General features: G+C 39.7%; 3 protein-coding genes across 5 annotated transcripts; 1 reads left to right on the top strand and 2 right to left on the bottom strand.

Annotated features, from left to right (window-relative positions):
- Positions 1-30,480: 30,480 nt before the first annotated feature.
- fa2h (fatty acid 2-hydroxylase) lies at positions 30,481-65,998 on the bottom strand. The gene is made up of 7 exons (NM_001030506.1): positions 65,713-65,998; positions 40,358-40,450; positions 35,188-35,330; positions 34,871-34,977; positions 32,887-33,059; positions 32,134-32,386; positions 30,481-31,003 (listed from the first exon to the last, which is right to left on the bottom strand). Exons 1-7 carry the CDS (start codon positions 65,980-65,982, stop codon positions 30,927-30,929), a joined length of 1,116 nt encoding a protein of 371 aa, NP_001025677.1. The 5' UTR covers positions 65,983-65,998; the 3' UTR covers positions 30,481-30,926.
- A 7,578-nt stretch (positions 65,999-73,576) lies between these two features.
- On the top strand, positions 73,577-86,060 carry LOC100493256. Of its 2 annotated transcripts, none has more exons than XM_002931666.5 (3): positions 73,577-73,845; positions 74,255-74,472; positions 85,253-86,060. In XM_002931666.5, the coding sequence occupies exons 1-3, from the start codon at positions 73,771-73,773 to the stop codon at positions 85,350-85,352; spliced, it is 393 nt and encodes a 130-aa protein (XP_002931712.1). In that variant the 5' UTR covers positions 73,577-73,770; the 3' UTR covers positions 85,353-86,060. The 2 variants fall into 2 exon arrangements, with proteins under 2 accessions (XP_002931712.1, XP_004914114.1); XM_004914057.3 differs by having other exon boundaries at positions 73,581-73,802.
- A 6,375-nt stretch (positions 86,061-92,435) lies between these two features.
- wdr59 (WD repeat domain 59) lies at positions 92,436-143,560 on the bottom strand. 2 transcript variants are annotated; one of them, XM_031900825.1, is made up of 27 exons: positions 143,325-143,560; positions 141,883-141,932; positions 131,619-131,754; positions 131,167-131,252; positions 129,868-129,948; positions 129,216-129,253; positions 127,582-127,670; positions 126,460-126,576; positions 124,286-124,363; positions 122,270-122,426; positions 120,225-120,304; positions 119,241-119,361; positions 118,524-118,651; positions 116,652-116,816; positions 115,497-115,592; positions 114,259-114,415; positions 111,353-111,422; positions 106,811-106,964; positions 105,546-105,602; positions 101,039-101,172; positions 99,252-99,333; positions 98,868-98,980; positions 98,537-98,675; positions 97,479-97,551; positions 95,605-95,728; positions 94,186-94,328; positions 92,436-93,898 (listed from the first exon to the last, which is right to left on the bottom strand). In XM_031900825.1, exons 1-27 carry the CDS (start codon positions 143,376-143,378, stop codon positions 93,663-93,665), a joined length of 2,958 nt encoding a protein of 985 aa, XP_031756685.1. In that variant the 5' UTR covers positions 143,379-143,560; the 3' UTR covers positions 92,436-93,662. The 2 variants fall into 2 exon arrangements, with proteins under 2 accessions (XP_031756685.1, XP_031756686.1); XM_031900826.1 differs by lacking the exon at positions 105,546-105,602 and having other exon boundaries at positions 143,325-143,550.
- Positions 143,561-144,179: the final 619 nt, after the last annotated feature.

The raw sequence follows: 144,179 nt of genomic DNA, 5'->3' as shown, positions 1-144,179 counted from the left end.
GGGGTCCCTTAAGGCAGAGACTTTTTAGACCTTTTTATTTGAAGACCTCTTTATGATCCCTTTTTTTCCAGGGCTGCCCCTTGCTTATAAAAAGGGTACAGAACACCAAAAATATTGGCATTGCTGTCACCATATCTAAGAGTATCCCGAACAGCAAAACAGTTTGTTGCAAATCTTATTGTGGCGAGTGTCATTTTTTACGCGGTGGTCTGTTGGGGTGGTAATATTAAGGTATCGGACAAGAACAAACTGGATAAGCTTATTAAAAAGGCCGGATCTGTGCTAGGCATGGAGCTTGACTCGGTGGATGCAATAGCTAAGAGAAGGATTTTATGTAAAGTACAATCCATTGTGAATAATCCCTCTCACCCGCTATATAGTGTTTTTGCTGAGCAGAAGAGTAGTTTTAGCCAGAGACTAATTACTTTTAGGTGCTCTACAGAGCGACACAGATCTTTTCTCCCTACGGCTATAAAAATTTATAATTCCTCTCTCTCTGTATTTCATACACATATATAATACCCATAAGTGGTTGTTTGTAGGTTGGTATTTATTGTTTTATGAAGGTTTTTAGGTATTTATTATCTGTGTAATATGTTTTTGGAAGGGTTTGTTTAAATTTATTTATTATCTTTGGTAATTGGGAGCACCTGTAACCAAGCATAAACAATTTCCCTTTGGGATTAATAAAGTTTTTTGAATCTTGAATCTTAAATCTATTGTTGCCTCTAAGGCTGAAACCTGCAATCCACAACCATAATGTGTGGAGACAGTCCATCTGTTTGAGCACCTCTACTTTCAGGCAGTCAGTGTAGCACCCTTTAATGATCATTAACACAGCAGTAGTGGCAGGAGATTTCAGTGCAGCCTGTGGCTTGTACCTTGCACTGGTCACTTTTTAAGTGTAGTGCTGCGGGTGCAACTCAGTCCTGGGTGTCCAAGGAAATAAGCATTACCACTTTAGTCTACCCTTATGAATGCAGTGCTGCTAAATGTAGGCAGTGCTGAATTCATTGGAGAGGGACAGGTCTTTGTAATCCAAAATTGATTAAGGGAGCTAAGCATGGTGCTGGGTACAAAGTGCAAAAAACATGGGGGTTTGTGGCTGTTTTCTTGCACTTTGCATACTACCCTTACAGTACATAAACAAGTCGTTTGGAGATTAAAGTAAGCATTTCAAGGTTTGAATAAAACCCCTTAACAATTTTCTCTAGATAATAGGCTTACTGTACTTACTGTATCCTTCCAAGAACATAAACTAAACGTGTAAAATAACAATAAAAGTTCATTCATATCTTCACTGATTGTACCATGCAACCATATAACACAAAAATGTCTTGGTGACTTTCTATGGTAAATATTGATTCTGAGATTATCATTAACATAACACAGATTATTAACTCCCTTCCAAGCAGGGACCACAATGCTATTTGTTATCAGTTTAGGCAACTTTGTCCTTAGCCTGTCTTGCAGAGCAGTGCGCAAAATGTTAGGAATTTAGTGTTAAGAATTAACACTTAATTCTTTGTCCTGTTTAAGGTTAGACATAAACATACTTTATAAAAATGCATTGTGAAGCTACATCGGGATACTGAATTTACATTATTACTGGTGGGAAAGAATTTGCAGCAGTTTATTGGTCTGTGGTAGACCTTTATTGAGGGCAACTAATCTCCTAGTCTGCCATCAGCCTAAAGAACTAGGAATTTAGAAAACAATACCAGGGAAGTACTGGGTCGGCGGGGCACTAGGAAAAAACCCAGTGGGCCCTGCAGCCTTAATCAATCCAGACCTGCTCCCTCTGCTAACTGGTGCATATTGGCACCGCCGCATCTACCTCATCGCAGCCACAAGGAGGAAGTGCGGTACGCGATTGACGTTGCAACTGGGGTGGTGGGCTCCAGACACCTCAGCCAAACCCTGACAATGCCTACTTTATGTAACAATTTTTAAAGAGGCAATATAAACCCTTGTTCAACATAAGGGCATACTGTATATACTCGAGTATAAGCCTAGTTTTTCAGCACCCAAAATGTGCTGAAAAAGTCACCCTCGGCTTATACTCGAGTCGGGTGCCATGGGTCCCTCCAGACTAGCACCCTCTGTCCTTTGTGTGCAAATTAGGCCACCTGCAACCAGACCCTCCAGTGCCCTGGCACGCTCTCAAATTCATCTTCATCTACCATCCTCACCTGTCCCATTCTGCACTGTACATTGCACTTTATATTCTATATAAACCATAGTTTTGAAGGATTTTAACTCTTTCTGTTTTAGCTTGGTTGCTGATTGAGCTAAGAGGGGGTAGTACTCTTAAGGCATCATTGTTGATACCATATTGTTTTTGTTGACCTTCTTCTCCACTTACAGAGCTAGTTAAGTGTTTTTCTTTGTAAAAAATATTTAGAAACATATGCCCCACTGATGCCTCATTTAATGTAATTTTATTGGTATTTATTTTGATTATTGAAACTTACCAGTTGCTGCTGCATTTCCCACCCTAGGCTTATACTCGAGTCGATAAGTTTTTCCAGTTTTCTTAGGTAAAATTAGGTACCTGGGCTTATATTCGGATCGGCTTATACTCGAGTATATACGGTAAGTGCTTGTAGATAACTAGATTACCAGTGCACTGATAATTCCCCTGCATAATAGACTTTTGTTTATCTGTAAAACAAAGCAGTCACAACAAAGGAGTGAAGTGAGGGGGTTGTACACTGGTAATCTAATTCAATGGCGTAAATAATTATACAGCAGACCCCACGGAGGGGCCTGGGTGACAGGGGGCCTGGACCACGGGGTCTGCTGTATCGTAATCCCATCCTGGCCCCTCTTCTAAATTAAGATAGTGGTGCAGTGCAGGCTAGAAGGTGTGGTGCATGTGGGCCAGGAGGAAGGCGGGTGAGGAGGGACTATTTGCGCTGGGCAGAACACAACTATTAGGTAGGAGAAGCTACATGGAGTAGCTCCAGTTTTCTTGTTTGCCCTTTTTAGTTGAAAAAATAATGAACATGAATAAAAGAACCTCCTTTTTGTCTCCTGATGAAGGTCCCTTTGGGGGACTGAAACATTGAGGATCTAATGTTCTTTTCTTTGGTTTTTCAATAAAAAATTTTTTTTTTTATATATTGTTAAATACCTGCATGCGCTGACACTTCCTTTTGATATATATATTTAAAATACATGGTAATACAGGCACTCACGTATAATTCTGGAGCCAATGTGCCTGGGTGCAGTATAGCAGATATCACATAGACCATAAAGATAGATTCCGCACTCACAGGGCCTAAATAAAAGTAGTAATTTATTGTGACGTAGAATTAACGCTTTGGCTATGTCCACAGCCTTTGACTGCCCTGCGAGTGTGGAATCTATCTTTATGGCCTGAGAAAGGTCCCAATGGGGACCGAAACGTTACGTCGGCTGTTTATGCTGCTTTGAATATATGTTTTGATTTTTCATTTTTCACAAGAAATCCCGGAGTTGCTGGTCTTTTTTATACTATATATATATATATATATATATATATATATATATATACAGTCATGGCCAAAATTGTTGGCACCCCAGAAATTTTTCCAGAAAATCAAGTATTTCTCACAGAAAAGTATTGCAGTAAATCATGTTTTGCTATACACATGTTTATTCCCTTTTGTGTGTATTGGAACAGAACAAAAAAGGGAGGAAAAAAAGCAAATTGGACATAATGTCACACAAAACTCCAAAAATGGGCTGGACAAAATTATTGGCACCCTTAACTTAAAGGAGAAGGAAAGGTAAAAACTAAGTAAGCTTTATCAGAAAGGTCTATGTAAATACAGCCATAAGCACTCACAGAAACGCTGCACTGACTTCTCTGAAAAAAGATTTCTTGTGTCTGTAATTCCTGTGCCAGAGACACACAGCTTTCTGTTCTCTGCTCTTTCCTGCTCCCCCCTCCCTCAAGAATGCTAAGAACTCACTCCCCCCCCCTTAGGAATGTGGATATGAGCCAATCAGCAGGAAGCTGACTCATAGTCTAACTAACTGAGCATGTTCACTTGGTCTGCATGTCTGTGCAGGAGTGAGGCATTATGGGAACTTTCTTTACACAGCTCAGGGTTTTTTCTTCCTGTTTGGCTTCTAATCATCTGAATGATTGAAATATAGTGAGACTTAAGGGCACTATTGAGAGAACTGAAGGTATGCCTGCATCTTGAGATTAACTCTTTATTAGCCTTTCCTTCTCCTTTAATATTTGGTTGCACACCCTTTTGAAAAAATAATTGAAATCAGTCGCTTCCTATAACCATCAATAAGCTTCTTACACCTCTCACCGGGAATTTTGGACCACTCTTCCTTTACAAACTGCCCCAGGTCTCTTATTGGAAAGGCGCCTTTTCCCAACAGCAATTTTAAGATCTCTCCACAGATGTTCAATGGGATTTAGATCTGGACTCATTGCTGGCCACTTCAGAACTCTCCAGCGCTTTGTTGCCATCCATTTCTGGATGCTTTTTGACATATGTTTGGGGTCATTGTCCTGCTGGACACAACCCCAGCTTTCTGACACTGGGCTCTATAGTGTGACCCAATATCCTTTGGTAATCCTCAGATTTCATGATGCCTTGCACACATTCAAGGCACCCAGTGCCAGAGGCAGCAAAACAACCCCAAAACATCATTGAACCTCCACCATATTTCACTGTAGGTACTGTGTTCTTTCCTTTGTAGGCCTCATTCTATTTTCAGTAAACAGTAGAATGATGTGCTTTACCAAAAAGCTCTATCTTGGTGTCATCTGTCCACAAGACGTTTTCCCATAAGGATTGTGGCTTACTCAAATACATTTTGGCAAACTGTAGCCTTGTTTTTTTTATGCCTCTGTGTCAGTAGTGGGGTCCTCCTGGGTCTCCTTGCCATAGCGTTTCATTTCATTTAAATGTCGACGGATAGTTGGCGCTGACACTGATGCTCCCTGAGCCTGCAGGACAGCTTGAATTTCTTTGGAACTTGCTGCTTATCCACCATCCGGATTATCCTGCATTACAACCTTTCATCAATTTTTCTCTTCCGTCCACACCCAGGAAGATTAGCTACAGTGCCATGGGTTGCAAACTTCTTGATAATGTTGCGCACTGTGGACAAAGGCAAATCTAGATTTCTGGAGATGGACTTGTAACCTTGAGATTGTTGATATTTTTCCACAATTTTGGTTCTCAAGTCCTCACACAGGTCTCTTCTCCTCTTTCTGTTGTCCATGCTTAGTGTGGCACACACAGACACACAATGCAAAGACTAAGTGAACTTCTCTCCTTTTTATCTGCTTTCAGGTGGGATCTTTATATTGCCCACACCTGTTACTTGCCCCAGGTGATTTTAAAGGAGCATCACATGTTTGAAACAATCTTATTTATCCACAATTTTGTAAGGGTGCCAATAATTTTGTCCAGCCCATTTTTGGAGTTTTGTGTGACATTATGTCCAGTTTGCTTTTTTTTCCTCCCTTTTTTGTTCGGTTCCAATACACACAAAGGGAATAAACGTGTATAGCAAAACATGTTACTGCAATACTTTTCTGTGAGAAATACTTGATTTTCTGGAAAAATTTCTGGGGTGCCAACAATTTTGGCCATGACTGTATATATGCACTGCTCAAAAAAATAAAGGGAAAACAAAAATAAGACATCCTAGATCTAAATGAATGAAATATTCTTATTAAATACTTTATTCTTTACATAGTTGAATGTGCTGACAACAAAATCACACAAAAATTATCAATGGAAATCAAATTTATCAACCCATGGAGGTCTGGAGTCACATTTGGTGTAATGTCCTTAAAGGAGAATGCAAGTCAAGATTTAAAAAGCATACTGCGCCCAATAGTCCTCCTATTGTTTAGTAAAAATGCCACACTTTTGGCTCACCTAATCTCAAGCTGCAGGCATACCTTCAGTTGTCTCAATAGTGCCCTTAAGTCTCACCATATTTCACCTGTTCAGAAGATCTGAAGCCAAACACAGAGAAAAAACGCTGAGCTGGGTAAAGAGGATTCCCATAATGCATTGCTCCTGCACTAAGACTACGACCACATCCATAGCTTGCACATATGCAAAGAGCAGGAGCGTATGGTTGCCATGGCAACAAAGCCGTCAGGAGAGAGAGCAGCGAGTAGCGGTGGAGGTGACATGCAGACCCGGCAGGCGGCAGATGTGTGGAGGGAGTAGCGATGAGCGGGGGGTCGTGACCGGAGGTGACATGCAGACCAGGGAGCAGGGGAGCGAGTAGCGATGAGCGCGGGGGGGTCGTGGCCGGAGGTGACATACAGACCGGGGTAGCGAGTAGCGATGAGCGGGGGGGTCGTGGCCGGAGGTGACATGCAGACCGGGGAGTGGGGGAGCGAGTAGCGGTGAGCATGGGGGGGGGTGGTGGCGTAGGTGACATACAGAACTTTATGACATGCAGACCGGTGCAGGGAGCGGGGGTTTGTGGCAGAAGGGGGAGCATGGCAAACGCAAGTGTCAGGCAAACATATGAAGGGAGGGGTTTGTGAGCAGCTGCGGGGATGGGGGGCTGGCTTGTGCTTTTCAGCAATAGCCCATACAGACATACTGGACAAGATGGCAGCGCCGTTCACTGAAACAAGTATGTAGGTTCTAGTATGTGTATCTCTGTAAATCTTTCATTAGGCAAGCCAGAAATATAGCGTTTTTACACTGCAATAGTAGTACTATTTAATAGTGTGCTTAATAGATTTTGACTTTCCTTCAGTTCAGTATTGTGTGTGGCCTCCACGTGCCTATGGAAAAGACAGAAGGGGACAGAAGTGGTGGGGGAAGTGAAAGCCACAGACTGGCTTTAGAATTAACAGAGAGGTCCACAGGAAATATCTTGTGGTGTAAAGAGTTTTAATTAGCTTCTTGAACTGTGATCAGGGTAAAGTAAGTTGTCCAAAAGCCCCATATTTTGGCAAATTTGTCCTGATAAGGAGAAGGGCTTTGTTTATCAGGTTGTCTAGCATGCAAAGTAGGTGATGTATGCAGCTTTCAGGAGAGTACTAGTGATTACCTGGTGTGGAAGAACAGCAGGTTCAACTGGATGAGCTGAATACCAGGGACTGTATTCTCAACCAGACCTAGGAGGCAAGCCTCAGGGGATTTAACCTTTGCTACAAACAAACTTTGTTTGCCAAAATGTATATAGTGCCAAATCCAAATAAATGACAGAAAAGAATGTCCCCTAGGCCTCTCTACATTTAAAGTAGAGGTTATCAATGTGAAGGCCCATGGAATGGAGATGCGTAAATGTTCTGTGGATCTTTGCAGAGGGCAAGAAGCACACCAGTGTGTCGGCAATGCCTTTAAATCATTTATTTGCAGAAATGAACAAACAGCAGAAGCTTTCGGGGGTGACCCCTTCTTCAGGTGCAATACACACAAGTGAACAATTTACTCATTAAATACCTTAGCAGACCATGTGACACTATCATGTGACCCATTAACCCCATCTCGGCTGCAATGCCAAACAGTCCCAAGCAGCCATTCAATTATGTGAATCAACAATCCCCTTCATAGGAGTCCTTTATACTTCATAGTCTGTAAAACATGTAACCATAAATACAAAGTATCCTACAATAAACAGTTACAAAGTCTATAAAAAACATTTCAAGCTAACGATTTTGTTTAATCCTTTCACTGCCAGCTGTTTTGGACCAAAGTGAAACTTCTACTGCCAGACAGTTTTTGAACATTTTGCACTGTTTCATTTTAGGGGCCTTTCCTCGGGGGGACTTTTAGTTTACCCAGGAAAACAATATATTGTTTTTTTCAGGACAACCTAAGCTTTCAAAATATGGTAGAATTTTGGTGTAATTCCAATTCTGTAACAAGATATAGGCTTCTAAATGTTTAAATTTTTTTTTAAAAAAATCACATTTTCCATAATATAAACACACATACCAAAAACAAAAATTATTTTATGCACAAAAATACAACTGATTTGGAAAGTCCCATGTCTCCTGAACGTGCCAATACCAAATATATATTGTTTTATGGAGATTTCTCACTTGTATGGGTCAAAAACTCCCAGCAGTACACTACCAAATTTCCAAAGCACTGCTCCAGAAAGCTGCATACTTTAGATTTCAAGGCCAAAAAATCCACTAACAGAAGGTTTATCCCAGAAAATTACACATTTCTGGAAAGAACAGATTCTGAGGAATACAGAATAGGCACAACTGTCTGTCTACTCCAAACTATCAAGTCGCAATGCTTTCCTAAAGTTATTGGTTTTTATCAAAATTTGTGAAATTTTTTAAAAAATCACTTCAAAGCTTCCAGTCTATAGTATCTTATCTCCTACAGGTCATAAAGTAACCAAATAAAACACCCTAAATATGAATGCCAGGGGTCCACTGAACAGTTTGATGCCCAATATGTATAGGTTTACCTAAGTATGTGGCATGTAGGGGCCCCAATGTGAACATACCCCCATATGATCTGTCATTTCTGTCATTTCAGCTCCTGCAAAATCAACACATTTACATCATTATATGTGGGATAAAGCTAGTAAAAAGTATGCTCACCCCAGAAAGTCATATATTTTTGGAAAGTACACATTCTCCAGAATCCAAAATGGGTACCCATGTCTTTCTACTCCAAAGTACCAAGCCACAAAGCTTTTCTAAATGTAGCAATTTTGATGACATTTCCAAAAATCCCCTCAAAGCTTCCACTTAGCAGCATCTTATCTACCACATAGTGTTAGGTACCAAGATAAAACACTTGAACGCTAGGGGTCCACTGAACAGTTTGATGCCCAATATGTATAGATATACCAAAGTCTGTGGTATGTACTGACCCCAAAATGAAAATAGCGCATAAGGATTTCTTGCCGGCTAACTCAGCTTTTGCATACAGAGCCCCCTGACAGCATATTATGTGCTGTAACACCCCCTAACTATACAGAAAAACCCAGGAAACCATATATTTTGGAAAGTACACAGTCTGACAAATCCAACATTGGTAAAGAATCCTTTCTACACCAAAGTACCAATCTGCAAAGCTTTCCTAAAGTTAGTGGTTTTTATGACATTTCAGAAAATCACCTAAAAATTTTGCAAAGTCACACAACACAGTGTAATTAGTGGTCAGAATATCTGATCCAATAGTCACGCTGTCAAAATATACAGTTTTTAGGGAAAAGAAACTAAAAACAAAGTGGTAAAAAATTTTTTTTTAAAAAGTGTTTGTGTATACAAGTGTGTACATGTGTAAAAGTTGTGTGACAGTGTGTAAGTGTGTATATTAGTTTATATAAGTGTATATAAATGTGCAAAATGAAAAAGAAACAAACAAAAAAAACTGCTAAATTTTCTGCTGTAAGTGTGTGTAAATGTATGTAAGTGTGTGTAAGTAAGTGTGTGTAAGTGCAAAAAAAACCCCACCTTACCTGTCCTGAAGCAGGGATCGCAGTCCTGGTCCTCCTGCTGCAGTCTTCATCCGGGCCGGTGCTGGGGGGGGCGAACAGGAAGCAGGAAGTGAAGACTAAGCAGCAGACGCGATGCGATTGCCCAGGGAGGTGTCATCACTAAAAACTCTCTGCAGAAGCGGCACATGCCACTTCTACAGAGAGTACCTTTATCTGCCAAACAACATACGGCGCACGTTGTTGCAGATAAAGCCTTTCACTGCAACAACGTACGCCGTACATTGTTGGCAATGAAAGGGTTAAACCTTGAGGGGAAAGAGAATCCAGTTTTTTAATCCACACTGCCTCTCTTTTTAATAATTGTTTAGTCAAATTTCCACCTCTAAGTAAATGGACTTGTTCTAATACTGCCCATCTAACCTGTGACACCGTATGTTTAGCTACATAAAAATGTTTGGCTACAGATAATTCAGATACATACGGTATTTCTTTCCACTTTCTTGTTCAGATTTTTATTTTTCTCTATGTGGTGTATAGTTCCTTATATTGCTTTTATGTTCATTTAAACGGGTTCTTATTGTTCTAGCTGTCTGCCCCACATAAGGGACCCCACATGGGCATTTTATCATATAAATTACCTCAGAGCTGTTGCACGTATTCTTGTATTCGAATTGGTGTATCTTTAGTGGGATGATCGATTGTATCCCCTCTGATAATACCTGTACAGTGCGCACAGTTGCCACACGCAAATGTACCCGATTTGAGCGGTGCTAATAACCCACTTTTCTTTTCTTTTTGCAAAACCTGCATTAAATTGATTAAGTTGTTTCATTATAGCCTCTCTGCGTAAGTTTTTTAACCATACCCTGCGCTTCCGCCTCATATAACTCCTCACTAGATGTAATCCGTCTCACTCTGCTCAACTGGCTATATGGAAGGCCTTTAAATACACCCGGGGGGTGGCAACTGTTAGGCAATAAAATAGTATTACAGTCAGTAGGTTTATAATGCATAGTAGCCATTATTTCATTATTTACAACTTTAACCTTAACGTCTAAAAACGCTAATTCCTGCTCGGATAGTTCCAATGTAAATTTAATGCTACCATGCACCTGATTTAGCTCTTGAACCATTAATGCAAACTGTTCTGCTGTTCCATTCCAAAACAAGAAAATGTCATCCACATAGCGCCAATAATAGAGAATATGCTCATTCCAATTTTTATTACTTAAAATGAACTTATTCTCAAACATATGCATGAACGCATTCGCATATATAGGCGCCATGTTTGCCCCCATTGTACAGCCCATCAGCTGTACATAGTACTGTTCATAATATACAAAATAATTTTTAGTTAATATTAATTCCAACACGTCACATGCAAAATTAATTTCATGCGTTTTGAGAATGCATTCAATGCCTTCAGCATGTGGAATGGTGGAATACAGGTCACAAACATCAAGGGAACATATCAAAACTTTCGGTTTTGGTAATTTTACCTCAATGAGTATATTCAAAAAATCTGTGGTGTCAGACAGACACATATGAAGTAATTTAAAGATTAGCTGACATATAACATCCAAATAAATTGCTAATGGTTGAAATATAGATCCACACCCTGAGATTATCGGTCTCCTTGGTGGATTCTGCAAAGTTTTGTGAATCTTAGGCAAAAAATATATGTATGGTATTTGTGGCCAATCATCCGTCAGAACTGTAAATAATTCTTGACTAATAAACCCATCACGTAATGCTCCTTATAAAAAGTAGTCTACTTCCTTTTTAAACAATTCTGTGGGGTTAAAAGTAAGTTTTTTGTACCAAGTTTTATTGTTCAGCTGCCAGTGGGCTTCGTATATATAAGCTTCACAATCCAAAATTACTACAGCACCACCTTTATCTGCTGTTTGCACTATAACATCCTTGTATGATTTTAAATCCATCAATGCTCTCCGTTCCTCTTTAGACATGTTACCATTATGAACCTTTTTAGTTGAATTATTCATTAGTTTTGTTAAATCCTGTTTAACCATAAATGCAAACATCTCAATGCATTTGGGGGGTATAGTTAGGGACAAAAGAAGATTTTAAACCTAATTTTCTTTTTATCACCTCCACATCCTTATTGGATTGTATTTCAATTCGTCCTGAACCTCCTTTAGCCCCAAATGCATTGAAACGTACACGTAACTTGAGAGCCCTAATGAACTTAAATCAACTTCGACATTAAATAAATTATCCACATTAGAAGGTATATATCCCAATCCTTTCCGCAAAACGTCTTTCTCAGTCTCTGTTAAAGTTCTATGTGACAGGTTAACTATAGATTTTGCCTCCGATTGGATGTCCCCTGTGAGCTCCGCATTTTTGGCCGCACAAGAGATAAGTTCTGTGGACCATGCAATATTGTATAAAGATATAATTAAGGCTGATCATAGAACTGTTCTCTCAATTAAAAGAAATATACAGGTATTTAATAGCATGTAGATAAAATTGTATGAGCTAACTATGCCATTGCAGCGTTGAAACAAATCACACTATTATGTTGTTTATACAAAATTACCATGTTGAAGAAGAATTTCTAGTATTAAGGAATCACAAACAAATCATTAGGGTTGAGGAGACTGCCTCATACAGATGCAAATAAACAAAAGGAATTCTGGGAATGAAACCCACTGGGTTTTTAAAGCAGAAGTCAGGATAATAGCTGATCAGATGGAGCTTATTTTGAATTCATTCTCAGAATTCCTTTTGTTTATTTTTTTTAATTTTAATGCTTAGTGATGTCATATGATTCAATAAAACTTGTATTGTATAAATAAGGCAACCCCTGTTGGAAAATATAAGGATATTATAAGTCACCTCAGAGTTCCATGACCTGTTTGAAAGCACTAGGCCTTGTCATATGTTGGCCTTGTTATACAGTCATGTAACTTCTGGGTGACATATATCTTTATGTTTTACAATTTGGGTACTTTATTCAAAATAAAAATATATATTTTAAATACAATTACTTAATGCACTGAAGACTATAAGTAAAAAAAATCGTATTCATGCACTCGCCTTGGGTAACAATAATCTATTAGTCACATATTGTATATCAAGAAGAAAGTGCTAGATTCCAGCACCTGAGGGGTTATTAGCGCTAAGCACAGAGAAGAGTATTCAAATCTCAGGTATGCAGCAAATAACATAATAGCTATGTGTCCATAAAGTGGAACTGTATTTCTACTCAGGGGTCTAAGGTTCTTACCCACAGGGCTTGGTAAAGGGCCAGTCTGGGAACAATGTAAGGTAATTATTTACTATCTCTCTCTGAGAGAGCAAATTTATTGTGCTCTTGCATAATTAAGCATGCCTGGCTATGGCACTGACCTTGGTGAGTCTTATAGTAACAATCTGCTTTTCTATATTTGAGTTAATGTTGCTCCCAATTAGCATATGGCCAAGATTACATGGGTTCACATTTTAGGGGTTAGATAAATTCATACTAGCTGGGGAACAAGAATGAGGTGGAGAAAACTCTTCCTTTTAATATGCTTTTAACATATCATAGCTCTAAACAAGTAATACAGTATATAGCCTGTGACTTTCCAGCTCCTGGGTGCTGTAGTTTAGCAACATAGTAAATACATTATTGTTCTGGACCTAAGATGTAAAACTGAACCAGGAAGTGTCTCTTTACTGAAAATGCTACAGTCCCCCCCAAGCCTGTATTCAGGTACCAAGGACATTTTGTATGGCATTGTATTTGACCCATATGTGCCACAGAACTGCATCATGTGGAGAAAAGTTGAGGATAGGTGTGGGCTTCAATACCAGAAGGCAAGGCCATAATTACATGTGGCCACAAAAAGGGTACTAATGTCTGATGGAAATTTCACTGTGGAGATTAAAAAGCTATTGGGGCTGAACACTTATCATTTAAGTAGTCTTTACTTTTTTACTGAAGAAAATCACCTCCCCAAACACCAAACTGCAAAGTTATTTTGGCAAAACCATATCTTTCATTATGTTATCCTCACATGACCACTCCTTCAGCCCCTCCTCACCCTATACCCCTCTACTCCCACATTCTCCTTTGTATATATAACTACCAGTTTGCATGCCTTCCAGACTTGGCACTGGGTTGCACCAAATATAGCATTTGGTGTGGAATTTAGCCTAGTTACAGTTTTCCTTGCCTGAATTCTCAATATTTTAACTGAATTCATGAAAGACATGTGAGTTGGCGGTGTGGCCTGCATGTTGTCTGCGTTACTGTTCATGGAGGAAACCCACACACAGCTTTGTTGGGGCCAGTTTAGGCAGGTAGGGGAAATAAGTTGGTGTTTGGGACTTTTACTTATTCTTACCAATCGGTACTATTCCCTCCTCTGCCACCAAGAACTATACGCTATATAAACACAGAAAGCAATACTTCTTTGCCCAGATGCCCTTTATTCACTTTCTTCTCCTCTCTTTTCTCTTTCCCCTTGGTCTTGCTCCCCATTGCTATCGCTGCAAGCAAACATCAGTCGTGTACTCACGCCCCATGCCAGTTACTCATTCTCTTTGTCGGAACTGTGTCTCTTACCTCTTGTACCCTAGACAGCTGCCTCTGCTGCTTAAAGTGGACCTGTCACCCAGACATGAAAATCTCTATAATAAAAGTCCTGTTCAAATTAAACATGAAACCCAAATTCATTTTTATTTTAACACATCCAAACCCATTATAAAGGCATTTAAAAATCACAGCTGTCAATCATACATTGCCTGCCCCGCCTCTATGCCTTAGGCATAGAGGCGGGGCAGACAGTAACTTTAGCTTTCCATTCAGCCCTTCCTAGATGTCACTGCACATCTCACTTCTCCCCTCCCTCCTCCTTATCTAACTGTGTAGCCAGTGCATAGGCCTGGGCATCAGGCCCCCCATTCTATCACATAAACAAGATTTTGGCATGATACAAAGCTTGCCTTAATAACAGTGTCCACAAAATGGCACCTGCCTGCTTGCTTTGATTGAGTAATTCCAAGATGAAAGGAAACAAGATGTATATTATTTATATAGAGTAAGTAAAGTTTATTTTGCTCAACTAACAATATAGAAAATAATTTGGACTTATTTCTTAGGGTGACAGGTCCGCTTTAACCCTAGTTCTGACCCTGATTCACAAGCATCTGTAACAAATAACTTTATACCCCTGCCTGCATACCAAACCTATAATTACTTAATGTGCACCCACAGGCACCTGTTCTTAGAATTTTGCTACCCTAAAGGCTATGACACATGGGGTGTTTTCTGCCCTTAGTATGTTTCAGCCAATAGAAAACTGCACAAACTGGCCACGTCACATACTGTTGGCTTTAATGAGAACAGCCTGAGACTTCTAGTAAAGGTGGTTTGGGCCTGAAAATTTTCTAATGTGTGTTTTGGGAATAGACCCACCTGTACAAGTGGTATCAGGCAGTTCCCAATAATGGACAGTGCACCAGTGCAAAGAAAATGCCCCATCTGTAAATTAATAAGAAAAAACAACGGTAAAGCACCCTTTGCTAACAAATGGGAAACTGAACTAAATTTATCACTCACACCAGAAACTTGGGAGAAAATTTGCCAGAATAACTCTAAAATATTTACATCCACAAAATTACAAGAATTTAATTAAAAATTGTTATCTAGGTGGTACTACACTCCGGTAAAACTCAAAAACATGTATAATGTGTAATATTTGCTGGAGGTGCAACTTGGAGAGAGGATCATTTGAACACATATGGTTTAAATGTAAAAAACTCGAAAAGTATTGGAGTCACATTCAAAAGGTAATCGATCAAATATTTCCAAATGAAATAATACTTAACTCCTCAATAGTAATGCTATTATATGATACAGGTAGTAATAAAACAATAAAAATCCCTTTGATTAAATATATTATAACTACGGCCAAAGCAATTATTCCTAGAAAATGGAAAACAACAGAAATGCCTACAATACAAGAATGGTTACAATTATTAAATGAAACTAAAAACATGGAAGAATCAATTGCTTATAAGTTAGGCAACCCATCTAAACACTTTAAAAAGTGGAGACATTGGTCGGAATTCCAAGACCGGAACAAGTGAAAATCAGAAACTGATCTCTCCAGATTGCACCTCCAAAACAAAAGCTTTAAATATGTGAAGAAACATGATAAACTAAAACTGATGAACATCTGATGTTATTAATCTCAGAGAAAAATTACTAAACTACTGAAATATGTCTCTGAATTTTTATTTTGTGAATGTATCAGGTATCAGACATTTTGTAACAATGTTACTTATGTTTAAAGTGACAATTTGTTAAAGCTTGATTTATTTTATATATACATTAATACTTACCTTGCATCCCCCCCCCTTCTCTTCTGTACCCTTCTTACCTATGAAAAACAAATAAAAAGTAAATTGAAAAAAAAGAAAATGCCCCATTTGTTATCATCTGTACAGATTCCCTCTCTGATTAGTTGCTATGGCTACTAAGTTATCCCCTGCATTTTATTTGCCCTTTTTCCCTGTTTTCCTGAACCCTCAAAATAACTCTCTCTACTTTCCCTCTTTTTCCTTTGTTTTACTTTCATCTCCCTTCTGTCTGCCTCTCCCTCATTCACCCCATGTCACTACCATCTACATCCCTTTAAAGACTTTACTCCTTATCTTTTTTCTATACCACCATCCAGTGGACTATTTTAAATTCTATTTTCTTAAAATGTCTGCTATCTTCTATTTGTACACCTGATCATTCCAGACATTTACCCTCTGACCACTGCCCTTACTCTTTCCCATACTTTGTTCCTCTCTATTTCTCTTCTGTGTCTTATGACTCATGGTGGGTTGGTTTATTAGAATAGCTGAATCAGAATGAGTAAAATCATTACATACATCTGGTGTGAGGAAGTACCAGTATGACCTGTACAGTGTACCTGCACCAGTATAATGGTACATATTTTGCCCATGAGACGTGTGTGAATTGGCTTTAGTCACAGGAATAATATTACCTCTTCATTTATGATATTGGCAGCTGTTATTTACTTAGGGTTGCACAAATATTGCTTAACACTTCTCCATATGGTTGCCTCAGATCCAATATCCACAGATTACTTATTGACTGCCATCAGAAATGTGAAGGGGGACTTTCATCCCTTAGTGACGTGCCAGGCTCTGAATGGTGCACTGCATGTACTGAGTGAAACACCTGACCTACACAGTTCTAGACTTCTCCAAGGAAAGCAAACATAAAATCCAACCACAGCAGTACATTTTTTTTTGCATGTCATTTTCAAGCCTCTTTAGATGCAATCTCTTTTCTCTCTCTGTGCAATGCATGTCAGTAAGATGCCTGCAAATGTAAATCAAAAGGCCATACTGAACCTAAAGAGAAGCAGCACTGCCTCATTCCATTACATGCAGGATAGCTTCTAAGCAAACTATGTGCCATTGAATGGTTCATCTGTTCATCTGTACCTGATGATAAACTATTGAAACTATGCATTATACTATAGGGGTCATTTACAAACACAGCCACGCGTGAAGTTGTGCTGATATCAAATGGTAACATAGTATCTGGATTTGGGGTAATCTGCAAACATCAGTACATCACTTACAGTGCCAACCCCCAAGTCTCTAATGAACAAATTCAATAAAAGTGGATCCAATACAGAATTTTTTGGGACCCCACTAAGAACCCTACTTAAAGTAAAGAGTATGAAGACTTGTTCCAAACTAGCAACCTTTTGTGTTTCCCACAGGAGCTCGGTCCATGCCTCTAGACTTAAATGAGTTAAAGACTATAGGGTTGATTCACTAAAGTGCGATAAAACGAGCGCTATTTATAGCATGCGGTAAAAATGTTATTGCGTCTTATTTTTTCGTCTTAATGCACGATTCACTAAAAGGATACTTGCGTTAATTTAGACGCGATGCTGTTCGCGTTATTTAAGTCGCAAAGACTATTTTCGTGCAGTATTTAACGCAACACGCGCTAATTAACGCAGTGCGCACAAACTGTTGCCGCATGCAAAAAGACGCACGCCATATTAGCCATACACACCATTACTTACCATTAATTACACATACTTGAATAAATCACACTGCAAAGTCCATATTGTGTTGCCAAAAGCTCATGAACTGTACTTCTATAATTACCGCCTGCCCCAAGTAGGTGTTAATTTTCGCACAGACTAATGCGATATTTAGCGCGTCTAAGAGGCACATTTACTAACCCACGAATGGGCCGAATGCGTCCGATTGCATTTTTTTCGTAATGATCGGTAATTTTGCGATTTTTTTCGGCGTCTTTACGATTCTTGCGTAAAAACGCGAGTTTTTCGGCGTCTTTACGATTTTTGCGTAAAAACGCGAGTTTTTCGTAGCCATTACGATAGTTGCGCAAAGTCGCGATTTTTTCGTAGCGTTAAAACTTGCGCGAAACGTCGCGCCTTTTAAGTTTTAACGCTACGAAAAAGGCGCGACTTTGCGCGCAAGTGTTAACGCTGCGAAAAAATCGCGACTTTGCGCAACTTTCGTAATGGCTACGAAAAACTCGCGTTTTTACGCAAAATCGTAAAAACGCTGAAAAACTCGCGTTTTTACACAAAAATCGTAAAGACGCCAAAAAAAAATCGCAAAAAATACGAAAAAGTCGCAAAATGTTTGTTTCCAATCGGAATTTTTCCAATTCGGATTCGAAATCGTGTCTTAGTAAATCAGCCCCTAAGTGTTTGTGAATCATACGTTAGTATTATTTCTGCGTGAGAATTAACGCAATGCGTTAAAATTAACGCGTTTGGTTACTCGCTATTTAACGCACGCGATATGCGACTTAACGCATGCGATAATACTTTAGCGAATCACGCGGGTTTTTTTTGCGTCAATTTTTACGCAAAAAAGCATGCAATAAGGCTTATCGCACTTTAGTGAATCAACCCTTATGTCTTTTATAACTTCTTCCTTTATATTTTGGTTCAGAAGGCAGAGTTCCTCTGTTATATAAAGATCTCATTTCCTTTTTATTTCTATTGTCCCTCCAAAACAAAGTATAGCCTCCTATAGTTACAGCCTAGCCAGGTGACGAACTTACAGCCATGTTTCACCAATGCCAGTTGCATTATATTTCTGCTCTAATGCCATTAACTCCAGCTTATTTAATACTGGAACTAGCTTGTAACTTGTGTATATACACTTCTGGTCCACCCTGTTGTTAATAATACCTCTATCAAAACTTTATAGTTATCCTGTCACTCAAAGCAGTTGTACCATCCACTCATCCCATGCAAATGGATATATCAAGCCTTTTTATTGCACTTTGTGCACTGCCTTTCAGTGACTGCCTCTTTCTTGCCTCTTTTCTTTAGAGACCCAAGTTCTTCTTTCTTTTAAAATTTTTAAATTTTTAAACATTTTATTGGAGTTTTGCAATAAACATGTAGGATGAATAATGACACATTATTTAAATATAGGTTGTAAAACAATAGTCACATTCAACAGTTTGTCCTTCAAAAAGATAAGAAATGAAGAAAATAGAATGCTTACAGAGAAACAAAATAAGTAATTTAAATAGAGAAAAACAAAACAAATTAACTAACTATGCCCAGTGGATAAACTATAAAAAGAAAAGTTTCCTAGAGAGCAAAATCAAGGATAATTTTGCTTATATGTTCATGAATTATTGAAATAAATCTATATATGCAGCATTTTATAAATCTGATCCTTATTTCTTGTATCTATAGTATTAAAGGAAAATGACCATGTATTTTTAAAAGGGATCCTGGATTTAGGTTCACTTGTTTTTTCTTTTATGGCCTCTTGCCAGCTAAACTGATTAAGATAAGAAATAATTTCTGTTATAGGAGGGGTTTCCTCTTTTAACCAATAATAAAATAATGCTTTTTAGAGGCAGCCATAAACAAAAATAATAATTCATCAATTTTTTGTGCTAAGGAGACTGGTAAAATGCTTGATAACACCTCCTCTTTTTTAATGTGTAATAGAGCGAAACTAGGAGATAACTTTATATTTAAATTCAACCTGTGGTTCAAGAGTTTGTTTTAAAGCACAAAAAGTTTTCTATAGCCTAGATGGACAAGTTTGAATTGCTGAATCCTCCAGCTTTCAGCAAAAATCAGATTGTTGAATTCATGTATAGACTTAACCAATTGCGAAGGGGATATAAAGTGTTGTAGATAAACAGACCACTTAGCAGACACATTCTCTAAGGGATGATTATCTTGGGTAAAAACATCCCAGAATGTTCCAGAAAGTATGTTGATTTTTATATTATGTTTTCTAATATTGCCTCTGCCAGTCTATGAGATGCTTTGACTTGTTGTATAAAATACCTGGATGCCTCTACGTGCAAAATAACAATAGTATAACAGTTCAAAGGTACTAGCCCAATTGTTTTTTACTGTACAGTATTTTGTTTGAATTCGGGTCATGTAGTCATGATCCTTAACCATTGGCTGTTTACATATTAGGGATGTTTTTTAATACCCTGACTACAAGTTAATGTGAGCAACCCTGTATCTTACTAGAAATTGCCATTTTCCATCTTTTTGCACTTGTTACTTATATTCTATATGAGTAATTTGTTAGTTTGTCCAAGGATCCATGTGGTCAATACTGTTTTTTTGTGATATTATCAACAGAAAGGCAAACATGTTATCAGGGCCACCATCAAAAGGGGCCAGGCAGGGACCAGGGATGTGATGGTAGGTATGTGGCTTGATGAGAAAAACATAGAGTTTGAACAGTGCTTGAAGTTGGGCTAAAAAAGTGGAGAGATGCTATGTGTGCAGCATGTAACAAGGCCCCACCCACAAGCAAAAGCCTGGCCCACCCACAATTTCTGGGTTTGCCCAGTTTGCTTTTTCCATCTACTAAACAGTTATATGCCCAGAATGCATATATTTGCCAAAGTATGTGGCCTATTGGGAACCTAAAATGAAAATCGTTATGAAGACCCCAGAAAACCACATACCCATTTTGACAAATCCAAAATGGGTAAGGACATCTTTCTACTCTAAACTACCTGCAAAGCTTTGCTAGTTAGCAGTTTTTATGACACTTCTGAAAATTGCCTATAATTATTGCAATTTGCTACATTTATTTCACACAGTTTATTACATACAAAAATAAAACTTCCTAAATGTGAATGCCAGAGGTCTACTAAACAATTTGATGCCCAATATGCATAGATTTACCAAAGTATGTGGCATGTAGGGGCCCCAAAATGAAAAAAATGCTTAAGAATATTGTGTGCTATACAAAAGCACAACCCTAGTATATTCTGTATTACCCCACATTATTTAATATGTATCATCCCCTCACCATTACTCAGTCTGCTACCCAATCAACCTTTCTCTTGTGTTCTCTACATTCATTTTCTCTTTTTGTTTCTCCTATTTTCTTTTGCTCTCCTATGCTCTATAACCCACTTTGATGCCTCCACCTTCCTCATCTGTAAAACACTTGAGCATCTTTTCTCTCCCAGCAATCATTTCTCCTCCTTTATCTTCTCTATGCTATTTTACCGTTTCCCCTCTCCATTTTACTTTGTCCCTTCTTACTTTGACCCTGTTATCTAATTCAGGCATAACATGCAGCACTGCCATTTTTCAAAGTGTACAAGTGCTCTCTACCTGGTAACAGGAACTGGGGACTGTGGATATTAGGCTGGGGGAAATATATGGCTGGGAAGGCAAGGAGTTTAGTTGGGGCACCCTGAAAAAAGTGCTGTCTGGAAAAGAAATTATTTGGCTGGAACAGGTTTTCTAGGTTCCAAGTCAGAACTTCAAAGTTAGTGCAGGTGCAGCAATCTGGGGAGTACAGAGTACACGCCCATCCCACACCCATCCCTTCAAATGGTTTTAAAAGGTTTCCCTTAAAAGGGTGTTGGTCTGGGCAGTCTCTTTCCTTTAAAAGCCACAAGCAGAGGGAGGATTAAGCCTGCGGAACTAATGCTGTGGTCTTGGCAATCTCTCTCCTATAAAAGTTAATTGGGGGAGGACTAGGTCCTGTAACTGAAACCAGTACTGAGGCCAGGAGACACTTATACTACCATGCTACGAGCTGCCAGCTGCCTTTGAAAAATATGACCGGAGGTAAATAGTTAGGACCACCATAAGGGGTTTAGCTTGAAATGGTATGGTGGCTTGTCAAGTTTATGCACTTTCATATATAATAAACTACTAGTAAAACAGGGCACTAGGGAATGTGCATTGATAATCCCCTTTCTTTTGTATGCTCATTTGCCAGAATCTACAGAATCACAGGCCTGGTGGGGGTTCACACTGGCACGCAGACGGTTTTTCGGCACATGCACTTGCTTATGTACGGGTAGGGAGCAGGGTCTTTATTAAAGTGTGGTGAATAAAAGGAATGCATCCCTACTATGCCCTAGACTTCTACTTTGTTTGCCTACCCTTAGTTCCAGTCTTGTCAGTGTCACATGGTGCTCAATGGAAGGATGGTGAGAGCTAATTATGTTTGTCTTGGGCTGGAGAAAATAGTTTCACCCATAGACCAAAGGTGCCTGCCTGATTCTATAGAAGACTTCAATAGCACCATATATTATATTAATATATACTTAATGGACCTTACATATGGCTCCTTGGCTCCAAGGTGTGGTGTCATATTCTAAAATGCAAGGCATGCTAATGGAAACTGTTCAAGGGTCATTTACTAAAGGAGCATAAAGTGCAAAATTATTTTGTTAATTTACCTTGTTTTTTTACCCACAATGCATCATTTCTCCTAGAATTGCAGCATATTTATGCCCACTGGGAGTTTTAGTTCATTAAGAGATGGATAATAAATAAACTAAAAAGTTGGGTTTTAAATAATGGGGCCCCTTGACTACTATAGGTGGCCCTCTACAAATAGCAGACATGTCAATTTATTTACATGGATGCTTTAGGAGTCACTCTGTTCGCCTTCACCCAGTCACCCACTGTAACAGCCTAGTCACCCATTCCCAATAATTTGAATCAAAGCTTTCCCAGCCATTGAAAGACACTGAAATGCACCAATAATACTCAAAAACAGGAGGTCAATTTAAAGCAATGCAGCACAATGGGGGGCCCATGTGTATAAAAGCCAGGACAAGACACACTTAGAGAACTAAAGCCCGGCTTGAATGAAACATGCCATAATACCAATAAAAGGGGCAACCAAAATTTGTACTGTATATTGCTGCTATACATGGGAGCACATTATTTTTTTTTCTATTACATCAATAACCACTGCTTTGGGCGACTTAGTGATGTGTATACCTTCCCACCGGTGCTTCACATTAGGAAAAGCTGGAGTCCTTGATGCTGCAGATGACATAGCAATGTTGCTTGTAGCACTGTTTCTTCAGTTGGGGGAGAGGTAGTAGGTAAAGCTGTTTGAAGGGCTGGAGACCGAGGTAATGATCACACTGCAGATGGAATCAGTGGCCGAGCATCTGAGGGCCTGATATAGATCCTGTGGAAGGGCTGGAACTGAACTGAAGGTAGGGCCTGGTATTTGAAGCACATGGTGGTAAAGCTTCATAAGGGTGATTGGTCCTGCCAGCTGTCACTCACATAGGAACATTCTTGAAGGCCTTTGATGATGCCTGAATCGATGTGGGGATTCAGTTTCTTAAAAAATTACAGTGACTCCTCAGCAGACTTTGGTGGTGATGACTGAAAATAAACAGCATTGTTTTTGTAACTATTTAATCAAATTTCCAAGCACAAGGCCCATCTGGCTGTTTTATGTGGCCCTTGGTGACTGTGCCTGAATGTGCAGCACCTATCGCTTGACAGCGCTGCTTCAATCCCATTAGTACTGCACGGCCAGGCACAGTTGGCCCGCGACTTGGCCTGTGTTTTTGATTTCAGCCCCCTTAAGTAATTGAGTTTGACACCCCTGGGTTGGACTATGGCTAGTTAGGTTAGTGAAAATCAACGACTGCTGTATCTTGATGCAGGTTGCTAGTAAACATATGTGTACGTATGATATTAGACTGAGCACAACTTGATCAGGTACTCCTCCATCAGCCATTAGTACTCTCTTGATCATGAGCATCACTTTAAGAGTTAAGAGCAGGGATCCTCAAACTATGGCCTGCGGGCCGGATCCAGTCCTCCAAGGTAATTTACCAGGCCCCCACTGAGTCCTCACCCCTGGCAGCGGAGAGAGAGGACTCAGCGGGGAGTGGGATGGGGGAGCTGGGAGAGGGAGGACAGATGGAGCTGGCAGAGAGAGGACTCAGTGGGGAGTGGGAGGGGGGAGCTGGGAGAGGGAGGATGGATGAAGTTGGGGGAGCTGGAAGAGGGAGGACTCAGCAGGCAGCGAGAGGGAGGACAGCCGGGATGGAACGGGGGGAGTTGGGAGAGGGAGGACTCAGCTGACAGTGAAAGGGAGGATGGACGGAGTGGGGGGAGCTGGAAGAGGGAGGATGGATGGAGCAGGGGGAGTTGGAAGAGGGAGGACTCTGTGGGCAGTGGGAGGAACTGGGAGAGGGAGGACGGATGGAGTGGGGGGGGAGGTTGAGGGATAGTCCGGCCCCCCAACAGTCTGAAGGACCATGAATCACTAATTATTCTATGTTTGAGATACGCAGCTTGAAACTGTCTGTTTGGGTTTGGCCAAGCTCTTAAGGTGGCCACACACGTGGTGATTTTCGATCTTTCCCACCCTCCACAGATGTTCAGGGCTGAATCGTCAGATATGGAGGTAGAAACAATAGGATTTCCACCTTCTTCTGCCGATTCAGCCCTGAAGGAAGATTTTGCTCAGGCGCCTTCAAAATCTTTTAACCCGCCCGATCAGCGAGTTGATATCGGTCGCCTCACCAAGTCGCCATACGCGCACTGAATATCATATGAAACGAGGTTTCAAACTATATAATCTGTGCGTGTATGGCCAGCTTTAGTGCCCTTATAACGCACATATTAGGGCAACATTTTCTTTTTTAAATGACAAATTTAGTTTTGTATTTTGCTTGTATATTAGCTGCCTCTCAGAACAAGTTGCCAGCTTACTGGCTTGTGAATGGTATACCTGGTATCTGGCTTGGGATCAATAAAACTAAAATTATGCTGGATCACTTTATATCAAGTCCTTTATGACATATTGTGGATGTATAGTATGTCATAAATTCTCTCTCTTTGTTTAACTTGCAGTTGTTCCAGAAATATTTTCCCCAGAATTCTTTATGTACTTTGCAAGTACTGAATCTAAAGTTTATTGCTTCATGAGAGCACAAACCAAATAGTTCTTTGCTGGTAAGGTTTAAGGACTTTATTTTATCCATTTATTCAAAATAGATCTTTGTGAAGCTCTTAGCATCAGATGCAAAAATGTATGTAGATGATGTTGTCTTGAGATGTTGCCATCCATTCCTAATAGAACTAAACTTGGGAGTAATATTTATTTGTAAATTTGTCCAAAATGTTTTATTCCTGGACAATCCCATATACGACAAAAAGTGTTTGCATTTCAGACATTTGTGAAAAACTGAATTTAAATACTGTTTCAAGTTAAAGCCTTTACAAGCAAGGTGAATCCAACAAAAATGCTTGTATCGCCAAATATCTGTACGAATTTGTTTATTATATGAATTGATCATGAAAGTGAATTATATAGGTCAGTGCTATCCAACTGGCGGCCCGCGGGCCCCCTCTGTGTGGCCCCCCACCTGTCTGGCTGCTTTGATGGCTTACTCTTGTGTAAACTTTAAATGGTATCAGTACTGTGATTAACTGCACCCCCCCCCCCCCTGCATGGTTCTCACCTCAGATTCAGGCTGTATTGTTTAAATATGTAATCCCCTGTACTGTTCACACCTTTTAATCTCTGCATTGTTCACCCCCTGCAGTGTTCACACCTCAGGCTCAGGCTGTAATCACCCCCATTGTTCCCCTGTTCACACCTCAGGAGCAGTAGAAACCCACAAATAATCCCTGCATACTACAAAAAGAACATATACTGAGGTGGTATTGCAATTAAAAAGTTTTTAAATATATAGTTATTGTGCAGACTGTTGGAGCAGTGCCAGCATTGTGTCACTGTAGGCTGCCTGTGTGTGCCATACACACAGGCAGCATACGGCAAGCAGAGTATGGCACACACAGGCAGGGTAGGGAAGGCAGAGTATGGCACACACAGGTAGAGTAGGGCAGGCAGAGTATGGCACACACAGGCCAAGTTTGGCACAAACCAGCCAAGAATGGCACACACAGTGAAAGTAACATAGTAACATAGTAACATAGTAAGTTGGGTTGAAAAAAGACATACGTCCATCAAGTTCAACCATAATGCCTATATATAACCTGCCTAACTACTAGTTGATCCAGAGGAAGGCAAAAAACCCCATCTGAAGCCTCTCTAATTTGCCACAGAGGGGAAAAAATTCCTTCCTGGCAATCGGACCAGTCCCTGGATCAACTAGTACTAAGAGCTATCTCCCATAACCCTGTATTCCCTCACTTGCTAAGAATCCATCCAGCCCCTTCTTAAAGTTATATAATGTATCAGCCAGCACGACTGATTCGGGGAGGGAATTCCAGAACCTCACAGCTCTCACTGTAAAAAATCCTTTCCGAATGTTTAAATGGAACCTCCCTTCTTCTTAACGGAGTGGGTGCCCTCGTGTCCGTTGGAAGGACCTACTGGTAAATAAAACATTAGAAAGGTTATTATATGATCCCTTTATATATTTATACATAGTTATCATGTCACCTCTTAAGCGCCTCTTCTCCAGTGTAAACAGACCCAACTTGGCCAGTCTTTCTTCATAACTGAAACTTTCCATACCCTTTACCAGCTTAGCTGCCCTTCTCTGGACCCTCTCTAACTCAGTAATGTCCCGTTTGAGCACTGGAGACCAAAACTGAACAGCATATTCTAGATGGGGCCTTACCAGCGCTCTGTAAAGGGGAAGAATAACCCCCTCCTCCCGTGAATCTATACCCCTTTTAATACAGCTCAAAACCTTGTTTGCCCTTGCAGCTGCTGCCTGGCATTGCTTGCTACAGCCAAGTTTATTATCTACAAGGACTCCAAGGTCCTTCTCCATTATGGATTTGCCTAGTGCAGTCCCATTAAGGGTATACGGGGCTTGCATGTTTTTACATCCCAGGTGCATGACCTTACATTTATCCACATTAAATCTCATCTGCCACTTAGCTGCCCAGATTGCCAGTTGGTCAAGATCCTGCTGCAGGGATGTCACATCCTGGATAGAATTGACTGGTCTGCAGAGTTTTGTGTCATCTGCAAACACTGATACATTACTCATAATACCCTCCCCTAAGTCATTTATGAACAAATTAAACAAAAGTGGACCCAGTACAGAACCCTGAGGGACCCCACTGAGGACCTTATTCCAAGTAGAGAATGTACCATTAACAACCACCCTCTGTACCCGATCCTGTAGCCAGTTTTCTATCCATGTGCAAACGACTTCACTAAGACTTCACTAAGACCAATAGACCTTAGCTTATGGCACACGCAAGCAGGGTAGGGAAGGCAGAGTATGGCACACACAGGCAGGGTAGGGAAGGCAGAGTATGGCACACACAGGCAGGGTAGGGCAGGCAGAGTATGGCACACACAGGCCAAGTATGGCACAAACCAGCCAAGAATGGCACACACAGTGAAAGTATGGCACGCAGGCAGGGTAGGGCAGGCAGAGTATGGCACACAAAGGCAGGGTAGGGAAGGCAGAGTATGGCACACACAAAGGCAGGGTAGGGCAAGCAGAGTATGGCACACAGGCAGGGTAGGGCAGGCAGAGTATGGCAGGTTTTTGCTGTACTACAACCATTAATATGGGTATGGTCATGTGATAACATGGGTGTGGTTTCAAGTGGGTGTGATTTCAAAAAGGGGAGTGGTCAAAACTGGCTTCCATTATTGGCCCTCCACCACGTAGGTTGGAAAAATTCCGGCCCTCGGTACAACAGAAGTTGGACAGCACTGATATAGGTGATCTTTTACTTTACTATAAGGGGGGACATCCTCTTTGCATTAATGCCATTTCAAACAGGATGACTACTCATTTAAGAGACCCAATGATGTGACTTCACTTAAGACTCTTGCCAACCAGAGCAGCTTGCCCTGACTTCCCATATGCCATTGATAAATGGATCCTGCTTATGGACTGAGAGTCCATGCCAATCTGAAGAGCTTGTCATATTTGAATGTACATAATAAACACACTAAAATAATACAGCACCTGTGCCTGATAAACTCAGGCTTTGCAAGATGCTCTTTGTAAGCTACACAAATAAATGATCCATAAGAACAATATACAGAACTTAAGGTAACCTTAATATAATTAATATTATATTATAAGAATATTTGAAGTCGTGGAGGCGTTCTGTAGACACAGGGAGATCTGAGTATCATTCATGCATTATAAGAAATATTGTATCCCTGTACTGACTACAGGTATGTGACACTGATTGGGACCATGAGCAGAGAACTTGCAGTGCTAGACTTTTAGAAGTAGTGTCCCTATAAATATAGAGACTTCTGTTGCTGAGCTGTTAAGGCCCAAATGTATCCCGCAGGCTATTGCTGGACTACAACTTCCAATCCAGCAACTGTATTGGATGAGTTTTGTAAATAGCTGAATTTTCTTCTAACATTTCAACACCTGATCAAAATCTGTTGGATATTTACTATTCTTATTTTAAAGAGACCTCCCAAACAACTGCAAAGGCAAAGTGCCTGTAGTGTGTCCTTGATACGTTTTTTTTTGCCATATCTGTACTATATGCCAAGACTGAGTAATGTACACCATTCTCATTGTTTACATTCTCCTTCTCCATTTTCACTTATTCCTCTTTATTTCCCTCTCCACATGCCCCAGTTCTAGTACTGAATGTCAAATTAAGCATTTCTTCCACTATTAGATATACAGCCGGTATTTGCCACACACTGCCATGGGGCAAGACAGCTACTAAACTCTCTTCCCTCAGTTGGTACCAATATGCATCCAGCAAAGAAACAAATGCTGACAGGCTGTGCTCAATAAGAGGTTAGGGGGTCAGGTCTGGAATGGGATTCAAAATAAGCCATAGCATGTTAAGTACACAAAGGTGCAAACAGCCTCAAACAGCCAAACAGCCATTCCAGGCCTGGTTGCTACCCAACAGGCTCAGTCAAAATACCATTCCCTGTCAACAATCCATATAGCGCTTAATGTAATGTTACCCATTAAACACACATGGAGCAGCAACAGGGCCTCAGGGCTTCTCAAGCTAGCATTTTAGTATTAAGATCTACCTGTCAGTCTTGCCCAGTGCAACTCACTAGTATCAGGAGTGAATGCAGGGAGGGGGCCCTTTGTGCCAAAACTCTAATGAAATTTAATTGTTAACCAGTTTATAAAGTAAAGATATTCTTCTTTTACATTAGATTGATAAATAATGGGGACATAAATAATCTTAAACACATGAATGCCTGTTGTTTATTGATTGCTACAGGTAACTGCACTGCTGTTTAGCAACTGCGCTGGTAATTGTGCTCCACTGATTTTTATTTGAATATGACTAGGCTATCCTTGATCAAATGAGAATATTATTGGCTTACTAGGTATAACCAGTTCTGCATGTTGGATTACATTGAAGCACACTGTACTCCAAGGGATTAGGGCCCCAACCTATCCTAGAGCGCCATAGATTTCCTTGGTCCTCATATATTATATGTAATGTTACTTATTAATTGAAGCCAAATACAGCAAAAATACTCATGCATGCATAAAATGTGAACAAATACAAAAAAATAAATTAAGTTGTGTTCTGAGAGGAGTCCCACAAGGCACCAACGCTTAATTTAAAAGGGCATTTTCAAATATAAAATGTGGATTAATCCCTATTGTGTTTGTATAGCTTGCATATTTATTGAATATTTATCTTTATAAAGTCCCAAACTTTGCGTTAAGCCTTTCCCTCGTCCATAATCTGTATTTCTTGCATCTGCCCTTTATGTCTCCCATCTCCACCAGAGAGATATCAAGCACAGTAAAAGCTCTGTCATTTGCTCAACGCACCCTTTCCCAGAATGCCCTTACCCCACCTTTAGATTGTAAGCTCGTGTGAGCAACTTTGTTTGAACCCTTGTTTGTTAAATGTTTGTAATATCTGTTTGTTATAAATCAATGTAAGTTCTGCTTAATTTGCTGGTGTTATATAAATAAATGATAATATGTTCTTCTGTAAGAGTTGAAGAGAACTGCCTTCTGGTTGTTGTCTAAGTACAACTCTCAGCTTCTGTCAGGAGCTGTCTCATCTCATTACATATAAGTTTAACTGAGGAGGAGTTTGGAAAAGGAGCTGCTGTATGCAGTCATGCTCAGGAGGGTTTCTATGTAATGCATGTCAGGATTATAGGCTGTACCACAAAGACATGGGAATTAGAAAATGAGATTTTTCTTGGCCTGCAAAATCTGGAACACATGAATGCCAAGGACAATTTCTATGCATATGGTAACTATATTTAATACACTGTTGCAACTGGGTGAAGCCAACTGCAGGCATAAATAAAACGGGAAATAAGGTACAGGTAGGGGATCTGTTATCCAGAATGCTCGGGACCTGGGGTTTTCCGGATAAGGGATCTTTCTGTAATTTGGATCCCAATACCTTAAGTCTGCTAAAAATAATTTAAATATTAAATAAACCCAATAGGATTGTTTTGCCTCCAATAAGGGTTAATTATATCTTAGTTGGGATCAAGTACAATGTACTGTTTTATTATTACAGAGAAAAAGGAAATCATTTTTTAAACTTTTTTTAAAAAATGATTTGCTTATAATGGAGTCTATAGGAGATGGCCTTTCTGTAATTTGGAACTTTCTGGATAATGGGATTCCGCCATACCTTGTTTCTTGCCATTAGCTGCATCCCTCTTGGTGCAAAACCTAGATCTATACATTACCCACAGACTGTGACATGAAACTTTGCAGTAAGCAATCCTAAGTATTTTGCTATATTGCATTAAATAACACTGTGCAAGACTGTATTATAGCCTGTTTAGAAACATGATAAACATTTAATTAACACAACATACACTTCTGCTTTCTTAAAAAAAGAAAATATTAGTTTATTTTTAGGCATTTCTACACATTATGGATTTTACAATGTGCTGTTCACATGACAGGGGAAGCCAGGGTTAAAGCTTAAGTCTGTCAGTGCGATTTTAAAGGAGAACAATGTGTATGCGTGCCTCCTTTGTCAAGGAGTCAGGGTCCATTTCAACTATGGAAACACTTGCATTGCATTAGCTTAAGAAGATGCCAAGCCTGGGTGTTCTTACATTTTTTGGCAATCCCCTTTAATTTGTTTTTCCTTAATAAATAATTATTTCCCGCTGACATGCATCCCAGAGCACATGGGATCAATGGAAAAAGTTGAACATCTTTTATGTAAAAAATGTGAAAACACATGTTCTCCTCCTCCTTTATGTACAGTAGGCTGCAAGCCAGCAGGTGTCTTTCTGACAATGTATAGCTATGAGGATGGTACGTTCTAGCTGTCTTTATCCTTATCCTCAGGAATAAGAGTGTTGAAGGGGCGGTCCCACAAGGTGCTGGTAATGCCAAAACCTGGAGAGAAAAATACAAAACAGCCATTTATTAGAGAAGAAAACCAAAGAAGAAAAATATGTAAAAAAAAAAGGAACAATGAAAGAGTCAAATACACAAACAAAAAATGTTACATCCAAATTCCATCCAAAGGGTCCCCCATCCCCCTGCTGTCATCGCACATGCACGCTCTCTTGCAGGGGGCAAGGTGCCGAGCCAGGCTGAACTGGCACTGACTGCATGTAACCGTTAACCAATGCTTTTATATATCTGTATCCTTATTATTATGGGTTTATTGCTTATGGAAAAACTCATGGAGCTATAGAAAAGGTGACTGTAACAGCTGTGCTTTTAGAAATCTGTAACCTTGCTATCATCAATGCTTATATTTCTTAACGCTCCACCAGAACCAGTAGGTCACACTATGGGTGTCTGCAGAAATTTTTTTTTTTTGGGGGGGGGGGCAAATAAAAAGTCATCAAGTAAAAACAACCTGCTTTTCTAGACTAAGCCTATCTAGGTGCCAATTTTGTAGGAAATTGATTTATTGGCTAAGCAACTTACATAACTGTTTGAGTACAAACCATTAAAATCTGCCCTGCACAGTGCTGAGAAAAATCTTCTGGCCAGAGCTGTAGTTCCCGCATCTTCTTTCCACTTACACAGCTTTTAAAACTACTAATTTTCTCTAAAAGTTTAAGTTCTGGTAGGGCTGCATGGGGATTGGACAGGCTGGAGGTTGAACTTCCCTTTCAGCCTATCCGATCCCCACATGGTTATACTAGAACTTAAACTTCATGAGAAAAACGAGTGTCTAAAAAGCTTAGTCTAAAGTGCATTAGACTAATAAAGAGATGGAAGGAGATATTTGTTTGCTACATGTTAGTGCAAGTAAATATGGGTCTATGAGTCTTGTTCATTTGACACAGCATGCAAAGCCCCTGCATGGCTGAGCCCCCATTGCATTTCATGGGTGAATTACAGATTTTTCAGGTAATATGTAATAACTGAAATCAAAGTAAACTGTAAAAGTAAAAGACACTACAAAACATTTTATATGAAATAAACTGTATAGATTAATAAGACAGACTGAGACAGGGAAAGGAATGGTCAAATGAATGAATATACAAAGTCCTCAGATCAGAACATACCAGATTTTTGATGCTCGAAGTGATGACGGACATGATATGACTTTAGCCAGGCCAGGTAAGAGCCCTTGTTAGGACTGCCATAGTGCAAATAATAATGTGTCATGTCATATGCCACATATCCAAAAAGTCCTCCTACAAAAACAGACAGCCCCACTGGAACTGGAAAAATCAGCTGCACCAAGATATACAGAGGAATAATCACAAAGGATGCTGGGACTGGAGGGAACACCAGACGGGAGCTGTCAAAGGGAGCCTGAAATGGAATAGTAAGTATTAAACACATTTTGGTCAAATTAGGTCCATCTGTAAATATTTATCATCTTTTAGCTATAATTAAAACTGCTATTTAAGCTGAAAAATTAATAATATTTGGGCTAAATGTTCCCTCTCCCACAATGAACAACCAGTGTATGTCTCACTGAATATATGTGCATGCTAAAATACCCAATATGTATAATCTCACACAGTAACGTAACTGAACAATAAACTTGTTTGCTTAGGTGAGCTTCATGTCTTCATGACATCTATACATCTAATCCTCATATCTGTCCATATGTGCCCCATACTAACCACTGACTAAAAACTGAGTCCTCCTGAGACACTGTTCTTAATGCAAATAAATGTATGTAAGCAAAGAATAGTTCCTCATAAATAGCCTTTTTATGAACCTAAACACTAGTTATATTGTGTGTCAAGGCACACGATTAATTGTGCTTCTTGTGGTGAAGCTATTTTCTGTGCCAGACACCTTACCTTATGATGCTGCCCATGCAACATGAAGTGCAGGGTGATGAGATAGTAGTTACTAGCAGGTGGGTTCATGTGGAAGACAAATCTGTGAATTCCATACTCCATTAGAGTCCACACCAATACTCCAATAAGGAAAAGTGGAAAGAAGAAAAACACTGGCACAGGAACAGAATAATCTGCAAAAATGACATAGTAAAATTGAGTTTTTGAATATTCTGGTTCTTTGGCCACAATGTGGTTCATTTTGCAAGATAAACTTTTCCTTTGTGCACACTGTTTGGTTTGAGCTTGGATTACACAATTGCTTGTTTTTGGAATATAACTTGGTGTTGCTGGTCTTTTTTGGATATATATATATAAAACCCATATGTGGAATAAGTAGTCCGTTTATTAGATCATTGCATCTACACATTTTGATTCAGACAGGATCGTCATGTAGGTATGTATATATATATATATATATATATATATATATATATATATATATATACACATGTATGGTATATGGTTTGTCCCTGAGGAAGAGTACAGTCAGTACTCGAAACGTTGGATTTTTTTCAATAAATTTTTTCACTTTTTTGTTAAGTCCTTGTGTGTGCGTCTCTCTGTCCTTATTTATATATATATATATATATATATATATATATATATATATATATATATATACACATATATATGTACAGTTTATACAAGATACCAGTCTAACATGAAAGCCTTATCTGTTTTTGCTTGGGAAAAAAATAGTACATGCCAACTAGCTACTGGGTAGTAGTGACAAGTGAACAAGAGAAAGAATATACTTTAAACCAGTGGCTCATGAGCAACATGTTGTTTACCAACCCCTTGGATATTGCTCTCAATGACCTTAAAGCAGGGGCTTATTTTTTAATTCCTGGCTTGGAGGCAAGTTTGGGTTTCATAAAAACCAAGTGAGCCTCCTGTAGGCTGCCAGTCGACATAGGGGCTGTCAAATACCCAATCACAGCCCTTATTTGGCAACCCCAGGAACTTTTTTTATGCTTATGTTGTTACCTAGCTTATTTTTACATTTGAATGTGGCTCACAGGTAAAAGAGGTTGGGGACCTTTGCTCTAAACAGTACTACTGTCAAATTGATGGCTGTACATGTAACCGGGTAACACTGTCTATTTACTTCCTGTAGCTCTGGGAGTGGGAAGCATTAGTCATGCCTATGTGTCCAGTGACATATAGATAAGAAATGCCTTGAGTGTTCCTGGGCTCCCTGTCTTTTACTATTCATCTATAATTGTGATTCACTTTTTTGCATTTTAAATATTATTACCTCTTACAACAATGTTTAAATAAAATTATTTATAATAATACAGCAAAGCAGGAGTTGTTGTCTCTCTATTTGATATCAAATTGACATTCCCTGCATCAGTATAATAATAATGGAGTCAACTCCAATATGCTGACTATATTTTTCACCAGGGAGTTTCACCTTAAATGTAAACAATAGTAAATGTAACTGCCACTTTATTCTGTATAAATTATTTGCATAAATTGGTTAATATATACACACCTATTATAATCAAGATGTGACTGCACCAATAGTGGTATAGCGGTATATAAATAGCATAAAACTGTTGGTAAAAAGGTGGCCATATTCATCAAATGATATCATTTGCAATATTTATACACTGGTGTAATTGACTCTCATTTTAAAGACCAAAGCTGTCCAACTGGTGGCCAGTAGAGGATTTTTATGGCCCCAGCTAGTCCAAAGGTTCAACAGTCTTTTTGTACCACACTATTATCTTATTATAATTTCACCGGGCAGGGGTAACTAGTATTACTGCCACAATGGGCCCACCAGCAAGCTTTCTGTCCACTCATACTCAATTTCCTGTCACTCACTTGTTCATAGCTGCACTCCAGCCTCCCAAACTGCACCCTGGCATGCGCTAGTTCCGGCTAATATCTGGCACCCATGCATGCAGAATATTGGTTTTGGCTGAGTAAGTACCTTTGGTGAATGAAGAAAAGAGTCTTGTGTTTCCTTGAGCCAATTCTGTGAGACAGTACCAGGATAAATAAAGAACCACTGGGACCCATACAGACAACACTATGTACCTGCGCATGGAAAAAAAAAAAAGCTATAAGCTATTACACAGACTCCTCCTCCCCAACACAATTACACCAGTTGTAGCTTTTATTCAATTATTACTTAAACACTCTTTGTATATACTGAGCTACATTTTAGATTGCTATAAAAGGAGCATAGTCATTTATTTTTTAATTTAAAAAACGTCCTTAAGTAATTACAGTAGATGACAATATTACCAAGCTGTTTTAGAACACGACTCCACAAAGTCCGAGTGGAATAGTCGGATAGGGCGGTTCACCGGCTGATGTACCCACTCATCGTACTTCTCCCGTAGGTGGCCCACTTGCCAGAGTAAAGGCTTCTCCCAGTCTACTAAATCCTAAAAAGAGCAATAATATGTCAGTCTCAGTATAAAACAGTGGTTTTCTGACTTCTAGTGTTTAAGCGTCCCTTCAATATTTGGTCAGAACCCTCCATTGCTTAGAACAAGGTTACAAATATATATTCCTGGAACTATGGCAATTTGTCCATATATGTGTTTGAGATGTTGCCCAGAGGTTGCTGTATTCCTGCATACTCTATGGAGCTGCCCGAGTATGAAACAGTATTAGCAGGAAATCACTGGGTGGCTCACAATTCCTATATCAGGCTGGGGCACGGGAAATGCCAGAAGCTGTTTATTAGTAGTGGACCTGAATGACTCTTTGAACAAACATACAAAACTGTTTATCCTGAAGGCTATGTTTCAAGCCAGGAGACTACTTACCAATGTTAACCTTTATGCAAATCTGGCGCCATTGAACAGACTGTCTTGGCACCCCTGTCCCCTTTCCCCCAGGAGACCCACCATCACCGGCAGTGGTCCCTTAGCAAAAAAACGGACACATACCCGGCAAATGCTGCTTCTGGAAGGGCTCATGTTTATTCTCTTGTCCCTAGTATAAACATGAGTACCCATGCATTATAACCATGCATGTACTAATACTTATCAAATGCCATCGCACAAGTGTACATGTTCTTTTTTTCTTTTCTTGTTGTTAAATAACATAGTAAGTTAGGTTAAAAAAAGATGTACGCCCATCATGTTCAACCATTATGACTATATATAACCTGCCTAACTGCTAGTTGATCAAGGGGAAGGCAAAAACCCCATCTGAAGCCTCTCTAATTTGCCGCAGAGGGGAAAAAATTCCTTCCTGACTCCAAGATGGACCAGTCCCTGGATCAACTTTTAAAATCTTTAAAAAAAACAAAACATAACCATAATTAACCTTAAAAGAGAACTAAACCCTAAAAATGAATATGGCTAGAAATTCAATGTTTTATATACTGAACTTATTAAACCAGCTTAAAGGTTCAGCATCTCTATAGTAGAAATGATCCAGGCCTTAAAAGTTGTCACAGTGGGTCACCGTACTGGAATCGGTTAGAAGTTTCTGTGGACACTCACACGCTCAGTGTGCTTTGAGCAACTGTTGAGAAGCTAAGCTAAGGGGTCATCACAAATTATTAAGCAGAAAATGAGGTTCCTCTGTCATGGAGAGTGATTCTACAGGGCTGATTATTAAATTAGATGCTAACTGCACTAGTTTTAGAACTGCCATACATAATAATACATCTGTATTACTTACTAATCAGCCTTATATTGTGACATTTATATTCTATATATACAGTATATTGTGAGTCAGTCCCTAAGCTCAGTAACTGACTGACATGTGCAGGGAATCGGCAGAAAAGAAGATGGGGGGGGCTATTGTATTATAGTTAAGCTTTAGTTCTCCTTTAAAGCTAGGCTTTCAGGAAAGTGAAAGAAGTGCCTTTGTACAGCCCTACTCTCTGCTAGTTTTCTGGATTTTGATATATATTATAGTTTTAGCATTTCTACTTTCATCACAGGCTAAGATTTAATTCTAATTTGTCATAACACCAAATCACTTCATGCCGAAGGTGCGATGGCAGATTTAACCCCAACCTACAAACAACTTACTAACAACCTTCCCTTCAACACACACACTACTTTAATCTACATAAAAGTTTAAACATGAGGTACTTTATTTTCAAATCAATCCAATTGTATTTATTCTTTACAGATCCTAATGCACTCTATACAGTAATGCCCAATGCCAGAACTGATGGAGCCAGATAAGAGCTCTGCACTGAGAGAGATGAATATAAACTTCATTTAGAGGCAAGGTGAAGAGTAAAGGGTTGAAAGCAAACATTTAATAAGGGTTGTACTGCAAGGGACTGTGTAGCAGAATGAGAAGAATTGGGTAATAAAATAACTGTTTGGTGCTATGCTCCTGTATATTAATTATAAGCTCCAGGGTCAGTCAAAGGTTCATGTAGATGAAATTTGATTTAAAATTAGATGAAATTCGATTTGAAAGCAAAGCACAAAGTGTTTTACCCATAGTGTTTTTTATGACTACTTTTCTGAGCAGTGTCAATGAATAATCAATTCCCTCACATTCTTTGTGTCCCTAGGCCACATCCCGTGAGCTTGTTCTAAGGCTAATTTCAAACCAATCTTTTTGACCACCACAGTCATCAGGCAGAAGAAAGCTGTGATCGCACTCCTCTCTGCACCTGTTGCCAAATTCCCTTATAAATCCATTTGAAATACTGTGCCTAATGCACAAATAGCAAAGCAGTAACAGACAGATATTCTTAATATTTTTAAGCAGAGGCCTTCTAGTCACCACAGCATTCCCCATAGAATTGTGTATCTTAACATTTTGAGGAGATCCAAATTAATATACAGAATTCAGTTCAGGACCCCAAAAAAAAATGTTTACATACACAATTTTAATGACTACTCTCTGCTGTAAGAGGAAGACTCATGATTATGGTGATCCATCCCTAAACAATATGGGGATACAATGTTTGGGCCCTGACCCATTGGTTTAAAATCCCTGCAACAGATTATTGTTGATTAATGTGAGATGCAGTGACAGGGCAGAGAGGGGCATTGTGAGTGCTGCTGTTTTTGGCCTGATGACAGCTGTGGTCAAATGACCAGTCTGACAATGGCAACTTAGGCAAGACTAAGTGAGCCAGATATGGTACACCTGCATAGAATATGGGAGGAAAAGGCAAAACAATTGTACAAACACCTCCATCAGACAAACCAAAAGAAATAAATACAAATAAGGAAAGTGCAGCACTTTAATGTGCTCTAAAGGTCAGTAACCCAGTGTGAAAAAAATCAGCAATGGTTATGATCTGATAAGCTTAAAGGGGTAGTTTCCCTTCAAGTCAACTTTTAGTATGTATTATCCTTAACAACTTTTCAGTTGGTCTTTGGTTTTTATTTATTTATTTTTACAGTTTTTGAATTATTTACCTACATCTTCTCAGTTTTCAAATGAATCACTGACCCCAGCAGCCAAAAAACTATTGATCTTTGAGGCTAAGTTGTTATTGTACCTTTTATTACTTGTATTACTTTATTAATAATAATTCAGAAATGACCAAAAACAAAAAATAAAGCACAAATGCAAACTGTCATAGAATATTACTTTCTATATCATAGTATAAGTAAATTGTTAAGATGAACAACTCTTTAAGCACTAAAGTGAAAACAGAGGAGTCTCTCAGTAACTGTATATAGACCATGGAACAGCACGACATGTTATGTTCCCCAACATGGCCGCCCATACTGGGAGCTCTCTCCCAGTAAGGGGACTAGAGTGCTCAAAAGGGAACTTTTCTTAGAAATATACTATTATTCTTTTTGAGGGAAACAATTTTTAGGTCATAGACTTTATATTTAACCTCTCACTAGCAGTTGGAATGACCCAGGGCCATGTGCTGTGTATGTGGCCCAGCTGTGGTGAAAAAGTTACGTATAATTTATGCCAAAATTTACGCAATTCACGCAACTTCTGCAGAAACTGCCATTAAATATAAATTCCTGCATAAATGTTTGTTAAAATAGTTTTCTTTATTTCAATCCATTAAAAGATTATTATACTCTGTATGCAAAGCCAAACATGTTTCATGCTTACCCAGCACTTAATCATAGGCTTCTGCAAAAACTGGCTAGAAACCTACGTAACTTGCCTAGAAATGTAAGTAACTTGCTTACCAAGTTCAAGACAATGCAGAGGTCAATTCCACTGCACCCCCAATGAATTGATTAGCACATTAATTATTCAGTTTCACTATTTCTATGAATTGCTTATTATAGACTAACATCAGCAGTTTATATTGGGAACTGTTTACTGAAGTATACAAGCTGTCTCCCACAGCAGGCACCATTGAGTCACTGTGCTTATGCAATTTACATAACTTATGCAAAAATATATGTTACTTTCAAAGAAACTTACATATGAACTCCACTGACCCCCAATGAAAAGACTGACTTAGTATTTTTTTTTAACTACTACTGACTACTAACAAACAATGACAGCACAGAGCAGGGGCAGGTAGGTGAGTAAGGGTTAAACTCATGGCAAAGTCTACGAACACTCCAATGAACTGACTGACTAATTAGCGCATTAATCAATGTAACTCTTTATATGAACTGCTTGTTATAGAGTAACATCAGCTGCTTATATTGCACAAACCAGGGGTGTGGCTGAAAATTTGGTACTGCATGCTTATGTTCATAGGAGGCCCCATACAAATAACTTGTACAGGGACACAAAGTTTCTGATGGTGGGGGTGCATACACCTGCACTGTACTGCGACAAAATCATGGCAATATGCCTGAGGCTGAATAAACCGCAATAAAAACAGAATTATTTTGCAGCATTCAGTTAGATCTGATTAATATTACTATAGAACTTGGCATAACATAGAGTCAAAGGTCTAAAAAGTTTGATAATCCCCCTAATAGCTATTTGCATTATAGACCTTTAATATTATTAATTAATTATTATTATATTATATTATTGCTTTACACGGCAGCTTGCAGCTATCCACAGGAGAGAGGTAGGCATATGGATTTAAGGGTATGACTTAACATGACTTGATGAACTTTTTACATATGAGTGATGGGTAATATTCAGTGATATTGCTGCAGTGAGCACAAAGACTTGTATCTATGGGTACAGGTCAACGTGAGTAGTGCAGAAAACATTGCAGATTTGCACCTTGCACTCTGCCCTGTGGGTGAAGACTGACAACCCCTGAAGTGTCACTGCAATGCCTTCACTTTGACCTTTAAAGAAAAAAAGTTGCTCTCCAGTCAAACTCTTACTACCTGTCGCCCACCATAGTATTATTTTGAGAGTATATTTCATGAAAGAACATGTCTGTAGCACATTAGTGCAGTAGAAAACCACATGGCATTGTCGTATCATCTATGCCATTATTTTAGGAGTATGCTGTACATCAATTCACCATTAAATTTGTTTGCAGCAAATTATTGCTATAGGGAACCACATGGCATTGACATACCGTCTCTGGGCTGAAAGTTTTAAACTGAATTCCAGTAGAATCTTCTTTATGGTCTGTGGCTGAGCTGTATTGTTGCGGTTTCTCTTTCAAGTTCTGTAAATAAAAAAAAAATCAACAAAATGATTGGTGCACAATTCATTTACATTTTTTAGGATTTGTAAAAATTAAGTATACATATTTATATATCTTGTAAGTGTTATAATACATATATTAGATTGTGTCATGATTTTTATGGTGTATTTTTTTTCTAAATGACACTGTTTACATAACTATTATTTCTCCCACTCAATATACTTTCAATAGGACCCAAGTTGCATAATAGATACACAGAGTTTCTCCTGCTTGGGTGCTATTCTCATGTCTACCTCTAGGTTGGCACATTTTAGAATGCAAATGATTCTTGATTTCTATTATATATCTTTAATGCTGAAATCTTCTACAACCATGGCTGTTTTTTAGCCCCTATGTGGACTGGCAGCCCACAGGAGGTTCTGTTTAGCAGTACACCTGGTCTTCATCTAACCAAGACTTGCCTCCAAGCTAGGAAGTCAATAATAAGCACCTGCTTTGAGGTCACTGGGAGCAACATCAAAGGGGTTGGGGAGCAACATGTTGCTTGTGAGCCACTGGTTGGGGATCACTGCTTTAGGGCTGTGACATACGGGGAGATTACCGTATATACTCAAGTATAAGCCGATCTGAATATAAGCCCAGGTACCTAATTTTACCTAAGAAAACTGGAAAAACTTATCGACTCGAGTATAAGCCAAGGGTGGGAAATGCAGCAGCTACTGCTAAGTTTCAATAATCAAAATAAATACCAATAAAATTACATTAAATGAGGCATCAGTGGGGCATATGTTTCTAAATATTTTTTACAAAGAAAAACACTTAACTAGCTCTGTAAGTGGAGAAGAAGGTCAACAAAAACAATATGGTATCAACAATGATGCCTTAAGAGTACTACCCCCTCTTAGCTCAATCAGCAACCAAGCTAAAACAGAAAGAGTTAAAATCCTTCAAAACTATGGTTTATATAGAATATAAAGTGCAATGTATAGTGCAGAATGGAACAGGTGAGGATGCTAGATGAAGATGAATTTGAGAGCGTGCCAGGGCACTGGAGGGTCTGGTTGCAGGTGGCCTAATTTGCACACAAAGGACAGGGGGTGCTAGTCTGGAGGGACCCATGGAACCCGACTCGAGTATAAGCCGAGGGTGACTTTTTCAGCACATTTTGGGTGCTGAAAAACTAGGCTTATACTCGAGTATATACAGTAGTTGCCGCGCGACAAATCTCCCTTGTCGCGGGTGACTAATCTCCCTGATATGCTATCCCACCGGCTAGAATGTAAATTGCCGGTGGGATGGCATACGTGGTGCCAAAATCACCGAAGTTTCATCTCAAGGCAAGTTCGGCGATTTCGGCAAATCACCATGCCGTGTATGCCATCCCACCAGTGATTTACATTCTAGCCGCTGGGATGGCATATCGGGGAGATTAGTCACCCGCGATAAGGGAGATTTGTCGCGCGGCAACTAATCTCCCCATCTATCACAGCCCTAAAAGCAGTGATCCCCAACCAGTGGCTCAGAAGCAACATTTTATGTTGCTCCCAGTGACCTCAAAGCAGGTGCTTATTATTGACTTCCTGGCTTGGAGGCAAGTCTTGGTTAGATGAATAATCTCCCCGATATGCCATCCCACTGGCTTGAATGTAAATCGCCGGTGGGATGGCATATGCGGAAGTTGCTTTGAGAGGAAACTTCCGCGATTTCAGGAAATCGCAGTGCCGCATATGCCATTCCAGCTGCGATATACATTCAAGCCAGTGGGATGGCATATCAGGGAGCTTTGTTGCGGGCGACGAATCTCCCAGTCTGCCACGGTCCTCAGGCAGCTGCTATCTTGCTACTTTCCCATTGTTCTGTTGATCGGCTGCTGGGAGGGGGGTAATATCACTCCAATTTGCAGCGTAGAGTGCCTAAAGTTTATCAGAGCACATGGGGTCACATGGCCATGGCACCCTGGGAAATGAAGAATATGGCTAGCCCCATGTGAAATGTCAAAATTAAATATAAAAAAAATCTGCTTGCGCTTTAAAAAAATTGAGTTCAGTGCAGGATTCTCCTGAAGAAGCTCTATTAACTGATACGTTTTAAAATGTATTGCTCATGACAGTATTCCTTTAAAGGGACTTAACATGGACATATAAGCATGCTGTGTGCAAAATGCAAAAAAAAGCTGCAATTGGACAATTTTGCACTTTGCACAATGTGATCTCATCTTCTAGCATTGCCGTAGGTTACCATGCTCTATTTTGAAGTGCAGAGACCTGCTCCTAGACCCTCAAATACATTACTGACTGTGTTAGCCAGCACTGCATTGGTGAGGTATGGCAGGGGTGAGGCATGTAGCTGTCCCTCCTACCCACCCCTAACTTGCACATCATTCAGAAGTAAAAGTTGAAGAAGTGCCAAAGAGTGCAGGCCATAGCAGTGCCCTCTAATGCGTCTCTCTGAACCAAGTGCCACAGAGTGCAGCTTTGATTGTTGTTTAGCACTAAGGGGCACGCTTATCGATCAGTAAATGACCCCTATATTGTGTAGTATATTTCCACAAAGTTTTGAAGAATTAAAAACGGCTGAAGGATAAATCATTTTATGGTGATAGGCTGGGGTATTGGAGAACCAATACCGGCACACAACCCCAAGCTTTTTCTGCATTTGCAACCCTGCATCAACAAAAGCTGCAGAATGTCACAGAATGTGCAAATAGTTGAATACAAATACATCCCCAGGGGCGCACCTGCAATGAGGCAGGTTCAGGTTACTGGGAGTGGATTTTGGCCAAAATTCTTTACTTTTTTAAAAACAAAATTAAACTTTTCTAGTACAGAGAAACAAACAATGTGCCCCCCACTTACCCCTGTACGAGTGAAACAGGTGAATGTGGGGTTCAGGTGGGGTGGCATCAGAAAGATGCTAGTGCCAAATTACCTTCTGTCCCATATGAAAAACCCACATATTTTCTTGCTTGGAAACTGCTAACAGACCCACAGCAGCTTTACCATAACCTGGCTCCTGCCTTAAAAACATAGAAAAGATTTCATCAAAAACTGGGAGGGCAAACTGGTAAGAGGGAAGCCTATTTTGGTAGCAAAATGCTTTACCAAACTCCACCTCCAGATCTACTGACCTGCGCTTGCTAAACTTACTGTACCTGCATTTCCCAAGCCACTGTAAAACAATACCTAGCCTTTTGCATACATATTTATATAGTGAACTGCAGTTTAAATGAGATCAATTTACTTTCTGTGTATCTGCATATTTTATAGTTTATTTGCTTTCTGTTGTTGATTTCACAGTATCCTTGCCAATAAAACTATGTTTTTATGATCTTGGTGTGTCTCTGTTTACCTTTCCATTCTATTCTGTGGGTGTAGCAGCCTTATTTATGTTTATCAGAGGAACAAATTTGCCCCAGATGTGGTGGATTTTCAGAGGAACAAATTTGCCCCTGATGTGGTGGCTTTGTCCATAAAAGAAACCCATGCTGCTAAGTCTACAGATAAATAAACAGGCAAAAACAGTAATTCCACACACTGTATCTAGAAATTACTTTTGTCATTTATAAATAAGAGCAAAAGAAACATTTCAGATCTATTTATCAACCCTTCATACATTCAGAAGTTCACTTTGTATTATTTTGATTACTGACTACTGCTTCACTTCTAAGCATTTGCTACTAACTCTCACTGTGAAAACAATGACATTTTCTACATTCTGCAATCTATAGTGTTTATTCACTGACTCCGGGCAGCTACATCAGCATCTTTTGAATTTGTGAAATTCCATCACCCACTATCTCCCACTCTACAGAAAAAAAGAACTTCACAAATGACCAGGCTAATGTTTCAGGCAAAAATTTTTGATTCAGCCATGGAATTATAAATCATCTTCATATAACATTTCACAGGGTGTGGGTATGCATAAATAATTTCAGCACAATATTTGCTCCTTAAAGCTGTAAACTTTTGCTTTAGCTTGATCAGCAATCTATGGCTGTTTAGTGTTTTATGTATAGAAACTAGCCATTGAAAATAATGCTTACTGAAATAAATATACATTTATGAAAATGTATATTTTGAAAAAAGAAAAAGCTGCTAGAAGTGGTAACCTAGAGAAAGAATAATGAGTGTAGCTGAGATCTTTCCTGCAGGTAATATAAAGTCCTGAAAGGGGCTATATGCTTTTTAAACTTCCCTATGAATTTGTCTCATGGAAATAATACACGCTAATTGGGTTGGCTTCTTCTATTTACTTTATCTCTCCCCAAACTTCTATACAGCAAATGTGTCCGACTCCAGACCCCAGCCCATATTGGCTCACTGACGTGGTCCTCTCCCGACGGGTCTTCAGAAACCCTCATAATGATCCAATAGTTGGCCTGTGTTGGTGGCCAAATTGGGTAGAAACTCATTTGTTTGGGGTGCTCATCAAATAAAAGGATCTTACCATGAATGTCAGTTAAATATTTTACTGGCTAAGAGACCTGCAGAAATTAAGTAAAGTGAAGGGCAGGGCCCAAAGTGCAAAAAGCATGGCAGATGTTGTTTTTATGTTTTTTCTGCAACTAAGATGTAATTTTTTTTCATTAGAAAAATGTTATTTTGGGGTTTATATCTAAGTTGTAATAATAACATTTTGCTACAGAAAATAACATTTTGCTAAAGAATGTGGTGTCCTAGCAGCACAGTCCGACCCTGCTTGAAACGGAGTTATTCTAAGAGACAGAACCAGCAGTGCAGAAAGGGACAGCCAAATACTGCATTCATTTGGGGGGTTTTGGGGTCTTGTTTTATGTGTTATGAGAGTTTTACTAAAAATGTGAAAAAAGTTGCAAGTCTCCCCCAAGAGACCTGTTTATCTTATTGTTACAATTACAAGTCCACTTATTTAATTAAGTTTGAGAAACACTGTATCTAAGTGCAGGTGTAGATTGTTAACTTTTCTGGGCTCTCTGCCAAAAGCTACTTTTTTAATTAAGTTTGAGAAACATATCTTTTTTTAGCATTCAGTGCAGGTTCGGAGCAGGAGATCAAAGGGAATTGAGGGACTTTTGAGAAAAAATCCGGGGCTGTGGGCTGAGCTGTCAAAATCGGGACTGTCCTGTGAAAATCTGGACAGTTGAGAAGTATGTAATTACAATTAAATTTACAAATAATTTTAAAACCACAGAAATGTTTGCATGTTGAATATTGCTTAGAATTATGTTTTTTTTTAAAGACAAAGCAGTGTTTTTGCATTTATGTCTCCTTTAAAATGATGAAGGAACAAATACAAGAAAAACTGGAAAACATTCTTGTGCATTAAGTTTTTACATTTGCTACTCATGCTTTAGGCAGATAGTGAAAGGAAAGAGAGCAAACTAAAAAAGTGGCTAAAGAATTCCTTCTGTTCTTTAACAAAGGTTGCAGTCATGTAGAAATGACCTTCTGCAAGTCTACGTACACAGCACTGAATCAAGCCTGCAAAAAGGAGAGCCATTCTGATGTCCTTGCTGCCCGAGTACCAGGCACCGATGAGCACTTCTTATTTGCTCAGAAATCAATTTTTAACTATCTTCTAGCTAGCAAAGGCCCAGTGGTAAGGCCTGAATGGCAGACTCACGTTTAAAGGGCAATCTCAAAGTCATTTCAGTATTTACAGAGTAAAATGAAATTAGGCCTGAATGCTTGGCTTACATGTTGGTCTCTGTTCTCTTCTCTATAAAAAAACACATTAACCATGTTTTGATTTATGTCAGTCAAGTTAAAATATTAGCCATTTATGAGTTATTCCTTATACTATGCCTGCTTTTATATAACGTTAACAGTAGTGATGGGCGAAATGTTTCGCCAGGCATGGATTCGCAGCGAATTTCCACGTTTCGCCATTGGCGGATTGTTTCACGAAACGGATGAAAAAAATCGCCGCACGTCCAAAAATTGTCGCCGGCGTCAAAAAAGAATTGTCGCGGGCGTCAAAAGAATAGCCGCGCGTCAAAAGAATAGCCGCGCAACAAAATAATAGCCGCGGGCGACAAAATAATAGCCGCGGGCGACGAAACAATAGCCGCGTGCGACGAAACAATAGCCGCGCGACAAAACAATAGCCGCGCGACAAAACAATAGCCGCGCGACAAAACAATAGCCGCGGGCGACAAAATAATAGCCGCGGGTGACAAAACAATAGACACACGACAAAATAATAGCCGCGGCCGATGAAACAATAGCCGCGCGACAAAATAATAGCCGCGGGCGACAAATTTTTTTTGTCGCACGACATTTTCACCGATTCGCTCATCACTAGTTAACAGTCTTAGAAATGCCATCTTGTTTACAATGTGTTACATCACACATCTTGTATTTGGTTTGCACAGTTTGATGACGTGAGAACTTGAATAATTCCTTTCATATTGTGGCCTGAGTGTAAGTGGGCTTAGCATTAACAGATATGCAGCTTTAGTGATATTCAGGAACCATAAGTAATAGTGATCCAAAGGCTGTATGGGTTACAGCTGACCAACTGCCCCCAGGAGCACTGTATTTGCCATCTGCCCACTCCCCTTAGAACTCTCCACTCAAGTCCCAGCCCCACCTCTGATGTTTCAAACGAACTGTGGTGCTTATTAATATACATGTTTTTGCCCCCACCTCCCCGCTGATGTCTGAGATGGGTGGGGCTGGTCTGCTGTGCCACTTCAGTCTGCATTTGAGCCATATGCCTTCCTGTTAATGCTTAGCTTTCACTTTCAGTCACAGAGTGTGCAGTGGCTAGACTGATGGCCAGTGAGTTGGGGTGAATGTTTGTTCAAAAAGATACTCTTGCAAGTCCAGCTTGTAGGTAAACCAGGGTGAGATCTGGGTTGAGCCCTATAGCTCACATATATGACTACGTGTACAATTACCTATTTGTAACCTTAAGTTGAGATATAGCTATTGGAACTTGTACTAAGTACTTGAATGCATAAACTTTCCTCGAAAATATTTTCTTTTTGCAAGTTATTTCATTTATGATACAACAAAGAGCAATGTGTAAATCACAAATGGTAACACTGTGCAAATAGAAACATTCTACTCTGTTCTGTCTAGTAGGTGTGGGTCTGATCAGGTTTGACTAGGAAAAGCAGCAAAGACACACCCATTTAACAGGAGTTTAAGCATATCTCAGATCACTGAATAATCACCTCTACAAGTCTCCGTCTCCTTGAAGTTGTTGCTAAAATTAATTTATTTCTATAGATATGCACACAGAAATTTAGCAATTTTACTGCAATTTTTACCTCAAAGAGTCTGTCATATCTGTATATACTGTATGTGCTTAAATAGCACTGCGCTAATTGGAATATAGTGATAATATGTGAAACAGGACTCTCCACTGTAAACATGTTCAAACCATGTCCACATCCATACAGCAACCAAATCAATCTTCATAGTTTATTCTTCCCTTCTCTGTGCTCTTTCTATCTCATATCCTAGGGGCTGGTGCTCAAACGACACTGCATGCTCAAGGTGAGGCCTTTTCATGGCTCTATAAAGAGGCAAAAATGGTTTTATCCCTTGAGTCAAAGCCCCTTTTTATACAAATGAGAACTTTTGTAGCATTAAAAAATTCTACCTCCTGAACATCATCTAATGAGATGGCTTTTCTGACGGATATTTAAAACAATTGTTTTAGAATAGAATGGGGGTGTTAGAGCGTCATGCTCAAAAGTACATACAATTTTAGGTGGAAAGAACAAAATAAAGGAAACACTATATTACTGAAAATGTCATTCAATTCAAACAACCAAATAACATTTTTAAAGGTGGCTCGATGTTACACCATATTAGGTTGATTGTCAATTAACAGCATGTGTCGGCATTTAGATACAGAGTTAAGGCTGATGCCACATGTGGCGTTTTTACCCTGCGTTTTTTCTCAGCCTAAAAACGCCTCACAAGCCACACAGCCCCTGACTATGGCGTTTTTCAGCCTAGTACTGGTGACGTAGCAAATCCCGTTTCCATGGTGCTAGGTCTGGCAGCTGCCTTTGATTATACATAGGAATAGCTTGCTTTGCAAATACTGGCGTATTTCGGCCAACGCTTGAAAAATCTGCGCTAAGGCGCTTTCTAGCGTATTTACGCTTTGTGTGGTTTGCTTCGAGTCTTTCAAGTTATTTCTATGGATGATGATATCGGGCGTTTTTCAGCCACTGAGAAAATTACAAAATATGCAGCGTAAAAACGCCGCGTGTGGCATCAGCCTAATAAGGGGATAACATTGATGCCTGAACTGCAGGTGCATGGTTCACAATTTTAAAAATCCTGCCTACATACAGTATGCTAAACATAGACAAGCTTCATCAGCAAAGAGAAACGGTAGTCATTAGTGAAAGCTTACATGCAGGGACAACAAATACTTAAACACACTGACTTTGGATGTCAATAAATAGGTTAATATCACAAAACCTGGATCTCTGAGCAACATAAAAGTAATATATTCTGATTAGTCATGTTTCACCTTTTACATTTGGAGAAAGCCAAAAGTCCAGATGCAATGTATGGTGAAAATTCGTTACCTTATGTTCACAAATTCCAAGATGTTTATGCCCCCGTATACACTATTTAACAAATTCATATGTGGCTTCATGAACACCAGGACGTGTTCAAGCTGCCTTTCGTTGCCACCCCAATCACAACATATAAACATCAGTTAAGTCTTATGGAAATTTTTGAAGAACAGAATGTAAAGCCAGTTCCACCTTCTTCATCCCTAAAAAATAGTGCCTTTTCTTATTTAAGAGTGGTTCAACTTGTTAGCACAAGTAAAAACAGGCAGATACTCAAGCCATACACAGGCAGATTTAAGTTGCCAATTTGGGTCCTTCAGACCAATTTGGCAGCCTATCTGACAGGCCTCTCTAACAAATATGTGGCCAAAAATCAGCCAGCTGTCAGACAGGCTTGATTTTTCTGTGAGATTAAGGACTACATCGGCTTGCAATCATTTGTATTGACTATCCAAGGTGGGCATGTCAGGGGGAAAGATGTGCTCATTTGGCGACCTCGCAAAATGGGCAGACAGAAAGCTAGTGTATTGCCTATCTATGAGAAAAGCAAAAAAAAGTTTCTATTTCTCTGCACAGACCCACCCCTTCTTATTTGCTCTCACAGTATTAGAAGTATTAGAGATGGGTGCTGCCCATGTTCACGCAGAGTTCCACTGCCAAAACACCATTAAAAATAAAAAAAGGCTGTACTCTTTTCTCTAAAAAAAGTACTTTATTCCATTAAGTATAAAACCAAGGAAGAAGTGCTGCCTTTTTCCTTTTTTTACTTGTGTACTGGCTGTCTCTAATATATGTGTATCAGTCAGAGATACGATTGCTTCTTGTTACTTAGATGTATTGGCTAGAAAAATTCGCATCTGAAAAGTACAAAGTATTCAGTGTTTATGATCTTTACACTTTGTGCCTTGTGGATCTTCTTGTGCACAATGCCTTATATAAAACTCCTACATTTATCAAGCTGATAGAAGTTTTGCTTAGTGAGCTTGGGAATGCCCTTTGCCTGTTGATTGTGCAGATTAGCAATGACTTTACTTACATAACTAACAATCTTTTGCCCTCCCCTCCAATGTCATTGTATACAGCACTTATCAGTTTGGCATAGAGGTAACTACACTGGTTGCTATGCAGTAAAGCTCTACTTTTTTTTCTTTCCAGTTGACAGCTGTGCTCCAGGAAGGGCAATATAAGGGGAAGTGTGTCCCAACAACTGTGTTCTAAGACAACTCGCTGCCAGTTTGGCATCAGATAAGGTGGGCTAGTGAGTAGTCATGGGGCAAAGGTTCCAGGTGTTAATGATACCAGGAGATATTGCAGATGCTTTTTTTCCAGTACAAGTGAAAGTCTATTCGTAGAAATATAAAATAGAAATAATTCAATGAAATTATTGCTGGCAAGTTTTTTAAATGGTTGTCCATGCATGAAGCTTGATTGTTTATTTACTTTTTATTTACATAACAGCAGAACCAAGGGTAAACATGAACTTATGTTTCAGATTATTGTCATGTTTAAAAGTCCATACAGCTGTAGCTCACTCCCTCTCATCCCCAAAAAACAACAAAGATCCACCTACAGTGGAGGAAATAATTATTTGACCCCTCACTGATTTTGTAAGTTTGTCCAATGACAAAGAAATGAAAAGTCTCAGAACAGTATCATTTCAATGGTAGGTTTATTTTAACAGTGGCAGATAGCACATCAAAAGGAAAATCGAAAAAATAACTTTAAATAAAAGATAGCAACTGATTTGCATTTCATTGAGTGAAATAAGTTTTTGAACCCCTACCAACCATTAAGAGTTCTGGCTCCCACAGAGTGGTTAGACACTTCTACTCAATTAGTCAACCTCATTAAGGACACCTGTCTTAACTAGTCACCTGTATAAAAGACACCTGTCCACAGAATCAATCAATCAAGCAGACTCCAAACTCTCCAACATGGGAAAGACCAAAGAGCTGTCCAAGGATGTCAGAGACAAAATTGTAGACCTGCACAAGGCTGGAATGGGCTACAAAACCATTAGCAAGAAGCTGGGAGAGAAGGTGACAACTGTTGGTGCGATTGTTCGAAAATGGAAGGAGCACAAAATGACCATCAATCGACCTCGCTCTGGGGCTCCACGCAAGATCTCGCCTCGTGGGGTGTCAATGATTCTGAGAAAGGTGAAAAAGCATCCTAGAACTACACGGGAGGAGTTAGTTAATGACCTCAAATTAGCAGGGACCACAGTCACCAAGAAAACCATTGGAAACACATTACACCGCAATGGATTAAAATCCTGCAGGGCTCGCAAGGTCCCCCTGCTCAAGAAGGCACATGTGCAGGCCCGTCTGAAGTTTGCCAATGAACACCTGAATGATTCTGTGAGTGACTGGGAGAAGGTGCTGTGGTCTGATGAGACCAAAATAGAGCTCTTTGGCATTAACTCAACTCGCTGTGTTTGGAGGAAGAAAAATGCTGCCTATGACCCCCAAAACACCATCCCCACCGTCAAGCATGGGGGTGGAAACATAAGGGCACTGCTAAGGGCACAGGACAACTTATTCGCATTAACGGGAAAATGGACGGAGCCATGTATCGTGAAATCCTGAACGACAACCTCCTTGCCTCTGCCAGGAAACTGAAAATGGGTCGTGGATGGGTGTTCCAGCACGACAATGACCCAAAACATACAGCAAAGGCAACAAAGGAGTGGCTCAAGAAGAAGCACATTAAGGTCATCGAGTGGCCTAGTCAGTCTCCGGACCTTAATCCAATAGAAAACCTATGGAGGGAGCTCAAGCTCAGAGTTGCACAGAGACAGCCTCGAAACCTTAGGGATTTAGAGATGATCTGCAAAGAGGAGTGGACCAACATTCCTCCTAAAATGTGCGCAAACTTGGTCATCAATTACAAGAAACGTTTGACCTCTGTGCTTGCAAACAAGGGTTTTACCACTAAGTATTAAGTCTTTTTTTGTTAGAGGGTTCAAAAACTTATTTCACTCAATGAAATGCAAATCAGTTGCTATCTTTTATTTAAAGTTATTTTTTTAATTTTCCTTTTGATGTGCTATCTGCCACTGTTAAAATAAACCTACCATTGAAATGATACTGTTCTGAGACTTTTCATTTCTTTGTCATTGGACAAACTTACAAAATCAGTGAGGGGTCAAATAATTATTTCCTCCACTGTATATGCTTTGCAGCATGCAGGGTCAGACTAGGCTGGGAGGACACTGGAAGAAAACCCAGTGGACAGAGAAAACCCTTACATTTAATTAAAAAGACCCAATAAGCGGCTAGGGCCGCCCCCCAAAACCTTACTCCCCAGGCACTGGCCCTCAAGTGCCTATATATATATATATATATATATATATATATATATATATATATATATATAAATATGGCCCAGAAAGTTGCTGGAATTGCTATACCCCTATAAGGCATGTGTAAAGGGTTAGAGAAATCTTAAGTATAAAGTTGTTGTAAACAACTATAAGGGCTCATACTAACAAGCATTTGTCCTACGATCCCCAGTGATGGGGTTCTTCTGAGTTCCACCGCAGAGAAGCTCAAGAAGAAACACATTCTGTTTTTCCTGATGGGGCTGTACCAACACAAATGCATATAAGTGCTGAACGCAGGTGAAGGGCTCTGACCCTTAGACAGGGTCAGAGAGACATAATTTATAGGAAAACCTCTCTGCATGTGGATGAGAAGAGACAAATGTTTAGGGAAGTCAAAAATGTAGAACAAAATTTAGAACAGCACGCACATCAAATAAAGTCTAAATCTAAGACTTTTTTTTCGTTTCGTTTTAAAATTCAACATCTTTTTATTATAGAACAACCTTAGAATGTGTTTTGCTTTATTCAAGTAAAATGTCTAACTTCCTGGTTCTTCTGAGGTAGATAATCAGTTAACCAGTGCACAGATAACCCCTGCATAATGGAGTTATGTTTATATGTTACTGGTCCCCACAACAAATTAAATTTAACCCCAAAACATTGGTAAGTTTGCTTATTTTACCAAGAAATATTGAAATTGCTCCCTAATTAAGGCCTAATTGGGCCCCTTACATTCCTGGTCCCCCCTGTCACCGCAGGGTCTGCTTCCTCTGTAGTTACACCCCTGTGTGTAATCCAAAATAGTCAACAAGGGGCAAGGAAGTCAGGGTTCTTAATACAGAGCTCATAATCTATACCTAAGCTAATTACAGTACAGATCCTTTATAACAAACAAAGGATTGTTTTAAATTATACACATAGGAAAAAATGTGTATATAGGTATAAATTAATCAACTTTGTGTGCAATACACTGAATAACTTTATAACATGGGAAATGTCATAAAATTGTTAATGCATTATGAATGCTTTGTGTTGGAATAATTTTATGGAGCAGAATAAGTTACTTTATTACACCTGCAGTGTATACAGTATTTACTTATGGCACGGAAAGGTTAGGGGGAAGTTTATGTTCATGTGAACTTTTAGTACTATGTACTATGTATGTTAGGACAATCTGCAATCTTCTTTTATGGTTATGGCTTTTGAATGTGGGTTTATTCTATAAACCAAATTTTCAAAATTGCAATTAATCGAATGTCTATTTATTGCAATGTAAGGAAGCATGTCAGATGTGCGACTATCACAATCACCTTGACTTGCTAAGTCCTCTTCTTACACTTTCTACCAAAAAAATTCATTAAATAGGCTCCAGACAAAGGAACATGTCACACCATACCATAAGTCACGTAGCAATCCACCATATATTTTAAAAAACTAATGAGAGTTCTAGTAGATGGGAATTTGGTAATACCTGTTCTGCGACATACAGGTCAGCACTGCATTCATGTTAGATAATTAGTATCATATACACAGCACAAGCTCATTTTTCAAAGTTTTGCATTTTGTTTTTATTTTTCAGTATGGTAACATAGATTATTTCTGTGCCCCAAGAACAGTCAGTGAGTCCGTGACATCAGGAGATCAGGAGAGCTGGTGGTGCCCCAGTCAGACATTGCTTACCAGACTCTTCTGAATATAAATATTAATTGTACTGAACTTCCATCCATAATCCACATACTGGAGCTCAACATAGTCAGCGTCAGACTGGGCCGCTGGGGCACAGGGAAAAAACTTGGTGGGCCCTGGTGGCCCAAACCTGATCCCTGTTGGCGCTTACCCTGCCGTGTGCCCCTAAGCCCCAGCTTATGGGGCTGTACTGACGCAGATCTATATAAGCCCTAAATCATATAGGATTATTTGTTTCTATACTTTTAAACTTCTACATGAAAGGAAATGTTGCCATTACTCACAGCTTGCTTTCAGGTTTGCTTATGTAGATAATCAAGCACAATTTAATTGACTAGTTACATATTGCTACAACTACTAGAAGATTTCTTATGCATTGTGTTGTGCAGCAGGAACTAACAACCTAAATGAAACACACCTAAAAATGTATAAAGTAACTAAGAATACATAAATAATAGATACAAAAGACTGTAGTCATAGGTACAGCACGACAAGGGATCCAAGTGACAGTCTAGATCAAGCTAAGAATCCAAACCCTAAAACCATACCCTAAAATACATATTTTAATATGATGAAAACATATTTTATAAATCCTCATATTCTTTTATAAAATATGTAGTGTTTTTGTTTTTTTAAATAAATAACTGTCAACTTTGCACAATGTAGTATAGGTAGAATGGTAAGCAAGCTGCAGTGGGTAGACAGGGGGGTGTTTTCAGCTTCAAAAAAGGTGAATCACAGCAAACATAAGACCTAAATGTTGGTGCCCTGATGTTTAGCTACTGAGAGAGTGGAATGATAGCTGGATTATGGTAATTATTTTCTCTTTAGCAAATCCCCAACTATTTGGTGATTTAAAGGAGCTGCTCGAGTGAGTGGGGAAACATTTTCAAAATTACTGCAGGCAGGTACAGCAAAAATTATCCCACACATGCCTTGCCAAACTTTAAGTAAAATAAAGTATTAAGAGTTTAATCTATTCCCTGGACAAATCCCTTATATTCTAGGACAGTGTTACAACAGAAAACTGTTTTCATCAATGGGTAGAAAGGTAGATACACCAACTATACAAAGCCACTGACTAGAAAATCTCTTCTGTGGTCCAAAAACAGACAAGCAACTAAACAAATAAAGTAAAAGCATGGCTTTCAAGTTAACAGGTTACAAGCAAGATTGTGCTGGCAGAATGCTTTGTAAAATGTATCTACTAATATGCATGGCATTCAATAGGGGTAACTTGTCTGACACATGGTTACATGCTCATTTATTGTCCAGTGTAACATTATCCTAGAAAACAATCTCTCAATATGACCTTCTTTCTTAAAGGAAAACTATACCCACAAATAATGTAGGTCTCTATAAAAATATAGTGCATAAACAAGCTTCATCCTGCTTCATCTAAATAAACCATTTTCATAAAAATATACTTTTTTGTAGTATGTGTTATTGGGCAATCCTAAATAGAAAATTGCCATTTTAAGGGGCACCTCCTGGGATCATAGAATTCGCAAAGCACACAAACAAGCCAAGGCACACATACATACTAGGCCACATAAGCCATTTAATGGTCTTTTGCTTCAACACTACTTCCTGTTTACAGTTAGAGCTGCACTATTTCTGGTCACGATCTCTGAGGGAGTACACAGCCCATCACTAAATGGTGGATCAAGGGAAAGGATGTAAAAGAGCAATATTTAATTACATATATTTCAGTTTGGCAAGATTCTTTAATAGGTCACTTAACATTATATAAACTATATGTTGGTTAAGTATTCATGCTGGTGGTATATTTTCCTTTAAAAGAAAGTAATCAACAATATTTTCGTAAAAACATTTATTTACGAAGATGAAGAACATGAAGATGTTTGCTTAGCTTTCACTGTTTTTGGAAGTGAGATATGCAGTACAGTATATTTTTATAAAACTACCAATTGCTTTGTATTTTTCATACTAGTAACTCAAAATAAAACAAACAAAAAAGTTCCCTAACTAATTTTCACCAAACAAGCTTTATATTAAGCCAATACAGTTAGCCAATACAGTAGTTACAGAAGTTCAGGGTCCCAAGCAGGCTGAAGTGAAGAGGTTTACCAGCCATTTTGTTAAAAGTTAGTTCTGAAACCATGTCAATCATCTTGTGTGTTCTTTTTCTAAAAGATAGCTATAAATAATTCTGACATACCCTGATGGTCATTTTTTTTAATCTGGTGGTGTTCTGAAACTGAATGGATTGTAACTAACACACCCATTCCACGAAGAAACACTCCTTAGAATGAAATTCTTTAGGTGAGAGGTTACTAGAAACACCTTGTTAGAGGATGTTACAAGTTAGACAATAGGGCTACTGAGAAACAGAGCTGTTTGGATATATTGGATTTTTCTGTCTGTGGTTATGCAGGTGGATAAAAAGTCAAATTACTTCCATCCTCTACTTCTTACAAGTGCAATGACAGCAAAGCATCAGGGAAAGTATGCATTTTTGTTCCGAATTCTGTGTGCTGATGTGCCTGTCAGTGCACTTGTAAAATGGATGGGATCATATAGGAAAATGCAGACAGAGAAATGATGATGAACATCCCTGTGTGCCACTAGCCTAATAGCTAGAGAACCTGCATGTGGGGTATCTCTATGTTGTTACATAAATTTACACATAAAATAAAGCTTATTTTTTTATTTGCAAACTTTCATTTTGATATCTACAGAAACAGATGAAGAATAAAAGGGATAATTGTACATATCTTTACTTACGCAACGCAACTTGTATACATAGCACTGTCATTTTTAAAGCAACAAATGTCGAAAATAGCTGCCCCTTCTAGATCTATTGGAATTGCAGCAAGTAAAACACTTTACATGCAGCTACCATTGGTTACTAAGCTAAAATGTGGAAGAAGGCATTTTTGCACCTGAGATTGCCTGGGATTGTCACATTTAAAGTGTTTTACATGCAGTGACTGAAATGTATCAAGAGTGGCAGGTATTTTTGGGTGCTTTGTTGCACGTGGGAGAGGAATATTTCCCCTACACCCCTACACAGTAATAGTAAAGAAAACACAAACAAACAATGCAAAAAATAAAATATACACAATCACAAACATTAAGTGACACCTGTTACATGAAATAAAGGAAGAAGGGCCCTGACCCGTACAGTTTACAATTAAGGCGTAATAAATGTTATGGTTTACAGGGGCACTGGCCCAAATGTGCCAAGACTGAAAGAGATACTACGCTAGTGCTTCAAGAGGCAGGATACCTGCTACATTTTGATTATAAACAGGAAGTGTGGCAGTGATGTAGGTTGCAGTTTTGTGGAGATCCGGCAGGTTCAGGCTGACTAACTGTCCCCAGAAACAGGTCATGGATGGTGCATTCAGTGCTTAAATGACTGGTATCTGCTCTATCTCTGCCATTACAGAGGTGACTGCTGTCTCCTCTTTTATTCTTAGAATCAAAAATATTTAAAAACTGGTTGGTCTAGCTTTCTTTTTTTATAAATAAGCCTTGGGACTAAGCTAAACAAGCTACTTGCACAAGCCACCCATTGTTGACATTCATCTTTCTCATTTAGTTTAAAGGGGAATCTGCTTAACTTGGCTCAGTTCTGGCAGGCAGCTTGTGTTCTGAGCAGAATGTCCAACCATTTTTGGCCAACATCAACACCCATTGCCCACTTTTCCTATCTAATAGAAAACCTGGAAAAGACTTTGAAGAAGGTCTAAAAATTCAACCCAATTTTCTCTTACATTGTCTGACACCCATCTCACTAACAAACACCTAGAACTGTACTTCTTGGTTATTTATGAGAAAAACATGAAAGAACCTACATTTCACTTGCTTTTTTGAGCATCAGTAATCAAGTTAGGCTAATGCCAGACGAGGCGTAGGACGGATATTTTCGGCAAGCGGAAAAACGATTGCCGAAAATTCTGCCCTACACCTCCTACATGTGCCTGCACCCGAATGAATGGAATACCCTCCGGTGCAGGCACATATAGCAGAAATACACATAAAAACGCAAGAGTTTGAAAATATCCGCCCTATGCCTCGTCTGGCATTAGCCTTATTTAGCACAAAGGCCCAGCAATTTAAAACATACATGCCAAGCAAGCTGGCAGGTGATAATGGGAGTTGTAGTGATAAGTTGTAAGAATAACTTTAGTTTGACCAGGTGGGCACTGTCACTGGTATGGAGGAAGTCTCTTATATTCTTCATGTGTAAATTGCAGGAGCGTGACCAGATGATGTAAGCCTGCTGAACAGCACAAACCCAAATGCAAAAGAGACTGAAGTGCTGTGTATATGTGGATATAAAGGATATAACCAATAAGGTGCTTTACTGTTATATGTACAAATGCTGCTTCATCAGTGCCCAGCCCAGGCCAGTTCTGTTTCTTTATTTACCATTTGCACATGTTTGCTGTTGAGGGGTATGCCACAGCAAATCGGCTTTCACTGTGCTCTGTCACTCACACATTTCTGGTTCACTGAAAAGCTATAAATTGTCAAAATGTTTGTCTAGACTTTATATTTTCAATATTATAAAACATTTTTCATAATAGTTCCCCTTTAAGTAAGTCAGTTCAAGTAGGTGGCCAAAAGGCATCATTTATTTCTAGACATAAGGTTGTGGCTGCAATATGTATCTCTTTTATTGTAGATGGCCAGTAAATGGGGTGTATGCGCCAAAAATCATCCAGTCCAGGACTGCTCTTATTTAGGTGATAAAAAAAAATGCAAATACATTTGCAAAGTCATTGAGATATGAGGACCTTTAGAGAATCATAATTTGTGCGTTAGGCTTACCTGTAGTGATGGTATATTTATCTTCAAAACAAAAGCAAGAAATTGTTTGTTGCTGTAGGAAGTTGTGTTGCAGAAAACTACAGACAACTGCAGCTCCACTGACCTACCCATAGAATTTAGAGACATACAATTTGCAGCTGTATTGTGTACCTATGATACCTCCACACAATAAAAAATGACGTAAGTACAGAGTGTAACAAAATAAATACAGAATATTGGCTTGTGAATATATATTTGTTTGAGTTAGTGACCTCGTGGGCAAAAAGAGAATGCCTGCAGGGTCAATTGCCTGACCAGAGGTTTCATGGCATTAAAGAGACATTTAAGAGTGAAAGCAGAAGCTCAGCCTTTAACTGTCACAAATGTACAGAGTGTTGCAATGAGGAGTTAGGCTGAGAAATTCCGCATAAAAAATGATTGAATAATTGCAACAGAGCATTATAAAGAAATCAAAGGTTAGATTTTTTCAATTATTTTAGAAAATATGTAAATTTGGTTTCTGGTTAAACATGAGAAGGAATGAATGGAAATATGCATCTGCTTTAGGAAAACCTGGAACAGCTGACATTGCATCCCACTACATTAATCTGTAAAAAGATGAAGAACTAGTGAGTAAGATAAACATGCCAGCTCAACACTCAGCTAGATAATCGAGGCATATAAAATGCATGACAACTAAACAGCATCCACATAGTTCCATTCTCAGCCATTCCTTATATCCTCTCTATCAAATGTAAAGCAGATGGAAAGGTTAAAAACTAAGTAAGCTTTATCAGAAAGGTCTATGTAAATACAGCCATAGATGCTGCTCTGAGTCCTCAGTGAAAAGAAACACCACATTTCTTTCCTTCTATTCTATACACATGATCTTCTGTGCCAGACTTTCTGCTTTCAGATAAATCCTGGCACAAGTCTGCTCAGTTTGCTTCTCATTCCCCCTTCCCTTTACACTGTAATCTTAGCTAACAGCAGCCAGAGCTGCAGGATAGAAGTTACTGAGACCAAGCTAAAATGGTAGCTGCTTAACAACAGAGGGAGCTTCAATGGTTATTTACTCAGGTAAAGTAAAGCATTCTGCAGAATAAATTTTACGTTCTAGCTTGCACTATTGTGACTAATCTGTTGGCAATAAAATGCCAAAATGCCTTTTTCCTTAAAAGCAAATGGCATAGCTGGTATAGCCCAGCACACTATTTAGAAAAGTAACAAGGAACAAAATATCTGAAAACCTAATTTTATTGTTAATAAATGTATTTGACATAACTGGGTTAACTAAAGATAGGTCCAGTTGCAAAGTGCATAAGCACAGAAATGAAACTGAAGGGTTGCCTGGTATATAGACAAAAGAAGAAGAAACTATAGCAATATCTCTCTGCTGTTAACAAACATATTATAAATCCCTAGAACAATCTTAAGACAGCAAAGAAAGCCAGAGACAGTTACCTTACCCAAAATTTGATTGAGTTGGTTGATGTACTGTAAACCGTAAACAGTCTCCTTCTTGGCATGTCACCTTTAAGTAAACTTTTAGTATGCTACAGAATGGCTTATTTGTGGCAATTTTTAAATCATCTTCATATTTATTGTTTATAGTTTCTGAATTATTTCCCTTCTTTTTTTGCCTTTTTCCAGCTCTTAAATGGGGGTCACTGACCAGGCAGCTAAAAAACTATTGCTCTGCAAGGATATAATTTTATTGTTATTACCATATTTATTACTTATCTTTCTATTCAATTCCCATACTATTCAAATTCAAGTGTCTCAAGCCACTGATTGGTTTCTAGGATAAATTGGACCCTAGAAACCATCTGTGGAAATTCCAAATTTGAGAGCTAATGAAAAATAAAAATAAAAATCTAAATTATTCAAAAACCACAAAAAATAAAAAATAAAGACCAAGTTTGTCTATATCATACTAAAAGTTTAGTTAAAGGTGAACTATCCCTTTCAGAAAGTATGTTGCTTTCAACACATCATGCCATACCCCACCAAGGAGCTGCTACTATAAATCTGCCATGTGCTATAAATCTGCCAATCTACTATAAATCTAGCCATGCTAGGCTTAGCTCAATCACAGAACAAATTTTGACCCAAAAGGCAGTGCTGTCTTTGAAACCGGCAGGACTGTGAATTGGTCAATTTATAGGTCTGCTAAATTATTTTGTTAAAATAAGCTCAATTGTCTTTGACGGAATGTACTAGCCCGTAGTGACATTTGTGCTTGGTAGTAATATACATTTGGTGATCAGAGGGGTGTACCCATACGGAGCTCGGCCCCCCTGCAAAAAAACTCTTCTGCAATCTACCTGTACATGTGAGCTCACCTGCCGGCCACTGTGCCTGTAAGCCCAGGCAGCGTGCGTGTAAATTATTAGTAAGTGGCATGCAGCATTTTGTTGTAGAAGGCATAGTTTTCTGCTTTCTCTATAGTTATCCCACTTAGTACTCACTTTAATATGGTGTTGTAATTACTAGTGTGCCTGTACATACCACAACACTATTCTAAATTGAGAATTATATTGTTGATTAGCATGTTTCATTTTCTTTGGTTGGAAAACCATGTCTTCTATAGGTTATAAGCTTAATCAGCAGTGGCATAACTAATCAGCACTGGCCCCCCCTGCAAAAAGTCTTCTGAGGGGCCTGGCGCATGGCAACTCACACCTGGACCCCAGCCCATGTCCCCTTTTCCACCCGCAGGTAAGAGAGCAGCTGGGAGGGGGAGATTTCTTTACAACTATAGAGGAAGCAAACCCCACGGTCCAGGACCCCTGCCCCACGAGAGTGTGGGTGTCTTTTTCCTCTATAGTAACACCAATGTTAATCAGTATCGAAATGCACCCTACACACATGGGACTAACATTTATAAGCAGTGACTATACTCTGTTTTGTCTTTCATATGATTAACTACTGACCAACAACAACAATCCAAAATACTTTTCAAGCACCATGCTCTCATCCAAAAGAAGGCCAACGATTACTTTTTGTATACCAAATTTTGCCATCCCTTCACTTTATCTGACCAGTCTCATTTCAGCATTCCATAGGGTACAAACAAATGCAATATGGGGGTTTCAAAGGCACTGAACCTAATGCTGCTATTATTTTACTCAAAAATCAAATGCACCATGATATAGTAAGGACAAAACAAATACCAAGGGTTTTCAAAGGTGCTGAGATTCTATCTACCATCAGTTTACTCCAAAATATGCCAATCTGTGTTTAATAAGAGGCCACAAATAGCACACTAAATATTTGGGTGGAGCCCTTACTCAGGTGGTATAATACCGTCACACCTGAGAAAGGGCTCCATCTCAAAATGTAGTGTGCTGTTTGTGGCCTCTTAATTAACACAGCCAAGTTGCCTTTTCATAAACATTGCCATGACAACAGCTTCCACAAAATGGCTTCAATCTGTCATCCATTTACACTAAGGCTAATGGCACATGGGGCTGTGAGAGAAAAACGAATGTACAGTGTACGAGTGTACAGTGGCATGAAAATGCATACTTTGGTGTTTTAGCACCATTATCTGCTCCAAGTGTCTGCACACAGGCTGATGGGAGCACATTACCTTCTCTCTGCCTACAAAAAAAAAGGCAGGTGAAGAGAAGCCGAACCACAGCCCTATGTGCCATTAGCCTCAAATCAAAGCCTAACCATTTGATTTATGAGGATTAGGCAGCAGGGCATTTATGCAAAAACAGAAAACATTTATGTACCGATGAGCTTGGTTATGCAGTCTATTTGCCTGCAAACCAGATAGGTTTACCAGCTTATACTGGACAGACACATACCTATCTGCTGCAGTATTCAATAGCATTAGAGAACTATTAAAATGTAAATGTTTTGCATGGCAAAGGGATTTTTAGATAACTTTTTTGCAGGGCAATGCCTTGGTACATCAGTTAGTAAGTTAAAAAACACATTATTTAGTACTGGTATAATATAAGAGAATGAAGTAGATGCTTCCCTTTAATCTTGTGCTTTGAAGTAAAGCAAACATCCTCAACATCCTACTACTCGAACTAACATACTTCTCTCTCTTTCCTAACTCTTTAAACTAAACTCAATAGAGACATTAACCTGGAACTCCTTTTTACTACTTAATATCTTATCTTTCAGCTATATACCTTTGACCCCACTCCATATCAGGAAAAATACTTTTTTCTGAAATTTGAACCTGTATGAATTTGCCTGTCACTGCTTAAGCTCCTTCACCTTGATCTTTCATTCAGCTTCAAAATAAGGTGTTATGGTGGCCATACCTTATGAGATTTGCTCGCCAAATGGGCAGATCTTTCCCCTAAATGTGATATCATGCTAAATCAATAATTTGGCCCTACGGCCAAAAGATCTAATTACAACAAAGGAGACAGGAGTTGTTGGAGCGAGGATCACATCAATGAGCCGATGCCCCTATCAGAAATCAAATGCCCCTAAAGAAATCAAAGCTGCCCAATTAACACCTGGCTGATTTGCGACTAGATATCAGTCGGGTAGGGCTGCCAGGGTACCGATACACAGGCAGATAAGCTGCCGAATCAGTATAAAGGTGGCCACACACGTGGCGATCTGTGATCTTTCATGCGACCATCGGTCGCATGAAAGATCGTCAGACCCGCCACTAACCTTCAGGGTTGAAACGGCAGATAAGGAGGTAGAAACAATAGGATTTCTACCTCCTTCTGCCGATTCAGCCCTGACAGCAGATTTTGCTCAGGCGCCTTCTATGGCGCCCGATCAAAATCTTTTGACCTGGCCGATGAGTCAACCGATATCAGCGATACAATATTATCGGTGCGTGTATGGCCAGCTTTAAGGACTCAAATTGTCAGCTTATATCTGCCCGTTTATGGCTTGTTTATCATCCCTGCACCCAAGCTTTTCCAAACTGCAACATACCTACTCTTATCAGCTTTAACAGCCTTAGATCTATTGCTACATTGTACCTATCAATCCTTATTTCTCACCCTAGTGTTCTTTATTTATGACACTGGATTTAAAAGAGGAACTATTGATTGATCCTAGGTCATGCCCACAAACATAAATATTCCAGTTTTGGCTGTGAGTAGTATTGTTACACCTATAGCTCACGTACTGATTATTCTGCTAAACAATTCACGTGATCCATATGTCTACATGACTGCTGCTCATCTATTCCTTATGCCTCATCAACACACCCAAAAGGTGTGCCTTTGCTATCTCCCGGATGACATCAGCTGGTTCCAACAGGTACCTGTTACCCTCTGTTAATCACAAACTCACACTACATTAGTGTTTTCCCAGAAACCTTAACTCCACTCCTTTTCTCATTACTTAATAGCCATGCAAATTTATGATACAGTAAATAACTGCTGTGAACACAAATGCAGACTAAAGGTGGCCATACATGGGCAGATTTCAGCTGCCGATTTTGGTCCTTTAGACCGATTCAGCAGCTTATCTGCCCATGTATAGGCACCCCCGATGGGCCAACCCAATCAACATCTTGCCTAAAATTGGCCTGATCTCGATCGGGCAGGTTTGATTTTCCTGTCAGATCTGGGACCACAATGGCTCGTTGATGCGGCTCCCTGTCTAACAGTGCCTATGCCTGCTGTTTTAATTTGGTCGAAGGGCCAGGACCGGTCAAATAATTTGGTCAAAGGCCCAGGCCTAGGGCGGCAAGCATTTAGGGGCAGCGTGCTGCCCAGCCGCAAGTAAAATGTGCTAATATATGAAGCACTGGGGACGGGACACGCAAAAAGCTTCAGTGGGCCCTGTCCCCAGCGCTCTGTATCTGACCAAAAAGAATGTGCATGCATGTGATCCTGGGGGGGGAGGGGTGCCTTTGGACACCCCAAACTGAAATCCGGTGCTGCCTACGGCCACACGATCAAATTAGCCCGATACTGGCCACCTTACATGGCCAAATGAGTGGATCGCAATGTGTATGGCCCCCTTAACACTGCCAATCATTTTATCCGTTCACTGGTAGCCCCCATACTCTATGGTACCCTTCCGGCACTAAAAGCAAGAAGAAGCGCAAGAAGCACAACTATGAAAAAAAAAATGTAATTTAAGATTTATCTCATGGAAATAAACTTTCTATATGTAACCAATTAACAATCTTTACCATTATTGAAGTAATCGGTTTAATCTTCACCCTCAGCAATTTGCCTCTCTATATATATAGGCTTTGTGTTGAAGTCACAAAAATCCCTCAAATTTCTTCTTGGCTGTGTGCAGAAAAAATTGTGTGGTGAAAAATTGGTTGGTCAGAATAACTAAAATAATGTGTTTGCACACAAAATTCTGTGGGTGCACCACAATTTGTGTCATGGTCCAATGCCGGCAAGCAGTTAGCTACAGGTACCTACATATTGTACAATGGCAACATACCTTGCGAGACTGCCCACCAGCTGCTCACTGCTACCTATTTTCAAATCATTCAGGCACTCTTTGTGGCTTGGCCAAAATTCTACAAAGAACTATGAGCAAAAGGTGCATAAAGTACAAGAACCAAGAAGTATATGCTGTATTTGTATGTTTTAAACGAGAAGAGCAAATGTAGAGGAATGTGATTGATGGGGGCCCAACAGGACCGTCCCATTTGCAGTGGCAATATAATTCAGAGGGGCTGTAACATTTATGGTGTAGGGCCCAGTTACTTTAAGTTTAGCCACTGGTTTAAGCACTTCTTTTCCCAAGAAAAGAGCATCACAGAAATCCAGTTTCGAAAACGAGGAACTTTTGAAAGGGCAGTAAGTCTAAACCATATAAACCATAGAGTGAGTTGTCCCTTGGCAGCACTGGTACTCTCATGTTGTATGGCGTCAGTACTGCCAGTACAGTCAGCACGGCCATGGGAGAGCGGCTACGCACCTGCCATAGTACAGTAAGGTTAGTGCCCACCGCCTCACACCCACACTGGCCACCCCCCTTTCCACCCAAACTCACCTGCGGCTTATGTTCCGGGCTCTCTGCCTGTAAGTCCCCCACATAATACTGCTCCAGCCAGCGGAGGGCGTTTTCCGAGTGCCGATGTGGGGGTCCATTCAAGTCTGCTTGAATATCCTTCCCAGCCCGGTCTTGCAGTAATCGCTCCCCTCCAGGATGGAGGTTCACAAAAGCCGTCACATCGTACACTTTGTTACCAACAAGGACCCAGCACTTCCCGGCTGAGCACTCGCGGCGCAATTCAACAGGTGAGACCCGGCGCGAAGCCATGGGTGAGGGAGACAAGTGCAAAGGGACAGCGATTCTAACCCGCTACAAGTTCGAGTGGGAAGTGCCAAACCACCAGCCGTGGGACCCACGCCCCGCCTTATCTGCATATCATTACATATTAAGTAGCCTGCTGTTGGGCTTGCTGCGGCCATCCCTGTGGGCGAGGGCGGACGGGCGAGGCATGGGCCGGGCTGCTCAGGTGAAACCGGAGAGGGGCGTAAGGTGGTAGGTTTCCATGGCGCTCGGACAACAGAGTGCCCCCTGCTGACAGCTGTCATATAATGGTACTTTGAACCGTCAGGACTAAATGATAGCAAAGGAATGATTGTGTGCAATTGGAGGAAACAAGTAGTCTTTCAGCTTTCACCTTGGTAATGATAATTAAGTGACAATAGGAGGAGTAGGATGGTTAAAATACAATGTTCTAGGCGTTCCATGGGTTTGACACTAATTATATGTTAGCGAGTAAATTTGAACCTTCACCAGTTTCATGTTGTTGCTTAGTGTTTCATTTACAAGTTGGCCAGTAGCCAGCGCCATAACTTGAAATCACTTCCCCACAAAAATATTATTACTATGTGATGCCACCCTTTTAATTGCATGTTGGGGGGGGGGGGGTATTAATTTGCAGCAGTGCTACCTTTGTCCTCCTTAATACACATGGTCACAGGCATGTGTCCTGTCGGGTCCATTCCAAGCAGTGGCCTGAACTTCCTCTTGGGTTTTGGTTTAATAGGGGGTGGGTGTGGGCAGATTGAGGACAGAACTGGGTGGATCAGGGGCATGGCCAAGGGGGTGTATGGGCCCCTGACAGCGACCCCCACACACATGTAACAGCACTGAGAAAGTTGTGCATTAAGCATATCTGCTAAAAAAGCCAGGTGTAACATGGAATAATGAACAATAGATAAATAATTGTAGGAATTTTTTGTTATATACCTCAGGGATGTGCAAGCCATGGCCACAATTAAATTAAACTACAAACTGAAGCATTTCTCTGACAGCTGAAGCCTTTTGGTTTATTCCCAATTTGAAAAAAAAAAATTCCCCTCAGATGGGGCCCTAGCCTCCCTGCATTTCCACTGACACCTTCTTCTGGAAGTCAGGACAATTCTACATCTCATGGCATACTGTTTGATGTATGAAACAATACTTTTGTCAGGATCCATAAAAGTGTGAGGGGTAGAGGTTAAACTTTGCTCAGAATACTTAACAAATATACTTCACCACCTTACATTAATTGCTGCCTTTCTTTAAATTAAACCCTGTGCCTGCACCCAGAGCTATTACTGAGAGCTGGTATATGGACTAGATTTCAGCACTGAAATGCATAATTGCGAGTTTCGACTAAGATCCTCTCCGTGTGACTACATCTGGTCCAACCCAATGGTTCTGGGTGTAAGCACAGGGAAAGACTGATGCCAGCATAGGGGCTGATCCTTGGCCTGCATTTTTATGCAGGCTGAGAGCAGGCTGAGAATCAGCCCTGTCTAGTATTAGCATAATTTTTTAATAAAATTAACACACAAAGTGGCTCTTTGCATGTGTGGTGTGCTTTCTTTTTTAAGGACAGCCTGAGATTCCTGCCTTTCCAGGAAAGGCCATCTTGTGATTCTTGTTTGTCACAGGTGAGAGTCATCTAAAGCAAAAGCTTGCAGTATTTTATGTGGGGCACCCTGGCACTGGTGTGGCACACTGAATCCTGACTAGATTTTTTTACATACTTTTAAACTCTTTGTGGCAAATAAAATTAGGTGGCACACGAAAAACACAAAAAAGTACTTAATTTACTTACTGTTTTTGCTTGGAGTTTTGTGCCACAAAATCTAGACAGCATCCCTGTGGTCAGCAAATATCACAATATGTATACAAAACTGTTAAAGAGAAACTGTTGGACAGGCCAGTTTGATTGAAGATAAGCAGTTTTATTTACGTGAAGAGAGTATCAGACAGCCCGGGCCAGAGTAAAATATACTCTGATTTATGCCAAAAACATACTCTTGATATAGGGTGCGGAAATAAACTTCTATCAGTAGTTAGCATATCTAAAGTGCAAAGTACATTATCACAGAAAGCATTCCATTTTCATCCTCTATACCAGTACAAGTTGATCCTAGGACCCATCCAATTGCCTTCTTGGAGTCAGGCACTCCAAGGCAAATTGGAGAAGCTTTAAAAGGGATTTTTGCCTTCCTCTGGTTTGTTAGGCAGGTTTCATAAAAGGGTGAACATGATGGATGTGCCTTTTTTCAACTTAACTACTATGTTACTATGTAATGAATTTAACAGAACTTCCTACTTAATGCCTGAGACAAACATCAGTCTGCCAGTCACTTGGCTGTAGGAAATAGTGGTATCACAAATGATCTGCCACTTGTGGCATCTCACAAACTAGCTGGGGATACTGGGAGCTAGCACCGACAGGCCAGGGGTATGCTTCCAGGGGGCAAGTATGTGCAATTTACAAAGTAGCCTTGAGAGACAGTTGAATATAAGTTGTCCAGCCTGTATTGGAGCTGGCAATACCTGTTTGTTGAGGTTGCTAAATGTGTAAACACTGGTTTGTGAGCTGTATATGTTAAAAATGTCTCAACTGGCAGCCAGGGAAAATGCAGTTGTGTTGTTCTGCCTTGCAGGCTACTGAACTAAAACAACACATATTCAGAAAGACATTTACTTGACAGTGAGGCTGGTGATGATGTTATCTTTGGCATCCCTTTTGATAAGACTAGAACAACACTATTAGGTTTTGATGGGGTCCCAGAGCCCTCTAGTTGTGTCTCAGTATAAGGGTAAAGACATGCGGAGCTACTTATCAGCAGTTAGTTTTCGCAGCTACTGAACACCAGAAAATACCCTGCCATAGACAATACTGAGAATTGCCTCTGCTAAAACACACATAGAGACAATTATCAGTAAATGATCAGCATTGTCTATTTTAGTAGCCATGACAAGTAGCAGCTTCTCGGCTGTCCGAAGATGCTTCACAAGGAAACTTAGGGCGACTTCAGAAAACCGAAGCGACACATATGCCATCCCACCGGTGATTTACATTCTTGTCGGTGGGATGGCATGTCAAGGAGATTAGTCGCCTGCAATAGCAAAGATTTATCGTGGTCAACTTATCTCCCTGTGTGCCACTGCCCTAAGACTTCTGGAGCTTTCCTTATACAGTGCAAACTTGGAAGCTACTGCAGGTAAACACAGTGCCTCATATTTACATAGACCTCAAATTCTGTTACAAGAGCAGTATAGCATTTAAAGTTTCAGTGCCTACTTTTATTCTTTGGTCTCATTCAATCATATAACGCCTCAAAAATCCAAAACCCCACTTTCACACTAACTATCATATTTTTAATGAATAGTTCTGTGTTTGCTTTCAGCAAGTTGCAGGATACTACAGTACTCTTAGAAATCACTTTCTATGCACAACTAATGCTAGCTGGCTGGCTGTTGGGTTCAAGGGTACATTTGGCAACATTATGAGCAGATTGTAAACTAAGTCAGTCAAGTTTTAAATTATTCTTAGTAAAGTGATGCACAATGTCCTTTGCAATAGCAGCAAATCTACCATATTTCAAATATCATCTTTCCTTCACTGACATTCCCAATGCATAGCTGCTGCCTCAGCACATAGATGAGGGGAAAGATGGTGTGGGAGACACAGACACAGGCAGTGTTGTGTGAGGACAATCAGAGAGTTTCATGCCAGTCACAGCTGGAAGAGCTGCGCCTCTTAAGCAGACTTATTGGGGGCTTGGGAGAAAGGAGGGGACAGCACCTTTACTTGGGCCCATTGTCCTGATCTAGTGAAAGTGCCAAAACACCAAGCAGCCTCCCCCATGTAAACAGCAGAACAACAGCCCTATTCACATCTTGAAGTCTGTAGTACATTGCTAGAATTAACCCTGCCCTGGCGAGAGGAAATGACAAGCTGCAGTGTATATTTACATACAGTATGTTTACTGAAAGTACAATCAATTAGTATTGCATGTTTAATTTTATTTTATGTTTCTTAATAATTTAATGTGGAAAACAGCAGCTATCAGGATAACATCAAGAATTGATGAGACAGTGTGTCACAAAAGCACTGGTCTGGAGAAATGGAGATTGCCGGTGAAGGGAATGATTTTTTTTCAAGCAAAACATGGATTTTAAAAAAAGTACACTAAAAATTGCAAAAACAAAATTATACATTGTTTATAAACAAGGTTTTCTGGCACAGACTACTGCACTGGGCTCAGTCAGGTTAAAAGGTAGGGGTGCCTGAAGCAAGCCACTGTCCTTAACCCCCCCCCCCACCCAGTCCTCTAGCGCAAATCCCACTACTCCTTCGCTGGCAAATGGAATTACATTAAACCAAACAAGGGGTATGCAGGAAGAAGAGGTCTATAGCGCCAAGTGTAAATTATTGCCCATAGGCCACAACATAAAGAGGTCCAAATCATATCTCCCAACTGTCCTGATTTTCGCAGGACATTCCCTCTTTTGACAGCTCAATCTGCAGTCCTGGATTCTTACTGAAAAGACTCTCATTTCCCTTTGATCTCCTGCACAGAACGCTAAAAAAAAAGATACAAATTTAATTAAAAAGTAGCTTTTGGCAGAGAGCCCAGAAAGTTAACAAGTTATACCTGCACTTAGAAACATTGTTTTTCATATTTAATTAAAAAGTAGCTTTTTGCAGAGAGCCCAGAAATATTTACGAGCATCACCTGCACTTGGAAACATTGTTTCTCTAATGCCACACGTAGCGCATGGAACATATTTTCGGCAAGCCGAAAAATGCTTGCCGAGAATACGATCCAAACGCTCAGTGTCGGACTGGCCCACCAGGATACCAGGAAAACCTGGTGGGCCCAGGTGTCAGTGGGCCCTTCTGCTCCTGAACATTTATGTTTTATGGTCATTCCCTATTTCTGAATGGGAACAAAGAGGAGAAATAGATGGAAGAATAAATGCTAGCATGTAAATAAAAGAGACTAGGAGAATAAAGAGGAAAGGAGAAAAAATAGTTTGGAGAGTGGGCCTATGGTCTAAGGTTTTCTGGTGAGCCCCTGAGGTCCCAGTCCAACACTGTATATGCTCTAAAATGCCCCTACATGTGCCTGCATCCGAATGAATGGAATAGGCTCGGGTCCAGGCACATTTAGCCGATATCCGTAAAAAATATGAAGTCTCGCGTTTTTTGGCGGATATCGGCTACATGTGCCTGCACCCGAGCGTATTCTATTCATTCAGGTGCAGGCACAAGGTAGGCTGAATTTACAGTAGCAGGGCATATTTTCGGCAAGCGTTTTTCACTTGTCAAGAATACACCCGTGTGGCATTAGCCTAATTAAACTGGGCTTTTGGTAGAAAGCCCAAAATGTTAAAAAGCCTAACCTGCACTTAAAGAAGAAGGAAAGGCCAAAATGTTAGGCACCCCCAAGTGACTTAGATCGCTTACCTTGTACCCCGGGCTGGTGCCCTTGTACAGAGAAAACAGCACCAGCCTGGGGTAGCAGCGATCGCTTCCTCCTTCCGCTCTCGCTGCACGCGCATGCGCAGTAGAGTGAAAAGCCGAACTTTAACAGAGAAGTCTGCTTTTTCACTCTACTGCGCATGCGCCAGACTCGGAGTCTAGGGGAAAGGAAGGCGGAAGGAGGAAGCGAATCGCCCCATGTGCCCCGGGATGGTGCGGTTTTCTCCTAACAGGGGCACCAGCCCGGGGTACGAAGGAAAGCGATTCAAGTCACTTGGGGGTGCTTAACATTTTAGCACCCCCAAGTGACTTAGCCTTTCCTTCCCCTTTAAATACATTTGTAACTAATAAGCTAAAAAGGTCTCTTAGGAGAGACTTGCAGCTTAAAGGGCAATTTTCACCTTTTTCAGCAAAACTGTAAGAACACGTAAAACAGGACCCCATAACCAGAAATGTGTTCAAACTTTAAATAACCAGCCAAATTTAGTCAAATGAGAGTGTGCCCTGCAGGTTTGAGACTAATAAGTCTAATACTTAAGTCCATGTGTTCACAATAGTAGCAAGGGAATGCAGTGTTTCTTTTCACAGAGGACTCCGCAGTACTGTAAATGTTAATGGCTGTCTTTACATAGACCTTTCTGATAAAACTTACTTTGTTTTAACATTTCCTTCTCTTTTAAAGCGGTTGTTCACATTCAATGTGCAAATCATATAAAGCCACTAACATTGCTCTCCATGTGTTAGAAAACCTGTCCTTCTGTCTCTCTGATCAGTTTTCTAAAGGGACAGGAGTTTTTTTTTTTTAACCTGTCACAATGAGAACTTCCTATATGCTTACATCATCACTCCCAGGCTTTGCATTTACTTGTTTCCTATTGGACAGTGATACTTCCCTACTCTGGTAATTCATTGGGTGCTTGTGCACTTTAACTAACTGCATAAGTTCAATAGTCATTGCTTGATTTGTACCTTTCATTGGCTGCTGTTTTGTGTGCATTACTATTTAACACATAGGTACAAAGATACAGAATATTACAAATCTAATATCTTTTTAATTTGCATTTTCTTTGAAACTTGTTTTTTTATATATATACAAATATGCAACTTTTTCTGCATACATGATCCCAAGCCAGCAACACACACACACACACACTGCCCAAAAGTGACTTTTCCCTCTGAATAACCCATTCACCTGCACCCCACATGTCTCTTCCCCCCCCCTCCAGAGAGCTTTGTGTATACAAATTAACCACTCTCACAGAACACGCTGAAGCAGATGAGGGATCAGAGGCAGATTGACAGGAGATGTAGCCAATCGGAGTTAAGCTATGAAAATAACTGCGCGCGCGCATATGAACGTAAAGCTATTTCTGCCTGCACTATGTGTGACATCATACAACGAAGTACAGTGGTGATTGTAGCATTTTTGTTGAGCCCCCCCCCGGCAAGGGGTCCATGATGAAGGGAAGGTTCAACAAAGGGATCTATTCTGAATTGAATATCTCATTAATTGCACATTTTTTGTTAACCATTTATATGGCAAATAATTTTTTTATTACGTGACCTGTTACATTTCTGAATGTTTTACAAAGGTGAACAACTCCTTTAAATGCAATTATTTTCAAATTGATGTGTGCTGTACAGTGGGTGGGTCTGTGCAATTACTGAATCAAGTATGTATAAACCAGTTTCCTGTGGCTGTGTTCTCTGGTGTCTGGCACACAGATTTGAGAGAATATTGTCATTGTCACCAATTATTCTACTACCATCTTACATTGCCTCATTTAGTCTTGTGGAGCTGATCCTCCTCCTTGCCACACTGCACATTTATATTTATTTTTTGCTGATGGTGGCTATGTTTTTTTTGTCCAGTTATTGAACTTGCCTTTTAAATTTGTTTGAAAGACTGACAGGTAACAGTTAAGCTGCTGTACTGACACTACAGAAATAACACTTCTGACATTTGCAGACAAATACCTAGTTGTTTATGTGATTTCAAGGCAAAACCAGGTCATATGACAACTAATAAATTACTGCAAGACTGCTGATGAGTTCTGATCATCAATTGTTAGCACGAGAGTAAGAAGGTGTGGTAGAGAAACACACCCAGGTATTTAGTTCCTAGCATCTATGCATTTCTGTAATGGAAGCCTTTCATACAAAACCTGAGACTGAGTGAGTTCAGACAGACACCTGACACGCAGAGCAACATCACTTACTTCATGAAGGTGGGAGGGAGGGCTCTATATAAATTTCATGGATAAGGAAATGCAAGGTTATTGTGAATTGAGAGAGGAACTGAAGACTGGTATATATGCTGGTGTATGAGTTTGCGCTGCAACGAAAGGACGCCAAGGTGTGATACTCTGGGAAGTGGGACGATGGCCACATTTCTTACTGTGAGTTTATAAAAACTGAAAAAAGCTTGTAGCGTAGAATAAATAATTCTGTAATAACGGTGGTACTGCACATTACAAACAGGTGAAATGAAAGGTATTATAGTTGTTTTAGGTGCTGATGGCTTTGGCAATTGATGGAACAGATCAGGTATATCCAGCTGATGACCCCCCCTTTCTGGGCTGTATAAGGATTGAATAGCAGACCTTCTGCTTTATAACTGGGGTTTAGCATTATAATTGTTTTCTATTTTAAAAGAAGTGTTCAGAGTCAGGATATAGCTGCAGTGGCACCACAAGGTAAAGATTAATATCATCTCAGTAACTGGAATTCCAGAGTAGGAAAGGTATCAGTATAAGTAGCTGTAACTTAGAATTGTATTTCTGAGACAGTTTGTACCTTTTTCTTCAGTATGCCTCATATGGAAACAAGCCTGCCTTCCAGCATATGGATGTGAGCAGAAAGAGCTGCTGGTCTTTTCTCGGCCCCCCTCCTTGTTTAATGCACCGACGTCGGCAGCTTGCAGGACCTGTTCCTGAACTAACTGTGATGCAACTTACCCATCTCATCCGAGAACTTAGACAGCTCCGTTACCAGACAGGCAAAGAGAGCCAAGAAACAGAAAGCAGGTACCAAGCATATATTAGACCATTTTACTTCCATATCCAGTTATCTACTTCCATTCTCTTTCTATATCATGCACAACTACTAAATGGTTTTGAAAAATTCATTTTTTTTTAAAGCTCCAGCTTTAGTTTTTTTCTTTATACCACTCTACACAAAAAGTTTTTTTTGTTTTTTGAATAAAAAAAATTGGATAACACAATTTACCATCTGTCTGAACTGGATATTATTTTCACACTCAAAATATCCTTAATGCTCAGAAATTCTACCAGTTATATTTTGGAAGCTGTTCTGACAAAAGGCGTGATTCTTACACCATTACATCCAGAGAGATTGTAAGCTCTACAGGGCAGGGACCTCCTTCCTCTTGTGTCCTGGACTGTTAACTTATTGCAGCTGTATTTATCTTGTATCTATTTGTATTTATTGTTGTACTTTGTATTTATCTATTATTATCTTAACACCCTGTGTAACGTTCAAGTTAGGAGGGAACCAGTGTGTGACCGCTGTATGCAAAATCTGACTCTTACAGTATAGCAGGAACTTCCAGCCCTTTCCGGTCTTCACCGACGCCCTTTTGGGGCCCCGGAACTTTCTGCTGCGGTCCAAGCTGGGGTCCTGCAAACTTTCAGAGTTCAGACAAAATACGAGGTACCAGCAAGGCAAAGGCAGAACGTAGTCGGGGTACAGGCAAAGGTCGAGGCTGGCAGCAATATTCGTAATCGGGGTACAGGCAAAAGGTCGAGGCAGGTAGCAAGAATCGTAGTCAGGGTACAGGCAAAGGTCAAAACCGGAAATAACAATCAAAACGCTTGAGCAAGTACTGATAATAACCAGAAGCCAGCTTGGGCAATGAAACACTGAAGGAAGGGGTTTAAATAGCGGAATTTGGCGCTAAAACAAAAGGAACCGGAAGAACTAGAAAACCTGCACAAAGATGGCGCCTAATGCTTCAAGGCGCGCGACTGCGCATGTCCGCGCGTCATCGTGCATGCGTGCATGCGCGAACTAAGGTAGGAGAACGCGCCGGACTGGCAGAGCGCCTTACACCCTGTTTGTATTAATGTATTCTACTGTACAGCGCTGCGTACATAAGTAGCGCTTTATAAATAAAGATATACATACATACAATGATAATTTAATGCTACAGTGTACAAGAATTCCATTTTCATGGGATGGAGAAAGATTTTTTTTAATTTTGATGTTTTCTTAATGCCAAAAAATTCCTCTGTCTAACTTCAATGAACACCACATGTTCTCAGTTTTACTGTTTTGTACATACAGTGGCCATTTGTTTGTCACATGCCACCATTGTTGGGGAGACTACCATGAACAAGACTTAAACAGGTGGGGTATAAGTTCTCCCTACCTATTCTATAGCCTCAAATTCTGTTTGTTTCTTTGACTGTTTTTCATGTCAGAATGATAGCAGAACTGCTGATAAAGTTATCATAAAAAATGTTTGCTATTTGGTAGCTAAAATTGTGAGGAAAATTGTGTTCACTATCACATAGTGTTAGTCCATTAATTAAACAGGGACAAATAATGCAGGTAGACATATAGACAGGGTTACCATATCATGAGAAAAATCAGGGCCAATTCTAGGACATTCAGCTGGCAGGGCTGCACTGATTCCATTTCATTTAAATGCAACCAGTTTGTAAAAATGAAACCCACCAACTTGCATTTATTAGAAGTATGCCTGACTGTTCAGTTAATATGGTAAACTAAATATAGAGCCACAACCCGATCTGGGCTTCTAAGGACCATATCCAAACGGCAATAGGTTCCGATCGGGAGGCAATTCACTAATATAACTGCCCATTAGACTGGCATTTTTGATCAAAAGTTACTCAAGACCAATTACTTTTTAAAAATTTTTTAATTATGCTTTCCCACACAGCCATAAAAATTCAGCTGACCAAAAATCTCTAGACATGACTTTTGGTATAGAATGTAAACTCAGAAGTTAAGTACTCATTAAAGAACTAGCAGCTACAATGGGTCTTTTGCACTTTAAGATAAAAAAATCTAAGGGCTTGTTGTTCTTTGATATATGAAAAAAAAAAATAAAATAAAGACACACTGAAACATCAGAAACAACATAAATTACGAGCTCCCTTTCACTATACCAAATGGTGGGCAAAAGTGTCTCTCCTATAAGGAACAGAGTTTTTTAATGGGTTAATCATAAATGCAAGGATCCTGCCTCCTCTTTCTTTGTATACAAACATATTTCAGGTAAATATAGTCCTGCATATAATATTGTTGCATCTTATGACAAACTGTCTATAGTGTTAGAAGTTCCTCCTTGATTTCTTTTTCCCCCTCTACATTCTCTTTTCCTTTTTTATCTGTCTATCTTGGGTTTACATATCTGTAATGTTGTATTTGACAACATTTTGGCCTTATAACATTTGCCTGCAAATTATGTAATGAAGCTGTGGACTTTCCAATTTGAATACTGACACAGTGCTCTGTATTAAAGGTGAAAGAAAGGCTAAATCACTGGGGGGTGCCAAATGTTAGGCACCCCCCAGTGATTGTAATCGCTTACCCGATTGTAATCGCTTACTCCTGCACCGGCCAGGGGTAATGCAGGTGAGCAATTCTCTTCCTTCCTTCTCCTTTTGATGAGAATCCAGGCCCATGCATGCACAGTTGAGCGAAAAGCTGGCTTTTTTTGTTAAAGTTCAGCTTTTCACTCCACTGCGCATGTGCTAAGACTGAAGAAGGATGAGGATTGCTCTCTCGCAGGTACCCCGGCTGGTTCAGTTTTCCCCTAACCGAAGCACCGCCTGGGGGTTTCAGGTAAGAGATTACAATCACTGGGGAGTGCCTAACATTTGGCACCCCCCCAGTGATTAAGCCTTTCTTTCACCTTTAATACAGACCAATGTCACAGTATTCAAACTGGAAAATCCACAGCTTCATTACATAATTTGCAGGCAAATGTCATAAGGACAAAATGGTATCAAATACAATCACTGGGTGCCAAAATGTTTGTAACTTTCCTTCTCCTTTATAATCTACTTCAATTACATTTTGTCAATTGCCTTTTTATGTGTTTTTTTTCCACATGCAAATAGTTTGATAAAAAAAGAAAAACTAGAAAAGTGTATATCTGTTGGGGAAAGATCAGCAAAAAATGTTTTAATGTCCCACTGGAAATTTCTCAGACACGTGTTGCATAGGGTCTGCCCTTTGTAGGCAGGGCAGAGACAAGCGAATCCACTCAAATTAGCAGCTTTGTGTAGCTCCACTGAGAGGCACACTGAATGCAGCTACATGGAGCAGAGATCGGCTTACAAATGCATTTGCCTTTTTCAAAATGCAGGGTGGCAAGAAGCAGACCCTACACAAAATGCTGACTTGGAACCTCCAGACTGACAGTTAATTGGCCTGTGTAAGGAACACTCTCAACAGAATGTCTGACCAATACAGTTTCTAATTAGAATGTTGGCCCATTGATGCTGTCCTCACCAGATGAGGCTGCCTAGGCATACATTAGAATCTAGTTGTTGACCCAAAAGCAAAACAATCAGGTCAGCACAATTTGGCCTTGCACATGAGTGCAGGGGCGGGCCAAGCCGACTGGGCGCCCTAGGCAACCCGGTCGGCCACCTCCGCCGCCCCCCAACCCCCACCCCCGAACAGCGCATGCGCGCCAAAGCACAGGGGCAATGACAAAGTAGTACTAGGGGTAGGCAGGAGAGGCTCCTCTCTGGCACCCCCCAATCGTTGCGCCCTAGGCAGCTGCCTCTTCTGCCTACCCCTAGTTCCGGCCCTGCATGAGTGGCTAAATTGGGCAAGTATCCGTTTGCTAAGCAAACCTCCCAAATGAGCTGTTCTGTGTTAACTTCCTCCTACTGAGAGCGACCATAGTGTATTTTGTAAATATGATTGCAAGCTTCCCAGGGCAGAGACTGGTGTGAAGGTTAAAAAATAATCTTTATATACTGACTACTGATACACTCATATATATATATATATATATCAAACTATATAAATGCTTATAGTAAACTAACTGTAGACTTTGAAATCACTGTAGCTGTGGATATTATCTTTCCCAGAAGTCATCCAAGCCACTCTTAAAGGAGAAGGAAAGGCTAAGTCACTTGGTGGTGCCAAAATGTTAGGCACCCCCAGGTGACTTTAATCGCTTACCTTGTACCCCGGGCTGGTGCCCCTGTTAGGAGAAAACCACACCAGCCTGGGGTACCTGAAGCGAGAGCTTCCTCCTTCCGCGTTTCTTCTGTGGCGAATTCCCTGGACTGGCACATGCACATTAGAGTGAAAAGCCGACTTAAAGTTCAGCTTTTCACTCTAATGCGCAGCGTGCCAACGTGGAAGAAGGAAGCGTTTGCAGCTACCCCGGGCTGGTGCTGTTCCCTCTTAACAGGGGCACCAGCCCGGGGTACAAGGTAATTGCGGCACCGCGTATGCCATCCCACCGGCGATTTACATTTTCGCCAGTGGGATGACATTTCGGGGAGATTAGTCGCGGGCGACTAATCTCCCCGTGTGCCAGAGCCCTTAAAGGTATCAATAAAATCTGCTCGGCAGGGCAGATGAAAGTTCAGTTCCTCAAGTCTAACAGGGTGGCCTCATTTTGTTTGCTCTTGTCTACATGGAAAAGATTCACAGCTATCTGTCTATAATGCCCTCTAATGTACTTGTAAAGAGTAATCATGTCCTATTGCAATCACCTTTTCTCCAGAGATAACAACACCAACCTATACTCTTATCTCATAGTTTAAGTCTTCCATTAATTTTACTGGTTTTGTAGCACATTATATACTGAACTTACTGCACTAAAGGTTCAGCATTTTTATAACAGTAATAAACCAGCCCTTCAAATTTGTAAAAGAGACTTAAAGGGGACCTGTCACCCTAGGAAATAATTACAATTTCTTTTCCATTGTATTTGCATTGTGTTTCTATTTGTGTAAGCAAAATAAACTTCACATCCTGTATAAATGATATAAATCTTGTTTCCTTCAGTCTTGGAAATATACAATCACACCCAGCAGGCAGCTGTCATTTGTGGGAACTGTTATTAAGTCAAGCTTTGTATAACCCCAAAATCTTGTCTATGTGCCAGAATGGGGGACCTGATGCCTGTGCCCTTGCACTGGCTACACAATTAGATGGTGAGAAGGTAGGGGGAATGTGAGTACTGAATGGAAAGTTTATGCCTGAGGCATAGAGGCGGGGAAGGCCGTATATGATTGAGAGCTGGGATTTTTAAATGCATTTATAATGGGTTTGAATGTGTTAATATAAAAATGAATTTTGGTGTCATGTTAAATTTGAAAAGGACTTTTATTATACAGTTTTTTTTTATGTCTGGGTGACAGATCCACTTTAAGATCTTGGATATTGTTAGGAGTGTCACCCATATGCTCAGTGTGCTCTGGGCAGCTGTTCAAAGGCTAAGTATAATGGTTTTGTGGGGCACTGGAGGCACCTTCAGAGGAACTCATGGAATGAGTAAGGCGTTTGTAAATGCAATGGTCTTTTAATAAGAATGTAATGCCAATTAAAATGTTTACTTCACTTTTGTGAACTTCCCTGTATAGTGTTTTCTCACTAGTATGGATTGCAAATAATATCAAGCAAGTAAAACTTTACTCTTGATTAACTGATTAAGTAAGGCACCTGCCCAGTGCTAATTGCTACTTTCCAATGTGTGTCCCAGCCTTCCTCTGCCTCCCTCCACCTGGCCTTGTCAGGTTGCAGGACAAAGTCCAATTAGATATCCATAAAGATATCAGTTGAGATTGTACACCCAAAATACATGTATCAAAAATGCACAAAACTATTTTACATATGTGTACACTCGGCTTTAGAGATAAATCAGCTCAAATTGGCCATATAATCTAGATAGTGAACCAGCATAGGAACAGAGAGGTTTGGCCTTTTAAGTCATTCATATACAGGTATGAGAACTTTTATTCAGAATGCTTGGGACCTGGGGTTTTTTGAATAAGGGGTCTTTCAGTAACGTGGAGCTTGTATCTTAAGTCTACTGAAAAATAATTAAACATGAATAAAACCCAATAGGATTGTTTTGCCTCCATAAAAGGAGACATATAATGATATAAAGAATAAAATATGACGCTGGTTTCACTTTGGTCTAAATTAATATTTTCTTCAAAAATTGCCCATTTATTGGAGCTCCCTATAGATTTGCTGTGGTCCCTGTCTGTGTTTCAAATGAGGGGTGGGCGTGTTCTAATGGTCCCTGCCCAAAGCACAGTAGGAGGGGAGTAGCCAATCACAGCCCTGCAGTTACACAACCAAAGATGAGGTCAGCCTAGCTGAAAATCATTTTTAAAATGTACAGGTATGGGACCTATAATCCAGAATGCTTGGGACCTACGGTTTTCCGGATAAGGGATCTTTCCGTAATTTGGATCTCCAAAACTTAAGTCTGCTAAAAATAATTTAAATATTGCATAAACCCAATAGCACTGTTTTGCCCCCAATAAGAATTATATCTTAGTTGGAATCAAGTACAAAGTACTGTTTTATTATTACAGAGAAAAAGGAAATCACTTTTAAAACTTAGAATTATTTGCTTATAATGGAGTCTATGGGAGATGGCCTTTCCGTAATTCGGAGCTTTCTGGATAATGGGTTCCGGATAAGGGATCCCATACCTGTACAATTATTTGCTTATAAAAGAGTCTATGGGACATAGTCTTCCCATAACCTGGAACTTCTTGGATAATGGATTTCCAGATAACAGATCCCATAACTGTATATCATATTTATACATTCAGAGCACTGTAACAATCGAGCAGTGATATTGATATAAAAACAGAAACCATTATTTTCCTGTTTGTGAAAATATTACTGTTTATACATTGTTAAAGAGAAATTTGAGGAGGAAGCATTTACACTTCCTGTATCAAAAAAATTTTTTTTGTTCAAAAAACTGCTTGACATATTTCCCCGAAGCATGCTGTCTGTTTGTGCTGGCCACTGTATTACTCCGTACTTACACAGCTTGTACAAGCAAATGAACCATAACTCGACTGAATGAATACAGCTGCATATGTAGCATTTGTCCTGGATTTGTCCTTGTACATCAACTTCAGTCAAATGGCATCATCTATTCTAGAAGGCACATGAAGCACAGTGCTTATTTACCTATACAGGGCAGCATGGTGGCTCACTAGTTAGCACTTCTGCTTTGCAGCGCGGGGTCAGATAGTTGATCCTGGAAGAAAGTTTTTATGGTCGCCCACTGTCTGCTTGGGTTTTCATCCCAAATCCTAAATGCAGGTTATTTTATTGCAGTGTCAATGGGCACAGGGGAACCCTGGAGCTACCAGGCCCTGATCCAGGATTCCCTCAGTGCCCAGGGACAAATACATCCACACACATTACTCTCACACTGAACACTGAAAATGACACCACTTAAACTTTGAAAACTTTAAAAACAATTTCAGCAACACTGAAATTCCAGGAAAAAGCTCTACAAAAACCCTTGGCAGTTGCTCTTAAAATTGCATGCTGCTCATTGCACTTGCGGGTGCAAGTTTATTGCAGAGCTGTCAACCAAGCCCATGTCATGAGGGTGATAATGATCCACTCCAGGCTTGTTTCATGCTTTTATTTAGTTGGAGGAGGAATTCAGGTCTAAAAATAACAGGGCCTGGATTATTATCTGCATTGTTACATTGGATTGGTTGATAGTTCTGCTGTCTACATTTGACAGCAAATCATTTGTAATCAGTGAAGCCCTAGTAAAAGGCATTTATTATAGTACCCGTGAATGTGTTTCTTGTAACATTATGATCATGAATATTTTACATTTATATGGGTTTAATGATTATTCAAAAACAATTCAAAATACCCCATGATTTAGGTTTGTTGCTAATAACAGAGTGATACTAGTCATTTTGACACCTGAAGGAAATATGGCTTGCTGGCAGACAAGACTGTAAGCAATAGCGACCAGTTAGTTGTTTGCTTTCCAATAGACCAGTAAATGCAACCTAATGATTAGATGTTATGGGTTACTCCAACTAGAGCAAATGTTGTGCATGTTCTTACATTGTCCTAATGTATCTGTTGGTTCAGAGCAGACAAATGGAGACTACAAGTAACCTTACACTTGTGTTGTTTGCATGTGTAATTAATGTTAGTGACGGCACTTGGGTGCAATTAATGTAGGCTAGTAAAGGAAGGGAAGCTGCTGGTTAAAAAAATTCCCATAAGCTTTCTTAATAAAGGCTCATCACAGTTTTAACTGCATTTGGTTATGCCAGCAAAGGCTTACAGAAATTATTCTACAAATACTGTTGCAAGATATCATTATTGATGCAGTCAGGCAAAAACACAGCTGCAATCAGTTTTTATTAATCCTTCTCCAACTGCAAGGAGATGTATTGCCTTACAATAAATGGGTTTTTGTTGGTAGTTATTGTAACTGATCATGTGACTTCAGTACTCATTCTTAGAAAGCAATCTGTCAGTGGCAAAAAGCGTGAGACCATACCCTACATGCGTGGCACAACAGTATCTTACCTACATGCTGCCTGTCCACAGCATTTTTCTTCTTAACTGAACAACCGGGTATCTGCGTCACACAGATTCAGTGACAAAATGTATTTCCTGCCAGAGATCTGTGGTTACATGATCCTTCCTCTATTGTCCATGAAACATATAATCCAGTATATCTTTTTCTAAAGCGCAGCAGAGCATTATACTCTGATCAGGTATCAAAAGCCTTCACCCAATCCTCATGTTTCAGAGCCTTGTAAGCACGCTTCTCTTCTTGCTTGCCAGATAACGACAGAGAATGCATTCTCTCTCCTCCAATCCTGAGGAACCTCTAACAGGATACGATAAAGTGCCTGCTTTTATACAGACAGGTGGCACGGAGGCTTTTAATAAGGGGAACCAGAGGAGAACCCCTAGCACAAGAACATATTTACTTTATGTTTTTGTATTTACCTGAAACATTTACTTTCATAACTTAAAGAAATCAAGGTTTTTTTTTCTCCATATTTTTAATATAAAAGAAGAATCTTAAATGGTGTAATTTTGATTGTAATAAAAATAGATGCTCAGCTGCTCACAGTAGCAAAAAAATCCCATTGTTTTCTTTAATGGTATCTTGGCAGGTTTCAGTTGGTAAAATATTTATGTTTTAATGATTTGATAAATCACTGCACATTCACAGCAAAAAACTGTGATTGTGATTTTTGTACATGAAAGCAAAATCGATCCCCCCACTGCATCTGTAAACCCAGTGGAAGGTCCTTTACTTTAATTTGCCTATATGTAATCATTTGGATATGTAACGCACTCATTCTTGGAGTACTGGGAAGTGTAAAGGAGCTCCATGGAAGTGACTGTCAGGCTGTGGAACGTTACCATTATTGGTGCCTTTTTATAACCAGACAGGAAACTGGCCTGCAGGCTTTCAGTACAGTGACATGCTCTAAGGAAGGTAACATGGAAGATTAAAGAGATAAAGCACTGCTTTTTTTCTTGATAATCTTATCAAGAAAAAAAGCTTGCTTTCGAGCCCACCTTTACTTTAAGGACAAGTAAAGTGATATTCACTGTGAGTGGTGCCAGTGGGGATAAATAAACTTTCCGCCTGGTACAGTTTTGCATAGAAAGTCAGTTTGCCAGCAGTGGAAATTTTATCAAATGAACTCTGTAAATTTTATTTTGGTGGAAAAATAACCCAGTGTTTTTGCACCTGAAAAACCTTTGGTATCCTTATTATGTGCCCCTTGGCCTCCTACATCAACTAATCAGATCGGAGACCTCTCCAGCTCCCTCCGCCCCATTTACCTAAAGAGCTGTCCATGTGCTATGTTTGGAAAAAACTGGCAACATGGAGCTTTGTTTTATGAAACACAGATGTAGCATAGTGGAAAGGAGCTTCTCTAACAAAGTAGGGCAAGATGTATTCTACTGAAAGATTAAACACCTTAATTGTGACATAATTTTGCCTTCCTATTGCCACCAATAATTTTTGGAAAAATTTCTGTTCATCTTGGAGTGGTCATGATCAGTTACTTACATGGACATGATAGGTTTTAGGTTTCCCTCTATCCTTCCTTCTGCATACTCTGCCTGTCCTATGCTGCCTGTGTGTGCCATACTATGCCTGCCCTATGCTGCCTGTGTGCGTTATACTCTGCCTGTCCTATGTTGCCAGTGTGTGCCATACTATGCCTGCTTGTGTGTGCCATACTCTGCCTGTCTTATGATGCCTGTGTGTGCCATACTCTGCCTGCCCTATGCTGCCAGTGTGTGCCATACTCTGCCTGCCCTTTGCTGCCTGTGTGTGCCATACTCTGCCTGCCCTATGCTGTCTGTGGGAGTTTGTTAGCAATTGGAAATAGTTGTTAGGGGGTCCCTAAGGTGTGTAATTAATTTGCTGGGGTTTGCTGTGCTACCCACAGGGGAGAAGGATATGTATTTAAGGGTGTGACTTAATATAACCTAATAAACTTCTTTCACATATGAATGAAGGCTGATATCCCTGCAGTGAGCACCAACCATTTGGGTTTTTGCTGTGCTACCACCATTAATGTGGGCATGGTCTTAAACGCTCTTGTGATAATATGGGTGTGGTTTTAAAAAGGGGAGTGGTCAAAAATGGCATGCATTATTGGCCCTCTGCCACATAGGACAAAAAAATTCCAGCCCTTGGTACCAGTTGGACAATACTGGTCTAGAGCTTCAATGTACTTTTTTTTTTATTTCCACATGTCATATTTGTATAGTAATTTTGTTCTACTCCTTCAGAGTGTGTCATACAAGAGGATCATCACCATCTTTCCAACCAAAGAACACAGTGACACATTGTTTATTCTGCCTGCATCACTGGAAGAAACAAGGAGGGTGACCAAGAAGACTGGATTCATAACAATAGAAATACTAATAGTTTAAATCCAATGCTTCATTTTATTAAATTTCCCTTCATCCTATATGCCAGCCCCGTTTATGCCACACTGAGCTTAGCAACACTTCTTCAACATATAACCCCTTGAGCAGGGTGCTATTTTGGGGCCGAAGCCTTCAAACTGTTAAACAGAAATAAGCTTTGCAGAACCTTACGCTTTAGATGAGCTCCAGCACTCGCTTATTATCTAACTTGGAAATCAAACCTCCAATCAAAATCAAATGCTAGTGATATTTAAATGAAACAATACATGATGAAAATGATACAGATTAGAGCAGACTGTATAGCAAGTACTGGTTCTGGCATCTGTTTACCCTCTTTTTTCATATAAAGAAAACAGATACCAAAAAGAGCTTTATAAGTGCAAGAATTTCACTGTATTGGGTAAACTGTGGAAAGACAGCATTAAAGGAACTGGTCCCATTTAGCCAAAATAAAAGTCTACTTTGTGTTTTATGTATTTTTGTATACAAAGTTGTTATATTGTTGTTTGGAAATTTGTTTTCTAGTAATTCCAGGACTCACACTTTATTGTTGTTTATGTTCCTAACGAGTTATTCATTTATTTAAATTAATTACAAAATGTTATATTATTCATTATGACTTTGTTACCTGAACAAAACACAAAATAAAAACATTTTTTGGACCAAATGTGTCTAGTTCCATTATTGCTTCAACTCTTATGTACCAAGGTTTGGTATTACAAGGACCAAGGGAAGATTCTGGAAATTTGAATTTGATTATACCTTTTATTTTCCTTTTAAAAGAGAACAAAACCCTGAGAACTAATAAGGCTAGAAATGTTAATATTTTATATACTGAGCTTAATGCACCAGCCTCAAGGTTCAGCATCTCTATAGCAGTAACAATCCTTGCCTACAAAGTTGTCCCAGGAGATCCCCATCTTGGATTTTGTTAGAAGTGTCAGTGACACTCACATACTCAGTGGGCTGTGGGCAGCTGTTGGAAATCGCCTTAAAATCCTTCAGGTAAGGCATTACTGTACTGCTCCAGGCCAGGGCCGCCATTAGAAATCACGGGGCCCCTCACAACAAAATTTTCTGGGGCCCCCTCCCACCAGTACAAAGGACTCACGGAGATGAGACATTGGTAGCCAGCAGGGCCCCCCCTAGTTCATTGGTAGCCAGCAGTGCCCCCCCTTGTACATTGGTAGCCAGCAGTGCCCCCCCTAGTACATTGGTAACCAGCAGTGCACCCCCTTGTACATTGGTAGCCAGCAGTGCCCCCCCTAGTACATTGGTAACCAGCAGGGCCCCCCTAGTACATTGGTAGCCAGCAGGGCCCCCCCCATAGTTCATTGGTAGCCAGCAGTGCCCCCCTTGTACATTGGTAGCCAGCAATGCCCCCCTAGTACATTGGTAACCAGCAGGCCCCCCCCCTAGTACATTGGTAACCAGCAGGGCCCCCCCTTGTACATTGGTAGCCAGCAGTGCCCCCCCCTAGTTCATTGGCAGCCAGCAGTGCCCCCCTTGTACATTGGTAGCCAGCAATGCCCCCCTAGTACATTGGTAACCAGCAGGCCCCCCCCTAGTACATTGGTAGCCAGCAGGGCCCCCCCTAGTTCATTGGTAGCCAGCAGTGCCCCCCTTGTACATTGGTAGCCAGCAATGCCCCCCTAGTACATTGGTAACCAGCAGGGCCCCCCCCTAGTACATTGGTAACCAGCAGGGCCCCCCCTTGTACATTGGTAGCCAGCAGTGCCCCCCCCCTAGTTCATTGGTAGCCAGCAGTGCCCCCCTTGTACATTGGTAGCCAACAATGCCCCCTAGTACATTGGTAACCAGCAGGGCCCCCCCTTGTACATTGGTAGCCAGCAGTGCCCCAACCCTAGTACATTGGTAGCCAGCGGTGCCCCAACCCTAGTACATTGGTAGCCAGCAGGGCCCCAACCCTAGTACATTGGTAGCCAGCAGGGCCCCCCTAGTACATTGGTAGCCAGCAGGACCCCCCTAGTACATTGGTAGCCAGCAGGGCCCCCCTAGTACATTGGTAGCCAGCAGGGCCCCCCTAGTACATTGGTAGCCAGCAGGGCCCCCCCTAGTACATTGGTAGCCAGCAGGGCCCCCCCCCCTAGTTCATTGGTAGCCAGCAGTGCCCCCCCTTGTACATTGGTAGCCAGCAGTGCCCCCCTAGTACATTGGTAGCCAGCAGGGCCCCAACCCTAGTACATTGGTAGCCAGCAGGGCCCCCCTAGTACATTGGTAGCCAGCAGGGCCCCCCTTGTACATTGGTAGCCAGCAGGGTCCCCCTTGTACATTGGTAGCCAGCAGTGCCCCCCTAGTACATTGGTAGCCAGCAGGGCCCCAACCCTAGTACATCGGTAGCCAGCAGGGTCCCCCTTGTACATCGGTAGCCAGCAGGGCCCCCCTAGTACATTGGTAGCCAGCAGGGTCCCCCTTGTACATTGGTAGCCAGCACAGCCCTGCACAGAACGGAATAGCACAGCACAGCCCAGCCCCCCTTGGCTGCGGCGGCTCCTCTGGCGGCGGCTCCTCCGGTGAGGTACTTCGTTGACGGTTCCTCTGCAAGTCTGAGTGCCGAAAGACGCCAGCCCTTTTATAAGGTTGCGCCCTGTGCGTACCGACGTGCATGTACGCACGGGGCGCGACCAATAGGATCACCCGCTGACCACCAATGACAGGGCCCGGAATTCATTAAAGGGGGCCCGAGCTACTAAGTAAGCTGTAGCACCGCCGGGCCCCTTTTTAAAGTTAGAATCGTCCGGGCCCGGGACGACTATACCCCCTGTGCCCCCCTGATGGCGGCCCTGCTCCAGGCTACTATTGCCCAACAAAGGCAGACACAAGCACTTCTCAGATGATTATTAGGACTATGCCATGCAGAGCTGATTCTTGGCAAACGCTCTAAAAATCAGCGCCTCTGCTGTAAAAATCTTTAAGTTGTGCCTGCATCAGGAAGCAGCCTGGGTGAGGCATACGCAGCGTATTTCTGCCCCAAACTGCTTGGTATGCCATTTCAGGCAGAAATACACTGCATGTGCCAGCACGTGGGTGAATACAATGCTTTCTACACAGGCACAACTTGAAGGTTTTTAGAGCAGAAAGGCGGAATCAGCCCCATGTGGCATTACTTTTAGGAAAAAGTTGTTTCAACAATGTTGGTGCCACAGTTTTTAAAGGGCCTGAAGTTCCCCCTGTGTAGTAAAAAAATAAATATGATTAGTGGTGTATTTAACGAACAGTATCCAGTAAAGGAAGTAGAATCAGTCATTTGGGACCCAAGTTTTGATGCAGAAACACAGCTTTTGCCACGTGATTCTGCAAATACTTTTAGAAATCCAGTGGACCAGAGGATAGAGAATGATCTAAAGAAGGCATGTTACATGGTGCTTCCAGGGAACGTTGCCCTATTTTAATTTATGTACATTGTGTCATTAACAGCGCTGGATTTGTGATGCGGGCGCCCCGAGGCTGCCCCCCCCCCGCCTCCCCCTGTGCGCATGCGTGAATCGCCAACCCCGCCCCCCCACACAGCGAGCGCATGCGCGAACCCTCCCTCCACATCAGCTGCGCATGCGCATACATTTCATCTCCCATACGGAGCAGTGGGGAGAGGTCCCCATTGCTCCGTATAGGAGCAAAATTTCATTGCAGCGGGGCGGCATGCCGCCCCTAAACTTCTGCCGCCCTAGGCCCGGGCCTTTGTGGCCTCTCCATAAATCCGGGCCTGGTCATTAATACATATTACTGGTAAATTAAAGTGAGAAATCATTAAATAATATATATATATATATATAACACAGTCCACACGACAGCACCACAATCCAAAATCCGCTGCTCTGCAGCTGCCCCTGTGCACGGGATATCATATAAATATCAAAATAAAACAGCCAGCACCAAGGGTCTTTGTGTTTCAAAAAATCTCTTGTGTATTATAATTGCATGTACAACCTTGATCTGTAATGTAATTGGCTGCCACTAAAAGCCAACTGTAAATTTTTGTTAAGAAAGGTATAAATGGATTGCAACTTTTATTACTTCTTCAGGAACATTTACAGTATAGTCCATATCTTTGGTTCCCACCTTTTCTCATAACAGCCTTGTTATATTTTTATCCCTTCCCTATTAATAACTTGGCATGAAGTTTCCCTTATACTGGCCAGGCGGGTAACCCTACCCAGCGCTACATGTTGCTCAGCAATAGATTCCCACCCCACCAAAAAGGAAAAAAAATGCATGCTCCTTCCCAGTGAGGAGAAATACCTTTATGGTTTATTCATTCAGCACTCTCTTTCTAACTTGCCCTTCATATATAAGTTGTTTCTTAACCTCAGTTCACTGAGACCTTACCTACCATAGACAAAACTCACCAATGAGAAACAGTATTATAATTAGTGCTCTAGATGTGATGTGCTGATAATATTTATATCTAACTGTATTTTAACAAAGATACATGATTAACCCCGTGTGTGTACTTTTAAGCATGTGGATTAAATAGGATTGCTTACTCAACACATATTTTAATCCTACTGTATCTGATTACTTTAGAATTAGCTAATGTTTACATATGCATTACAAATGCTTTGTCACATTGATGATTCTCTGATCTGATTTTTTTTTGCTGGCTAAAGTAGATTGAGAGTGACCTCTAGTGGTGAGTTAAATAAGCATTTGGCAGCAAATATGACAACTCATTAGGCTGGAGGAGTCTCTTACAGAAAAAATAAACAAACCCACTGGGTTTTCAATGCAAAAGCCAGGATAATAGCTGATCAGATTCCCAACTACAGACCAGTTTCCCCTTTTTTGAGGCTCATCAGTGTAGTGCAGGGTTTTCTGATCAGCTTTCACCGGTGACTCTACCTAAGCTCTCCCTCTCTCTCTGCCTGCCTAAAACTCATGTGAATAAAATCCAAAATGCCCACGCATCCCACAGTGGAATGCATGGAAATAGTGAATTTTATTTTTCGAGGGGCAGGGAGCAGAAAAGGACAGAAGAGGAGCAAGACACCACAGGACATTTAAAGGAAAATCCAGTACAGTGGGCAGTTAAGAGGTATAAACATGTACATGGAAAACAACTGTACAAATAGTCCACAACACAATGTATACACAATTCAAATGTGCAGACACAACTAATTCCACAGAAAATCGTATCCTGTACTGTTTTTTTTTGTTTTTTTTTTTGGAAGTGGAGCGCCACCCTGTGGTAGAAAGAAAGTGACTAGATCCACTGGGGGATGCCTAACAACTAATCACGCTTTAGTGATTTTCTCTTTCCTTCTTCAAAAATTAAAACTGAAATTTGGCTTGCATGCACTTTATTTTTTTTTTTCTTTCTGTTTCAAGAAGATGGCCAGTCCCTGCAGATGAACAGCAGCCAGGCAGCAGCATGATGTTTCTGGCACACTTCTCTGTTGGTATCGTGTATCTAAGGTGTTAGACTTAATATATGTATAGAGCTTTGAACTGAGGCCAAAAAGCACAATCTTTATCTGAGCACACTGCACAAGGGCAGACTCAAGACATGATCTTGCATTTTTTTTTCTTGAGTTTAGAGCAGGGGTATCAAACTCAATCACATAAGGGGACCGAAATCTAAAACACAGGCTAATTCGCCGGCCAAATTTCATATTAAGATGTACTGTACAGTTAGGCACAGTCACAGTGCAGTCAGGCCATTGGTGCTGCACGGTCAGGCACAGTCACCAGGGGCCACATAAAACAGCCAGAATGGCGCAAGCCTCGTGTTTGAGACGTGGTTTAGAGGGAAGACCTAGTCTAGACATCTGATTTTCTTTATATTTTTTGCTCTGAAATAAAAATTAAGATGTCATACACAGTATTACTGAACAGAAGACAATTTATGCCTAGAAACTCAGCAGCGTCCCCAAAAGTAGAACTAAACCTAACACATTTTTCAGTGATGGAATTAGGGATGCACCAAACCCAGTTGTTGGGGTTCGGCATAACCCCCAAATCCATGTTAAGGGATTCGGTTGAATACTGACCCGAATCCAAATTAGCATATGTTTATTAGGATTTGAAAGGGCCAAAAGTCATGATGCACGAAGCGAAGTTTTACACTTCTGTGTTTATGCAGCGAAATTAACCCTAGCATATACTAATTTGGATTTGGTTCAACCGAACCCAGCTGTAAAAAGCCAAATCCTGGCCGAATACAGAACCGAATCCTGGATTCAGTGCATCCCTAGATGGAATCCCACCCACACCTCTCCAACTGCAACGCTGCCATTGTGTGAAATTCAGGGCCCCCTTTTCTCTAAATTCAGAATTGCTATGGTTGGGCACATTATATAAATACTGCCAGTCCATTTGGTCCTGGCTTTCATTTTCATGGGTCTGGTTGGTGATTGAACGAGAAAGACATGCCAGATCTATCATAGCCAAACAAATTGGTTGCAAAGTCTGTCATAGAACTCTGCATATAGAAAGCAGGAACAAATACAGTCTTGGATCATAACCCTTTGCTGCAGGGAAGGGGTCCTAGCGCAATCACTTAAAAATGAAGGGTGGGGAGTTTAGCTCAGGCAATCCACATTTATACAATCAATATTGCTACAGATTACTAGAATTTTTGCCTTTCTATTTCATGCCATATCTCACGCAATGGGCTTAACAGTCATAAGCTGCTAACTCCTAAATCACAAACTACTGACTTCTTTTCCCGTTATGGTGGGGCACCTCATATGAAAATCTGTCTGAACTTAAACTACAGAGGCTTTGCTGCCAACCTTGGCTTCATGTTAACACATTTCTATGGCACAGTAACACTCTCCTGGCTAATAATAGCCCTCAGTAGCTTAACTAAAATACAGCAGATACCATAGCCTCAGGGAACCAGGCCTGCCTTGTTTTATAGCAGTCCCCCCCCAACCCAGCCCCTTCCTGCCTTAAATTAGGAGGGGGTTCCCCTCAGCTGGCACTGTATGCTACGTAGTTGTCCTAAGTAATATAGGTAGCACTCATGATCATCAATATTTTAGCCATTATGAAAAATTATGAAGGAACAAATGACAACAGGTTAAACATTTAGCATTTTAATTTATCATTTTGTTATCGGAAATCTTATTTACACAGCAAAAGCGATTGGTGATGCAGTAGAATTCAATTGCAGAAACATTGGGTTACATTTGTATAAACTCTTCTTAGACAAGTTTAGATTTTGTTTTAATCCACTTAAATGACATTGAAAAGTGCATCTAGGTACTTATGTTCCTGCCACCTCTGCAAGGCAGGCCAGTGAGCGTGAAAGCTGTTCTAGTATGATGTGTTTGCCTCAGATATACATGAGACTGCGGTGCCTTTAGCAGTCACAATACTATTCTGACCAAATGACTATTTATGTGTGTTTTTTCTTGAAGTAATAAAACAGTAATATGCCTTTAAAGTGCAAGCCTTTTCATAGCACCCTACTGGTCATGGTGCCATGGCGCATTGCAACCTGTGTGTCAGAATAGCTGCATTTCTCTACATCACCATTAAAGGTCCTGCAAGACTGGACACCATCATTACCAAATATTACCTTGGCATTAATCCTCATCCATTTCTGAACCATTTGGCTGTAAAATTACTACACATAAAAACATATGCAATAATGGGAGTCTTTTTGTGAAATGAGGTAGGCAGAATAGATACACATTTATAATGTTAAATATTAACTACAGATATTCAGTGTGAACACAAACAGGATACATAGACACAATGATGAACCATAAAGCACAGGTTTTGGTCTAATCAAGCCATCTTTTAAGATTAAGTGCTTCTCTGGATGAAAGTGTACATATCCAATCTGAAGTGACTGAGGTTGGGTCAAAATAAAGAGGGTCCGTACACTGCAGAATACTCATGATAGCAGCAGAAAGGATAAAAAAGATCAAACACAGCATTTTCCTATATTTACAGCTGCATATTGGAATAGTTTTTCTAACAGTCTTTCAGTATTTGTCCTTACAAATAAACCCAGTTTGCTCCTTCATCTGTTATGGTGGGCATGTCCTTAAAGGCTTAAGTTCTGAGAACTCAGTAGTCTGTTACCCAATAGTCTCTTTTCTGGGCAGTGCACATTACAGCAGCCTTCCCATAAGAAAACAGCCAGCCTATGATGTATTGGCTAGAGTGTCTCTGTGAAACGTGCTTTTTTATAAACCAGTTACCAGCCCACTTCCTGGTGCACTTCCTGCTATAACTTGTAAATGTACATTAGGCTGGTCGGCTGCAGCAGGCAGCATTTCTTAACACAATTTAATCATCAGAACGTGCTTTCTAGTAGGCAATGGCACCCACAGCCAGTTGGGCAGACTTCTTGTGTGCTAAACCACTCCAACATGTGTGCGGTGTGCCCCCCATGTCCACAGCTTAAGCAGAAATTAGACGATCCTCGGACTGCCACGTGACAAATGGCACACTGAAAAGTGAAGCCCTTGCAGATTGCACACTGTGTTCCACGTACCTCACTGCGGCAGTGACTGCAATACACTCCAAATTCTGCGTAGGAAACAAAAGTACATAGTTACATAATGATCATCTGAGAAACAAGAAAATTACCAGAAAAATGAATTCTCACACCCACAATTTAGTCATGAAAATACCCCCAGGGCAAAATAGAGGAACAAACTTTATGCTTCTGCCTCTACAGAGGAATCTCTAGATTTGGTATATTTACAATTTATTTAGCAAAGATCTTGGGCCAAAGGAAAAAATGCCACTTCAGCTGTGACCCTATGCTCTCCATTCCCTTCTGCAGCCATACTTTGCTGTGTACAATCACTTACCTATGCCTCGATGAGGCTCAGGGGGGCAAGAAACAAACTTTAACACTTCAGCACGTTTCTCCTGAAGACCCCAGCGGTACAAGATTTCTCCGTAACACTTCTTAAAGTCATCAAATTGCTGGGCATTGGCGGGGTCCAGCAACCTAAGCAGAATCATACAATAGTATCAGTAGTTTCATCATATGTCAATTTAAAACTGGGCACACATGGACAGAAATGGTTACTTTTTCCATTGGAGTGTGCCTCGCAATAGAGAAGATTGTAAACGAATAGTATTGTCTGGACTAGAACTAAGCGTAAGCAGAAATGCTAGGAGCCTCAGTCACATAATTTTAAGTGATCCAGCTGTATTTAATATCTGTGCCACTTTTCTGAAATAATCGTTTTCTAAAATCACTCAAAAATTTCCCTACCACATGTGGCCAGGTGACTCCTTTATTTGCTACTGCACTTAAGTATGCACCCTGTATTGTAGGAGACAAAATTAGTTCAGTGTAGAATAGAACTCGTCCCATACAGGGTACACATCTGAGAGCAGAATAAGGTTGAGGATTCACATAGCTGTGTGTGTGGGGGCTTCCTTGCCCCCTGTGCCACTAGTGCTGCATAAGTTGCATGTCTAAATGAGCTGGTTAGGGGAAGGGTGGGAGGTGCTTAAGTGCCTTAACCCAGGGGTCCCCAACCGCCGGGCCATGGACCAGTGCCGGGCCGTGGGCTGCTATCCACTGGGCCACCGCTGGTCCCGGCTGTGTCGAATATGAGGCGCACATAAAAGCGCAAATTAATGCACTCAGCATGCATAAATCCGCAAATTAATGTGCACACCGTGCTTAAAGCCGTGAATTAACATGTGCAGCGTGCATAAATCTGCGAATTAGCGCATTATGCACATAAAGGCGCAAATAAACACGCCCCCCACCCCCTCCGAGCTGGTACTTGGAAAAATTTTCCTGCTTGAAACCGGTCCTTGGTGCAAAAAAAGTTGGGGAACACTGCCTTAACCAACCAATCACCAACCAAATAGCTGCTGAAATTCCAGACTGGAGAGCTGCTGAACAAAAAAACGAAGTTGCAAACTGTCTGAATATCAGCCTCCAGATCATCCTAAAAGTTAATGTAAAGGTGAACTTTGCCAAGTCCACTAGAAACACCCACAAAGGGTTTTGTACCGCAACTCTGGGGTGATTCTCTGTCCTGACTATCCACTTTCTGGGTTTGGCATTTAAGCTGGGTGGTATGTATGCTTTTTCCGACAATACTTTTTGCTACGTTAGCTGTCTTAGTGTGATATTTCTTTCTGAGGAGACTTATATAAAGAGCTTTTTTGGGCATTACCACCTCTGTTTTTAATACTTCTGTGTCCAAGATCATTGTACTAAGTTTTAAACCTACAAAATTATTCAATAATACTGTGATCACCGTTTGTTCTTGTCATGCTGATCTCTCTCCCGTTCCCGTGGATCCACATAATTTATGTTACAGTATCGATATTCATCTGGAGATGCTTCTCCCCATGAAGCCCCATGGTCAATATCTTGAGTCCCTGTTAGAGCACATTATTAGTTATATTCCAGTACGTAATTGATTAATACATGTTATTACCTTCAACTATATACACTCGTTTTCAAGCAATTAACAAGGAGAAGTATTTATAAAGCAACAGCAAATTCCTCACCACTATACAACTAAAAGGGTGTACACGTTAAACATACAAAGTACACACATAATATCTGTATTTAAACTATGCTAAATTGTGAAATTGGAGGAATAATTGGTAGTAATAACATTTTTCATTTAGGAAATGAAGTTTGGAGTTTTTGGCACCATACCTCAATATTTAGAGAACCTATATGCATAATCGATGCAATAAATATGTAGCCCTGGAACTGCTTTTACAGCACAGAACATCCCTTACAGGGCAAGGAAAGCTGATGCAAATATATTAGGCACCCCAAGGGAATTCAATTGCAAACTTTACTCCCTGCACCTTTGTGCAAAAAAATACAGAAATTACCATGCATTTTTTTCCCACAGAGGTGTGCTGGTCTAGGGAAGAAAATTACCAACTGAATTTACCCCCCCCCCCCCCCCCCCCAGTGAATTTAGCTTTGTTTTCTAAAAGAAGGGTTTCAATGGGATCAAAACTAAAAAAAACTGATGTTAATTGATTCAGAGGGGTCCTCTGTGCAGTTTTGCAATTTAATTTTCTTTAGAGGTTTCTGAAACTGCAGGATTTTAGTGTCACTTTTAAAATTCAGTAAACCCACGGATTGCTAACACTTAGTTATGCCAAAAGCCTGTTATTAAAGAGAGAAATCTACGAGGCAGGGGCTGCCTTCCATTTGCCTTTTTAAAGAAAAAGACTATACCTCTAGCAATATAGGTCTCTATAAAAATATATAATGTAAAACAGCTCATATGTAAAACCCTGCTTCATCTAAATAAACCAACAATTTTCATAAAGTATAATTCTTTATACTTCTAAAGCAAGTAAAGTACTTGCATTAAAAAGGACTTTTCACAAAGGATGAAAACATAATGTTGCCGCTTTACAGATTCCAGGTAAGGTGTCATTTTCAGAACTACAGCTGGAATGCACGCATACCATACCATGGTGACCGGTCGTTTAGTCGATTGGACAGGTTAGGAAAAATTTGGTCAGATACCGATAAAATTTGTACATGTATTGTGTATCTGACAATATCCTTGGGGGTCCTACAATGCATATCCAGGAAGTCACTTTCGTACAATTGGTGTCTGCCAACTATTTAATGTTCAGAACATCCTCCAATTTTATCCTACAATTTCAGTCTGAATGTTAGTTTTAGATTGTTGCATTTAAACGATATCTGAATGTTCGTCAGAAAAAGACTAAAATCTGAATGTGTATGGCCACCTTAAGTGTAGTTTCTGGAACCAGTGCTTAAAGAGATACTGACTCCAGAGGCTAAATATCTTTTACATCCATCATAATATTGTCTTTTCATGCTATTTATAATGTTGCCTTAAAAGTATTTGCCCAATGTTTTTACATTACATTACCTATATGATCCCCCCCCTATTAGGGGGCTGCCATATTTATACAGCAGTAGTCTGTTAACTCCAGCCTATGGCAGGATCAACCTGCCTTCAGCCCAACATATAAAGTGCAATAGGACAGCACCCTTAAACCATGTTGGAGAGTTAGCTGAGGTTAGTAATGCTGGGCCAGTAGGGACCTTCGGGCAGAAATATTTATGCATCAGTATTTACTACATTGCAACACAGTTCTAGAGTATTAATAGGGGTCTTACCAATTGTCCAGCCGCTATTGCTAAATCCAGGATCAGACATACTGGAACCTGACCCGGAGGATGTAAAACTGGGCTATAAGAGGAATGTAAATATAAAAGAGTCAAAAGGGTTAGAATTATATAACACTGTATTTGCAATCTCTCCATATAGGAAAAGTCAGTACCATAAGTGACTGCTATTGAATCAGGGCTATTTAGTGGTGTTTCTGGGTTAGCATCACTCATCCAAAGCTGTTGCTAAACAAAGGAAATCCACACTTTTTGTCAGAATAGCAAATTCACTCAGGGGCACTGCTGCCATAAGGGAAGTTGAGAATCTTGCCCCACGCAGCAGCACTCAGTGGGTAACCAGGGGCAGAAAAAAGATGCTCTTGGCAACTTTTAAGAGCTGAAATTCTGTTCTAAAAACAAGATTTTGGCTCTTCAAGCGCAAAGAGTGCCACTGTGCTCTCTGCACGAGTAATTCACACCAACCCTCGACCCACTCTAAAGCTAAAAAATTAACAAGGGGGCGGCATCGGAAAGGCAGCATCAGGGTGGCACAGCCCCAAAGAGCCACTGAATAAACTGTACATAACAAGCCAAGTTCCATCTGTCATTTTTTTACTACAATGTGGTTCTACAAACATATTGCTGCTGAGCTCTGTTACAATCATTATTTCCCTAGTTCAACACTTGTGACACTGGAATTCATTATCTGTAGACTCCTGACATACATTATTTAACAATGATCACACCTTACCCAGTTTATAATGTTTCTAGGACCTATGTATACCCTTCTATTAAATTAGTTTTTCTACTTTTTGAGGGACATTATGTTCAGCCAAATTCAATTTGAACCATTATAGTCATGTGACTTTAAAGTTGTTTCACATATAAGTGAAGGATGATATCCCTGCACTGAGCACCATTTTGTTTTTTGTGGCTTTTTTTTTTCTGGCCCTCAGAACCACAGAAGTTAGACAGTACTGGGTTATATCATGCCTCAAAAGCCTTTCATTATGTGATATCAATCATATGCAACAAAGGTGCTTTGAAGAATTAAAGGAAGATCTTACATATCGGCTGTGGGCTGAGCGTGAAGGAAATGTTGGGCAAGTTGTTTGTCCACCTCCTTGAGAGAGAAACTGGGCATCAAACACACTGCACAACATGGCCAGTGTTTGAACATCATGCAAATGGCAGTAATGAGCTAGTCTGTGAAAAAAGACAAAAACAAATTGGTATCAGTCCAAATGTTGTGGAAAAAGAGCTATTTGAGATGCAAGGAGCAATATATAAATCAATGAAATGCTGCAAGGCTATCTAAGGTGCACAATGGTGCCAATGCACAGTGTGCTTATGATAGAAGTGTAAGAGTTACACACACTGAAGTAAAGCAAACCATACAGTGATTCCAGAAGCTGCCGGCCAAACGGGTGACGCGCCCATGGGGTCTCCGCATCAGGATCAGACTTGGGGCTCAGACATACATCATTAGCAGCAGCAGCAAGAGCCCAGACCTGCACAAAGCATGATTAGAAACAAGCTACTGGCACTGTTTTGATACTGTACAGGAACAAAAGTTGGGCAAGTATATGAACTGCTTTAAATCTGGAGGTGCATTTTGCACTTTTTGGTGCTATTTCACTTTTTGTCTGAACTTTCTAATGCTGTTTAAAGCTGCTTCTAAACCCACCTGCTTCAAAGCTGGGTAACCACCAATATTCAAAGAAAGATTACAGCAGGTGCTTACACTCCACTGAAAGACAGCTTAATAAAACGGAAACGCACCTGCACTAGATCTCTGCGCCCCACACTCAGTGCAGCAGTTGCATTTTTCTGACACATCTCTTGGAGGTCACGGTGGTTGAGGCTAAAAATCAAGGAAGAAAAGGAGAGTAAGGTGTGCGTGTATTAGTGCTGTGCAACAGTAACAAACGCACGGAGAAAAATATAAACAAAGCTGAGTAAAAATGAATAACAAAAGAAAATGTTGCAGGAAGAATGAAATCAAAAAATGTGAATGTATAAATACTGACTGTGTTAATTTACAACACTAGGAAACAGAAAAGCATAGAGAAACAGAAGTTCTTACACACTTAGAGGAAATGTTACATGGGCAATTCTGATGCTGCACTTAGCCGTTATTTTTTATAAAACTATATAATCACTAGGTTCTTAAAAGAAGCAATATCATGGTTATCAAACAACTAAAACATTGCCAAGGCTATTGCCCAGTGTAATGCCTGTAATATATTCCCCTAGTCTGCAAACTACACTAGAGTTTTAAGAAAACCTTTAAAACCAACTTCTCTGTGTAGCCTAACCTCTAACCCAGTGCTATCCAACAGCCCATGATCACCCCCTTGTGTGGCCCCCATCTATCTGGCTGTTTTGAGTACTTATCTTTGTGTAAACTTTAAATGGTATCACATCGAACTGGCCCCTCCTACATTGTTTACACCTTAGATTCAGACTTTAAGCCCCTGTACTGTTCACACCTGTTAGGCCTGCCCTACTCTACCTGCCTGTGTATGCCATACTCTGCCTGCCCTATGCTGCCTGTGTGTGCCATGCTCTGCTTGCCCTATGCTTCCTGTGTGTGCCATACTCTGCCTGCCCTATGCTTCTTGTGTGTGCCATACTCTGCTTGTTTGCATTTGGAAATAGTTGTTAGGGGGTCCCTAATGTGTGTAATTATGTGCTGGAGGTTGCTGTGCTATTTATGGGGGAGATAGATTTAAGGGTGTGGCTTAATATGACTTACTAAACTTCTTTTACATGAGTGATATCTCTGCAGTAAGCACCATTTGTTTTTTTGGTGTGCTACCACCACTAATGTGGGTATGGTCGGCAAACTTGTGATAACATGGGTGTGGTTTAAAATGGGCATGATTTAAAAGGGAGTAGTCAAAACTGGCTTCCATTATCAGCCCTCCACCATGTAGACCAGAAAGATTCTGGCCCCGGTACCAGAGGATGGACAGCACTGCTCTAACCAATTAACCTCTAGTAGCTCTCTGATGCATTACTTCATTTTCTGAACCAAAACAACAACCTTATGACATCCTGCTTATTTATTATCTCCTAACACTAACATTACCATATTTATGTCTTGTATATCCCCGCCACTGTGGAAAAATGTGGTCTCTTTATAAATAAAAATATATTGCAATATATTCAAGCTGGCCAACTACGTCAAACTCATCACTGGGGTGTCCAGTCCTTAAAGGAGAAGGAAAAGCTAAGTCACTTGGGGGTGCCAAAATGTTAGGCTTTAAAGCAGGAAGACTGGCCATTCAAAAACTGTCAATACACTTAAGAACTAATACCCACAGAGACTTTCCTACAAAGTAATTTAATGTTTTCCCACTGCTTTGTGGACACACTTGTCACCTTTTTAAAAGGAAAAAAAAACCCCCAAAAAACTATTCTGTAATTAACAGGTACAATAACAATAATTATCTTTTTAAAATGATCTTTTTTGTGAGACAAGCAACAGAATTGCCCAATAGGATTGTTTATACAGGCTGAGACACAAACAGTCTAGTACAAAATGCCCTTTGCACAAATCTCACATGTACAGCTCTCCCAGGGCCTTGTGTACAGTCAGCAGGCATGAGATGTCCTGGATTATAACTTTGCCAGCTGCTTTGATTGGCCGAGAGTTTGCGTCGCTGTTTTCACGCTTGGATTTCCACCTCCGAGATTTCTGAGGGCAGAAAAAAGTAATACAGCATTATTAAAGTACTGTATTACAATATACCCTGCAAGACCTCTTTAGCGCACCCAGGTTTAAACTCTGTGAAAGCTAATAAGGTACAGAGAACAGTCTTTTCAAACACTATTCTAAACATATTACTTAAAATAACTCCCCAGGTCCTGAAATTCATAGTTTTGCCATAAAACAGATCAACAACTGAATACAAGAAAGAAACATACAATGTGGATAAGTTTTTAAATTGTACACCACAAATGGCTTTTTTTAGTTGCTTTATATTTTTATTGTTTACAGTTGTTTGAAAATGTTGGTTTTAAATATGAATGAGATTAATTTTCCACAAACCAAATACACATCTGAATAATTTTCCTAGCATCCTCTTAATAATTAGGGTAACTAATATGCTGTGATGTTCTGGGGACATTGTCTGCACACAGGCTGTCACTTATCACACAAATGGTTATTCATTAAAACAGGATGGGATCATGGGAAATCAGAAGGGCCAAGAAAAGTACTTTCATAATATTGTTATGTATATTCTGTGGTTTGGCACAACTGTTTACCATACGTACATAATTTTGGGGGACAAATGTAATCTTTAAAACCTTGATATTATTGCATTAAATTATTACAGAACAAAGGGGCTTATTTACAATGTTGGGCATACATAGCTGCTGTACAGCAGTTCCTAAACCCACAGTTTAGCAAATATGCACCAGCTATCAGTCTTAGCTACCCTTCCCAAGTATAGGATATTTTGGGCTCCCTAAAGCAATTCCCAATGGGCACAGGTCTAGTTTTGCTCATTATAGTAAGTAGTAGGTCTGATTTACAGGGCTTTCTCCCCAGGGATTTTCTGCGGCCACCTAGAAGCCTAATGGGAGATATTTTAACAATGTGGCATGCTGTGTTAAAGTCTTGCCCACTTCTGTCCTGCTCACCTTAAGCATGCTGGGTATTTAGCAAGGCATGCTAGAACATAAGGAAAGCATTGCTGTTATTTCTTTGGCCCATATTGTATATTAATCTTCACAAAGCAGCAACATATTTGTCAGAACTACATAATTCAGACATTATGTTTCTTAAAATGATTGTATCCATATAAAAAAGCAACAGTTTGCTTTGTATTTGCTTCTATTGATACTGTATGTAATATTTATAATCAAAAAATGTTCTCTTCAAAAGACAGGACACAGAGCCTGTCCAAATAAATGCCATTCCTGAAAATGTAGCTGTATTGTTCAGTAGACTGGCATTCTACATTGATGAACAATTAACAACAATCGATGATTCCCTATTTAGGAAATAAACAGACCATAAACTACCACAGAAATATCCTTTCATATAAATATGGTGGCACAATAACTAATAACAAACCCCTTCCACTGCTCTTTATACCACACTACATGTAAATATTGAAAGCACAGTGAGAGAAGGTGTAGTGACAGATGAAGGAAGACCAAGAGTAACAGAAAGATATACAAACAGCTGTATTAAGGATACTGATTGAGATGGTATAGCATACAGCTTGAGAGACACAGAAGAACAAGCTAATGGGAAGAGGGGAAATAAGGAGGACCTCTTTCTTAAAGGATAAGTAAGCCTTTTATTTTGAAATCCCCTAAAAGTATTCTTAAACAGCCCCCAGAATAGCATTTCTTTCTCTCTGTATGCCGATCTATTTTGTTTCTCTACTGAACTGCAATTCTTTTACTGACTTCCTGTCTAGTATGAAGCTCCACCCCTTTTGCTTTCTGAGCACTCCTTCATCCTCCGACTATGAAGACCTCACAGAGGGAATGCTCACTGACTGCTCAATTGAAATCAATCAGGCACGTGCAGTAGGCAAACTTAAATAACAAAACGTTATGTATGAGCATTTGTTAACATCTTACCCCATAGTATGGTGGATCCAGGTACTCAAGCCCCAGACCTTTAGCATTAGGAGCCAACTTAGGGAATTTTCACAGAAAGAATGGCTGGCACTATTCAAGATCACCACCAAAATGAAGTTGAGAATACTTAGTTTATATTAAAAGCATTCCAAAATGTATTAGTTATACAAAATTATACATAGATGGCCTTATGCATTTCGTGCCTCACAGGACACTTAATCATAGGCTCATAGGTGCAGTAGGCACCTCTTTGAGGTCATCATAGTTGGAGAGAGGAGTGCTCAGAAAGCAAAAGGGGCCGAGCTCCATACTAGACAAGGAATTCAGTAAAAGAGCTGTATTTGAACTGGCTGTAATAGAGAAACAAAATAAATATAGATGCAGGGAGAAAGGAATGTTATTCTGGAGGCTGTACAATGTGTAATTTTAGGGGATTTAAAAAAAAAAAAAAAAAAAAAAAGTTTACTTATTCCTTAACCAGCACACCCACTTGTTGCAAAACTGCAGCAATATTTTTAGCTCTTGCTAAATGGTGTAAAATAAAGCATTTCTGTGCCGGCTATCTATAATCAGCTGTGTGCTCACAGAGTGAGCTTTGAGCAAAATATATACTTAGTATCTCCATAGTATACCTAAAACATTGATGCTAATTTCCTGTAAGCTTCTCTTATCTGGCATTTTTATTTGTGATACAATTTTGAAGGTGCACAACATTCATAATATTGCTTGCAGCCCATTTGCCAAAGTGCTTTCAGATGGAAACAGTCAGTATGCTTGCAGAGAGAAAGACTGTCTTAAACACTTATTCATCCCTAACAATCAATGGGGCACAAGAAAAATGGCCAGTGCAGCAAGGAGGTCTTTAACTAGTCCTGTTTGATATGAGGGAGCACATTTTATAATCAAAGCCATACGCAACCACCTGCACTGTTCATATTTTTAGGACATCTGCTATGCTAAACTGTTTGAAAAAAGTCAGCCACATGCAGGCAAAACATCTGTAGTCTGCTCACACACACAGCCAACTCTGAACAGAAAACTAAGTGAACTGCTACACATTCTTGCATATAAAATGTCAGCTAAAAATGCCATATGACTGCTGACTGGGGTCCTCAGCAGATCCTACTGGTAAGAAATAAAAATGATCAGGTTAGAATACACTTTGATCATTCTGTTGAGCTGCTTTACAGTCAAGCTTTACTGGCAGAGAAACTCTACCTTGGAACATCAAATTTAATTTATCAAACACTTAAGCTTCTATACGGAGATCCTAAACATATAGACTATGCTAAAAATAGTGGCTAGATGTGAAAATGTAAATTAGCGCATTACCAGAAGTTTCCCACAAAATGTGTATTAACAAATTATCACTTTTAAGTATTTTAAATCAGTAAGCAGCACTTACCTTTTTTATGGGGAAAAAATGCTTCCTTTACTTCTGTGTCTTTCGTAGGATGTCCTCATATGAGGCAAGACCAAGTGACACTGTGAATTTATTTTACTTTTGCCACACCACAATTACCATGGTTATCTATGCTTCCCAATTACATACAGTGTGCCCATAATATAGAATTAGTCTAACTGTGTCCACTAAAAAATTAACCTTGCTATGCCAACAAAGGATCACCAAGAGTGATTGTGCTAATTCGAGAACAGTAATTTGGACAATTGACATGAACAGAGAGTGACGGCAGGCCAAAGACAAGTAAGGGTAAAGTAGTGTTTGCAGAAGTCAGCCCTAGATTCAGAGGCAAACACTACTGGGAGGTGGTTAAAAAGGGGGAAGAAATGTTGGGTGATGAAGGGTATTTAGTTCCAGTTTCACAAAGAAAAGGAATATAACACCCAAGGCGGAAAGAAGGGAAAAGGAACAATGCATAATTAGTGACAAAAAAAGCAAGATTATGCAAAGGAAGCAGCTCACCAAAGAGAAAGATAAGCAACCAATCAAAATAATTCTGAAAATGAGAAGGGAAGCCAGAGAGGATTATGGGAAAGACTATAGCACAGAAAAAAATAGAGTTAAAAAAAGCGACAAGAGACATTCCCGATATATATATTTGCAGATTGTGGCAAGAGGGAAAGGATTATTACAAAGCTTGGGGACTAAGAGCCCAAGAATAAAACAACAATTGGTTATAATTATACTTAAGCAATAATATGGACTGGTTCGTGCGTGCCTACTTTATTAGTTTCAAGTAAATTATATATATGCATTTGATTAGTGAATGAGCTTTTCTATTTGCATAGAGCCATTCAGAACTTGTTAAATCAAATCATATTATTTAAGTAGCAAAAATAAGGAAGCTCTGCAATGTAATGTTAATGTAATACAATGTGCTAGTGGTTCGTCTCTGGGTGTACTGCTTGTAAACAGAGAGTCAGAGGTTTATTCTTGGGGTCTTAGACAAACTGCACCAGATATTTGAGCAGGAGAAAGAGGCAGTTACTTAGCAAAGGGCACAGTACCGGGAAGTCGTTAATCACTTGGATGGACCATCGCCTGCGAGCAGACAGGGGGGGCGTCTGCATGTCAGAAGAGGTGAAGGGAAAGGAGGATGAAAGGGAGATTGAGGAGATAGAGAAGAAAAAAAGGGAAAAAAAATCATCAAGAAAAATACCTAAAATTATTTTGCTTGGCCAATGAAGTTCTTTGAAAATGTAAAATTGCCCTGGCAGTTCTTCACTTTGCTCCACAGAAGCACTGGTTAAAACCAAAATTTTAAGGACTGCGTATTTGTTCTGTTCTAGTGATCTGAAAACGTACTGCACAGCAGCCGATTTGAACATAATGAAATAAGTGCATTAAGTGCACCTATTACACCTTCTCAAACATCCCCAAATCTCTGGGGTGTGCCCCATTATGGTGGCCTGTGACATTGGCCCAACACTTAAGGCACTTAGACTGAGATTTTGGGTGGGTTTTAATTTACTATGCTAGATGTTTGTAGAGGTCCAATTTGGATGATTTGTGTGACATTTTGGCTAAATCCTTATTTGCTGTCTGTGATTTTTTTAAAACTACAGCAAGATGGCTAATGTAAAAATATTTACAAACAAGGTAAGGGGAAAAGCTGACCTAGTTTACGACCACAAGGTGGGACCTGAACCTAAAAGTATGAAAAACACTACAGGACAACTTAGCAGTGGCACAATGGGAAGCAGTGAACCAACTGGTGTGCGCTCATTTAAAGTTAAACTATGTATTATTTTACTATTTGGCCATAACAAAGAACTAGCAGCAGCATGCAAATTTCTAGATAAATACAGAATACTGAGCTACTGCACATGGAATAAATAATATATTTCTAAATAAGGGACAAAAGAAAACACAGAGGCAACATCTATTGCCACGCTGCCCACTTACAAGGACTACTAAGCAGCAATATTTGTGCTGTCTTAATTTAACCCATGTTAGAAGGTGGGTGGAGCTGGCAACCCAAGACACCTTCAACTCATTCTTTGGCAGGCACACAGTGACTGGCTGGTGCAATATAAATCAAATTCAGCTAATTGCAAAGGTGACATATGTGTATTAATGACCTGCAGATTGCAAGTCAGATAGGGGCTGTAAGCATGCTGCAGAATCTGCAGCATGCTTGGCACACAAGCGTGTATCTCAAGTATTACTCAATTGGGTGCCTTTCCCAATAAGTGACAGTAACATTTATAGAACATTTGCACAATTATAAGAACAAATTTTAAGTAAGGCGGCTATTGCAGAGCCTACATACCCTTTCTTTGTAATAAAATGAACTAATGGAAACTTGCTCCTTCTCACTGCGAGTTGGACTCCCACTGTATATACGAAGGTTTCCTGGAGTCTCTGTTCGAATATTCATGGGCGCCATCACTCCAGTGTGATAAGCAGAGAGGGCAGATAGGGATCTGCAAGCAAAGTTTATAATTATATCACTTTGTAGAAAGACCTGTAAATGGGATGAAACAGATATTCCCTTCTTATTTTGATTCAATAAAACTTAGCCTTTTTACACAGGATAATATTCATAAAAAATACATTAATCATTCATAAAGACTACATAAGGCCTGTCTATAGTAGCTATTTAAAATATTAGATCAAGAGTTAATTCATATACCCTATTTAATAACTGCATAGAATGCTTCTAAGATACCAGTTGTTTATTGTGCACTATTAGTAGTCACATCATATCCCTTTCCCTGCTACAAGCCAAGAAAAAAAAGTTATTTTACTACATAAACCTTAGACTCTTCCAACAGGAGTAGGGAGCAGTAGCGGGTCACCTGGTGGCTTAACCAGGGCGCAATAAGGTCTGTTTGGGGTGTCCCCCCTTGAGTGGTGGGGGGGGGTTCAAAAAGTGTCAACTGAGGAGGTCCGTCTCCTAGTTAAGTGTTAATTGTTGGGGATGTAGACAAAAGGGCTTTGTAGTAGGTGACTTCAGTGAACAGGGAGTGATAAATTGCTCTGATCTTGAGTACGTTGATATCGAACACTGTTTCCTGACAGGACCATATTTCTCTGATTCAGCAATGTTCGTAGATGCTGCCCCAGCCGAGGAGGCTGGAATCTGTTGTGACGATCTCCCAATGGAATACAGAGCAAATTCTGCCCTTCGTGATTGGAGTCTTGGAGCCACCGCCGAAGGTTAAGTGTAATGTGAGCCTCGAGATTGTGGTAAAATCTGTTCCAATGGTAGAGACAGTTCAGATGAAGGTGGCTCATGTGAAATTGCACAGAAGGGATCATCTCGATAGCGGATGTCATAAGTCCAATGAGCATACAATGCCTTGTGGTGATCCCCTTTTGTACTGTGGCACCCTATGCTGTCAATTTTAGTTTTTTTCATTTCTTTTTGTGCTTTTTGTGTAATTAAAAAGCCACCCATGGGAGGAAATGATCTGGAGACACTCGCAGACGTTGATGGTGGCCGTTGAGGAGGATGGTGGAGGAGGACTTTTTGTCTTGTGGAAGGAAATAGCGCTTTCCACCTGTAATTTTGGAGATGAGTATCCAATTCTGAACTAAACAGAGAAGTGCCCTTTTTAGATGTGTGATCAGTGTTCATGTTTTCATCCACATAGCTCGTCTGCCCATGACCAACATAGTGGCTAATTTTGTGAGTAACTGGAGGACAACCATTCAGGAGTTGCATAGGAAATGAACTGCATTCAGGACTTTTGATAGATGAGAGTGCATATCAAAGTTCAATAATCAATTGCTGTCATGGCTTCTTCTAGCCAAAGAACTTGTGTGCGGGTGACGGGTTTAAAAGCTGTAGTGAAACAGGAGAAAATATTTTTGAGCAAGCTGTCAGCTTTTCTGTCCATGGGGTCTTTAAAGAAAGTGCCATCATCTAGAGCAGGGGCCCCCAACCTTTTTTACCTGTAAGTCACATTCAAATGTAAAAATACTTAGGGAGCAACAAATAAGGGCAGTGACTGGCTCTTTGGTAGTCCATATATGGACTGGCAGCCTACAGGAGGTTCTGTTTGGCAGTACACCTGGCCTTCAAGCAACCAAGACTTGCCTCCAAGCCAGGAAGTCAAAAATAAGCACCTGCTTTTAGGCCACGGGGAGCAACATGCAAGGGGTTGGTGAGCAAAGTTTGGTCTGTGGGGCAAAGCGTATCTACACGTTTGTCTTTGAAAGTCTTCTGTCCGGGGTGTTCCATTCCTTCTTGATGTTTTCAGTAACCATGTCAAGTACAGGAAAGCAGTGTTACTTCTTTTCTTTGGAGCCAAAGAGTTTGTCTAACGTTTTGACTTCTTTTTGTTCTTCTTGAATACCAAGAGATTGAAGAATATCTGATAGTAGCTCCTTTACTGCTTTGAATTGAGATTTGTGTGGGCGCTATACTGCACACAGGGATTCTTAAGTCATGTCTTCCCAATCACTGTCTCCTTCTTGGAAGGCCTCTTCCTCCTCAGATGAGGGTTCCTGGGGGTCAAAAATTGTAGAGGCAGGATTACAGTCAGGGCAGTTGTCTGGAGGGTGTGTAGCCACTCTGGCATCTGTGCAGGCGGGTAAGCAGGCTCCTCTGGTGTGTTAGAGAATTTGCATTATTTGGATTCTTTGGATCTATTATAAGATTTTCTGGATAAAGCCCCTGCTGACTCCTTGCTTTTTTGTGCCTCTTTAGAGTCAGAGGATGGATTGGGAGATTTTCTTTGCTCAGTTGCCATGTTAGGCAAGGAAAAAGACAGGCAGAAAAAAAGAGAAGAAAAGATTCTTTAAAGGAGAAGGAAAAGCTAGTAAAAAGTTAATCTCAAGCTGCAGGCATACCTTCAGTTGTCTCAATAGTGCCCTTAAGTCTCCCCATATTTCACCTGTTCAGAAGATCAGAAGCAAAACAGGAAGAAAAAACGCTGAGCTGTGTAAAGAAAGTTCCCATAATGCCTCATTCAGACCAAGTGAACATGCTCAGTTAGTAAGACTATGAGTCAGCTTCCTGCCGATTGGCTCAGATCCACATTCCTAAGGGGGGGAGGGAGTTCTTAGCATTTTTGAGGAAGGGGGAGCAGGAAAGAGCAGAAAGCAGGGTGTCTGTGGCACAGGAATTACAGACACAAGAAATCTTTTTTCAGAGAAGTCAGTGCAGCGTTTCTGTGAGTGCTTATGGCTGTATTTACATAGACCTTTCTGATAAAGCTTACTTAGTTTTTACCTTTCTTTCTCCTTTAAAAAAAAAAAAAAGAGTGCTTGAAACTGCCGCCAGATTTGAAAGGGGGAAACACAAAGACACATTGGGTGAGTAGTGTAGGGCAGTCTGGTATAGCATCTTGCCATCTTGCACCAAACACAATATTAAAGAGCAGCCTCAATTATGCTAGAATTATGAGTTAAAAACAAAAAAGGCACACATATATTATAAAAAATTAAAAAACGCTGTCAAGTATTATAGTGCTAATGTTTAGAAACATATTTAATGGACTCGGGCAGTGGACCTGAGGACCAGTTGAAGTACACACTGCAACAGCTCAAGACAATATACTGTCTTTTGATTTTACTGCTTTAAAATTCACAGGAAAAACGTTTTGTTGAATCATTTTACATTACTGGTTTGTAAATGCACAGACAACAAAAAAAGTTAACTTATATGTCTAGGTAGGGATAGAGGTGTGTGGGTAAATAAGCATGTGCTTGAAGAATACAAACCCTAGATTGTCTTAAACTACCACTGTCTAAATCAGGGGTCCCCAACCTTTTTTACCTATGAGCCACACACAGATGTAAATAGTGTTGATGACCAACACAAGCATAAAAAAAGTTCCTAAGGGATGCCAAATAAGGACTATAGGCAGATTTTCAATAAGGCTAGGGGCTAAGCCTCCCCAAACCTGCTTGGAACATTAGAAATAAAAAATAAACCTCACTCTGTACTTGACTTTCTCTGCGCTGCTACTTTAACATCTGAGTGGGTTTATGCGTTTCTGCAAGCTCCGGTTCTGTTGAAATCAGCTGCATTCTGATTGGATCTTTCTTCTTGTGGCTTCTCCAATCAGAGTGCAGCTCTCTTGACAGACAGTGAAACTGATCAAGCCACAGATGTAGGCAGGACTGGGGGGAGGAAGACACTGCAGAAATGAAGACTGATATGAAGGTTCAGCAGGCTGTTAACTTTACCTAAGAACCTTACTAGCTCTGTGCATTTGCTGCAGATTTCTTCCCATTCTCAAAGGTACTATATTATATATACTCTAAAAGCTGACTCACTAGCTGAAATTAAATTAATTTTTGTAAGGTGGCATCTGTAATATCCTCATGACCCTTTCTCTAGTCCTGAATTAAATCTTTCCCCCTCAAAAGGCCAATTGTTTGTTTTTGCACTTGTAGATTTTTTTAATTTTATCACTGTTTTGTTCATTTCTAGTTAGTTACAGTGGCACCCTTATGAGTGCATGGCTAGGACAAGAACCAAATTGGTGTATCAGTGCCAGTGTTATAGTGCAAGGACATGCCTGAATATCTGCCATCTGTACCCACTGTATCTCACTGCATATAATGTGCTGATCTTGTAAATACAGACTGTATCTCACTGTATATAATGTGCCGGAGATGTCAGTACCCACTGCCAACCCACTAAAAAACATTTAAGCTAACTGGTCACAAACACAAATGGAAGGAGAACCCTCACAGAAGAGCATGTATGAATACTTGCAAGCCTGTTGGAGGCTCTGCTTGGAGTACAACTGTGTCTCTGTGCTTCCATTAAAAATGGGCACCTACTTTGAGGCCACTGGTAGCAACTGGTCTAAATTATACTGTACAAAAAAGTGATTTTTTAAATTATTTTTACCTTGGCGTAGGCTCTGTAGGGGACACTGCACGGTGCATGGTCATCGGTCTTGTAAAATATACAAGGTAACCTGTATAATTAAAGTTACAGGCATGTAAAAGAAATGTAATGTGGTATAAATCAATATTAAAGAAGGTGACATACTAAATATAGGTACTAAAGATAAACTCCCAGTTAAAGCAACTTCTTCTATGACAGGATGAAACTGTGATCTACAGGGCATTAAACCACTCCCCATCAGTGAAAGACAAAAACAATTCTACATTTTCAAAAACTGCGAATACACGGTGGCGTCACAAAATACTTTTGTATTACTTGCATAAAATATTTGAGTATACTTTAAAACGTGTTGAGTTTCATACAAAATGATTCATTGTGTATGCAGCATAATACATTGGCCATATTACATGCATGCAATCAGACTGCTTGTTGTTGTTGTTGCATAGTAAATTACCATGTGTATAACTTGAGGGTCAAAACTACATCCTGGATCTAATGTAGCTTAGCCTTTATACATGGTCTCCTGTAAGATTTTATTACTTAAGTAGTTTGCAGGACAAAGTTAGTTAGCAAAATATAATGGCCTGGATGTTTAATGAGTCTGATTTTATTAAACATTGACAAACAAGGACTTTTACAACAAGACTTCTAGGCATGATAGAGGTATACAACCCACTTAGTTGGTTCATCATACCTCACAGTTAAAGTAACATGAATATTATATAAGGTGTTACTGCCCCTTTGGACACTCTTTTAAATAACAAATATGCCAAGACTGTAATTAATTCTGAGAGTACTTACTCCTGAATCCTTGATTCCTCAGAACAAGAGCCGGAATAGAAGGTATTTAGAAAAACTCTCCTACACAGCAGATCCACTGTGCGAAATTTTTTTTATGTACAGAAAGTACAAACCGGATTCCAAAAAAGTTGGGACACTAAACAAATTGTGAATAAAAACTGAACGCAATGATGTGGAGATGCCAACTTCTAATATTTTATTCAGAATAGAACATAAATCACGGAACAAAAGTTTAAACTGAGAAAATGTACCATTTTAAGGGAAAAATATGTCGATTCAGAATTTCATGGTGTCAACAAATCCCAAAAAAGTTGGGACAAGTAGCAATAAGAGGCTGGAAAAAGTAAATTTGAGCATAACAAAGAGCTGGAAGACCAAATAACACTAATTAGGTCAATTGGCAACATGATTGGGTATAAAAAGAGCTTCTCAGAGTGGCAGTGTCTCTCAGAAGCCAAGATGGGTAGAGGATCACCAATTCCCACAATGTTGCGCAGAAAGATAGTGGAGCAATATCAGAAAGGTGTTACCCAGCGAAAAATTGCAAAGATTTTGCATCTATCATCATCAACTGTGCATAACATCATCAGAAGATTCAGAGAATCTGGAACAATCTCTGTGCATAAGGGTCAAGGCCGTAAAACCATACTGGATGCCCGTGATCTCCGGGCCCTTAAACGACACTGCACCACAAACAGGAATGCTACTGTAAAGGAAATCACAGAATGGGCTCAGGAATACTTCCAGAAACCATTGTCAGTGAACACAATCCACCGTGCCATCCGCCGTTGCCAGCTGAAACTCTACAGTGCAAAGAAGAAGCCATTTCTAAGCAAGATCCACAAGCTCAGGCGTTTTCACTGGGCCTTTTTCTTTTTGGAAATCTGGGACGCCATGTCATCCGGACCAAAGAGGACAAGGACAACCCAAGTTGTTATCAACGCTCAGTTCAGAAGCCTGCATCTCTGATGGTATGGGGTTGCATGAGTGCGTGTGGCATGGGCAGCTTGCATGTCTGGAAAGGCAGCATCAATGCAGAAAAATATATTCAGGTTCTAGAACAACATATGCTCCCATCCAGACGTCATCTCTTTCAGGGAAGACCCTGCATTTTTCAACAAGATAATGCCAGACCACATTCTGCATCAATCACAACATCATGGCTGCGTAGGAGAAGGATCCAGGTACTGAAATGGCCAGTCTGCAGTCCAGATCTTTCACCTTTAGAGAACATTTGGTGCATCATAAAGAGGAAGGTGCGACAAAGAAGGCCCAAGACGATTGAACAGTTAGAGGCCTGTATTAGACAAGAATGGGAGAGCATTCCTATTCCTAAACTTGAGAAACTGGTCTCCTCGGTCCCCAGACGTCTGTTGAGTGTTGTAAGAAAAAGGGGAGATGCCACACAGTGGTGAAAATGGCCTTGTCCCAACTTTTTTGGGATTTGTTGACACCATGAAATTCTGAATCAACATATTTTTCCCTTAAATGGTACATTTTCTCAGTTTAAACTTTTGTTCCGTGATTTATGTTCTATTCTGAATAAAAAATTAGAAGTTGGCACCTCCACATCATTTGGTTCAGTTTTTATTCACAATTTGTTTAGTGTCCCAACTTTTTTGGAATCCGGGTTGTAGAACAGGCAGCAATCCGTTTGAGGCAGCATCTGCAGACCTGACTTGGGCCACAAACATCTGCTTGTCTGGAAACAACAAACAGGCTGCTATGCTCTAGCATGGCCTTGTTCACACTTGTTCAATAAAACTGCTTTATCTCATGCTAAATATGAGTACAAATTGACACTTTATGCCATACTTTAAAAATAACTGTATGGTTATTTTTTACATAAATATTTTATAGTTGAAAAGTTAAAACAAATGTTTGGTGACCAGTTTATATAGCAGCTTAGCTTTTAATGTCCTGCAATATACATGGTGAAATACAAAAAAAAATGTTGTTTAACTCTTATACTCTGTTTTTCGATCATGTCACATATCAGTTTTTTGTTTTTTGTATTTTTTCATAATTTATTGAGCTTATGTTGCTGGTTTTCAAATAGTACAAAGTTCTGATATTCAACGAATAATAATATACAATTCATGTACCTGCACCACAGAAACGGGCACCAGAAGTTCTTGGAAAGGGGATATTGGCATCCTGGTATGACCCATAGGCATTAGGCACACGGGCAAAAGTTGGCAATGGTGGAGTGATTGGACCCTGTAGATTGTAGGGGCTGCTTGAAGGGCTTGATTCCTGGTTCTGTGGGAAAACATAGTATAAAGAAGTACTTGATTAAAACAGATGGAAGAACCAGAGAGGTTTGGATAAAGTGGGGTTAAAAGGAGCCAAAAACCCCTGCACTGTTCATTAAATGTAGTCAAAACTTTGTTAAAGAAGACACTATTGACGTGCCTTATAAAAAACAAATACTGCTTTAAAACACAAAATAAGAGAATGTTCTGTGTGTGTAACACGAGACACAAATATCTGGAGGACCTAGGGGTACTTATGGATAATAAAGTTTTTAGCCATTCTCTGGAACAACTAGTAGTTACAGGGGTTTTATGTAGATGAAAAGGTTAAGAACTGAATGGATGTGTGTATTTATTTTCAACCTAGATTACTATGTATGTTACTAGGTATGTTACCCTCTGCTTTAACAATGCTTTCACTGCCTGACTCCACAGTGGAGGACATTTTGGATCTTTTCACCTATCTTAATCCTAAACTCATTGTTTCTTTAATTCCTTTTTACCTTAACCTCCCTGGTTCTTACACTGTTTTTTTTCCGTTAGCCCCATTTACCCAAACCTTTCTGATTCTATCATTACATTACCCTCAAAACACTACTCCTCGGCAGCAATGTTCCAACATCTAACATAGATTAAATCTAGATCAGACGTCTGCAAGTTTGGATTTATGGCTCAACATTTGGATGCATAAATGGTCACAGGGGCATAGAAGAATAATCATTTACATGTTTCTGGTAAGTAAAACAGATAAACACTTATTCCCCCAAGCATGATTATGCTTACCAGTTAATCTGTACATCTACAATGTTATCATCTAAAATGCTAGAGTAATAAAAGCACTAAATGCATCACAATGTGCAGTGGAGCAAGTCTCTATTCATATAGAATACAGAATCTTTATGAGATTGACCTAGTATTTCAGTTAATTATAATAACAGAGGGGAAAGCCAGGCAGTATAATCACACACTGGTTTACCTTAGAATAAAAAAAAAATAAGCAAAATTTCTCTGTCCATTAAATAGTGTTTTTTTCCTCCTACGCGTCCTCAAAGATCCTAATCATACCCACTTCAGTTCTAATTTCTCACCACAAAGCTTTCCAGACAGGAAACGAGTTGGCGTAGACAGGGTTCCAAGCAGCTTTGATTGCGTTTCACTTTTTGCAGCGATGTGTCCTTCAGAATCTGACAGACAAAAAAGAGAGTAATAGTGTTTGCTACAGTATCTGTCAACCTAAGTGTAATCTTAATGTCAGCATGCAGTGACTAGGGAGAGCCTGTCACTGTGAGATAAGAGGTATCGCCAGGTATCACCACTGCTAATAAAAAGGGAGATGTTCAAATGCCAAATTGCTTGCTGATGTAAAAATACATGACAAAACTATTTGCCTTATTGGCCATCTAAAAATTAATTAATATGCACGTCTATCATACTTGAAAATATCTAGTATTTATAGTACTAGATGCAGTAAGAATAAAATGTGCACACTTTAAGAGCCAGTTAATAACAAATTAAAATGACTTGTTTTTATATATTTATTCCTTTGTAGTACATGTGTGGGATCCCTTATCCGGAAACCCATTATCCAGAAAGCTCCGAATTACGAAAAGCCCGTCTCCCAAAGACTCAATTTTAATCAAATAATTCAGAATTTTAAAACTGATTTCCTTTTTCTCTGTAATAATAAAACAGTACCTTGTACTTGATCCCAACTAAGATAGAATTAATCCTTATTGGAGGCGAAACAATCCCACTGGGTTTGATTTATGTTTTATTGATTTTTTAGTAGATTTAAGGTATGGAGATCCAAATCACAGAAAGACCCCTTATCCGGAATACCCTTGGTCCCAACCATTCTGTATAACAGGTCCTATACCTGTACTTTACCTGTCAAAACATTTTCTTGGTGCAACAGTTGCTTTGGTTTTTGCAGTGTGCTTGCTAATCTGCTTTGATGTCTGGGGACATGGTTGCATACACGGTACAAACACCAAGCCTAAGCTCCAATATATTGAATATAACAATACAAATACATCTTACTTCTTTATGCCAGCAATGTGACAGTAAGGATATTTTTAATTATAGCATTTCGTACAAAAAAAACGACAAAAATCTTAAAAAGTCATGTCCTCTTTATCAATTTGTCTCTTTTCTGCAGCTAAAACTTCTCATCTCACCGGGAAGAAGTGTGGTAAAGAATAATTCTAGGAAGACTGAGGTGAGAAAAGAAAATAGTCTCTTACCTTTAGCAGCTTGGCTTTCATGGCAGAAGATATGGTTGTTGGAGTGACAAACTGAAAAGAGGGTGCTGCATTGTTGGGATACTGAACAGGGAACATAACCAACATCCTCACTCTATGATTCCCACAATGCACGGAGACAGTGCAGCTTCGGTTCATTGCATCCATCTAGCAGACAACAAGCAGAACTTAACCTATAAAAACCAAAGGCTGGCAAAAATTTGAAAAAATGGCACAGGAGTAAAGTTGTCATTTCAAGATTACAATAAAAAAAATGAATTGAATAAAAATAATGTCCTCAGGTAGCATGCACAGATTAAGCTGACCCCAGACTGAGCTTCAACTGTGCAATTTTTGAAGGCTCCAGTGTTGGACGAACTAACAGTAAAGCTCTCAGCGCAAGAGGGCTCCTGTCATTCCCGCTGAGCAACTCCGCATTTTTCTGCCAGGTACATGCAAGGATTTATATCTTTTAATAAACACATACTGTATGCTTAATGACTTATATTTTAATTTCTACATGGCAGATACCTCATTCCTCTTGTCAATGCAACACTAAGCACTTAGTGTGATGACACAGAGAGCTACTAGTAGCACCTACTTGTCACGGCTACTAAAATACTCTGTCATTGACAATACTGAGAACTGCCTCTGCTAAAACAGTGTGTCTTCACCCTTAAAGTTAAATGTTTATGCATTTTGTATTTATTTTTCTTCTATTGTTTTACTGACTCATTTGTTCTATTGCATTGTTCTACTGCAGTGCTGTCCAACTTCTGTTGTACCGAGGGCCGGAATTTTTCCGACCTACGTGGTGGAGGGCCGATAATGGAAGCCAGTTTTGACCACTCCCCTTTTTGAAACCGCACCCACTTGAAACCACACCCATGTTATCACATGACCATACCCATATTAATGGTTGTAGTACAGCAAAAACCTGCCATACTCTGCCTGCCCTACCCTGCCTGTGTGCCATACTCTGCCTGCCCTACCCTGCCTTTGTGTGTGCCATACTCTGCCTTCCCTACCCTGCCTGTGTGTGCCATACTCTGCCTGCGTGCCATACTTTCACTGTGTGTGCCATTCTTGGCTGGTTTGTGCCATACTTGGCCTGTGTGTGCCATACTCTGCCTGCCCTACCCTGCCTGTGTGTGCCATACTCTGCCTTCCCTACCCTGCCTGTGTGTGCCATACTCTGCCTTTCCTACCCTGCCTGTGTGTGCCATACCTTCACTGTGTGTGCCATTCTTGGCTGGTTTGTGCCAAACTTGGCCTGTGTGTGCAATACTCTGCCTGTGTGTGTGCCATACTCTGCCTTCCCTACCCTGCCTGTGTGTGCCATACTCTGCTTGCCCTATGCTGCCTGTGGGTATGGCACACACAGGCAGCATACAGTGACACAATGCTGGCACTGCTCCTACAGTCTGCACAATAACTATATATTAAAAAACTTTTTAATTGCAGTACCACCTCAGTATATGTTCTTTTTGTAGTATGCAGGGATTATTTGTGGGTTTCTACTGCTCCTGAGGTGTGAACAGGGGAACAATGGGGGTGATTACAGCCTGAGCCTGAGGTGTGAACACTGCAGGGGGTGAACAATGCAGAGATTAAAAGGTGTGAACAACACAGGGGATTACATATTTAAATAATACAGCCTGATTACAGCCTGAATCTGAGGTGAGAACCATGCAGGGTGGGCAGTTAATCTCAGTACTGATACCATTTAAATCTTACACAAGGGTAAGCCATCAAAGCAGCCAGACAGGTGGGGGGCCACACAGAGGGCCCGCGGGCCGCCAGTTGGACAGCACTGTTCTACTGTATAGTAGCACTATATAAATAAAAAAATAAATAAATTAAACAGCAGCTCACCTCAATGTTGACATTACGTATATGCACATTAATCAAGGAGAACTCTTGCTGCAGTGTCTGTGGAAGGCCCAGTTGCTCAGAGGTTCCCAGAATCATAGGAGTTGTGGGAGATTCCTCACCAAAAGCAGCTGGAATTAAAAAAGTACATCAGTAACAGCCACCTTTTCAGCAGATTTTTTTTTTACACATATATGCAGTTACAGGGCCGCATTAAGAGCTGTTGAGTAGGAGCCATGGTGTCGGAAGCAATTTTGGGTACCCTAATAAATTTAAATTGTAATGAAAAAGAAATACAATGTAACAATGTCCGATTTCACAGATAACAGTCATAATAGTGCAGAAAAGTAAAAGTACTTTTCTGCTGTAAGAACAAACCCCAGTAAGTAGTTGTTTCACTAGTATGAAGTCCAGCTGCACTATTACAACGTTACTGTTTTAATTGTTTGTCTTGTAGTTTGAATGTTAGCAGACACAATCTTCATATAGCTTTAAAATTGCTAAGCTTTGGCAGTGATGAAATGCCTTGTATGTTGTGTTCTTTCAGTCAACATGGAAAATACATTAGTATATTAAAAAGAGAGTCAGAGGTACCATAAACTGAGGAGTCGGAGTTAAAGAAATGATGTACCAACTCCACAGCCCTCCAGAATGAGCATCAACACCCATGATGAATCCGAAAATCTCCAGTGATAGGTGAAAATATCTTATAATGCTCACCATCTTCCTCGGAATGGCCTGAGATTTGTTCCTGTGGTTGCAGAGACTTCTCTTGTTCAGGCATCAAAGATAAACCATCCATAAGTTCATCTACTGGATCCATGATGTCATTAGCGCATAACTAAAAGGCAATTCTGGTGTCAGAATGCAATACATTTTCACAAATATATAAAAAGAGATAGACAACCCTAGATGCCTGACTTTAATGAGTAAAACCCGTCATGTTTCATTGCATTTAAATGGATAGTGTCATCATATAATTATCTATTTCAGTTTTAATGCATTTACTTTTTTTTTTTAAACAAAAGATTTAATGATGTGTTTTTGTCATAATACAGGCACCAACAAAAAACACTGAAGTATTAAAGAGCCTTTTAAATAAAAGGTAATTGATCTATAGTGTTCTCCCCAGGCCTTTTTTGCTAGGCAGATAACCCACCATTTTTTTCCTCACTACCTTGTTCCCCTCCAGCCCCCACCTCATGCATACTAGAATTTTGTTTTTAGGAGCTGGTAACTGCATGCCTTATTTGTCATAAAACCAATTTCTGTTGATTTCTGCAAAAATTGTAGCAGATAATTACTTATTTATTTTTCCCTGCCTGCCATGTATTTTGGGGGAGAACACCAATCGTAGGACTTTTGCTGCCTTTGCCAAAAGGAAATATAAAAAGTCACAGGAAATGCAAGCCTACACACTGCCAATAATTTCCCTTTGTTTTTTTAACCATAGGACCTGTTCCTCCACTACATGTGCAGAGCTCTACAGTCGTATATGCAGCCATTCCTTCCCATATCACATAATATCTGAGGCTCCATGGTGCTACTCAACAACCAGGAGGTCTAGAACTGTGCGGGGGGGTATGATACTTTAAAACACATAGGGGAAGGATTCCCCCTTTAGCTGGCTTATATGCACATACATACATGTGTACAAGAGTACAGTAACAACAGATTTGATGCAATGTGAAATGGACTTTTTACCCTTTGCAGCTGGGCATCCACTCTCCACATGCGTAGTGTCTGATCCCGTGACCAGGTCACCAGCTGATAGTCTTTCAGTGCTGAAAATAGCAGAAAAAATAAAACAGAATATCATATATTGTTATGAAAGCAAGAGACAATAAAAACAACAGTTACATAGCTAAAATCAGGAGTACAAAAATATTGTGGTACGATCCGAAAGATACAAAATTTTCGTATCCGAACGATCGTAAACGGCGCAAAAACCTTTCTGACTTTGAACCTTCAGTGCATGATTTTGGAAGCCTCCCATAGGACTCAATGGCACTCTGCAGATCCAAGGAAAGTCATCATACCGAAGCTTGAATAAATTCCGAAACTTTCGTACTCATTGCAACAAATGAGATTTTGTAGAATAAATTGTCTCAAAGTATGAAAAAGTTGCGCAAATTAACGAAAGAAAAGAGAAAATACGCACAGTTCTAAAACTTAGAAGAAATACAAATTTTTAGTATTCGTACATTGAAAAATGTGCACCTAAATATATACATACAAGGCTTTTCTGCATTCAGCCTTTTCAGATCTATCTAGTTAGATCATCAAAAGATAAAATACCTTTGTATGAAAGTAGATATAGACAACTATAAAAAGTGGTTAAGTTATGTATACCTAACCAGCTGCTTAATGGGTTAAGGGAAAACTATACCCCCAAATAATGTAGGTCAAATAAAAGTAAAAATATATACATAAACATAATTATATCTAAAACCCTGCTTTATCTAAACAAACCATTTTAATAAAAATATACTTTTTTTAGTTGTATGAGCTATTTGGTACTCCTAAATAGAAAATTGTCATTTTAAGAATTAAGGGCCGCCTCCTGGGATCATAGGATTCACAATGCACACAAACAAGCCAAGGCATACATACATGCTAGGCCCCATCAGCCAATTAATGGACAGAGTTGTGCCTTTTGCTTCCAGGCTACTTCCTGTTACAGTTATATCTGTTTTATTTCCTGTCAGGTGATCTCCGAGGGAGCACACAGCCCATCACTAAATGCTGGATCAAGGGAAAGGATGTAAAAGGGCAATATTTACCGATATATATATATTCCAGTTTGTTGAGATTCTTTAATAGGTCACTTAATATAATTTAAACTATCTGTTGGTTAAGTATTCATTCTGGGGGTATAGTTTTTCTTCAATATATTAATTCAAGAACATATATAAGAAAAATGTGCACAGTGATTTGCCAAAATGGATGCTAATTTGTGTGTATATCAGTTCATCAAGCTGAGTATAGGGTACTTAGACAGCATTCACTATTTTGCTGAAACTATTGGGGAAATGCCGCATTGTGGGGTAAAAAAACATTAAGATTTCACTTTGCACACTGCATCTTCATAAATAAGCCCGCTTGTGTGTTAGATTATATGACCTCATGTTGCGAAACCGCACTTGCCCAAACTAACATTAACCATTACCTTATATGGATTTCTAATCCAGGTGTACACGAACAGTTAACTGCAGGTTTTCTACTACAGGTTAACATTACAGCAAAAATAAAACAGAGCCAAAAATTCATTTTTAAATCCTCATAATAGGGTTAAATATCTGTAAAATATGAAAAACCTGAACCCATTAAAAAATATTTTTTTTTAAAATGTGTTCTGTATTCCAGCCCTACATTTAGAAAGACCATTTTATGAAGACAAGGTTTTAAAAATCACTGACCTCCCAGTGCCTAAAGTAATAATTAGCACAGTTTAAAATGGTCAGTTATACACTTGGGTAAACTAATAAGGATGGTGTCAACTGGGAAGAATAAGTCCCCCTCAGCTGGCAGGATAGGCAAATTTAAAGATGTTTAAACTCTACAAATGTATATCTTCCCTTAACTTCAATGCCAAAAACTAGCACTATGGTGACATTTAATAATTCTTTTAAATTTGTCATGGCAATTAGCAAGGCTGGCACTGTCAAGAGAGTACATGGTAATTTAAATTTTATTCATACTTCGCCTATGATCCAAAGAGCATAAGCTCAAGCCAGGTTTACACAAACCTTCTTTCTGTTTCCGCCATTGGAATTCAAGGACAACATCATCATGTCCAACAAAAATGTGAACTGGAGAATGAAGATCATACACATTCCAGAGCAGCAGGCTGTTCTCCCTTCGTAGCTGTGGTACCATGACTGTAACAAGGCCATTGTTGAAGGGCTTTGCAATTACAAACAAATAAAGTCAATCACTGCAGTTCTACCATACGTCAAGAAAATAACCCATTCTTAAATTCATAAATTCTTTATTGCTCTGATAGACATAATTCACAGTTTTACCATTTATGAGCTGTTAAAACCTTGTACATTATAGAGATGCACCAAATTCCAGAATTTGATTCAGTATTCAGCCAAGATTTGGCCTTAGCCAAATCCATGCCTCTGGCAGAACTGAATCCAAATCATGAGACTTTTTGTCACATAAACACGGTTGAAAATTTTTCACCGCATGCTTCCTGCGCGGTGCTCTTTATCCATTCCATGCATATTAGGATTCAGTTCAGTATTTGCTCAAATCTTTCACAAAGGATTCAGGGTTTGGCCAGATCCTAAAATTGTGGGTTCAGTGCATCACTAGCCCATTCAAAAATAGCTTTTCATTTTCATCATGATCAGGATCACAAAAAAGTCATACACACATTTTTATTTCCTTTTTTAAACTGATCAAGAGGGGAATATGAATGCATTCAGCTCCTAAATAGAAAATAAAACATCACATCCCTATGGAAAAGGGCAGCTGTGCTGCTTTGTGCAGCCTTTAGCCTTATACCAGCAAAGTAAAAGTTGAAGAACCTACTCCTCATACTGTTCTGCCGCTGTCCCAGTGCCCATGTGCATTCTTACCCTAGCAAGTCAAGCTGTACAATATCTAGAACTTTGAGGAGAACTATGCCAGTTGAATGCAAAAGGTAAGTTCTGCTTTACCAGAGTGCTCTAACTTAACAGGCATAATGCTACCTAAATATAATACAGTCACCTTTTAATAAGCATTTTGTTGTATATGTAAAGTGGAACAGCTCCATATGCATTGCTGTTGCTATGTGACAGAGCTTAATAGGTTTAAGAAACCAATAAATCTAGTAAACGGTACCTTAAGTCACTTTAAACAGTGTCAGCCTCGGTCACCCTGAGCCAAATCCTAATGCAATAAGATATAGAGTACCAAAATTTTATATATTGTTTAAAGATAAAGATAGGCTAATGGGAAGTTGATTAGCCTGAGGCCCGTTATGAGATCATTCAGTAGTGTGGTAAACCAGTTTGACCCTGTTCTAAAAGGGTCTTTTATTCATAAGCAAATTATCAAACCCCCAGAAAATAAACAATTCAAACCACTCTGAATTAATTTATCTCAAATAAGCTGAGTTTCACCCAGCTCTAATGGACTGAATATAAGACTATATTTGTCTCACTTTTATATTATACAATATATACCCTTTACAACCTGAGAAAAATAAACAGAACTTATGTTGAAAATGTACACTGTCTAGTCTTTTAATTAAATGCAAAATAAATTTCTTTTTCAATTTTTATAATATCATGTACGAGTGGACAACACCTTTTTAATATGCTTAACAACAAATCATGAGCTCTGTATAAACACGCCCCTTCCCACCATTTGCTGCCTGTGTCTCAGGTGTACATATAGGAAGGAGATAATTATACTGCAGATTATATGGAAAATGATAAACTTGATTATCTGCTTTCTTCTCCTTATCCTTATGCTCCAAATGCTATGAATAACCAGTTAGATTTCCAACATCCAACCTAAGGCACAAATAGTCATAATTTTAAAACCAGAAAAGACTCATAACTCATGCAATTTATACAGGCTAATTTCATTCTTAAATAGAATAAGAAATAAAAAAAAAATAAGAATAAAAGAACTGTCTGCTCCAATAATTCAGATGATACTAAATTAATTGACAAAATGTATACAATGTCAATGTATTTCCACTTCAAATTTCATAATTTTCTAAAGTTATACTCAACAATAATTTGAACGTAGGCCCTTCTTACCGTGTAACGTGCCTTCCATACTGGCACCTGACAGGCTAACACATTGAGACACTTTCGTGGCTGCCGGGAATCCCAGAACTGCAATAGAAATAAGAATAACCAAGAATGGAATACCGTAGCCTACTTTGCCTTGCCTCATAGAAGACTGTTGCCACAGTAAGGAGAAAGATTCTCAGGAAGTCTCTATGCAGAGGCAATAGAAGACATGCAAACCTTGCCTAAATGCTGCATATATCTATGTACTCCTGTAAAAGCAAAATGAAGTACACCACGCATATATTTGTGCATTATTATAAATAATATTTAAGTATACAATCCAACCAAGTGTGAATGTATTCAAATGTTTTTTTTTTTTTTAAATTGGTTCCAGCTTCTCATGTGCTTGTACAAATGAACACAAATTTTTGTCACAGAAGAAATATATCTTATGTCCCTTCTTTGATGACTAAACCCCACAAAATATTGCTCTGAAACATCTTTTTAACCCCACTATGAGGCAGGTGTAAATATCATTTTGAATAAAATTTTAAGCTCACACTGAAATTCTTTAATTAAGGAAAACACCTAAAAACTAGAAAGACTAGTGAGTCAATAAGCACCCATTCCTCCAAATCAATATAAGCTGGAAGAACCTTTAAAAACACTAAAAAATATGAGCTAGCTATTCAGAATACCAGGATACTGAAATGTATTCCCTGGTCCTTGGTTCATTTGCACTAGTTAGAATTTGCAATATCTGCCTCAGATAGCTTGACTTAAATAAGAACATCAGCTCATCCACTCATGGATAGTCACCTCCTTCTTATAAAGTCACTTTAATCTTCCTTTCAGCCTTGCTCTTTTTTTTTAAAAAACATACAGCTATTTATTTTATTGAATGAAGCTGGTTCTCCTTTGCTTCTGCTTTCTTTCTCATTAAATTTCCCTTCAACCCTGACAAGCATCCCAACTCCTGCTGATTAGAAGCACAATGAGAAGATTATGCTGCCAATATTATGCCTGACAGTAGGACTGCTGTTGACCAGCTGAGACCTGTCTTAGGACTGAAACAGACATAAGATTTTGCATTTACATCCAAAAGTTCTAGAGACAAAATTGTTCTACCTTTGCAGGATCACAATGCTTTTTGTGGGATATGTGGTTTTTAAATAAAAACCTCCCCCCCATGACATTTTGGCTAGCTTCTAGTGATATTAAATACATGTAAGTTCTCCCCTGGGTCAGTCACAGACTCTCCATAGATTAGAATGAACAAAATACATTAAAGCAGGAGCGTTTAATGCCTTTCTATAATTATGCTTTCATGCTTTAATACTGTCTTTCTTGTAACTACATTAGTAAAGGGCCTTAAAAGTTGTGCGTTAAGAATAAATAAGGCACAGAGAGCTTTTCAATGTACAGGGACCCCAGCATTCATGCATCCAACCACTTGTCACCCCATCTGCTTTACCAGGCAGATTTATGAAAACTAATTTCTCATTTTTTTAATTTGAAATTCGAGTAAACTCATTTTCTCGAACGTCTTACTTACTAAAATAACCTGATATGAAAAGAAAAAATGACACTTTTTCCGAATTGTCGCTGCATAAACTCAAAGATTTCAAGTTGTCACACAAAAACCAGTTTCAAAAATCCAAAAACCTCAAAAGTTTCAAGGAAAAAGAAGGATCTTTCAGGAAAGGGACATTTGCCATTGACTTGATCACGGAAATTTTAGCTGGCGAATTGTTGGATTTGGATTTTTAGCCCTTTTGATGTACAGTAAATCTTGAATAATTCAAGCTAAAAAATCCGAATTGGAATAGAATTCTTTTTCTAGCTTTTCACCATGCTGAACAGCAAAAATAAACAATCTTCAGTTTGGTCATAATCTGTACAAAGAAAGCATTAAACTGAATGCATGGCAAAGCTATGCCCTTCAACAATTACAAAAGTACATCTGAGAGTTTTTCTGACAAAGTTTTAGTCAGAAAAACTGAGTTTTTTTTATATCAAATCCACCTTGACAATTAAGGGTTAAATATTTCTGATTCTATCCCTCAGTTGTGTAGCCATTCCCTAGTCCTATTTCTGTTTGTCAGATCAATCAGACCTTGCTTTAGTCACAAGCAATTTCTCTTGCCCTTGGCAAGCCAACCTTTAATATTTTCGTCCCTGTCTCCTGGGAACATTACCTTAACAGAGTTATCTTGGCTGGAGGTTGCCAGGATATATTCGCTGTCCGGATGCCAGTCTAGTCCGTGAATTTTATACAAGTGGGCAGCAATATATTCCACTGCAGTGCTGGGTTTCTGTAAAAAGGACACCACTGTATTTAAACTCCAGGGCAGGGGAAATTAATGGAACAGAGCATCTCACTGTTAGTGTATGGTGCATCAGTTAATAACACAGGTCATCTGCATACATAAGGTAGCTAAAATCAAGTTCACTATTCCAAGACTAGTAAACTGGTATAAATGGTAGCTCTTCTTGAAGTAAGTTACACATTTACAAATCAGTCTGTTTTTCCCAAATATTTTAAAGGGATGCCAAAACTTATCTTAAAGTAGGAATATAAAATATTTATTTAGTTTTTTTTTTTTTTTGTACAAATGAAATGGCCCAATTTTTGGAGCTTAATTTACTAGTACCAAGTCACTAAACAAAGCAAAAGTCAGCTTGATGCTCACTTTCTCTGTGAGAGTATGCAGCAGCACATTTGCCTAAAGCCCCCCTAAGTGAGTGTGTGCTACAGTATATACAATATAAAGCATCATGTTCTGGGGATGACACAGAAATTTCAGAAAAGTGTTAGTATCCCTTTAATATTATTGATTTATTACAGACTATTTCAAAAGTGCAGGGCTATCCAAGTGGGGCCCAAGTGGGATCATAATTTTATTATATGTCCAAGGAACTCTTGCTATAATTAAAATTAGCACACTAAATGGAACAAGCTGCATAGAAGTGCAGCTATTCTAACACCCACATCTATTCCCTCAGTGGAAATGAACCTTATGCTCACACCTAACTGACGCTGATAATTACTTCTCATCTAACCAAACCCATAACTTCTATTTTACTCTTTCCTACAATTCACTCTAGAATGTCATCAGTAAAAAACATCAGACATGCAACTTTCCACCTGTTGGCTACTAAAACTACATATTTTTAAACAATTTTTAGTTCACTGCAAATAAGGGTGGACATGTGAGATATCCCTGGCCTAACCTGCCAATTCTGGATCAGCCTAAACTACAAAATACTGCAGAAATAACAACCACCTGTGCTAATATTAATTTTCATGACTGACTTACCCTTCGATCCCAAATCCTAACATCACCATCATGGCTTGTTGCGAGGCAGTTAGAGTTTTTTTTGTTCCACTTAACCTGTGATGCCCCAGCTGCATAAAATACAAAATGGTATTGAACTATAACTTTTCCTGATGTTATACATTTTATCAATATACAGAACTAAAATAAAATTATATTTGTTGTTTTTACCTATTAACATTTATTACTAGATGGAGATTTTCCAATTGTGGCTTTGTTTTTTATCTGTTCGATTAGTATTCTCAAATGACACAAAATTTCTTAGGGACCATCCTCTCATCCAGGATAAGGTCAATAAATATTTTTGTTTAATAATTTCTTTTAGGCCTGCTTGAAATGGCCTTCCATACCTAAGTATTCTGCCTCCAGATTTATTTCAATACCACATATTATTCCATTGGCCACAGAATGCAAAATAACTTTTCAGGAACAATCTCATTTCATCTGTCCCCTGTCTACACAGCCCACCAACCTATCTGACCAGTTTTCCATAAGGTAAGAAAAAATACAACAAATGTTCTATGGACCATCCCCTTATCGGGTTAATGACCTGATATTAAAAAAAAAAAAAAAAAAAAAAGCAACACACTTCCTGCAATAGTCACACCCATCTCAAAATGACAAATGAAATCCAACATTTACAGAACAAAAACATACACCTAGGAGCTTTCAAAAGTGCTAAGTTTAAACCTACATGCCTACGGATTTCACAGTATCAGAGATCTATCAAGCACTGCATTGTAGAAAACAAAGGTACTGCCTACCTATTTAATTAATGACATTGTGGATACCATAGTATTGTAGAAATACTCAACAGTGCTTTTTGTGCATACAACAAAAAAAGTGTATAAAACAATAAAGGATAATCTTTTGTTATTGCAGCAACAACCTTGGCTGTGCCAAAAAAGGAAAGGTACTCATCGCAAATACCAAGGATTTCTTTTTCGACTAACACAATTTCTTGCCTCTGAAATGTCCACCTACAAAGCTCAAGGGCAAACCGTTTCAGTTGCTGGCATAAACCTAGCGGCTCAGGACCCGGGGTTTTCCAGATAAGGGATCTTTCTGTAGTTTGGATCTCCATAACTTAAGTCTGCTAAAAATCATTCAAATATTGAATATACCCAATATGCTTGTTTTGCCTCCAATAAGGATTAATTATATCTTAGTTAGGATCAAGTACATGGTACTGTTTTATATTTACAGAGAAAAAGGAAATCATTTTTAAAAATTAGAATAATTTGCTTATAATGGAGTTTACGGGAGATGGCCTTTCCGTAATTCGGAACTTTCTGGATAAGGGATCCCATACCTGTTTATACCTTTGATTTTTTTAGCTAAATACATTATTTATCTATCTACCTTACAATAAAAATGTTTTGCAATGCAAAACCCCTCTTTTAAAAACATATTATTTTAAAGTTATTACATCTAATTTCCCAAACAATGCTAGGTACCTCAGTTACTATATTTTATAGACAAAGATATAATGCAGGGAGTGTTATGATGATTTTTATTCTCTGATCCCAGGTTTTACCTGCATTATTATGAACAGAAGTTAGACTACATAAAAATAGGCATGCTCGAGGAGAGTGTCTGAAAAAGAAAAAACTTACCCACTGCAGACAAGGACACTGCAGGCTTTCTGGTGTCTCTGGCAAAGATAAAGGTATTGACTATAGACTGTACCTGTTACAGGTTACATGTGATAAACAAACAGGAATGGCTAATGCAACAATAACAGTAGATATGAATGTAGAACTTGCTGACCAATGTGGAATATTGTTCACTAAAATAAATCATATGATGAACTGCAATACTCTTTTTTCTCTTCAGCAAGGATTTCTACATTTCTTCATATTGAAAAAAACAAGCAAATAATATACTAACATAATATAATACATTTAAATATATATTTTTTGAATACCTTTCACATATCCTGTCTTTATTAAACAGTAAAGTATAGTTTATTTCTGCCATAAAATAAACTTTTTATATATCTGTAGTTATACTTAAAAGCTAAACCTATATATAACACACACATATATTTGCAGTAATGGGGTAAAACTTAGGTTTAGAATAACATTATTAGTCATTTAGAATTACACTATATAGATAACCCATAAAGTCATCATCCTTTCAAATTTTGTTATTGTATAAAATTGGGTAAATTGTTGGCACTACATGGTGATGATGATGGCAAAAAGGGTCATTGTAAATGTACATATTTTTCTTCCTTTGGTTTTTTTTTAAAAATTCAGTTCTTACTTGATGTCCCAAATATAAATGTAGGTGTCAATGGAGCTAGTGACTAGTACATCCGGTTCAAACACAGACCAGTCCAGATCACTGTAAGATTGAAGAGAAAACAATATCTGTATTACCAAGAAATGCCAAACCCAAACATGTATCAACTTAAAGATATTAAAACAAGACAATAACAACTTGAAAGTAAAGGAAAAGTTGACCTTTAGTCAGTGGTGTAACTATATATACAGCAGACCCCACAGGGGAAGGAGGGGGGGTGGGGTCTGCTGTACCTTAGCAGTCGGAGGGACTGGTCTCGCTGGGTCCTCTCAAAAGATTTTTCTGCAGGGGGCCGAGATACACTACTGCCTTTAATATAACTTTTATGTGTTGCTGTAATCTAAGCAACTTTACAGCTGCCTTTATTCTAGTCTCCTTCTTTCCAGCCTAAAAAGCAGTCTAGTTATTGGTAGTCACTGGACTCCCACTGAAAAAAAAAACAACTTATTTTGATTGACTGTGATTCTTAAACTGGCCATACATGATCACATTTGGTTGGGCAGTTTGGCCATTTTAAGCCGTACTTTCCAACCATCTGGGCATATACCGTCAGAGATGGAGGCCCTTAGACTGACAGTCCGGCAGTCTTTGTGAATTGAGGCTTGTTGGCCCTGAGGGAAAATTTTCACCAGGGGAAAGGAAGAAGTGAAGGGCAAAAATGTAATGCAAAAAGTCTGGGGTGAACGGATGTCTCAAGTAATAGCTAAAATACAACTTCCTCCTCTGAATCTATCTAACCTGTTAGTCAGTAAGAGACCTGAAGGGGGCTACAAGGGACATAACTGTTAGTTTGCTTTTGATCTTGACTTAACCTGCATGCTAAGGATCAAAAGAAAGCTAACTGAACAGTTATGTCCCATGTTGCTGACAAACAACTTAGAGAGATGTAAAGGAGGAACTTGTGTTTTCGATATTACATTAGACATTTGTTCACTCCAGACTTTATGTATTACATTTTTGGCTAACTATTTATATGGCTAACTATTTTACACAGGATATCTTTTTTTACCCAGTTTTATTTTTACAGTAACCAGCTTTAATACAAAAGTATTTTTGCAGTTTGCCAACTGCGTGAGAGGCAGTTCTGAGCGGGTGACAAATTGTTGAATATGGAATGTACTACTTGCAGCACAAGCCTTGTTCATTTAACTCATGCTAAACAAGGGGGTATACTGCTCCTTTAATAAACACAATATTATAGTCATACATGAAAGATGTGCTTCAAACCATCATAAAATCCTTCTAGAAAATATTTCAAACCTGATAACTCGTGTGTGACCTTGCAAAGACGTGTTAATATCCCCAGTGCCATCCTTCCACTGATAAAGATCTACACGTTGGTTACTCTGCAATGACAAAGTATAAAACTAGACATTAATACATGCCTTATATTCTGTTTTTCCACCAACAATCATGTACCACTGCAATCCTACATTACATCAAATCATCTGATGTAAAATTATCATTCAGATTTAAAATCCGACTGTGGCATTATCAATCAATCCACTACCCTGTGCTTGGTGGGAAGGGCCTCTCAGCTTTCTCTTGATACAGCACATTTTGTCCTATATATATACCAATAACAAGCTGAAAACTGCACAAAAGCAGATTTTAAAAAAAAAAACTGCACAAAAGCAGAAGTTGAATGCTGTAAAAATGGTCAAACATCTAAAACATGGATGAATGTTAATCGAGGCAATAACACTACTTACAGAAGCAGCAAAAAAGTGAGCATAGCTTTCATGGGGATTCCACTGAACAGTACCAATGTCCCATTTGCTTTGCCGAGAAATCTTTCGGTGGCCATCTGTTGGGGTCTCTAAATTCACAATATAAAGAAAGCGCCTCCTGAAAAGAAGACATAATATGATATTTCAACATTTTATAATTTATCTTTAACCTTGTTTTGATGTAAGGGAGTAGACCAGATGTGTGATGCTTAAAGTGTTATCATGAGCCCATAAAGTCCAAATTCCACTGCCTTAATGACACATGCACAGTGCACTCTGGTCTGCTGTACAGCAACTAAGCTTAAAGATCTTTAGAAAATCATCATGTGGAAAACGAGGCTGCATCAGTCATAGAAATGCTACAGGAATGATAATTAAATTCTGTAGCATAATGTAATTTGCTACAGAACAGATTTAATTATGTATTATTAAACACACAGGTATGGTATGTATTATCCAAAATGCTAGGGACATGGGTTTTATAGATAAAGCGTATTTCTATAATTTGGATCTACATACCTTAAGCCAGCTAAAAAAAAATAATTATTTGATTAAAATGGACTCTATGGGAGATGGCCTTCCCATAATTCCTGTCTGGATAACAGGTTATCAGATAATGGATACTTGAAAATATACATATATATGTGTTTATAGGAATTTATTACTAATCAGCCTTGTATGGATAAATATGTATATGACCCTAACCAGCCCACTCTCAACTGGATCTGGCAAACCATCTCTATTTATATACCCACACCCAACCCGCCTATCTGTAATGTCACTGAAGGGGTGGAGCATTGCAGACAAGTGTACATAAATAGAGATGGCAGAAGCAGAAAGTGGGGCAAAATAACATCGCAAGCGGGCTGGCTGAGGGCAGAATTTGGCCCACACCCAGCAGCAACCAGCAAAAAATTGGTGTTAATCAGCCCCAAACCACCTGACCCATAGGTTTTGGCCAGTGTCGTACATCAGTAATCCAAAACATTTGAGACTTTTGTAAATAACCATAACTTAAATCTGCTAAAACTCATTTTAACATCAAATAAACCCAAAAGGATTATTTAGCTACCAATATGGAATCATACAGCTTAGTTAGGATCAAGTACAATGTACTATTTTTTTTGTTTTTTTTTTTATTACAGAAAAAGGGAATCATTATTAAAAATTAAAATTATTTGCATAAAATTGACTATATGGGACAGCAGTTCTCAACCTGTGGGTCGGGAACCCTTTGGGGGTCGCACAAACCCTTTAACAGGGGTCGCCTAAGACCTTCGGAAAACACATATTTCCGATGGTCTTAGGAATAATTTTATGGTTGGGGGTCACCACAACATGAGGAACTGTATTAAAGGGTCACGGCATTAGGAAGGTTAAGAACCACTGATATAGGAGATGGCCTTCTTATAATTTGCCATATTCTCACTGACATCAGCCTAGAGAATGTGCTGTGAAACAGCAGATATGATATGGAGATACTTTTATTTCATACTGTAAAAGAATTCTGATCCATTTTGATTACACATTATGCAGCTCAGGAAGCATCAATCTATTTCTCAACTGCACATACAGTATGTTTATACAAGATGGTTACAAGCAGATGTAAAATACAGAGAAAAAGCATAAACATTGCATTATAGAACTCCTGGGCAAACTGCCTTCTAATGTCTATGTGACAATGTAACAGAGGTTTTCTGTTACAGGTAACTGCACATTAAGAAGTGTATGGTAGTTGGCATTCCATTGATATATATTGGGTTTAGAGGAATATCAAAATCAAGTTATACAGAAGTAAATCGAAAGGTATAAAGAATCCATAGCATAAGTGATCTAAGGCATTTAAGTAAATAAGCACAGTCAGCAGTGGGCAACTGTCCCTATAATACATTAACAACATTACAAATAAGCTGAATTCATTTGGATCAATGACTCCAGTAAGACAGAAGGTGCACTGTTTACTGTATTTCTTTTGTTTGATACACTTTAACCTCTTTATCCAGCACAGATCACAGGAGATATTTAAATAAAAAATGTTATCATGAACTATAGAATAAAAATATGCTGTAAAAAATAAGAAAAGTAGTTCTCTGAAGCTACAACTGCGGTCTTTAGGTATCTTTTAAAGACTGCTCCCCAGTCAACAATTATTCTGACAAACTTGGGGTTTCCACTGTTCACAAGAGTAATACTGATATTAAATATGTGGCAACTGCCGATACCATGTTTCAGGGAAGTAAAGGCAATATATACAAGGTGGGTGCTGCATAACTAGACACATGGTTGCCACCATAAAATAAGGCACAGCAAAAGTTTAATACATTAGGCTGAGATTAGTTGCCCGCAATAGAGCTCTGCTACAGCGGGCGAAATATCTCTCTTAAATGCCTTTCCACCAGCAACAAAAAGAATCACTAGTGGAAAGGCCTACACATGGGTTTTCCAAAGTTGCGCAAACTTTTTTTTTGCAGGCAACTTCGGAAAACCTACATGATGCTTAGGACTTTCCACCAGCAATTCCCTTTGTTATGGGTGGAAAGGCATTTAAGAGAGATCTATTGCAGGCTAATCTCTGCGTGAGACATCAGCTTTAACTAAACTAATTCATAATGTATGATAAGATAGTAATGTGAAACTGAAAGCATTATCTGTACAAAACTCAAAGAAAGTTGTACTTTCAGGGTTACTAGTATATGTAGCATAAAGTCTCCAGCAACTATGAAATGTGGATCTGTGCTTTCAGAATCCTACTCATTTGGCACCAATAGAGAACTGCCATTTAATTAATTTACCCTCTTACAGCACAACATCCTTACATATAAAGTAGCATCATTACTGTCACTTGAATCTGACTGCAAAAATTTAGATACTAATATTATCCCTGTGAACATCTACTGAAGTCAGACAATGAGAAAGAGAAAGGGCTATGAGAAAAAGTTACTGATCCATTCAGTAGGGTGGCAATCAGCAAACATGAAACATAGTACAACAGCAGTAACTGCTTGCGCTCACCATTAAATTCAATAAATCAAATTGAGAAACAAATTCCTGTAATACCTTCGTTTCATAAACCTGTTGCAAATCTGGTCATGTACAATCCCATTTCCAAAAAAGTTGGGACACTGGGTAATGTGTAAATTTCAAATAAAATGGAATGATAAGCAAATCAGTTAACACCTATTTGCTCATAGTACAAAGACAACATATCAGAAGTTAAGAGTTAAGAATTTTATTATTTTCCGAAAAATTTTAGCTTATTTTGAATTTGATGCCAATACTATATTTAAAAAAAAGTCGGGATAGGGAAAACAAAAGACTGGAAAAGCTGTGTAATGCTAAAAAGAGCATCCCAGAAAGGCAGGGTCTCTCAAGAATTAAAGATGGGGAGGGTACACAACAACTGTTAAACACTGCTCAGGCAACTATTGCAACAATTTGACAATATCACTCCTCATTGTAAAATAGCAAAGAATGTTGCATTTTTCATCTCCTATAGCAGTGCTGTCCAACTGGCGGCCCCCCACCTGTCTGGCTGCTTTGATGGCTTACCTTTGTGTAAGATTTAAATGGTATCAGTACTGGCCCCTGCATGGTTAACACCTCAGATTTAGGATGTAAACCCCCTGTATTGTTTAAAATTGTAATCCACTGTGTTGTTCACACCTTTTAATCCCTGCATTATTCACCCCCTGCAGTGTTCACACCTCAGACTGTAATCGCCCACATTGTTCACCTCTTCACACCTCAAACCCACAGAACCCTGCACACTATAAAAAGAACATATATTGAGGTGGTATTGCAATTAAAAAGTTTTTTAATATATAGTTATTGTGCAGACTGAAGGAGCAGTCACTGTCACTGTAGGCTGCCTGTGTGTGCCATACTCTGCCTGCCCTATGCTGTCTGTATATGCCATACACACAGGCAGGGCAGGCAGAGTATGGCACACACAGGCAGGGTAGGGAAGGCAGAGTATGGCACACACAGGCAGGGTAGGGCAGGCAGAGTATGGCACACACAGGCAGGGTAGGGAAGGCAGAGTATGGCCCTTGATACCACAGAAGTTGGACAGCACTGTCCTACAGTATATATCATCAACATAAAATTGCAAATAATTTGGGGGATTTCATAATCTTCAGTACACAGTGTCAACAGAAATCTGCAAAGAACTTGGGGATTTAATTATCTAGTACAAAATACCATTACAAGATTCAGAGAACCCAGAAAAATTTCTGTATGCAAAGGGACAAGGCAATATATATGATGGCCGTGATCTTTGGGCCCTCAGACAGCGCTGCACTAAAAACATGACCATTGTCTGTGAACACAGTTTGCTGCTGCATCCACAAGTTACAACAATACTATCAGATATCGCGATAGTCTGATGAAAACTAGCCTCTCTGTTTGTGGTAACAGTAACAGGCCCAGCTGAAGAATAGCAGGAGTGACATAGGTACCTATGAGCAAGAAAGTCCAAGCCGCAGGTGAATACACAAAATCAGGCACCAAATGCAGGAGAGAAAATCATAAAACAGGCCGGAGTCAAATCAGATGTCAGAGTTCGAAGTCAAGCCAAGGGGTAACCGAAGAGTAGTCAGAAACAAGCCGAAATCAGAAGTCCAAGGATCAATCAGGAATACCAGAAATGCTCAGTGGCGATTACAAGCAAAAACGGTCACTTCGCAAAGTGTTCAGGCCTCAACGTCCTTAAATTCGAAACTCGCATGCGTGCAGCGTCAGTCGCGGCCTATTCTGACACGTGTCCGTGCGCGGTGTCTTTTCGGCCGCGCGTCCGCACCGTCGCATACCATGCACCGAAGCCGACGAGCGCAGCACAAGGTGAGTGCGTCTGACATTGCCCCCCTAACACGCGACCTCCAGACGCGTGAAGGTGCTGGCTTATCTGGATGGTTATTATGAAATAAACTTGTGAGTCGCAGGGCATGAATATTGGACACAGGCTCCCAAGAATTTTCTTCAGGTGGATATCCTTTCCATTGGACTGAAGTCGACCCCTGTTGATTCTAGAGTCCAAGATATCTTCCATTTTGAACTCGTCAACTCCTTACACAGACGCCGGAGCAGGAGGCTCAACAATTCTCCCTGGAAAAAAGTTCTTGGTCACAGGTTTCAATAATGCAGAATGAAATACAGGGTGAATCTTGTAAGAAGTTGGTAACTTGAGTTTGAAAGCTACTTCATTTATTTGTTGAATAACAGGAAATTGACCCAAAAACTTCTGTCCCAATTTCTTTGAAGGGCAAGGAAGTTTAATATGACGGGTAGAAAGCCACACTAAGGGGCACATTTACTAACCCACGAACGGGCCGAATGTGTCCGATTGCGTTTTTTTCGTAAAGATCGGTATTTTGCGATTTTTTTAGAAATTATCGCGACTTTTTTGTTACCAATACAATTTTTGCGAAAAAACGCGAGTTTTTCGTAGCCATTCCGAAAGTTGCGCAAAATCTGGGGATTTTTTCGTAGCGTTAAAACTTGCGCGAAAAGTCGCGATTTTTTCGTAGAGTTAAAACTTGCGCGAAACGTCACGCCTTTTAAGTTTTAACGCTACGAAAAAGGCGCGACTTTTCGCATGTATTTTTTGCAACTTTTTTGTCGCCGGCGCGAAAAAATCGTATTATTGCGCCGAGTACAAAAATTTCGGATTCATTCAAGCTTCGGTATCGTGACTTTCCTTGGGCCAGGTTGAAGCTGCAGAGTGCCATTTATTCCTATGGGAGGCTTCCAAAATCATGCACAGAAGGATCGAAGTCGGAAAGGTTTTCCCGCCGTTTATGATCGTTCAATACGATAAAGTCACGATGGCAACGAAATAGTCGCGAAAAATACAATAAAGTCACAATATTTTTGTTTCCAATGCAAATTTTTCCCATATGGGATTCGAATTCGTGTTTTGCCCCTAAGTCTCCAACACGAAATTCCGGATCTCTCCTTCGCTTCTGATCTGCAAACATTTTAAAATTTCTCTGAGCTTGAGCCATAGCTTGCTGAATAACTCGAGTGTCCTTAGAGATGAACAAAAGACGATCTTGTACAGCTGGTACTTGAATTTCTTTAGGAAGGTTGGGGAGAATATGTGGATGAAATCCATAATTTGTTTGGTAGAAGAATGACAAGCATAATTGTAAGACAACTCGGCAAGAGGTAACAACTTGCTCCAGTTGTCTTGTAAAAAGGACAAAAAGCAACAAAGATATTGTTCCAGAGTTTGATTTGTTCTCTCAGTCTGTCCATTTGACTCAGGGTGAAAGGTGGTACAGAAGGCCAAACTTTCAATTTTCAATGACCCACAAAGAGCTTTCCAGAATCTGGAAGTAAACCTGGACCCCTCGATCGGAAATAATTTAATCTGGAACTCCATGGCGACGAATTACTTCTCTGATAAATACTTCAGCTGTAGAAGAAGCGGAAGGAGTTCCAGGTAACGGAATAAAATGGACCATCTTGGACAGACGATCCACTTCAACAAAAATAGTGTTAAAACCTTGAGAGGGTGGAAGATCAACAATAAAGTCAATTGATATAGAACCCCAAAGTCTGGTGAGTACAGGTAAAGGATGTAATAATCCCAGGGGCTTAGTATGAGAATCTTTGAAACAAGCACAAGCACAAGTCTCACAAGAGGAAACATAGGCTTTGCAGTCCTTGGCCATATGAGGCCAGTGAAAATATCTTCTGGCAAGATCCAAAGTCTTAGAGACCCCCATATGTCCTGCCAAAGGGTGGTCATGAACAACTCGCATAGTCTCCAATCTAAGGGATTCAGGTATAAAAATGTTGTCATTCAAGAAATAAAGTCCATCATGGGCTTGTAATTCATCAGACGGTGAAACAGAAGAAGACATCTTTTTAATTTTAGAGATTAGATCACTTTGTAATAAGAGAAAGTTCTGTGGACGAAGAATTGTATAAGGAGAATCAGGCTTTTCTTCTTCCGAAAACATCCAAGACAAGGCATCAGCTTTCTTATTTTGGCACCGAGGTCTGAAGGTAATATGAAAATTGAAACGGGAGAAAAGCAAAGCCCACCTGGCTTGATGAGGTTTAAGACGTTTGGCAGTACAGAGATATACTAAGTTTTTGTGATCAGAAAAAATGATGATAGGGTGGGTCGCTCCCTCGAAAAGGTGACGCCATTCCTCAAAAGCCGCTTTAATAGCCAATAATTCAGAAACATCAAAAGGAATAGGTGCCCCGGGTAATAGTTCTATGGGGCAATCATAGACTCGATGAGGAGGAAGAGTATCTGCACTTTTAGCATCAAAGACATCAAGACATCTTGTAAATAATGCGGTAGAGACTTAAACCAAGAGTCTTGTATGGAGCACAAGGCCAGAGATCTTGCTTCAGAAAAGTTAGATAGGAAATGCGAAATACAGCTTCTCAGAGGAGAAATTCATGACACCAGTGCAATTTATTGAAGGGTTAACCAAGGATTAACGGGAAAAGAGGAGAGGATACCACATCAAAGGATAAATGATTAGATGATTAGAGTTGATAATCACAGAAAGTGGCTCAGTTTCAAAAGTCACCGGTCCAGAAGAGATCTGGGAGCCATCTGCTGTTTTCACAAGAAGGGGTTGCTGCTTCAGACGTGTAGCAATATTGTAGATCTTGACAAAAGTAGCGTCAATGAAGCAACCACAGGCTCCAGAGTCAATGATGACTTGATTCTTTAGAAGACCTTGGGACCACTGTAGGGAGATAGGGACAATTAGCAGAGGAATGTCCTTGGAAATAGTGGGAGTAGAAAAAGAAGAAGTCGGTCTATGTGGCTTACCCGCGGGCCGGGTAGGACAATCTCTTAGAAAGTGACCAGGGAGACCGCAGTCACATAGATTATGTTGCCCTCTTCAGAATCTTTCCTCAGGAGAGATGGCGATCCTGATAAGGCCAATCTGCATGTGTTCAGGAGGTTCCACTGGCGTAGCAGAAGTAAGGGGTTGTAGAACAAAAGGAGCCTTAGAAAGAACCCAGGATGACGAAGCCGGATTAGATCTTTCGGCACATCTCTCTTATAGTCATCGATCTATTTGAATCACCAGTTCAATAAGATCTTCCAGACTCTCAGGGACTCCCACAAGGGCCAGCTCATCTTTTAAGGACCCACTTAACCCTAAACTAAACTGATGTTTAAGAGCTTTATCTTCCATTCCGTATAAGTGGCATAGGTATGGAATTCAGTTACAAAGTCCTCAACTGGGCATTTGCCAGCTGTTGCAGATCTCTTAGGGTCATCATAGAGTTGTGCCATGGCACCAAAGAAGGCGTTTGAGTCACTTAACAGAGGACTCCGAGTTTCCAGCAGTCGATGTGCCCAGGTCTTTGGCTCTCCGGATAGCAAAGAGATTGCCAGTCCAACGTTAGTTTGTTCAGAAGCATACATCTGGGGCTTTAGAAGAAATAGTAAACGGCAGTCAGTTAAAAAAGCACGAAATTTCTTTCTGTCACCAGAAAAACGCTTGGGCAGAGGCATCTTGGGTTCAATGACCAGCAAGTGAGTAGCTGCAGTACCAGAAGAAACAGAAGGATTCTTTGTTAGCTTGAGAAAGGACCAGGAGGTCAGAAATGTTGCTGTGTCTGTGCCACATGTAAAATAAAGGTGGTTTTATGAAAATGAGTGCTGCTATTCCCATACATTGAAGTCTGAAGGTATGTGGAGGTGAACATATGATGCTGCGTGCACTCCTCTGATAAACTTCTCACAAGTGTGCTGGAAACCCATTGTACTAGAAACAGAAGGATTCACAGGAACGGCTGGGGCTGGATTTGTTGTCACACCAAGGCCCTGGATCTGAACTTGTAGTTGCTGATAGCACCCCTGTAAATCCTGGACTGCTTGGGTGAGCGCTGCTAATTGTTGGAAAAGCACATCAGAGGAAAAGGCCGCTTGATCACCAGACTCCATGGCGAAGTGATACTATCAGATATCGCGATAGACCGATGAAAACTAGCCTGTCCTACGCTTCCCACTGGGCCCGAACACTGGATGTGGTAACAGTAGCAGGCCCAGCTGAAGAATAGCAGGAGTGACGTAGGTACCTACGTAGGTACGTGAGCAAGAAAGTCCAAGCCCAGGTGAATACACAAAATCAGGCACCAAATGCAGAAGAGAAGATCATAAAACAGGCCGGGGTCAAATCAGAAGTCAGAGTCCGAAGTCAAGCCAAGGGGTAACCGAAGAGTAGTCAGAAGCAAGCTGAAATCAGAAGTCCAAGGATCAATCAGGAATACCAGAAATGATCGGTGACGATTGCAAGCAAAAATGATCACTTCGCAAAGTGTACAGGCCTCAGCGTCCTTAAATTCGAAACTCGCATGCGTGCAGCGTCAGTCGCGGGGTGCCCGTGAGCGGCGTACGTTCGGTCGTGTGCGCCCGTGCGCGGTGTCTTTTCGTCCGCACCGCCGCATACCATGTGCCGAAGCCGACCGATGGTCGCACGAAAGATCGTACAATCAACCACTAACCATTCACGGCTGAAACGGCAGATAAGGAGGTAGAAACAATAGGATTTCTACCTCCTTCTGCCGATTCAGCCCTGAAGGCAGATTTTGATCAGGCGCCTTCTATGGCGCCCGATCAAAATATTTTAACCTGGCCGATCGGCGAGTCGACCGATATCAGCAGCCTCCTGCGATATCGGTCGACTTGCCGACTTGCTATACACGCACCGAATATCGTACGAAGCGAGGTTTTGTACATTATCGGTGCGTGTATGGCCAGCTTAAGGTTAATATTGGTTTTATATAAACCAATATCAGTACAAACCAGCATGGTGCAAAAGTGAATAGAACAAATTTTATAGCAAATATGCACACTTGCACGGGCACAAGAATTACTGTATTAAAAGACAAAATAATCAAAAAGCTTTTTTTTTTTGTTTTACATTTTGTTTAGTTGCTGATGCAAATGTGCATTCTGATAAAGTAAGATATAAGTAGTGCACTCAGAATGCCTTAAACCAGATATTGGTTCTTATAACAGAAACCTAAATAAGTGCCCCACTGTCCAAAGGTCCCTTAGTTCCGTAGTTAGAATGTAAGTTCTTTTGAATCTTTCAATCTTAAAAATCCTGGCAATTTATACAGACAGAGATCCATAAAACAAATGCACTACTCTTGAACTGGTCACTGATGTCTCAGCTCTGTGTAATCAGCACAGTGCTATATCAATAAATGTATAAATACACTATGCACACTATTTTTTTCCTGGAAACAAACTTACCCAGAAAGTACAGCAAGCTGTCCTTGGCAATCGACTGACATAGCAGTTGCCTATAAAAACATTACATATTTGCAAGTTATGATTCTTTACATAATAAATAATACATTTATAGTGGATTTATTTTATATTTTCTTTTTGTGACCAGGATGAAAAAAATATTTTTTACAGAAATAAAACAACAATACAAAGCTATTAGGGCAGTAACTAGGATTACCTTATATAGTGTAATGGATGGGCCCAGATTAAAACCTAATGAGTGTATAATTTAGGCTTCAAGCTGTCCCATTATTCACCCTTATGGACAGTGGAGTGCTCAGGGCATACTTATACAAGCACAGGAAAAATATACACACTCCATGGAGATACTAGGGTTTGTATGTATACTGACATTTTAATATGAAACCTTGAATAAAATCATTTTTTATGTACTGGTTTTGTTACAAGATACTTCTTTCTATGGTTGCTTGTTTAACATGCTAGGCACTAGAACACATATATATTCAGTATACATATATACTGCTGCTTTCAAGAGTCTTAGGGGGGCAGCATTTTGCCACTCTTGCGAATTATCACTGAGGGATGGAGAGAAAACACTGCAAATTTTATTTTGATTAAAGAATTTCTCATTAACTCTGTATAAGAGCATAGATCACTTTGGTGAAACAAAGGTGATATATTTGTGCTACAAGTAAGGAAATGTTTCAGGCTCTTCCAGCCCTTTATCAAGCCTTTTAAGGCTTAATAGCGCTTGTAGAGCCCAAAATGTTGCCTTACTTGTGGCCCGAATAAATCGCCTTTGTTTCATCATTACGTGCTGCTGAGGCTTTCTTTCTTTCTACAAGGAGTGACCCTGGGCAGAGGGGATCATAGTTTTACACCCAGCGCTTCAATAGGCAACTATATGTGTAAGTGAAGCACTGTTACCTTGAGAGAGTGGATTAATCTTTAGTTTTTTTTTTTTTATTAAAAGCCAGTAATCCTGCTTGTTATAATTTTGGAATGCAGGAGAAAACAAAAGAACACGGAAACAAGGAAATGTTCAAATTCATTTTACCACACTAAAAATGACATGCCTTTTGGAACTTGTGCTACAATTCTAGATACTAGGACAAGCAACGTGACTGAGCTAAAGAAAAAAAAAAATATATATATATATACTGAACAGTAGATCACATTATTTAATAGGTCAACAATCTGACAATTGCACTTAATGGCCTCCTGAATATACAAAACACTATAAAACTAATTGTAAAGAGAAGTCCAGGCATACTGGAGCCATGTCTACCTCCCCTGACAGCTAAAAACTGACTCAATCATTAGGCGTCTACTACTAGGCATGCGCAAGCCACTCCCTTCTATCTGCCGATTTTTCTGTAGGTTGTTCAGATTAGAGCGCTCGATATTTGCAGTGAACCCACAGCTCCTGCATTTATTCCACTCACCTGCGAATCCCGAAATTCTACCACCACGTTCTCGCTGCTCCAGTGAGCCGCCATCTTTGCCTACTTACCAGGCGGCCGCAATAACAACAACAACGTCTTGCATCACGACGTCCTTGTCGCCGAGCAACACCTTAACGCCAGTGAATAGAGAATTCTGGGACTAGTAGTTTTTTCTCACATTGGCATGAAAACTAAAGACGATGTGGTAAGTGTAAGGAACAGTGTATAACACGAAGACATCAAAAGAAAAGGGCACTGCCTTAAAAATACAAATTTTATGTGGAGATAAAAGTTAGATTTTCGTCAACCTTGAAAAAAGGATTATACCTGGGAATACAAAAGATCAAAATCATACCTGAGTTCATGAACAATTTTAAGATAAATCTTTCTAAAAATGAATGTTATTGCGCTGTAGTTTTGGCATTTAGGTCTGGCTGATCTGTCATAACTAATATACACCATGAAACGTATTATCTGTTCATCCTGCTGCTGCTGTGATCCCTCCTTGCTTGTCTGATAAGTTATTGCTGGTCAAGCGGTGGTTCTCTGAAGTTTAAAAACCAATAACAATATAATAGGGATAATATACAATATAATAGGGATAATTTATTACTGCTTCAACATACCTCCCAACTGTTCCGATTTTCGCAGGACATTCCCTCTTTTGACAGCTTAACCCGCAGTCCCAGATTCTTACTGAAAAGTCCCTCATTTCCCTTTGATCTCTTGCACTGAAGCTAAAAAAAGATACAAATTTAATTAAAAGTAGCTTTTGGCAGAGAGCCCAGAAATCTGATTGAGCTTCACCTGCACTTAGAAACATTGTTTCTCGCTTTTAAGGCTAAGGCTAATGCC

The sequence above is a fragment of the Xenopus tropicalis genome, chromosome 4, assembly GCF_000004195.4.
Source record: "Xenopus tropicalis strain Nigerian chromosome 4, UCB_Xtro_10.0, whole genome shotgun sequence".
In the NCBI taxonomy this organism is placed as follows: domain Eukaryota; kingdom Metazoa; phylum Chordata; class Amphibia; order Anura; family Pipidae; genus Xenopus; species Xenopus tropicalis.
This window is presented reverse-complemented; position numbering and strand designations above follow the sequence as displayed.

Excerpts from the sequence above, each read along its gene's own strand:
- fa2h (NM_001030506.1), bottom strand. The coding sequence starts at position 65,982 with ATGGCTTCGCGCCGGGTCTCACCTGTTGAATTGCGCCGCGAGTGCTCA. Across the intron at positions 35,331-40,357 it reads AAACTTTCAGCCCAGAGACG|GATTTAGTAGACTGGGAGAA; the intron begins GTATGTCAATGC and ends TGCTCTTTTTAG. Across the intron at positions 34,978-35,187 it reads TCGTGTTCTAAAACAGCTTG|GTACATAGTGTTGTCTGTAT; the intron begins GTAATATTGTCA and ends TTCCATGCGCAG.
- LOC100493256 (XM_002931666.5), top strand. The coding sequence starts at position 73,771 with ATGAGTTTGCGCTGCAACGAAAGGACGCCAAGGTGTGATACTCTGGGA. Across the intron at positions 73,846-74,254 it reads CGATGGCCACATTTCTTACT|TATGCCTCATATGGAAACAA; the intron begins GTGAGTTTATAA and ends CTTTTTCTTCAG. Across the intron at positions 74,473-85,252 it reads AGCCAAGAAACAGAAAGCAG|AGTGTGTCATACAAGAGGAT; the intron begins GTACCAAGCATA and ends CTACTCCTTCAG.
- wdr59 (XM_031900825.1), bottom strand. The coding sequence starts at position 143,378 with ATGGCGGCTCACTGGAGCAGCGAGAACGTGGTGGTAGAATTTCGGGAT. Across the intron at positions 124,364-126,459 it reads GCCAAGATAACTCTGTTAAG|TTCTGGGATTCCCGGCAGCC; the intron begins GTAATGTTCCCA and ends TTTCTATTGCAG. Across the intron at positions 97,552-98,536 it reads GCTCAGCCCACAGCCGATAT|CCCAGTTTTACATCCTCCGG; the intron begins GTAAGATCTTCC and ends TTCCTCTTATAG.